General features: G+C 63.8%; 5 protein-coding genes and 1 long non-coding RNA gene across 10 annotated transcripts; 2 read left to right on the top strand and 4 right to left on the bottom strand.

Annotated features, from left to right (window-relative positions):
* Positions 1-6,528: 6,528 nt before the first annotated feature.
* Positions 6,529-13,146, bottom strand: CD40 (CD40 molecule). The gene is made up of 9 exons (XM_064521759.1): positions 12,932-13,146; positions 11,627-11,708; positions 11,099-11,224; positions 10,860-11,003; positions 10,571-10,670; positions 9,637-9,698; positions 9,287-9,385; positions 8,270-8,295; positions 6,529-7,941 (listed from the first exon to the last, which is right to left on the bottom strand). The coding sequence occupies exons 1-9, from the start codon at positions 12,977-12,979 to the stop codon at positions 7,792-7,794; spliced, it is 837 nt and encodes a 278-aa protein (XP_064377829.1). The 5' UTR covers positions 12,980-13,146; the 3' UTR covers positions 6,529-7,791.
* Positions 13,147-17,257: 4,111 nt separating this feature from the next.
* On the top strand, positions 17,258-37,527 carry NCOA5 (nuclear receptor coactivator 5). 2 transcript variants are annotated; one of them, XM_064521757.1, is made up of 10 exons: positions 17,265-17,422; positions 20,428-20,614; positions 21,164-21,271; positions 25,429-25,495; positions 29,119-29,514; positions 29,810-29,925; positions 30,162-30,288; positions 32,542-32,741; positions 34,771-35,094; positions 35,511-37,527. In XM_064521757.1, the coding sequence occupies exons 2-10, from the start codon at positions 20,452-20,454 to the stop codon at positions 36,167-36,169; spliced, it is 2,160 nt and encodes a 719-aa protein (XP_064377827.1). In that variant the 5' UTR covers positions 17,265-17,422; positions 20,428-20,451; the 3' UTR covers positions 36,170-37,527. The 2 variants fall into 2 exon arrangements, with proteins under 2 accessions (XP_064377828.1, XP_064377827.1); XM_064521758.1 differs by lacking the exons at positions 20,428-20,614; positions 21,164-21,271; positions 25,429-25,495 and having other exon boundaries at positions 17,258-17,422.
* Positions 37,528-42,069: 4,542 nt separating this feature from the next.
* Positions 42,070-78,240, bottom strand: SLC12A5 (solute carrier family 12 member 5). 2 transcript variants are annotated; one of them, XM_064521755.1, is made up of 26 exons: positions 78,018-78,240; positions 57,804-57,898; positions 56,925-57,056; positions 56,434-56,580; positions 55,596-55,650; positions 54,421-54,551; positions 54,013-54,254; positions 53,728-53,939; positions 51,142-51,309; positions 50,090-50,188; positions 49,825-49,882; positions 49,080-49,254; positions 48,236-48,354; positions 47,720-47,818; positions 47,529-47,648; positions 47,271-47,375; positions 46,282-46,450; positions 45,097-45,292; positions 44,806-44,975; positions 44,591-44,722; positions 44,154-44,261; positions 43,881-44,003; positions 43,611-43,798; positions 43,395-43,409; positions 43,155-43,288; positions 42,070-42,780 (listed from the first exon to the last, which is right to left on the bottom strand). In XM_064521755.1, the coding sequence occupies exons 1-26, from the start codon at positions 78,118-78,120 to the stop codon at positions 42,689-42,691; spliced, it is 3,387 nt and encodes a 1,128-aa protein (XP_064377825.1). In that variant the 5' UTR covers positions 78,121-78,240; the 3' UTR covers positions 42,070-42,688. The 2 variants fall into 2 exon arrangements, with proteins under 2 accessions (XP_064377825.1, XP_064377826.1); XM_064521756.1 differs by lacking the exon at positions 78,018-78,240 and adding an exon at positions 65,768-66,143.
* A 1,173-nt stretch (positions 78,241-79,413) lies between these two features.
* MMP9 (matrix metallopeptidase 9) lies at positions 79,414-83,966 on the bottom strand. Its single transcript, XM_026120068.2, has 13 exons — positions 83,686-83,966; positions 83,286-83,524; positions 82,789-82,937; positions 82,496-82,624; positions 82,237-82,410; positions 81,986-82,159; positions 81,616-81,789; positions 81,369-81,524; positions 80,897-81,128; positions 80,625-80,764; positions 80,396-80,546; positions 80,194-80,297; positions 79,414-80,038 (listed from the first exon to the last, which is right to left on the bottom strand). The coding sequence occupies exons 1-13, from the start codon at positions 83,863-83,865 to the stop codon at positions 79,929-79,931; spliced, it is 2,112 nt and encodes a 703-aa protein (XP_025975853.2). The 5' UTR covers positions 83,866-83,966; the 3' UTR covers positions 79,414-79,928.
* Positions 83,967-88,608: 4,642 nt separating this feature from the next.
* On the bottom strand, positions 88,609-95,777 carry LOC112995218 (uncharacterized). Its single transcript, XR_003262121.2, has 2 exons — positions 91,732-95,777; positions 88,609-90,721 (listed from the first exon to the last, which is right to left on the bottom strand). It is a non-coding gene; the product is annotated as an uncharacterized LOC112995218 (long non-coding RNA).
* Positions 95,778-95,978: 201 nt separating this feature from the next.
* ZNF335 (zinc finger protein 335) lies at positions 95,979-106,645 on the top strand. 3 transcript variants are annotated; one of them, XR_010391960.1, is made up of 28 exons: positions 95,979-96,092; positions 96,491-96,723; positions 97,117-97,390; positions 97,859-97,936; positions 98,321-98,650; positions 98,816-98,950; positions 99,029-99,187; positions 99,304-99,562; positions 99,669-99,846; positions 99,935-100,047; positions 100,249-100,267; positions 100,474-100,590; positions 100,679-100,755; positions 100,876-101,036; positions 101,186-101,415; positions 101,497-101,605; positions 101,685-101,779; positions 101,958-102,238; positions 102,352-102,487; positions 102,561-102,950; positions 103,047-103,189; positions 103,564-103,703; positions 104,207-104,310; positions 104,448-104,525; positions 104,725-104,808; positions 104,967-105,045; positions 105,257-105,338; positions 105,810-105,865. XR_010391960.1 is itself a non-coding variant. In XM_064521754.1 (28 exons), exons 2-28 carry the CDS (start codon positions 96,523-96,525, stop codon positions 105,926-105,928), a joined length of 4,143 nt encoding a protein of 1,380 aa, XP_064377824.1. In that variant the 5' UTR covers positions 95,979-96,092; positions 96,491-96,522; the 3' UTR covers positions 105,929-106,645. The 3 variants fall into 3 exon arrangements, 2 of the variants coding, with proteins under 2 accessions (XP_064377824.1, XP_064377823.1); XM_064521754.1 differs by having other exon boundaries at positions 99,304-99,547; positions 104,980-105,045; positions 105,810-106,645; XM_064521753.1 differs by having other exon boundaries at positions 104,980-105,045; positions 105,810-106,645.
* Positions 106,646-107,174: the final 529 nt, after the last annotated feature.

Genomic DNA, 107,174 nt, shown 5'->3' with positions numbered 1-107,174 from the left:
AGTGCCTCGCGCTCGTCCCTGCTGAATTTCATCCTATTTTTTCCAGTCCATTTCTCCAATTTGTCAAGACCGTTTTGAATTCTAATCCTGTCCTCCAAGATACTTGTAGTCCCTCCCAGCTTCGTGTCATCTGCAAATTTAATAAGTATTTTCTCTATTCCATCATCCAGCTCCTTAATGAAAGCTTCGAGCGAGCCAGGTCCCGAGCGAGCCCTCGGCCGTTCAGCCAGCGCATCGCCCAGCCTTTCCCCCGCGCCGCTCGCAGCGGCTGCGACCTGAGACCGGGACGAAGCTTCGTCCCGGCCGTGAGTCGCCGCGTCCTGCGTGCCCGTGCCGCTGCCCCGGCCGGGGCCGTGCCGTGGTGCCGGTCCTGACGTGGTGCCACAGCCTGCTGGCGGTGGGTCCGGCGGCCTCCTGTGCAGCGGGCAGCCTGCCGGCTTTTCTCAGTTAAATTTCTTCTGATTTTTGACATTTGGGGCCGTTTGAGCCCTGCGGATGCCAGCCGAGGCCGACGTTGCCCTCCAAGCCCGGCCGGAGCCGGGGCGAAGCACCAGGCCCGGGGCGCAGGCTGCTGCGTGGGGAAGCTCCCCGTGGCCCCTGCGCCTGCCCGGGGAGGAGCCCCCTCGGGGCTGCCACCCTCTGCCTCCAGGCGTGTTTTTCCTTTAATTGACTGAAAAAAGCAATTTACGAAATACAAACTGCCACCCGAACTGGGGTCTGGGTGTCCTGGCTCTGCATGTCCAGGCATCATTTAATTTCGCAGCAAAATTTCGAATGCAGCGAGTGGTTTTTCCCAGCACCGGTCCGGGCAGGAGCCGGCGCTCCGCTGGCTGCCTGGGCTGTGCCGAGCAGCCCAAACTGCCCCACAGCACACGGCCCATGGGGCAGCGGTGACGGGGCTGCGGCAGAGCCGCGGTGCCCGTGGGGCCAGGGCTGCCGGGCCTGGGCAGGACCCGCCGTCACCTCCGCGGGAAGCCGCAGACCCGGCTCCCTGCACGGCGGGCTGGACACGGCCCTCGTTGCAGCCAACCCCGGCGGCTGCCGCCTCCGGAGCGGCCGTCGGAGGCTGTGCCGGCAGGGCCTGGCGCCGCCGGGGCTCGGCCGGAGCTGGCGTTCCCGCGCGGCCGCCGCTCATGTCAGAGTTATCATTTCACGGTCGGGGTCTGGGGAGGCTTGTACACAGACGCATTAGTTCTGCAGTCAGCGATACTTGAATAATCGGTGTCACATCAATTAGATCAGTTCTTGGATGCGGCAGCGGTAAGTGCTCGGGCAGCGGGTGCGGGAATCCCGGTGAGGAGCGATGCTGGCGGGGCTCCCAAGTGGCAGCACGGCACCGGCATGGGGGCCCGGGGCCAGCAGCAGGTCGGTCCCTCGCGGGCCGCAGTCGCAGGAGAGCGGCAGGGCCGGTGGGGCAGCGGAGGCGGCCGGTGCTTGGAGCTGTCGTGCCGGGGAGATGCTGCCGGCGGTGGAGCCGGGCGCGGGTGCTCACTGCACAGCACACTGCTGCCGGCTGGGAGATGCTGCGGGCTTGGTGCTTCCTGGAGGAAGCTGGAGATAAGAGGGCCCGAGCCAAGGGCCAGCTGTGTGTGTGCGGTGCTGCCGAGGGCCGGCTGTGCGTGCGCGGTGCTCCCGAGGGCCGGCTGTGTGTGCACGGTGCTGCCGAGGGCCGGCTGTGCGTGCGCGGTGCTCCCGAGGGCCGGCTGTGCGTGCACGGTGCTGCCGAGGGCCGGCTGTGCGTGCGCGGTGCTCCCGAGGGCCGGCTGTGCGTGCGCGGTGCTGCCGAGGGCCGGCTGTGCGTGCGTGGTGCTCCCGAGGGCCGGCTGTGCGTGCGCGGTGCTGCCGAGGGCCGGCTGTGCATGCACGGTGCTCCCGCGGGCCGGCTGTGCGTGTGCGGTGCTCCCGAGGGCCGGCTGTGCGTGCGTGGTGCTGCCGAGGGCCGGCTGTGCGTGCGCGGTGCTGCCGAGGGCCGGCTGTGCATGCACAGTGCTGCCGAGGGCCGGCTGTGCGTGCGCGGTGCTCCCGAGGGCCGGCTGTGCGTGCACGGTGCTGCCGCGGGCCGGCTGTGTGTGCACGGTGCTCCCGCGGGCCGGCTGTGCGTGCGCGGTGCTGCCGAGGGCCGGCTGTGCGTGCACCGTGCTCCCGCGGGCCGGCTGTGCGTGCACCGTGCTCCCGAGGGCCGGCCGTGCGTGCACGGTGCTCCCGAGGGCCGGCTGTGCGTGCACCGTGCTCCCGAGGGCCGGCTGTGCGTGCGCGGTGCTGCCGCGGGCCGGCCGTGCGTGCTCATCCCTGCCCACCGCACCAGCACAGGGGAGGAGGCGCAGGTGGGTCGGGGGCAGCGGGGGGAATCCCGGCACCCCCACGCCTGCCGTACAGATCCGCCTCGTCAGTCCTGCCCCCGCTGCGGACTGTAGGCAAAGGTAATTTGCAGATGACGAATATCCCCGGCAGTAAATATTTTTCCTACCCTCATCTTTCTGCAGGCAGATAAGGTGGCAGCACTGTGGCAATACGGTTCCTTTAGGGAGACAAACTCTTTGGCAGTCTTAAAAGCCTATTGTGTCCCTGCAATTATTTATAGATAAACAGAAGAACGCCAATAAGCAGCGAATGGAGCTGCACGGCTGCATTTGTTGTGATGATGATGATGTTATCTCCCTCACACCCACGCACGCGTCTCCAGAGCGCGGTATCACTCACTGCTGGCAGCAGCCAAATCCCCTCCGAGAACGAGCTGCAGATTTCGCTACCCCGAAACACGGCCGCCCTCTCCTCACCGACGTGCTCGAGATGCGTCCCACGGGATGGTGGTGGCGGGAGGGTCTCCGGGAGCCGCCACGCAGCCCCGACGCCGGGGTGTGGGGCGTCACGGGGGCCCCGTGGGGAGCAGCTGGCAGCTCCGGGGAGCAGCTCCGGTGCACCCAGCACAAATCCCAGGATGGCCGAGCGCTTCCCGCTGCAGGGACGGCCCGGGTGCGGGAGCTGCCCTTCCTACCCCACCCCGCGACGCGGCCGAGGGCGGGAGCTGGCGCCTGCAAGAAGCTGCGTGAGGGAACGTGGGATTAGATGATGCGTCAGGGAAAAGTGATGGAGATCACTGCTAATTAGCGCGTTTCTCCAGCCTACAGAGCGGCAATGCCGGGCAGTGATAAACGCTGGTGGAGGAACCCACTGGCCCGTGAGCATCGGGGTGCCGCAGCCCTGGAGCGCGCGGGGCCGTGCTGTGCGCGTGGCCCTGGCGTAGCCGCGGTGCCGGGCGGGTTCGACACGGGGTGTCCGGGACGCGCTGTGCCGGGTGCTGGGGTCGCCCAGCCCCAGCTCTGCCCAGCTCTGTCCCAGCGCGGCGGCCGGGCAGCGCCCTGGTGCCGCCGCTCCCCGGTCAGCGGTCCCGGCACCGGGCGAGCATCGCTGCCGAGCCCTCTGCCCCGTGTCCTCGGGACCGCCGCCCTCGGGGAGCACCGGGACGAGCTCCCGGCTGCAGAGCCCGCGGCCGGACTGGAGAGCAGGGCGATTTTTCATTGCTGCCTCGTAATAAGAGGACAGAAGTAAGTGACTAGTACAGTTCGTTCACTCGGTAAAGATTTATACAATCACTTCATCCGGTAATTGGTATTCTGGGGAGAGAGGGAGCTGCAGCTCCAGCATCCGCCTCTATTTGTTTTCTCTCCATCTTTCTCCCTTTCTCTTCCCTTTTCAGAATGAGTAATTCTGTCCCTCGCAATCCCAGTTAAACAGAGCATTTGCGGCGTGAATAATTAGTTACATTCAATTAGGTCTCACGTGTTCTCCCTTCTCACTTTGGGGGACAGAGGTGCTAATGAGATGGCACATGTCTGACATGCGGGAGCAGGCACCAACCGCACGTGCCGGCGGGGAGAGGGCAGCACCGCGTGGGCGGGGGCAGCGGGGGCACCGGCACCAGCACCGTCCCGCCGCCGTCGGGGGCTGCTCCCGCCCGCGGGGCGCCGATCCCGCAGCCCCCTCCCACGCCGCGCTGGGGCTGCGTCCCGGGGACTGGGGTGACACCAGCCCTCCCCGCTGATGGGGCCACGTCTGTCCCCGGGGCTGGCGCTGGGGACGCTGCCCGGTGCCGAGACTGTCCTGGCAGGGCTGCCGGCAGCACCAAGCCGCGAGAGGGAGAGCCGCTGACATGCTTTTATCTCCCTTATTAAACCTAACATTAGGTTTTAAGAGGAGCCTTAAATAATGTGCCGCTGCCTTTACAGTAAAAGCCGCTCCGTGTTGCAGCTGCTCCCGGCTCTGGGATTTACGGCCTTTCTTATGCCACACTGCGTGCGCTCGTGCGCGGGCAGGTCGGGGCTCCAGCTGCTTCCCGGCACCCAGAGCCTGCCCTGGCCTTGGCACCGCTGCGCCCAGCTCCCGCGGCTGCACCGGGCTGCCCCGCACCGGCGGGACGGGGACGGGGCTGCCGGGCAGCGAGCCCAGGCCCGGAGCCTGCTGACGGGACCGTGGAGGGGTCCGGGGCCGTGGCGGGCTCAAGCAGAGATTAGGGCATCTCTTCCCTGCCCTCCTCTGTTGGGAGCGTCCTTCCCCGGGGTGTCAGTCCCCGGAGCATCCTTCCCTGGGGTGTCAGTCCCCGGAGCATCCTTCCCCAGGTCTCAGTCCCTGGAACATCGGTCGTGGGAGCCCAAGTCCCCAGAGCGTCTGTCTCCGGAGCCTCCATCCCGGGAGCATCCGTGCTGGGAGCGCTGGTCCTGGGAGAGGCGGTAGGCATGGCGGGAGCGGGGGCTGAGCAGGGGCTGGCATGGGCTGCAGGCCATGCTGCTCATGCACGTTGGGAGAATAATTAAAGTTTAAATACCAGCTTTTTGTCAACGGTGTGGTGGAGAATAATTGAGCATAATTGTTCCCATTGTAGCGGCGATGGCAGAGCAGGAGGAGAGGAGTAATGGATGTGGAAATGTCAGCCTGCCGGCAGTAAATATGCCAGCTCCTCCCGCGGGTTGGCTGGGCGCAGGCCGGGAGCAGCCGCGCGGAGGTGAGGGGCCGGGGGCCGGCAGCGCTGCACGGGAGCGCGGTGCACGGGGCACGGTGCACAGGAGCGCTGCACGGGAGCACTGCATGGGAGCGCGGTGCACGGGAACGCTGCATGGGAGCACTGCATGGGAGCGCGGTGCACAGGGCGCAGTGCACAGGAGCGCTGCATGGGAGCACTGCATGGGAGCGCGGTGCACAGGAGCACTGCATGGGAGCACTGCATGGGAGCGCGGTGCACGGGGCGCGGTGCATGGGAGTGCGGTACACGGGAGCGCTGCACGGGAGCGCGGTGCACAGGGCGCAGTGCACAGGAGCGCTGCATGGGAGCACTGCATGGGAGCGCGGTGCACGGGAGCGCGGTGCACAGGAGCGCTGCATGGGAGCACTGCATGGGAGCGCGGTGCACGGGGCGCGGTGCACAGGAGCGCTGCATGGGAGTGCGGTGCACAGGAGCGCGGTGCACGGGAGCGCTGCATGGGAGCACTGCATGGGAGCGCGGTGCACAGGAGCGCTGCATGGGAGCACTGCATGGGAGCGCGGTGCACAGGGCGCAGTGCACGGGAGCGCTGCATGGGAGCACTGCATGGGAGCGCGGTGCACGGGGCGCAGTGCACGGGAGTGCAGTACACGGGAGCGCTGCATGGGAGCGCGGTGCATGGGAGCACGGTGCACAGGAGCGCTGCACGGGGCGTGGGCTGGGCGGGTGTGTGGGTGAGCGGCACGGGCCCCTTGCCGGCACACGTGCTGCCGCGTGCGTGGGGGGAGCGCGTGGGCGCCGCAGCCCCCGCCGTGCCACCGGGCTGGGGAGGCTCCTGGGCTCTGGGGATGGGGGGGGCTCGGTGCAGGGGCCGGGCCGGAGCCCTTCGGGACACGGCAGCTGGTGAGCTGGGACCGGGCGGGCAGGGGGTCCCGAACAAGGGAGGGTGCTGAAATCGGGGTGCGTCCGCCCCGGCTCCCACTCGTTCGAAGGCTGGGGATGGGGAGGGGGAGCAGGATGCAGCACGGCAGCCCCGAGCCCCCGAGCCCCCGAGCTCCCGGCACGGCGGGCAGCGCACCGGGGCTCACGGCGCCCGCGCACGGCTCTGCCCCGAGACGCCCGGGCCCACACCGGCCGCGCCGCGCTTCCCAGCCCCGCGGGAGCGGGCGGGGACGGTGCCTCCCTGCGCGGCCCAGGCGGGAAGGGCTCCGCCGGGCCCGCTGGCACCGCGCGGCGCAGGGACGAGCCGGGCGCTGCGGCGTGGTGGCAGCACCATCTCCTGGAGAGACGCGGCAGCCCCGGCGGGATGCGGGAAGCCCCGGCGGGATGCGGGAAGGGGCGTCCGCTCCTGCGGCGGCTCCGGCCTGCCCGGCACCCCGCGGGGTTCAGCCCGGCTGCGACCCCGCTGCACGCTGCCACCCCGGGCTGCGCGGGGGGCAAAGGCGGCTGCAGCGAGGGGCGCCTGTCCCTGCCTCCGCGGGCACCCCGCGCCTCCTCCCTGCCAGACCGTCCCAGCCTTCACCACCGCGAGAAAAGACAGTCTGCAGGACGGGTGTGGGACAGCAAGTCCTGTATTTCTCCCCTAGCCGCCCTGTCTGTGCTGGGGCAGCACAGCACGCCCGGCACCCGGCAGGCACGCTGCCCCGGGCTGCAGCAGCCGCTGCGGGGCCGGACCCTTCTCCACCACCCGCCCGCGGCCCCGGGGCCGAGCTCCAGCACAGGTCCCTGCACAAGGCGGCCGAGCTGGGCTCTGCCATGGCATCCCCACGCGGGACCGGCTCTGCCGTGGCATCGCCCTGCAGGCAGCCGAGCTGGGCTCTGCTGTGGCATCCCCGTGTGGGACCGGCTCTGCCGTGGCATCGCCCTGCAGGCAGCCGAGCTGGGCTCTGCCGTGGCATCCCCACGCGGGACCGGCTCTGCCGTGGCATCGCCCTGCAGGCAGCCGAGCTGGGCTCTGCCGTGGCATCCCCGTGTGGGACCGGCTCTGCCGTGGCATCGCCCTGCAGGCAGCCGAGCTGAGCTCTGCCGTGGCATCCCCGTGTGGGACCGGCTCTGCCGTGGCATCGCCCTGCAGGCAGCCGAGCTGAGCTCTGCCGTGGCATCCCCGTGTGGGACCAGCTCTGCCGTGGCATCGCCCTGCAGGCAGCCGAGCTGAGCTCTGCCGTGGCATCCCCGTGTGGGACCGGCTCTGCCGTGGCATCGCCCTGCAGGCAGCCGAGCTGAGCTCTGCCGTGGCATCCCCACACGGGACCGGCTCTGCCGTGGCATCGCCCTGCAGGCAGCCGAGCTGAGCTCTGCCGTGGCATCCCCACACGGGACCGGCTCTGCCGTGGCATCGCCCTGCAGGCAGCTGAGCTGAGCTCTGCCGTGGCATCCCCACACGGGACCGGCTCTGCCGTGCCATCGCCCTGCAGGCAGCCGAGCTGGGCTCTGCGGGTCGTTTCTGCCCAGGCAGCCAAGCGTTCTCGGCCGCGGCGTGCCCACGGGGTCAGGTAGGCCAGGCTCTGCCACGGGGTCTCTGTGCAAACGGCCGTGCTGTGCTCTGCCGTGGCATCCTCAGGCAGGGAGCTGGACCAGGCTCTGCGATGGCATCCCCGTGCCGGCAGCTGAGCTTTGCTCTGCCGCGGGACCCCCGGGGGGGCGGCCGGACCAGGCTCTGCGATGGCATCGCCGTGTGGGTGGTCACGACGTGGTCCGCTGCGGCGTCACGTCATCCGCAGCCAGGCCAGGCGCTGGCCTTCCTCCCTGGCCGGAGAAGGGACCGAGGACGGAGCTGGCCCCGGCCTGTGCTCCTGGGGGAGGCCCCGGCTGCGCCCTCACAGCCTCTCCTGCTCCGAGATGCGGCTCTCCTTGCCATCCTCCTGGGCCACGGGCTGGCCCCCCAGCAGGGTCTCCTGCACGGGGAAGGCCTCCTCACACGTCTCCACGGGTTCCCTGACCTCCGCCCCGAGCTTCCCGGCCTTTATCTGTGCAGGGACGGGGACGGGGACGGGGACGGGGACAGGCAGGCGAGACTCACCTCTGTGGCCGCAGATGCAGAGGCCCCTGACGCACCCGCGGCAGGGCAGGGCCTCACCCTGCCCGCTCCCCTCCTGCCCCAGCTGCGTCGCCGGGCGGCTCCAGCCCTCGTCTCCTGCCAGCCGGGCAGGCCAGGACAGCCCGGCCCTGCCGCCCCCCTGCCCGCTGCAGAGCCGCCCTCCCTGCGCGGTCGCTCCGCTGCCGGCCCGGCCCCGGCCCTTCCCGGGGGGAGGGACCCCCCTCCCGCTGCCAGGGGAGCTCCCTGCGCTGACTCACCTGCTCCCGCACCCGCCGCCTGGGATCTGCACGGAAAGAGGAGGGAGAAGGTAACGGTCAGGGAGCATCCCAGCCCAGCCCAGCCCAGCCCAGCCCAGCCCATCCCCCCTATCCCATCCCATCCCACCCCATCCCACCCCATCCCCCCCATCCCATCCCATCCCATCCCATCCCACCCCACCCCATCCCATCCCATCCCACCCCATCCCATCCCATCCCCCCCCACCCCATCCCATCCCATCCCATCCCACCCCACCCCACCCCATCCCATCCCAGCCCACCCCATCCCACCCCATCCCCCCCATCCCATCCCACCCCATCCCATCCCACCCCATCCCACCCCATCCCCCCCCATCCCCCCCATCCCATCCCACCCCACCCCATCCCATCCCAGCCCATCCCATCCCCCCCCATCCCATCCCATCCCACCCCATCCCATCCCAGCCCACCCCATCCCACCCCACCCCATCCCATCCCCCCCATCCCATCCCATCCCACCCCATCCCATCCCATCCCCCCCCATCCCCCCCCATCCCATCCCACCCCACCCCATCCCAGCCCAGCCCATCCCATCCCCCCCCCAGCCCATCCCATCCCCCCCCCATCCCATCCCATCCCATCCCATCCCACCCCACCCCATCCCACCCCATCCCATCCCAGCCCACCCCATCCCATCCCACCCCACCCCATCCCACCCCATCCCATCCCAGCCCACCCCATCCCATCCCAGCCCATCCCACCCCACCCCAGCCCATCCCAGCCCATCCCAGTGCTGCCGCCCGCATGCCGGAAGGAGCTGCTGGGCACCGCAGGCGCCGAGCACGGGCGCCTCGAGCCCCGGGCCGCAGCAATGCCAACGCCTGCTGCCGGGGGGGCCGCGAGCGCGAGGCCGGCACCCCCGCACGGGCAGGGCACCGGGCTCGGGGCGGCCACGCCCCAGCGGGTCCCCGGACGGGCTGCCCGGCCTCGGCAGCGCCGCCGACACCCCCGCGGGGCCCGGCCGCGTCCGGCTCTCACCTCGGTGGAGCAGGCAGTAGATGGAGATGCCCGCGAGGCAGGCCACGGTGGCAGCCGTGACGGGGATCAGCGCCGACAGCGAGGAGCGCCTGCTCGGCTCTGCGAGGGCGAGAGGTGAGCGAGCTGCCGGGGCCCCGGCGCGAGGCGCTCCCGGCCCCCGCGCCCCGAGCACCCGGCTCCGGGCCCAGCGCCGCACGCGGACGTGGAGGAGCAGCACGAGGTGACACCGGCGGTGACGCCAGGCCCTCGTCTCCCAGAAGCAGCCGGGGCCGGCCGGGTCCCGCGCCGGCTGCACCGCGGGGTGCGACAGGGAGCATTCGCCGCCGCCCGCCCGGGCACCGCGCACTCACCGCAGAGCACGTCCGAGGTGTTCGTCCCCTTCACCTTCACCACCAGCCCTTTCTCCTCGCAGCTGCAGGCAAGAATGAGACCCTGTGACCGCGGCGGGAGCCCGCGCGCGGGGGGAGCCCCGGACCAGGCTGGGGGTGGCGGAGCACCGGGGCACGCAGGAAAGCGTCCCGGGATGCAGCCGGGGGCTCCGGCGGGTTCCACCCCCCGGTGCCACTTGGGGACGTGGGAGCTGCTGTGGATGGGGACGGGGACGCGCTCAGGGATGGGGCAGGAGCTGCTGTGGATGGGGACGGGGACACGCTCAGGGACGGGGCAGGAGCTGCTGCAGACAGGGACGGGGACACACTCAGGGACGGGGCAGGAGCTGCTGTGGATGGGGACGGGGACACGCTTAGGGATGGGGCAGGAGCTGCTGCAGACAGGGACGGGGACACACTCAGGGACGGGGCAGGAGCTGCTGCAGACAGGGACGGGGACACACTCAGGGACGGGGCAGGAGCTGCTGCAGACGGGGACAGGGACGCGCTCAGGGACGGGGCGGAGGAGGGAGCGGGGTCGAGGCCTGCCCTCTCGGGGAGGCCCTGGGGCTCGGGCGCTTTAGCTATTCCAGAGCGGTTCAGAGACGACTTGATGACAGGCTACAAGTGGCTCCATGGGGAGGCAATTTCTGGGCGCAGATAAAAGCAAAGTGAAATCCAATGGCTGGCAGCCGAAGCGAGACTAATTCAGCCTGGAAACAAGGCTCACGCTTCTATCAGGGAGCGCAATTAACCCTGAGCAGCTTCCTAAAGGCGGGGGAGTGCTGCCAGCCCGCGGCATCCTCAGCGCCGGGGTCCCCGCGGAGAGGGCCGGTGCCTCTGCTGGGATTTCGCGCCGTCGGGCCCCCGCGGCCCGGGAAGCCGCCGGCAGCGGGGACGCGCTCGGGGGCCGTACCTCGACCAGGGGTAGCAGGGCTCGGTTTTGGACGAGACGTTGGAGAAGGTGCCTTCGGCGCAGGGCTCGCAGGGGGACGACGTCCGGGCCGCGGCCTTGGCTGGGGGGGAGCAGGGGTTGCAGCGGGGCGGTGGGGGCCGCGGGCCGGGGCGAGCGGGGCCACGGGCGCTGCCGCCACCAGCAGCTCTCCGGGAGCTCCGCCGGGAGCACCGGGACCCCGCGCCGGGGGGCTGGGGCTGATGCCGCCCCGCGCCCCGGGCCCCGCGGAGGGGCGGAGCGGGTCCCTCACCTGCGACGAAGCCAGCGCCCCGCTCGCAGGGCGGGTTCTCCACGCAGGTCTGGCAGCTGCCGTCGGAGCAGTGCATGCCGGCGCGGCACTGGCACACCGTGTTGTGCGTGGCGTTGCCCTCCGCCTTCACCGCGAGACCGGCATCTGGGCGGGGGCGAGAGGGAGGTGAGCCGCCGCAGGTGTGCGAGCCCGGGAGGGACGGGGGCCGCGGGGGGCCGCGGGGCCGCGGAGACACTCACTGTCCTCGCAGACGTCGTGGGGGGTGCAGTGCCTCTCCCGGGTCCAGCTCTGCTGGTAGTGCCCGCGCTCGCAGGCGGCGCAGACCGACCCCGCCGCGCCGTCGCAGTCCGAGACCAGCTTTTCCCCTGCAAGCGGGGCTGGTGAGGAGGGGCCGGGGGGCGGCTCGCCTGGCCGCGGGCTCGGCTGGGGGGGCTGCGGCGGGAGAGCCGGGGGAGCCGGGGGATGTCCCGGGAAGGCACCCGGCAGCAGGCGCAGCGCCGGCAGCAGCGCCCTGCCTGCAGCCGCCCGGCCCGCGGCATCCTGGCACCCCGCGGCACCCCGGGCGACGGGGCAGGGCCGGGGTCTGCGAGCTCCCCGGAGCTCCCGCAGGAAGGGGACCCGCCAGCGAAGCTCTGGGCCGCGGCGGGCGGCGGGTGAGGCGGCCCTGGCCTCCCCGGAGCAGGGGCTCGTGTAGGTGATGCTCCGGGAGGGACCAGGCAGCCGCAGCCTGGGCGGGGGGGCTCCGGGAGGGTGGCAGGTCTCCCTACCTGGCGGGCACCGGTTGCAGCACTTGTCCTTGTGCTCGTACTGCTTCTCCGAGCATGTGGCGGCATCGCCGGGCTCCCAGCACTGGAAAAGGGGAGGCGTGGGGATGCGCCGGTGCCCCCGGCCGCCGGGCTCTGCCCGCGGCATGCGCCAGCCAGCCCCGCGTCCCGGGCGAGCCGCTCCTGCTCCGCTCTCCCCGGCTGCCCTAACCACAGACCGCAGCCGCGTAGGCTGCGCCGCGCTGCTGCCAGCGCCGTTTGAAGTGGGATGGCAGCAATTCCGGTGCGATGTTTCCCCACGTTTCCTAACAGGTGGCGATTGCACATCGCTCCGAGCCCCGTCGCTGCAAACAGCTCTGCACCCCGGGCCGGGCGGCGGGGCCAGCGACACCTGCGCTAACCGTGCCCCCCGCCCGGCAGCTCCGCCAGCCCTTCCCGGCACGGCCGCTCTGGCTCCCAGGGGCTGGAAAACCCCGGGCCGGCGCCTCATCCGCACGAAGCCAGAGCCCGGCGTCGCTGCCCTCGAGCAGGGGCTGCTGCAGGGGAAGGGGGCAGGGAGGCAGGAGCAGCCTCGGCCTCGGGGCTCGGACCTGGCGCCCGGCCGGCGGAGGGGAGCCGGGAGCCGGCACCCGGCGTTTCTCCCGCGTCGCAGGAAGGGGAACTGAAAGGGGCTCTGCGCGCCCGGGCCTGCCCGCTCCCCCGCGGGGGCCCCCGCGCCGCCCGTCCCGCCGCCCCGCGCCCTGCCCCGGCCCGGACACGGCCATCGGGGGTCCGGGGGGCACAGCGAGGCCGGGGCGCGCGGAGGCACCGCGGAGCCGAGCGCTTGCCGGGAAATTCCCAGCCACAAAAATGAGGAACAGCGAAACCCTTGCGTCGCCCAGCGGGAGCGCGGGGCACCCGGCCAGGATTTCCTTCCCAGCTTTCCCAGCCCTGCGCGGCGGTGCCGGCGGCCTCGGGCCGTCGCTCCCAGGCCGGGGCGCCCGGCCCAACCCAGGCCCCGGTGTCCCCGTCCCCGTCCCTGTCCCCATCGGCGTTCCCACGGACGGCGGGCCGGGGGCATCGCGCTGGGCGCTCCCTTCCTGGAAAGCCCCGTGGGGCCGGGCCGTCCGGCCAGCCGGGGACGGGGACGGGGACGGGGACGGGACGTCACGCCGTGCCGTGGGTCCCACCGCCCCGCGCCCTGCCCTGCCACGGGGAGCGGGGGCAGCCGGCGTTGTCCCCAGCGCGGCCCTGCCCGGCGTCACCCCGGGGCCGCGGTGGGAAGGGGCCGCCGGCTGCGGCACCGCCTCGGCGGGAAGCAGCACTTACGCCCAGGAGCAGCGCGCAGAGGAGCCCCGGGAGCCCGAGCAGCTTCATGGCGCGGCACGGCACGGCGCGTCCCGCGGCGCCGCGGGGGCGGGGGGCAGTCTGTAATAACGCCTCGGCCCGCTTCCGCCCAGGAAGGGGACGTAGGGCCGCCCATGCTCGGCTCGCGCTGCTTGGCGCAGGCTGCGGCGAGCTGGCGGCGGGCGTGCTCAGGCAGCAGCCGCTCGCCGCGGGGACTTCCCCAGGCGTGGGCCGCCGAGGGGCCGGACCCCGCACCCTCCGCCGGGGTGGTCCCCCGGACTCATGAGCCCCGGCCCCCGGGGATGGACCCCTGGGGATGGTCCTATGGGGCTCACGAGCCCCGGCCCCCGGGGATGGACCCCTGGAGATGGTCCTATGGGGCTCACGAGCCCCGGCCCCCGGGGATGGACCCCTGGGGATGGTCCTATGGGGCTCACGAGCCCCGGCCCCCGGGGATGGACCCCTGGAGATGGTCCTATGGGGCTCACGAGCCCCGGCCCCCGGGGATGGACCCCTGGGGATGGTCCTATGGGGCTCACGAGCCCCGGCCCCCGGGGATGGACCCCTGGGGATGGTCCTATGGGGCTCACGAGCCCCGGCCCCTGGGGATGGACCCCTGGGGATGGTCCTATGGGGCTCACGAGCCCCGGCCCCTGGGGATGGACCCCTGGGGATGGTCCTATGGGGCTCACGAGCCCCGGCCCCCGGGGATGGACCCCTGGGGATGGTCCTATGGGGCTCACGAGCCCCGGCCCCCGGGGATGGACCCCTGGGGATGGTCCTATGGGGCTCACGAGCCCCGGCCCCTGGGAATGGACCCCTAGGTTCATGAGCCCCGGCCCCTGGGGATGGTCCTATGGGGCTCACGAGCCCCGGCCCCTGGGGATGGACCCCTGGGGATGGTCCTATGGGGCTCACGAGCCCCGGCCCCCGGGGATGGACCCCTGGGGATGGTCCTATGGGGCTCACGAGCCCCGGCCCCCGGGGATGGACCCCTGGGGATGGTCCTATGGGGCTCACGAGCCCCGGCCCCCGGGGATGGACCCCTGGGGATGGTCCTATAGGGCTCACGAGCCCCGGCCCCCGGGGATGGACCCCTGGGGATGGTCCTATGGGGCTCACGAGCCCCGGCCCCTGGGGATGGACCCCTGGGGATGGTCCTATGGGGCTCACGAGCCCCGGCCCCTGGGAATGGACCCCCAGGTTCATGAGCCCCGGCCCCTGGGGATGGTCCTATGGGGCTCACGAGCCCCGGCCCCTGGGAATGGACCCCCAGGTTCATGAGCCCCGGCCCCTGGGGATGGTCCCATGGGTTCACGAGCCCCGGCCCCTGGGAATGGACCCCCAGGTTCACGAGCCCCGGCCCCTGGGGATGGTCCTATGGGACTCAGGACCCCCAGCCCCTGGGGATGCCAGCTTGCCCGGGGGGCGTAGGGCGGAGAGCAGAGGGCGAGGGGGGTTCAGCCCCAGGATGGGTCTGTCCCCCCCGGTCTCACGGGCAGGGGCAGCCGGAGCAGCTCTGCAGAGCCTGCCGCGCTGGGCCGCGGGAGCCCTCCTGCCCCTGCCCACCCGCACCCCGCGGTGCCGGTCCTCCGGGCCCTCTCTGCCCGGTGATGCTCGGCGAGCGGCACCACGGCCGGGCGCCCGGCACCGGGCCGCACCAGCAGCACGGCGGGGTGGAAGAGCGGCCGGGGAGTCCCGGACGGGGGAATCCCACCGGCGCAGACCCCGCAGGGCTCGCCGTGCCTGGCTGCCCCGCGCCGGGGGAGGCCGCGCTGCCGGTGCAGCCCCGGTGCAGCAAGCTGCATGGCCGGTGCATGGCGGCACCGGGGCAGCAGGGCATGCGCCCATCCCGGAGCCCGTCACCCTGCAGCCCTCCCTGGGCGCCGGCAGCCCGGCAGCTCCCAGGCCTCGGCGCCGGCCCTGCCGCAGCTCTGCCCGGGCATCAGGGAGCAGCCGGGGTTGGAGCCGCCGTGTCCTCGCGCATGGCTCCGCGCGCGTGCCGGGGGACGGGATGGGTGACCGGCTCCCTGCCCATGCCGCATGCCCTCCACGCTGCCTGCGCCTCCCGGGCACAGGGCCGAGGGCAGGACCCCCGGGGACCTCGCGGAGCAGAGCGTTGGCACTGGCCCTGCCAGCTCACTCTGGAAGCAGAAGTGCAAGGTTTCACTTCACTTTCCCAACGGTAATTCAGGTCTGTGGTCCGGGAGCCCCCATCCCTCCCCACGCGGCCGGCGTCCACACGCAGGCCCCAGAAACACCTCAGCACTGAGTGTGGCAGAGGCGGCAGCACCGCAGGGCCCGGAGCTGCCGCCGGCCGGCCCTCGGCTCCGCGCGGCCGAGGAGTCCCCAGAGCAATCCCCGGGGACCTTCCAGGCGCCGCACCTCGCTTTGGAGGATTTCCCGGAGTTCCTGTTTCCAGATCACGGCGCGCAGCCGGCAGGAAACGGGCTTTCTCGGAATCCGTCTGCGCCCCGTGTGCCGTCACACGGAGCCACGCCGCGGCCACATCCCATTGCCAGGCTGTGGGCACATCCCACCTCATCCCACCCCATCGCCACGCCGCAGCCACATCCCATCGCCAGGCTGCGGGCACATCCCACCTCATCCCATCCCACCCCATCCCATCCCATCCCATCCCAGCCCAGCCCACCCCATCCCATCCCACTCCCATCCCATCACCACGCCACGGCCACGTCCTGTTGCCAGGCTGCGGGCACATCGCATCCTGTCCCGTCCCATCTCATCTCGTCCCACCCCATCCCATCCCATCGCCGGGCCGTGGCCACGTCCCGTCCCACCGCCGGGCTGCAGCCACGCAGCCGTCATGTCCCACGTAGTTGCCCCGCGGTGACACAGCCGCCCTGGCCCATGGTCGCCCTGCGTGGACCCCGCACCGTGGCCGTGCCGCAGCCCGCCGCCCCCGCCACCGCACGCTGCCCGGGTGCCGGGTCCTCGCCGGGTGCCACGACCACACCGAGCCCCCACTGCCGGGCGCGACGGCCCCACGGCGAGGCCGACGCCGGGATGGGCGAGGGGCAGCGCGCCGCAGCCTGCCGCCGCCGCGGATCCCAGCGGGGACGGGACGCTGCGCCCCCCCCCGCGGCGGGAACCACGCGCTGGATTCCCCACGCCGCCGTCACTTCCCAAAACCGAGCGGCTCGAAAGCGCGCGCGGCCCCAGGGGAGGCTCGGGGCACAGAGCGGCGGCCAAGGTGGGGAGGGGATTTCTGGGCCCGGCTCGCGGAGGGCGGCCCGGGAAGTCCCCCGTGCCCGGGCGCTGGCGGCACGCGGGACGCACCTCGCTCCCCAAGGGACACAGCACGGTGGGGCACGGTGCGGACGGGCCCGTGGCCGCGTCACCCCCGCCAGCCCGGCGCCCGCCTGGCCCCGTGGGTGCCGCCGTGGGGCCCGGGCGCCGTGGGGCCGTGGGCGCCGCTCCGCGGAAGGGGTGCGAGGAGCCGGGGCTACTGCGTGAGGAGCAACATTGGCCCCGCGCGGCGAGGGGCTGCCGCAGGAGACCCTGCCCGCCCCGGCGGGGGACAGGGCACGGGGCGCGGGACTCCCTGACCGGGCACGGGGCACCGGGATGTGGGGCATGGGGACACCCCACGGCCACCCCAGTGGGGACACAGGGATGCAGTGCCGCCTGACCAGGGCGTGGGGCACCGGGATGTGGGGCTGGGGCTCGAGGACACCCCACGGCCACCCCAACAGGGGCACAGGGGTGCGGGACCTCCGTGACCGGGGCACGGGGCACTGGGATGTGGGGCTGGGGCTCGAGGACACCCCACGGCCACCCCAACAGGGGCACAGGGGTGCGGGACCTCCGTGACCGGGGCACGGGGCACCGGGATGTGGGGCTGGGGCTCGAGGACACCCCACGGCCACCCCAACAGGGGCACAGGGGTGCGGGACCTCCGTGACCGGGGCACGGGGCACCGGGATGTGGGGCTGGGGCACAGGGACACGGGGCACGGGGACACCCCACGGCCACCCCGACGGGGACATGCGGGTGCGGGACCCCCAGACCAGAGCACGGGGACACGGGGAGGCCCCACACGGGGCGGGGGCATGGGGACGTGCGGGCAGCCCCGCCGCCACCCCGACGGGGGCACGGGGCCGCCCCACACCGGCCCGATGGGGACAGGGGGCCGCGGGGCCGCCCCACACCGGCCCCGGCCCCGGCCCCGCCCGCCCGAGGCGGCGGCGGGTCTCGCGGCGCCCCCTGGCGGCGGCGGGCGGCAGTGGTGGGACTACAAGTCCCATGGAGCCTCGCGGCGGCGCGGCCGCGGAGCCTGCCGGGAGCCGGGGGGCGGCGGTACGTCAGCGCGCCGCGCCGTAAAGCGCGGGGCGGCGCCCTTCCGGCGGCGGCGTTTCCTCCCGTTCCTTGCGACAGCGCCGCGCGGCAGCGGCGGTTGGCGCCTTTGTCCTGGCGGGCGGCGGCGGGCGGCGGAGCGGGCCCGGCGCGGCGGTAAGTGCGCGGCGGGGCCGGGGGCTGCCGGCGGCGGGCGCGGCCTCGGCCTCGGCCTCGGCCTTGCGAGGGGCGCGGCATGCTCGAATAAAGACGTACCACAGCAAACCTCGCGGCGCGTCTGCGTCCTTCTCGGCGCCGCCCGGGCCGGGCCGAGGCCGCGGACTGCGAGCGGCGGCTCCGCCGTTCCGTCCGGCAGCGCGGGGCAGGCGCCGCGGCTCGGCGTGGGAGCGCTGCGGGCCGCGGGGCGCGCGCCCTCTCCCGGGAGGGCCGGGGCGGCCCTGGGGCAGCGGCCTGGCTCGGGGCGGCGGCGCTGCCCGGGAGCGGCCGCTGGGCGCGCTGGGGCCCCGGCGGGGCCCGTCAGGCCTCGCCCCGCGGGCTGAGCCGCCGGCCGGCGTCGGGGGTGCCGCTTGTCCCAGCAGCGCTGGTGTCCCGGTGGTGGCGTTCCGGTCTGGGTTTTGTTTGGGGGGTTGTTTTCGTTTTGTTTTCCCCTCCGCGGCCGGGAGCTCCTTGCAGACTCGTGCATGATGTTTCCGTTGCGCCACGTTGGTTTTGGTGTCCTACTTCAACGGTGTGTTGCCTTCTGAAGTTGTAGCACTTTTAGTAAAATAAAACTTTGTTTTTAAATTTACAGCTTTAGTGAGAGAGATGATTTTGGTTAACTTGTGGAGGGTTTACTGGCAGGTGAGCTGCCGTTAGCTGTTCTTCTGTAGTAACCTGCCGAGCCCGGTTGTCCCTTTTTTGCACTGAGATGTTATCACCTTTAAACTGTCTAGCCACGTGTTCAGCTTCCCTGATTAAATTCCCAGAAAGAGACTTGCTAGTGAGGTTACTAGCTCACCTGGTATAGCATGCCTAAAGCTGAGGTGGCATCCACTTCTGGTCTCGTGATTATTAAATGGCCCTTAGCTGTGTGTTCCACCGAGTGGAAAATGGTGAGCAGCAGTAAATGCCCTTATGTGAAAGCCCTCTATTAATTCACTCTGGATTAGCATTTGGGATTTATTGCTTTATTTTCTAAGCAACCTGCAAGTCGGAAGATATTCCAGCTTTTCATCACATAGAAAGTTCTTGTTCTTTCTTCCTCCAGCGACTCCCCCACCCCCCATTCCCACCAAGGAAAAGATGAGAGAATTTCTTACTGCTTTTGACACTGAATTAAAATGTCCTGCCATCAGGACATTGCAGGTCTTGTTGATGGTGGCTGCATGGGGTAAATGTAGTGTCTGAAGATTGCGAACATGAGTGATGTTTTGTGACCAGGTGCTCACAGAGGCTGTGGAATCTCCATCCTTGAAAATGTTCCGAGCTCAGCTCAGCAAAGTCCTGAGCAGCTGATCTGGCTTAGAAGTTAGTCCTGCTTAGAGCAGGAGTTGGACTAGATGACCTCCAGAGGTCTCTTCTAACTCATTATATGAAAACTATCTTCCCCTCAACTCATGCAAACTTAAACTGCAATAGCAGAATAGAGGAGAACTGTGTAGTGCTCCTGCAAAGAAAAGGGGGTCAAGATTTGAGACTTCTGAGGGGGAAGGTAAAAATGGTGGGGGGAGAGGAGGAGAACAAACTTGCCTTACAGGAAGATGTTGAAGCAGCTGTGGTATAAGAGCTGTTTGTTTGTTTTAACCTCCACCCTGTTCTCGCAGTTCAGCTCACTAGGAAGATGATTAGACTAGGAGTTCAGCTCACTAGGAAGATGATTAGACTAGGAGGTGTCCTCTCTCCTGCTTTTCCACAAGGCCTCCTAAAAGAAGGAGAAAAGTGATAGGAATATAGAGTTGATGATCTTTTTTCACATCCTAGAGTGTTTTATTTCTCATGCTAATTAGTGTTGTAGAAATACCTATGTAAAATCATCTTATAATTTAGGAAATCTGATATGCTTGTTTAGAAGCTACTTCTAAATTGTAGTCAACATAGTTTATTGCTGCGTAGTGTGCTGGCTATAGGGTATCTCATGATTAACAGTAGAAGCTTCTATTGATGTACTCAAATTAATTTCATGAGCTTTTTTTCAGGTTACTTCTATCCCTATAAACAGAAAATCCCAACCCTGCACTCCTGTAGATGAATGTGTGGGAAGGGTGATGACTATTGTATTAAAAAACTTTCAATCTTGCAAGTTCCCCTTGCAAGTTTCAGTGTTTTTTACTTTTTCTAAGTTTTCTTATAGTGACTTTTAAAGCAGAAAGTATGAATCCTGAGTATTTTAGCTATGACTATTTCAGTAAGTTTATGCAGTGAATGTTGCTGATTGTTAACCTATATTATTGCAGACAAAGCTGGAGCAAAGTTGCACTTTCATAGTCCTAGTGGAAATGAGTTAGCAGCACTGAATTTATGTGGGTGTGGCTAAATTCCCAGTTGTGGACCCGACTTCAGTAGGAGTTGACATCTTGATGGGCACAAAGATATGCTGTTTAGTATTGGTGTGAATGAGAAATTGTGTTTTCTGGTACTGTAAAGCTAAGACTTCACATTTGGTGAAGTGATCCAAGTATGGTCACTTCAGAGCCTTTAGAAAATGCTCCTTTATCTCATTCAAAGCCTATACTGAAGTATTTTGGGTCCTATTATGTGCTGTTAAGATAACTGTTTTCTTTCTGCTTATTAAAATATTACATGAATTCCAACACTTCTTACCAGTGAACTGAGGGAATAGATATGACAGTAATGGATGTATTGAAAAGCTTGAATTAAGAAGTTTTAGTAGAAAATAAGTTTTATTTGTGTTTCAGTTTGGAGTTAAATCTTTAAAGCATTCTGAAAATAGATTAGGTTTACTACCTTTCAACAATACAGAAAAACTGAACCTAAGTGGTGCAGTATACATTTTTGCCAGATTCCCATCTCCCTTGTATAAAGATTTCTCTGGAGTGAAGCTTGCGTCAAGCAGACCCAGTTGGCTTCTAGTCTGCAAAGCTGTTAAGTTTAATCTTGTTCCAGTTTAATTTTAATGTCATGGATTGAAATGATATGCATGGCCGTTTTTCTTTTTTGCGAAGACTTGGATTTGGAACGAAAGCAAAATGGCTCGAGGACGCAAGAGCAATAGCATCAAACAGAGCGACTTCACTAACAGCACCAATCCACAGGATTTAGAGAGAAGACTTTTTGTCGGCAATTTGCCCACAGACCACATGACTCGTGAAGAAATGGAAGAGATATTTTCAAAATATGGCAAAATAAGGGGTTAGTATTTTATCTTATGCCTTTTTGTGGCTGGGAATTCAGTCAGAAGTATAACATTCGTGCCTGTCAAATGCTGTCTGATGGTGTTGAGAGGAATGGCTAATATTTTCCCTAAAATGTGACCTTTTAAAGATAACTTTCTCTACTTGCATTTTCTCTGAAACTATAATTCCTTCAGTATAACTGAAACCTAATGCATATATGAGCTATGTTTTGTCTTTTGGGGTTGAGCTGTGGTGTTACACCAAGCAAATCTATTTTTTCAAGTGATTTCGGAGTCTCTTAACCAAATTTTGGTCACTTCATGGGCTTCTTTTGGTCACTGTCTTGTCAGAAGGAACTTGACCTATTTTGTAATATTGCCTAATATTTTAAATTTCTTAAACTTTGCATTTTGATCTTAGACTTGGTTTTCCCAAGGAACTTGAGTAGATGTTTCTGCGTAATGCCCCTTTGCTTGTTCTATCTAATGGGGTTATGTAATGACCGGGGTGGAATAGTACTGTCCCTTAGTTGTAACTGGTCTTGCCCTGCTGTTAATTTTTCCAGCCCTCAGCATGTTCCATGGCTATGGGTTCGTCCAGTATGAACGTCTAGAAGACGTCCAGGCCGCTCTGGACGGTGAGAAGGGTCGCCTTTTTAAAGGGTATAGATTAGGTAAGGAAAACTGATCCATGCTCTCCTACTGACCCTAGCATGTATTCTGGTAGAAAGAGTGCTTTTGTTTTAAAGCTCTCTAGAAGGATCATTGTGTGAAACCTGCCTAGCATTACTCTAAAATCATTTTTACTAGGTATGTATTTTCCTTCTGAGTTATTTGCTCTAAGTGCTGTGTGATCCATCTGCAGTGTTTTCTCTTGCTACCTCAGTCTTTCTCTGATGTTATTTTAATGTATTAATATTTTAATAAATCTATAATCCTATGTAAGAAGTTGTTCAACATGTAAGCCCTACAAAGTGTTCACTGAAACTTCATGCCCTTATTTTAAAAACACTTCATCTTGACGGGTTCAGAGGAACTGGTCACGGAACTTAGGGGTTTGTTAGATATGTGTTCCTAACTTGGAATTTTTTTTGCACATGTGAAATTAGTTTTTAAGTAGCACTACAAATACTAGGTGTTTAAAAAAATCTCTTTTCATAAAGATGAAAATTTTGCTAAACTTGCTGGGAGCAAACTTAAACAGAAATGAATGGTTAGAAATCTATTTAAGAGTAATCTGTTAAACATAACCAAAAATTTAGTTCCAAAGTAAGCCTATGGTAACATAAAAGAAAATATTTGACTTAGAAGGGAATAAAAGGCGCAATAAATAAATTAGGGGAAGGTTTGTGTACAGTGACAAGTATAAACCTGAAGAGGGAAAGGGTGGCAAAGGGACAAGGAGGGTAGAAAGATGCAAGAGATTATGGGCACTGTTGTAAGACAGTAAGCTTAAATAGGAAAAACTACAGGTGTCTCAGATGTTAATGTGTGATCATTTGGAAATTATAAGACTTCTTATTGGAGAAGACCACCTGGCCCTCAGTTAATGTGTCTGCTCTCTGTTTTTGAAGAGGCAGAACACTTTGTTTTTCATGCAGCTTCCACTTCAGTAGTAAGTAAATGGAAAAAGAGAAAGCAGCAACTACCAAAACTAGACCTTTCCAAAATATTACATCTAACTTGCATCTGTGAGGTTAAACTATATGAAGATCTCCCTAGGCTATTAATATTGTTTTTCCCTAAACCTTGGAAAATGAGGGAATTTCCAAGGACCGGGAAAAATACTGCAGTTGCGTCAACGAGGCAGTGTAAATGGACTGAGCAGACTATAAGCTGTCAGCCTGGCATCAGTCCTTGATAACATAATGGATTCTTTTATCTGACGCTCAATAAGAAGTGAATGCAATTAATGTCAGTCAAAATAAATCTCGTCAAACTCATTTGTTCTTATGATGTTACAAGTTTTATGGGTAAAAGTAGCAGTGTCCATGTAGAAGATTTCTGCAAGATACTCTATGATTAAGAAACTAAAGCAATTGGAAGCAGCATAGTGTTAAATGAATTTAAAACATATCTCAAAGTAATGTAGATGGAGTTACTCAGTGTTTTGGGTGGTGTTCTAGAAGGACTGGTTCCTGGCCATGCAGTAGTGTTTTTTTTTTTTTTTTCATAAGCGACTTGGGAAGAAAACACACAATCATGTTTTAAAGAGAATAGAATAATGAATGTTGAGTCACTGATAGTGAAATGACCTGGGTCTCTTCCTAAGCTGGATGCAAACAAAACTGAGCTTTCAGTAAAGCCAAATGCGAAGTTCTGCGTCTAGTGAAATAGAATGCGGAGTGTGCTTAGTGTGGAGGACTTTGTCCTCAAAAATAGTTCCTGAAAGGAGCTATTGGTAGGTAATAATTACTTGAATCCAGGAAGCTAATATGCTGCTCTTAGCAGGATTGCTTTTGTGATCCTTAGCTGTACAAAAAAAAAAAAAGATTTCTAAGTAAGAAGTTATAGTACCTGTGGGTTTTTGCTGCTGGAATACTTTGTTTGGTTCTGGTATGCATAATTCAAAAAGGATAATGCTAAACTGCAGAAGCATCAGAAAGATCAGGAGCTTAACAAACTGAAGAACAAGCCATAGTGAAAGCCTCAGGATAAAGAGGTGATGTGATCTGTATGTTAAATATTGTCCTGGAGATAAAATTGCATTTTAATCTAGTAGGCATAGGTATGACAAGTCCTTAAATGGAAATAATTAGTTTTCTTTAACAGTGAAATAATTTACATTTGGAACAATTTATTGGAGCTTTGGTGGATTTTGTGTCTCTGGCAATTTTTAAATCAGAATTGGATGTCTTGCTAAAAGATAAGCTCTAGTTCAATGCAACTGTTGGACTTGATAGGAATGTAATTCAAGAAAGTCTTGTCACTTGTGTTATTCAAAAGGTTGCACTGTATGATTACAGTGACCCTGTCATCTCAAAATCCTACAAGATAGACTTTCATTTTTTTCTCAGAAGTCATTTTGTTAATGTTCAAATATTTAATGTGTAAATGCTGTTGGCATTAAATAAAATGTTATTAAATCTGTTCCTTTTGCACAAGAAAAGAATCCCTGTGAAAGGTGTTTTTTCTTTCAGTAAAATATTTTGTTAAGATTTAAATGCAGCTGATTTTTTAATCTTGAAATAAATGTATGATACTGAATGTTTTTTAAAAAAATCATAATCTAGCTTTCTGCAATGGCATCTTAAAACAGAAAATAAAAATCTTAAACCAAGGAAGCAGATAGTGTCTTGCTTAAAGAGAAAATTTGACTTGAAGGGGGGAGAAGAAAAAATCTCCACTAAAAAAGAAATGCAAGGAGTACAATTACTTCAGGTACACAGTTTGAGTGTTAAATGTAATTGTTAGAACACAAAGGTCAAACTTTGGGCGAGTAACTCCAGTTTTGCATTACACTCTAATACTTCCATATATGTGTCTTCATATCTTCAATGAGGAAAACTATGTAGGCAGTAAATGTCCATCAATTTAACTTCTGATAGTGGACAATGCGATTTTTATAATCCGGAGGAGTGTTGTTATAGTCCTGTGAATGTTACCATGCTGGATTCCTAGTTAAAGTTCACATTGCACTTGCCTCTCTTACTGTGAAAAGAAACACGCTATTTCTTGATTTACAACAAGAGCAAAGATTGGAATTAAGTGATTAATTGTAATTTTAGTCTTGAAAGTCATCAAGGATAGTTTGGGAAGTTATGGAAGATATTAAGACTGAGTCTGCTTACAGGCCTTATAACGTGTTCATTCACTTGAAGAGCTTTGAAAGTGTGTAATGTAAATAACTAGTATTTTTAGCTATTGATAGATTGTCAGAGTGGATAGGACCTAGGTTTGTTTTCTTGGTTTTTGTTTTTCTTGTTTTTTTGCCTTTTTTCCTTAAAAGGCTCAGAGTAAAATGTCAGAAATCATTTCTGTTTGTTCTTGCCCCCACTCAAGTACACTACTTTGCCTTCAGTCAGCTGTTAGAGAAGGCTTTTTATTTCACAATAGAGCACTGTTGGCCTTATTAGTTTTGGGCAACTTTTTATTTTCTGGTTGAGGACAAGACTCTTTCTTCAGCTTTCCTTTACTTTCTTCTATTTCACCTTAGGGTGTTGTTCATGGAGATACTCAGAAGCAACCAATTTTCAAATTTCTAATCTGTTGCATCAGTTTGCCTTGCTGACAGTGGTGTTTTGAGTGCACCATGTTGACTTCATAAGGAGCTCTTGCTCCGGGCTCCTTGGATCTACTTTCCTCAGTGGCGGAGGTTGTACAGTTTGCTCCAGCAGTCCCTTGGAAGGCAGTTGAATGTGCCATTTGAGAACCCTTGGAGTTTTTTCAACAAGGGTAGCAGCATGCTCCATTGAACAGGACTGGCTGTGAATTTAAGACTGTGCTGGCCAACAACTTCCATTTGCAAAGGTTTTCAGACTCTGCTTTTTCTCCTAGAGTCCATGAGTTGCATTCTGCTTGCTCATAGACTGCAGAAGAAAGAGATTCTCTTATGGAATGAAGAGTCTGGATGTAGGCCTGAACATGAGGGGTTAAAGTTTCACCCAAGCTGTCCACCCTATTTTGAAGTCAGAAAAATCCATGAAAATTTTATTGCATTGTACTTTCTAAACTTAATAAAAATTGTCAAAGTGACAATGTCTCTCTGCTGAATGGATTTTCTTGCACCATCTGGATGTCGCTGAACTTAAGTTGCTTTCATTTGAATTGTGCTGATGCTCTTTTTTTTTGTTCCATAGCATTGAACAGATGGGTTGATTATTCTTTACAGATATTAATAAAGCAGCGGAAAGAAGAAATATGAATAAGGCTTCATCAAGGTCCAGTCCAGCACGAAGGTAAAGTACCTGGAAGCGATGCGTTATACTAGGAAGGTCAGGCTTTTAGGGCATGAGCCCACTTGTCAGTGCTAAATGTCTGTCTCTTCCCTACCGCCACCTCCCCAGTCAAATGGAGACGCTCAAGTGAAACAAGCAGGATGTGGCAGCTCCACCTCTAACGGCCTTGCTGTCTCTAACACCTCAGGAGGCACAAGGGAAACTTTGTGTTTGTTGCTGTTACTACAACTAAGTGTTGTTTTGCAGCACAGGTTGTACAAGACCTGTAAGGAAGAATAAACTTGATGTTTGCTCCCGATTCTCAAGTGTTGGAGAAGCCAAGGCATCTATAGAGAATGCCAAGTGACTGTAGCATTCTCTGTGCTGCAGAGGACTTCAGGATTTTGCATCTTGATGTCAAAAGCTTCCTGTGCTGAAATGAGACTGGAAAAGGAGTGTGTGAGCAAAGCACAGAACAGAGTAAATGTCTCTTTATTGTACTGTACATGTGCACTTGCATTGCCAGTATATGGAAGATGCGAGTCTGCCTGCTTCTCCTGTTTCCCACCCTTCAGTAGGTACAGTGTGTTCAACTCCAGCACATCCTGTACGTGTGAAGTCACAAGCAGGTGGAGAAGACATGGATCTTCCTGCCACAGGAAGAAGACTTCTATTTCTTGCGCTCCCTAGTGCGATATGGAAAAAGAAGACGCGCTGTGGTTGCATTTGGCATAAGCCATGCATCTTTTATGGCTCTGCACACAAAAAGGAGTTAAGTATTGAACTTGAAGGTCATCAAGCTCTCAAGTGTCTGATATGCTGTATTAATTTGGCTCATTAAATTATCAAAAACTGGAGAAAAATATGTGCAGCTAAAAAGACACGTACTACCAAAAATGGAAGGAGTAGATGCCAAGAATTGCAATTAGATCTCTTGTGTATGCTGCACTTATCCGGCATAGCGCCAAATGCATTTGCAAAGACCAGTGAATGCACATCGGGCCCTGGAAATGCTTCAGGCATGCAGCTGGGGTTCATGTTGCAGATCCTGCAAACACGAGAGTAGCTGGCGTAATGCTGCAAGCATTGGGTCTGGGCAGTGTCGGATGTGCTGATATTGCTGGCAGGGCCCCCCAGGAACACTGCAAGTGAACAAGCAGCAGCCACTGCCACGTCTTGGGCCCGAGCGGCACTGCAGTTGCCTAATGCTGTAGGCATTGAGCAGCACCGCAGTTGCGAGTGGTGGGTGCCTGTGCCACGGGTGTTGGGCCACAGACAGTACTGCAGAAGGACAAGCAGCAGGCACTGATGCCACGGGCATTGGGGCCTGTCTGACACTGCGTGTGTGCAAGCAGCAGATGCTTGTGCTGTGGGCCACAGGCCTTGGGCCCTGAGGAGCACTGCAGGCGTGTGAGCTGTGGGCACCGATGCTCTGGGCGTTGGACTGTGGACTGGACCACCGCCCCAGCTGCTGAAGCAGTAGGTGCTGCTGCCACAGTCATTTGGCTGTGACTGGTGCTGCAGATGCAACGATGGTTTGATGTCAGGGGCTCTGGGTCCCAACCAAGACCACAGGCGCAAACGGTGATGATGGGGTCCTGGGCGACGCTGCAGGTGCGCAGGCAACGGACACTGGACTCGGGATCATACTGAGGCATGTGAGCCACTGCTGATGCCAGGGCACCGAGTCCCAAGCCACGCAGCAGGCCCAGGCGATGGTGCCGCACCAGCGGTACCGAGTCCCAAGCGACAGCAGATGCAGGCAATGGTGCTGACACTGCAGGAGCTGGGCCCTGGCGATGGAGACACAGGAACAGAAGGCTGTTGGGCCTTAATGCTGCTGTAGCTCTGCAAGCAGCAGGGCAGTGGTGCAAGTTGCCAGACCAGAGGCACCAATACCACGTCTGTAGTTCTGTTGCAAGAATCGTAAATGTGTTGTTCATTCTGGGTCTTTCTGTCATTGCAGATAATGAATATGGCCTGTTACAGCAGAAAAAAAAAAGGAATAAATGTCATATGCAAAACAATTATGCTGCATCTGGCTGTTGTGCTATATAATCTTACAGCTACAGGAAGATTGGATACGGAGTATTCATCACAGCTGGTTAAAGCTTCTCCTGAGCTGCTGCTATCATTCACTTTAGGTTGGGGAGAGGGGGCAAGGGGAGACAGTGTGCATCGCATATGGTGTGTAGTTACACCACAGATCACAGGCAGAAACATGAGGCTGATTTGTGGGCCTGAGATACAGAGGCAGTTCACACTTGAAGCAAATGTGTGTGCAATTACAGTGCTTCTTTTACAGGAGAAGATTATGTACGCTCTCAGGGGCAATGCTGTAGTTTGTTGCAAGATGTGTTTCTATCTGACATAAAAACAGAGAATGCCACAATCCTGTGTTTCTATCTGACATAAAAACAGAGAACGCCACAATTCTATGTATCCCCCCAGGATGAGGGGGTGCCTAAACTGCCAAAATCCATGCAGAGGATCTGTACATCCTTCTAATTTACTCTTTGCTCTACCTGATATTTAAACTTGATTAGCTGACTCGCTGCTGTTGTCTCCAACTGGCTACTAAGTGAATGTGCTATAGTAGAAACAAACCTATGTTCTGTATGTCTTTCAGAAACTAGATTAGTGTCAGCTAGAGGACGTTAGATGTCTGTCAGGTTTTGGAAATAAAAAAAATTAAAAAAACCTTGTTTTCAATACTTGTCAATATCCTGGGGAAAGGATGTTCTAAGCATGTGAAACTCAGTAGTTTCTTCACAAGACTTTTTTGTATGTTCAACTTAGGCTAGAGTGAGAGTTATGTTTTCTCTGGAAAACAAAGTACTACCTGGAAAAAAAATCTACCTTTTGGAAAAGATGAAGAATGGAGTATCACTCTTCCTTGCCTCTGAAGATGGTACAGTGCAAAGTCTGAATGAAATGGATCATTCAGATTTGACACAATTCTGCTGGTGGTGATACAGTGCTGGTTGCGTTTAGTGCCCTCTTAATATGGGGCATCGTAGAGATAAGACTGACTTTCTGCAGGAACCATCTCTTCAAAGTCAGGACACGTTCAGTAGCTACCATTGCTCTCTGCTGGCAGTACAAAACCAACATTAACATGGAAACGACTGTTTCTTGGATCGCAACAAGCTCTTTTTTTAGTCACATGCCAATAACAAATTATTTCAGGAATTCTGCTGTCATCAAGTAGTGAATTTAATGGGTCCTTTGAATGCTGCTAGTTATGCCATACTCACCTGTTAGGCTACAGCACCTTGAATTCTCTCAAAGGATGCACAAAAACACATCTGATAGATAATCTGTTGCTGCCTTTAGAGGCCGGAGGCCTTGGAATGATCTTGGATGGTTTCTTAAGTGCCTGTTCACTTCTTCTGCAGGTGTCCTGCATTTTTAGTGATGCTTCAGTACAGAACTTTCTGGGACTTGTTTGGTTATGATAAACATTTGAATTAAGAAGCTTCTCCAGGGTGCTTTGACAAATGTTTTTGGGCAATTCTTGCTGTTGTGGGATAGGAGGGAGGATTCAGCAGCTGAGAGAAGGGTCACTCTGGCACCTCAGGTAAGAGATCTAGTGGTAACGATATTCATGTGCTCTAATAGAATTTCCCTGGTATTTTTCTCAGAGAGCAATATGCCTATGGGGATGGCCGAGATGCCAGACGCGATCGCTCCCCTCTTCGGGGGAGCCCACGAAGAGACCCGAGAGACGGCAGAGATGGTAGAAACGGGCGAGATTCCAGAGATGCTCGAGATATTCGAGCTAGAGATATGCGTGATGCCAGAGACCACAGGGACCCACGGGACCTGCGAGACCCCCGAGATCTTCGAGACCCCCGAGATATCAGGGATCCAAGAGACTTGCGGGACCCTCGTGATGTTAGAGATCTTCGTGACCCACGGGAGCCACTGTATGATCGATACAGGGATCCGCGCGATGTGAGGAATCCACGAGATATGAGGGATCCACGTGACATCAGGGATCCGCGGGATGTGAGGGATCCGCGGGATCCTCTGTATAGGTAATCTACACAGGATCGTATTTGCCAACACGATTTTTTGGAGTTCCTGCCTCCATGGTTATACTGGTTTGAGTGGTGTTAGGCTTTCAGGTAATTCAGATAATTTCAGGTAATTTCAGATAATTCCTCTGGTTGGGGACAGTTGGGTACCTGCTTTATGTCATGGGGGGAGCAGGTGGACACTTCAGTAATTAAACTTGAGGAAGGCCTGCATGTGATGCATTGGCAGAAGTTATTGCATGAGATCATATTGACGTATGGGAACCCCTGCTGCTTCTGTAAATGTCTGTTGCAGGCGAGATGAAGCATATGACCGTTATCTTCGCCTTGAAGACTACTATCGGAGGAAGGATGACTCTTACTATGACCGTTACAAAGAGCATTTTGATAGAGCACCGGTGAATTCAGAAGGTTAGTGCCTTGAAGAGTTAACATTAACATTTTAATGGGCAGATTCACATTCTCCCTCTGGAAGGATATGGGAGATTCCTTCAGTACTGAAGGTTGCAAACATCTCTACAGTACATTAAGTTCTGTGACACTGGGTTGTTCTGAGATTTAGAGACAGACTGGCCACTACAGCTAATTGCTCTAAGCAGATCCAAAGGACATTATTTGTTCTGTCCGTTTCTGTGGTTTGCTTTCAGACCGTCTGAAGCGTGAGGAGCGACGTCGAGAGGAGCTATACCGTCAGTACTACGAGGAAATCAAGAGACGTTTTGATGCAGAGAGACCTGTGGATTGTTCCGTGATAGTGGTGAATAAGCAGACAAAGTAAGAAAATAGTTGTGACTGTGTTTATTATTGGTAGTAGAAGAAAACAGAATTAAATTTACTTCTGCTTTTGGGCTGTTTGCCTTGCAGCTAGCTGCTTTTGAGGAGAGTGGCTTTAGGACCCTGAGAAAGCTGGTGCTTCTGGTGCTGTTCTAGGAATATTTATTGTGGGATGGAGAAATACCTTTGTACCTTGTGCTTTACTTTTGTTTTCCTCTTCTCACCTACCACCACGCCATCTCTTGAAAACTTAGGTACCCATTTTCACAGCAGGTTACAGTGGCCTGTGCTTGTTATTCATGGATTGAATGACATGCACCTTGTTGATATGTGCTCATCAATACATAGTGCAAAGCAGTTGCCAGTGTGGAGTGATGGGGGTATTCATTTCAGATCTCCTTTCAAATTGGTTACTAAGTCAGGCATCATTCAATACCATTATTAATACAATGCGCAAGAAATACAAAATCACTGCTGAAGATAGTCATGAATGATACCAAAAGTATATGTTAAATAACAAAGACTCTCGTGGTGCAGTCTGAACTCTTGCTAAAGTGTCCTCATTCAAACAAAATGTGTTTTATTTATTACAGCTAAATGCGAGGTCCTTCATCTTGAAGCAAAAATGCAGGCCGTGCCTGTAGAAAGGTCGTATTTCTCTTGAAATGCAATGACTTAAAAGGATTTTAGGAGTCAAAGGACTTGCTGTGGCAAAAATGCTAACGTGTCTTTGGTTTGGAGAGTAGACTGTGTCGGGAGCAGGGAGATATGCCTGTATATGGTATAAAGAGAGGAGTGCCATAGTGATAACACCAGTCTGGTGGTGTCTATATCTTTAAAAATATATATATAGAAGCATAGCAAAGATGTAGATAGTCATAAATCTGGTTTGAGGTCTGAAGAAAATGTTTACCGAGGGGAAGCTTAAAGCTCTGTCTCTTTAGCCCTTCTGAAAAAAGATCAAGAGTTGAACTTAACACTGCCATATCAGTGAGGCAGAAGGGGATAGTTGGTGCTTGCCTGATCTGGTGTTTGAAGACAGAACAGGAAATGAGTGCTGGCAACAAAGTGAAATTAGAAATAATTTTTTTGTGGTTTGCTTTTAATGGAGCTGATTACCTATTGGAGCAGATTTTTAAAGGGAATGTTAGATTCTTTATCTCTTGGTGACTAAAAGTGTTTGGAAGATATTTTAATAGAGCACATTGTATACAAGGAGAATTTTGTGCAGTCTTTTGTACAGAGGGGTCAGTACGAGGTTCTATGGATCTTTTTGGTCTATAACAGCCACAGACCTTAAGAGCTGGAGTATGTTGATAAATTGTGGATTTCGAAGCACTGGTGTCACCTGCTATAGAACTGTTCAGAGGTGATTCCTGGATGACTTCGAGGTATAATCAGTGTGACTTAAAAATCCTTGAAATAACAGTGTTGGGGAAGAGGGGAAAAACAGTTTCATCACCAGTATATGTTGGGGAATAGCAACATACAATGCTTGCATTCAAAGATGATAAATTGGACCTTTTTCAAAAGCTGAGAATGCGCATACAATAAATTTGTCAGAATGTATATACAGTTAGTATCGCAGTTTTGATACTGAGTACTGTATCCTAACAAAAGGTTTGAAGACTTTAAGCTGGGGCCATCTGAGCTATGGTTTGTGTTTGGGAAGCGTGCAGGACAGTAGATACGGGAAAAACTGAGGAAGGAGCAAAAAGCAACTAGCAGAACAAATATATTTAGAACTCAAGTGGATGTGTACTGGTACTTATTCTCTGAAAATTCGTCTTCAAGTCCAGAAGTTGGTCTATGCTGCAGTGAATTGGAATAAGGTACACTTGAACAGTTAGGATACTGAACAAGTAACTGACCTATAGAAGTTAGTTGCTTTGTTTTATGCCCGTTAGATTTCTGCAGGCATAACTAACCTCACTTAATATGAGTTCAGTTTAAACACATTTATATTTAAGCAAATTTATAATAGTGAAAATCTCTTTTCAGACACTTTCTTAGCTGAGCTGAGGCTTGTTTGTAACCTATTTCAGTTAAGCTGAAATGACCGATTCACACCAAAATAAGGGTAGAGTATGGGCTTTTATATTATTCTAATGAGATTGGTTTAATATTACCCTTCTGTTAAACTTTATGAAGCCATTAGAAAAGTGAATCTGAGCTGGAGAGAATGAATGTGCCAGGGTTTCTGTTTCTGTATGTACTGACTTACTGACCACTGCTGACTTTGCTTTGTGGTAGGGAGTACGCAGAGTCAGTGGGGCGAAAAGTGCGGGACCTGGGCATGGTAGTGGACCTGATCTTCCTCAACACAGAGATGTCACTGACGCAAGCCCTGGACGACGTGAGCAGAGGAGGGTCTCCTTTTGCCATTGTCATCACCCAGCAGCATCAAGTTCACCGTTCTTGCACTGTTAACATCATGTTTGGCACCCCACAAGGTACTGAGGTCTCAATGGGCTGTGCAGCTATGTGGTCACTCTGAACTTCCCAAAGTGCTGCTCTAGAACATTTTCTTTCAAGCAGAGTCACGCAGGATGAAGTTCATCCTGGCCGTGACAGAACTGGTTATTAATGAATTGACACTGTGTCATAAATGTGAATAGCATTAATTACAAGTTTCTTTAATATTTTATCATCTCTTACCAAAAGGACTGTTTAATTACTGCCAAGAGAAAATCTCAGCTGTATTTTTAGCACCTGCCATCACCAGCCCTTGCATCTTAGGGCAGGTCATGAGCTATAGCTCTAGAAATGATAGAACTACTTTGATAGACTTCTGAGTATTACCACTCCAACCTTTGTTTATCACTTGTTTTTCTCAAAGCCAGAGTGCTTGCAATGTGACAAATCACAGGACAGATTTTATAACCAAATGAGATTTAAGGAAAAAAGGGATAGCTTATTCTGTCAAGGTAAAGATCTGACTGTGAAACTGGAAACAGTTATAAAAAGATACAGCTGTAAAGTGTTTGGGTATATGTGCTCCCCTTCTCTAGCGCCATGTACACTTGCCGTATCATTTTCCATCACAGGGTGTGACTTGGCTGTTGTGAGCTTGAGGGTAGGTTTAAACAAGCATCTTATCAGAATGTGGTTTTGGAAAGCCGGCCTCTTGCTCTGATCTTTGGCCCGTTCACGTTCCATTTACAGACATGGGTTGTTGACTGCAGTTGAGCTTTCAAAGGTTATTTCTCCCTTACTGTGTTCTCAAGTAAGGTTTTGTCAGATTCACCTGGGAGAGCTAACTTCTGAATGCAGATTCACTCCTTTTGCTTGCTTACTGACTGAAGAAGTCCAGTTTCTTTTAACATATGGTGCGGTTGGGATGGGTCTCTCCTTTTCCTGCAGAAACACAGCCCAACCACATTTTCCTCGGACTTTCTACTGCCCTTGTTTTTGACTCTCAACACCTTTACTTAAAAAAAAAAAAAAAGAAAAACTTCCTTCGCTGGATCTAACATTATATCAGATCTCATCAGAAGCCCAGTCATTAACTCATGCATAGCCCTTCATAGAAATTAAATATGCTGTAGCTGAATCGCACATGGACATCTTTTCATGCATGCTAGTTTTAGGGAGATCTAGCACAACTTGTGTAAAGCAAGATAGTAAAATGAACTTTAGTTTCCTGTCATGAGGAAGAGGGATGGCAAGATTTGTAGCTCTGTAGGCTTCAGAAGTGCCCAGAGCTTTGCGCCCTTTTTGGAAGATAAAGTCTTTTATATAATTCGCCAGCTTAAACTCTGTTCTAGGGACTGTTTGCATATGTGCTTTGTGAGGTGGAAATAATGGCCACAAAACCTTTTAAAATGTAGCTGCAAAAAAAAGAAGAAGTCGGAATTAACTATTATTTGCTTTATCATAAAGGAACTTTATTGCTGCTTATTTCCCCCAGAGAATGAGCAGAATGAGCACTATGAAATTCAGCCAGTGCTTCCTTCCTCCCCATCTTCTGCATGCACACACAGTATATTAAGGCTTTGACAGTACGGAACCAAAAAAAAGATTTACGTCACTTTTTACTCTGCTCTGAGAAGCCTTAGCATCCTTCGTAGGGTAAGTTTTGGATCTGTCCAAGAATTTAGCAATAGTACAGCTGGAACAGTCTCCTGGTGTAAGCAAGGAGAATTTGTGAGAGAGGAAGAGGGAGTTCCTTTCTCTTTTAACTGGGAGAGAGGCAAGAAAGACATTTGTTAGGCTGGTATGGTGTCTTCTTGGAGCCCTCAACTATTGAAGGAACAGAGGATGGACTTGTTGGGTGATAGTCTTGAGCCTTCTGTTGGCTTTTGAAGCAATTACAAAATTGAACTGTCTTTTTACTGTGTGCCTAGGGAGATTTCCAAGTCTATGCTTGCGATTCCGAAGAGGTAACTGTCTGTTGAATGAGATGTGCTGGGGTGAGTGAGGCAAAGGACCTCCTGTTAACGTCACTTTGGTTTACTTGAAGTGTTCCTTTTCCTTGTGCAGAACACCGCAACATGCCCCAAGCTGATGCCATGGTGCTGGTGGCAAGAAATTATGAGCGCTACAAGACAGAATCACGGGAGAAGGAGCGTGAGGAGATCGCCAGGCAGGCTGCCAAGATGGCAGATGAAGCTGTTCTACAAGAGCGAGAGCGCCCACCGCCCATGGAGGAGGGTGTCAGAGGAGGTCACCCTCCGGGGATTCAGACTCTCTTGAACCTGCTGGCAGACAATCGCTATCTAACTGCTGAGGAGACTGATAAAGTAATTAATTACTTGAGAGACCGGAAGGAAAGGTTACTGAGGGGAAGCACTGATTCTCTGCAGGGTAAGTTTCTCAGCATTATTAATCATATGGTCTGTGGGCTGTCTGGACTGGGACAGGAACACAATGGTGGGGTTACGGGGGAGTACAAGCGCTGTAACTTTCTCACACAGTGCCTTATCTTACTGAGATAGAAGTATCCTCAGGAGTCCTCAGACTGCTCTTATCTTTCATGTGACACAGCTTTCATATTGGAATCTCTCAGGGAAACCACAGAGCTCCTGTAACTGGTTTGGCTGCTGCATAGAGGGCAATAATTCTGTTAAGTGGTTTGGGTTCCCCAGAGCTGTGCAGCTCTCCTGTTTAGAGTGTGGGTAGTCACTGACAATCGTGTCTTCAGTAGGTGTCTTACTTGGTTCCTTTAGGTGCCTCTTCAAAGGCATTTGCAGAGCTTTAACCCTCTTCCCTTTCTTTCACAGCACCCATGTCAAGGCAGTCTTTGGGGGCACCTTCAGGATCATCCCTGGGCAGTCAGTCCAGCCTTCCAAGCTCCCAGGCTCATCAGGGTTCGCAGCCTCTGGTCTCTGCTCCTTCTGTTCCGGTATCCTCTGCTAATCCTCAGCAGGAGCTTCAGGCAAAAATCCTCAGTCTCTTCAACAGTGGGGCAGCGGCAGCAGCAGCAGCTGCTGTAGCAAACAGCAGTTCTGCAGCCTCTGCAGGTACTTCGGGTGGCACTCCGAATCAAAACTTTGCTAACATGGCCAGCAGCCAGGCCCGGTCAGCACAGATAAGTGCTGCAAACTTAAACCAAGCTCAGCAGAGATTGCAGACTCCAAGCACACAGCTTCCAGCTCTCCAGGGCCCTTCAAGGAATGCAGGTCCAAGACCCGGAGCACCTCCACCAGCTCAGTCACTCTACGGTCAGCACCAAAATCGCCTGCCTGCTCCTGGCAGTGTACCTACTCAAAGGCCAGTATCTTCTGGTATCAACTTTGACAACCCTAGTGTACAGAAAGCTTTGGACACCCTTATCCAGAGTGGTCCTGCGCTCTCCCACCTAGTGAGCCAAACAGTGGCCCAGGGGCGAGCAGGATCCTCAGCCCAGCAACCTATGGGTTCCTACCAGCGACACTATTAAAGCCGCGCTGTCGAGCCCTTTCCCCTTCCCTTTGCCATTCCATACTTATAGCTGTTTAAAGAGTCTCCTGTTCTTGACACAGGACAAATGCTCCTGGATATGCATGTCCTCTCCACTTTGGCGAGAGTTTACCCCCAGCGGCATTGCTGCTGAGTGTTGCTAGCGCTGCTCTTCCTCACCTTGGTCTGGTTAGCAACGTCTGGGGAACTGTGCTCTGTTTTCTCGGTGACAGGATGTGCTGAGAGCTGCTGTGGGTATTCAGTTGTTTCGTCCAAGCCAGAAGTTGCTGCAGTGACAGTCCTTCTGCGTTTTCCTCTCTCCCGGTAGCTGGTGCACCTTCACATCGCAGTGCAGTCTGACGTCACTGAATGGTCTTACTATAGTTTTGGGTCAGTGGTTTTGAGCAAACGAGATGGGTCTGAGCAGAGTGGTACCCTGACTGGGCCTTCTTGGAGAGACACCTTTTTGAAACAGGCACTATTTTTCTTTGATTTTCAGTTTTTTTTAAACGGCATAAAAGCCGGTTTAAAAGAAAGTACGGTGGTAGCGCTAGCAACTGAACTCATGAAGCGCATGCCTGACTACCACTCAGTAACGAGTACAGTGCAGTTTGATCCTTCCAGAGCTCGGACTGTCATTCCCTGGCAGAGTGAGGCAAACATAAGTAGTCCTTACCTGGCCCAGCTTATGGAAATTGGCAGCTTTGGTCTGAGCACTGTGGTATGCCTGAAACATGAGAACTTCCAGCCAAGGCAGAGATTTCAAATATTCTGTCAATTTTCCTGCACTCAAGTAGTCAAATTTAAGAACAGTCTGTTAAATCTGGCATATCAGTTTCCTTTTCTTATGATACTGCTTTGGGGCAGTTGGCTACTGTCACCCAACAGCCCAGCCACAGCCACGGTGGTGTGTTGCTGGCTCTCTCTTGGAAGTAACTGCAGCCGGTTACCGCGTGGTGAATGTCTGTCCTCTGAAACTTCATCTTGCTGTTGACTGATGTTTTATCCATCTAAAGTGTGAGGGGCAGTGCCAAGATGCAATAGTATGGTTTTATACATTTTTTCAACACTTTGGTAGCTGCAGCAAACAGTTGAGTGGAAAATCAGGCAGATTCTTCACCATGTTTTTAAACAGTGACATACTTTGATACCAGAACACAAAACATCTCTATGTGGTCCTCCTTTGCACAGCCTTTCTTGCAGTCTGTAGGCTTCCTGCAGAGGATTGGAAGAAACTAAAATGCAAAGTTCATGGAGCAAAGATTTTTTTTGTCCCAGGTGGTTTGTGTTGTAGCATTTTTTTTTCTCTGTGCTGTTAACAAGAGGACATTACTTTTTAATAAAAAGGCAGGAAAAATGTTTTGTTGTGTTTTTGACACTTAACAGTTTGAGTACTATTGGAATACATTATCCCATTGCATTTGCCATTATTCTCTTCTTCCAGGTGAGCTGCTTCAGACCCTGCCTGGTGCTGGATACTAAGGGGAAAGCACACAAATTTTACTGTGCCCAGCTGTAAGGATATTGTAGTCTGTCTCAGTTTATACTCCTTTAGTTTTAAAGCACTTCATAGATACTTATTCCCATGCAGTGAATTAAGACAATTCAGACAGTATCAAGCAGAGCAGCCCATGTGCCCTTACAGGAAGCTGCACTACTGCAAACAGGTAAAGCATCTTTTCTGAAGTGGTCAGAAATTTCTATTAGCTTTAAACATGGGACCTGTGGCACTTGTGAGAAGCTGTTCCATCCTTGATGTTTCACCTCCTCTGCAATCTGCTGCTCCCGGTCATTGCCTGCTCCTTGTTAGGGAAATACCAGCCAAGTGAAAAAACGTTATGGAGACCCTAGAAACAAGTGAAAACTCCCCGTGCAAATAGTGAAGGGTGTAGTAAAATCATTTATTGCATTTTGTGCAGACAGGAGTCTAAAAAAATTAATACAGTTAAAGCAATAAAGCATTAACAGGGAGCATTCAACAACTGAGGAGCCACTCCTCCATTAATACCTGCACAGAGAACACAGGGTCTGTATTGAGGCGGCCTAATGCCCGATACTGAAACACTCACAAAAATTAAATGCAAGCCTAATACTCTTTTTTTTTGGTTTGCAACCTGTTTTATTTACAAGGTTTTAAACTTAATTGCATTGCTCTGCACACAGATTCTCTAAAACACAAAGCATACTAGGTCACTACATGTCTATTGAAATATTGCACTCGAATAAAAGTCACTTGAATGGACGTAGAACATCTAGCTACAGTGATTAAAAGATTAGTGAATGAATTGACTTTGTGATAACATTCATAACAAATATATTGCACATGTAGCACAGAAAGTGTTGTAACCAGCAAATCTCAGACCTGTTGGTCTTTCTGCTAGTCGTTAGTCCTGCTACGCAGAGGAGGGTCTTGACTCGTCTAGTGCAACTCACGTGCCCTCCGCAGTATCCAGTCCTTCCTCTAGTTCCAGCCACTGAACGACACCGACCCGGTCTGGACTCTGCCCGCGTCCCCTGCAAGTGCTGTGCTGTGGTTTGTTACCTGTACCGCAGAGTGGCTGGAGCGGACATGGAGCCCTGTAACTGTCCGGCTGGAAGGAGGAACAGAGCAGCCCCCCTCTCAGCTTCTCGGCTGATAGGTGCCGGTGCTGATTGCCTGCCCGGTGCCAGCGTGCTCACCAGACGTGGCTGGGGCTGCGCCTGCTTTCTGACTGTGCGGGGTCGTGCTGCTGTTCCACCTTCCTGGCGACAGCGTCTACTCAGCGCTGCTCCTGGCAGCAGCTCTGCCTGGAGAACAAACCTGGGGGGTCAAGACCTTCCTGTCTGAAACAAAAACCTGGACGTGTCTGCGCATGTGCCGAAAAGGAACTTGCATTTCTACCACAGGAGGACACTGTCTTCACCGAGGTGGAACAGCAGAAGGGTGCTCCACGGGGAAACCAAACGCACAGAGGCCAAGCGTGCAGGGGCAGGGCTGGGTTGTAAACTAACATGCAGTGCCGTCGGCTAAAACTGGCCCTCTCCAGACCAAAGGCAACTGAGAACTTGCTGTGGAAACCAGCACCCTTCTTGCCACAGCCAAATCTGCCTGGCAGGGGCGTTGGGGCAGCCCTGCCTGTGCCTGGAGCTGCACCCCTGCTCCTGCTCGGGAACGGTGGGAGGTCGGACGGTGCTGAGGAGGAATGGGATCGGTCTTGCAGACGCTGGGGAACTGGTGAAGCAGCCCTATCTCAGCAGAGGGGCAGACTCTGGCCTGGCGTCTCAGCACTGCTGGGTACATGGATTTGTCCCCTGGTAACCTGCACGTGCCGTTAAAGGAAGAGCTTTTTGCCTTGCTCTGGCGCTGGCTAGGATGGATGCTGTCTCAGCAGAGACAGGCCACTGGCGGCTGCTGCTGCTGCTTTGGGTAACCCGCTTCTGCGGTCAAGCTCAGTGCTGGTCTGCTCCCTGCGGCAGGGGAGAAGGGGCTCGGGCTTGCTGCCTGCGGGGCAGCCTTCCACGGCTGCAGGATCAGAGCAGCGGCAAGGCAATAGCCGCGTTGTAATTAAAGGGTGACTGCGGGGAGTGGATGGCATCTTTAGAAGAGGCAGAGCAGTTGGCAGCCGTTCCAGGCCAAACAAATGCGATGCCAGCGCGTGAGATGAGTGGGCAGTTTAGTGTGCATGCCTCCCCCGTTCCCTCAGCAGTGCTTCACAGATAATTTTGGGAAGCTGCAAACAGCGTATGAGCGTGGGGGGGGGGGGGGGGAGTGGTGGTGCAGGACCAGCTGCAAGGGGCAGAGCAGCTGAATACTAGCAAATCCTGGCTCCTGTGGGGCTGCCTTTGCCCAAAGCCAAAGGACTTTTCACTTGCAGATGCCTGCCTGCTCTTTTAACGGCTTCCAAGTGGCTGAGGCATGACCGCAGAGCGCTGCTCTGCCCATCTGCTCCATTAATCAGCCCAGAGCGCCTGTGCTGAAACTGTCTCAGCTCACCTTGACACTCACCTCCTGCTAACGCTGAGCTCCCTGGCAGAGAGAGACCAGTCCCTTGGGACTGTCTCCCATGCTAAAGTCTGCGGTACAGGCTGATGCATCCCCGGAGAGAGCTGAGCTGCCGCGGCAGACAGCCCGGCTCTGCTTAGGGCTGCTGGAGAGAGGGGAGGCACTTTGGGAGTGATGGGAACGGGGGAGCAAGGTACAAGCAGGCACAAAAGGGGCTTGGTTTTGGTCTCGGAGTGTGTCCAAGTAGTATCTTAAAGCAAAAAAACAATCCCCCCCGGCAAAACCTGCTGCCTTTTACCCAAGCCGCCCCATAGAGCTCTGTCAGAGCGTGGCGTGAGCGCGAGGGTCAGCGTTGTCCTGCGCAGAGGCAGAGCGCTGCCGAGGGCCTTAGCTTGCGGGAGGGTGGGCGAGCAAGGGGCCGGGTGCTGAACCCTCTCCCAGCAAAGCAGCCCAGCGAGGGCTGCCGGAGCCGGTGCCAGCTGCTGCCACGGGGATGCCCCAGCATCGGCTCCCTCAGTGCCGGCTGCGGGTGGGGCGAGGAGCGGCCTCGGGGGGCTTGGAAAGGAGCAGGAGGGGCAAGCGCCCCAGTCGCGGGGCCAGCTCTGCTGCGGCAGACGCTGCAGGGGACAAACCTGAGCTCTGCCGGGCCAGCTCTGCTGTGGCAGACGCTGCGGGGGACAAACCGCTGCCGCTTCGGGCCAGGCTGGCGCGCAGGAGCCAGCGCTGCCAGGAGAGGGCAACTCTTAGCAGGCTGCACTTCGAGTGGAAGCTCAAATCTGCTGTGAAACAAGTTCAGAAAAGTCTGTAACTTCTTTTCCCTGAAAACTCTTAAGAAGCTAAATTGAGAAGAGAATGAACCGGCGATCTGGCCCTTCCCCGGGGGCTGCCGGTGGCCGGGGAGGCTGCAGCCCTCGCACCGCTCCCAGCGCCGCAGTGCCGACGGACGGGCACCCTCGGCGCGGAGGAGCCGCCGTCGCCTCGCCGTCCCACGGCCTGGTGCTAGCAAAGCCCTGCATCTCTCAGGATAGATATAGATCTCTATATATAGACTTCATCTGGTTCTATTAACATAAATATGATCACTTTAAAAATACACGTACTGTATTATGTACACTATGTACATGGGGCCGGGGCAGGGTGCCGGGGGCTCCCTGGCTGCCCTCAGCACCGCTTCCTGCGTGGTTCCTAGAACCATTCACATTTGTTAAAAGCTCCTCGGTTTCTCTAAAGTGAGAGATGCTCGGGGGGGGGGGGGGGGGTCTGCAGCCGCTGCCGAGGGTAGGGCGTGCGTGGCGGCTGCCGCCGGGGCTCCGCCAGCCCGGGGAGCGGAGGGCCTCGGCTCTGCCCGCGCGGCACCGCGGGGAGCAGGAGGTGCAGGGCTGGGGGTGAGCCCCCCCGCAGCCGCCCCGCCGCAGGGCCCTGCCGGACCCCCGAGCAGGGCTGCACGACCGCCCACGGGACTTTGCGTATGCTGAACCTGTCCGCGCGTCCGGCCTGTCCTGGCAGCCCCAGGGCACTGCCGCGAGCGCCGGGCTGGGGGAGCAGCGAAGCAGCGGGGCGAGGGGAGCGCGGCGGGGTCAGGGCTGGACGCACGCGCGGGGGCCGGGACCAGGGAGCGCACGGGCGGTTTGCACTGCAGGGGAGGCAACTTTGCTGCGCCCAGGCCGCGAGCAAGCACTGGCGCCGGGGCGGGCAGGGGGCTGGCGGCCCCCCCGCGGCTCCCCGCGCCCAGGGAGAGGTTCAGACTCGCACTGCGCATTGCGGGGGCCGGGGGGACCCTGCTCCGGTCCGGACACCCCAGCTCCAAGCAGGGACCGCAGCAGGGCAGAGCCAGCCCGGAGGCAATGGGGAGGGGGACGAGGAGCGCTCCCCCCACCCCGGCCGGGGGCCCGCGGCCCTCCAGCCTCCCGCCCCCTCGGCCCCTGCAAACCGGCGTGGCAGCGTCTCGGCGAGCACGGCCCGGCGCGGGCAGCAGCGACGCGGGGCCCCTCCCGGAGCGACGCGGCCCCAGCGCCCTCCCCGGGCCGGGCGCTGCCGAGGTGGGGAGAGGAGCGTCGGCGAGGAAAGCATGCTGGTGGCCGCTCTCTTCTCCCAGCACCTCTGCGGGAGGCAGGACGCAAGCTTCGGGCGGCAGCAGGGCACGACGGCGTCCGGGCGGGCTCGTCGCGGCAGAGCGAGCGGGGCCGAGCGCCCGTCCCACGCGGGCGGCAGCGCCCGGGCTCCCGGTGCAGCCCTGCCGTGGCTGGGCGGCGTGGCAGCGCTGGCTCCGGCGCTCAGTCCACGGTACACTGTATATATTTATATATAAACAAGGACAGCAGTGCTGTGATGTCGCAATGAGGAACAGCTGCTCTGGTGCTGGATGCTCCCGGAGTATCTGGTGCTGCAGTTCGAATGGAGAGACCAGGGGCACAGCTAAAGCCGGGTGACGTGTCTGCGCACCGCCTGCCATCGGGCCTTCCCTCCTCCCTCCGGGAGCACGGTGCAAGGGCGGCGGGGCGATCGGGGTGCCGACAAACCTCTCTGGCACGCCGCGTCTCAGGAGTAGATGGTGATGACCTCCCGGCCCCCGCCGCGCACCAGCAGCACCCGGTCCAGGTGCTCCGTCAGCACCTCCAGGAACTCCATGTCTGCACCGCCGTCAAGGAGGCACACGGGCCGGAGCGGGGGGCAGGGGCTGCCTGCCCCCGGGACGGGGAGGTGTGGGACGCGGGGCCGGCGGGGAGCTCCGAGCTGACGGGGGGGTCATGCACGGGCCGGGAGAGCAGGGTCCGCTCTGCGCGAAGGGGGCTGAGCCCGTCCTGGGGGAGCAGCGATCCCCGCGCCGCTGCCCGAGGCACCCGTGCACCCCGTGCATGCCGGTGCCATCGCGCACGGCCCCACCGCCGGGCTCCGGTGCCGGAGCAGCACCCTGCGGCGTGCGCGAGCTCCTCCGGCCTCGGGGGCTCCGCGGCCCCCAGCCCCCCGCGAGGTCCCCACCAGCCCGCCGGCGCGGGAAGGATACAGTTCTCATCCCCCTTGCGGTTGCGGGGCGGCCCCGGCATGTTGAGCAGGACCAGCTTGGCGTCCTGGGACTTCTTCACGATGACCTCGTTGAGCTTCACGGCCGTGTGCATCCTCCGCACGTTGGACTGATTCCTGGGGGGGGGGACAGCACGTGTCAGCAGGGGCCGGGTGCAGCCTGCGCGGCCCCCCTGGGCCCCCCGGGACCCAGCTCATGGCCCCGTGCCGAGCCCCCACTTACAGGTTCTCCCACTCGCTGCCAGGAGCGACGGCGGCCAGGAGAGAAAGAGAGAGCGGAGGTGAGTGCGCAGCCCGTGCCCCCGTCCCGCAGCCCCGCGCCGCCGTGCCCCCCCGCCCCGCCAGCCCCCGCGGCCGCCCCGACGCTCCCCGGCTCTCCCGGCCGCCGGCCCTCGTGTGCCGAGCAGGGTGGGACGGGTGGCAGCACGCAGGGCCCTACGGCTTCATGTTGAAGAAGTCCTTGATGCCCTCGGGGCTGACGGGGCTCTTGCTCTTGTTCTTCTCGGCGACGGACTTCTCCTTGGTCCAGGTGAGATGCACCTTCTCCGGGGCCGTCTCCCCCTCGTCGCCGGGGGACTGGGAGCTGCTGGAGAAGGCGGTGGCGTTTTTGTCGTGGATGAGCTGGACCTGCGGCAGAGGAGGCGGGCGACAGTGTGCAGGGCCGGGGCCGGCAGACCGGGCCCGGGACCCGCCTCGCGCGGGGCCTTACCTCCTCCTCCGGCTTCTCCTCGCCGTCGCCGACCTGCTCCTCGGGGACGCTCAGGCGCAGGCGCGTGTTGGCCGGGTTTTTGCGCCGGATGGAGCCGCGGGACTCGTCCGTGATGCTCTGGATCTGCGTGGGGATGGGGTTGGCGAGGGCAGGGGCCGAGCCGGGCACAGCCGCCCAGACCGCGGGCACAGGGGAGCCCCGGCCCCACGGCACCTCTGCCTGCGCCCGGCAGGCTCCATGCACGGAGGGGCAGGATCCCACCGGCGGCCTTACCTCCCGCTCCCGCTCGTTCTTGGTGAGGTGCATTTGCTTGAGGATCTGGGAGCGCTGCTCCATCACCAGGGTCTTCTCGTAGGTGTAGGCAGAGATGTCGCTCTCGTGCTGCAGGACGGGGGACGTGAGGCACCGCGGGGCCTGGCTGGCAGCTCCCCTGCTCCCCAGCCTGGCCTGGATGTCCCCGCAGCTCTGCATTGCCCCATGTGTCCCCACAGTCCTGCATGTCCCCATGGTGCTGCATGTCCCCACAGCCCAGCATGCCCCCATAGTGTTGCATGTCCCCCAGCACTGTCCTCATGGTGCAGCATGTCCCCACAGCCCAACATGTCCCTGCAGCCCTGTGTCCCCCACGGTGCTGCATGTCCCCATGGCAGGGCTTGACCAGCTCTCCTGCGTCCCAGCGCAGAGCACCGCGCCGCCGTCCTGGCCCTCACCATCTCCACCACCTCCACCTCCGCGGTGATGCGCAGGTGGTACAGGAACGTCGTCAGGTCCTTCTTCATCTGGATGCTGTTGTCGTCCATCTGCGCCACCGTGAAGATGCGCATCTTGCACTTGCGCCAGACCTGCGAGGGAGCGAGGTGTGGGCACGGCGCGGTGGGGCCTGGCCCCGGGTCGCCTGGCCCCCGGCCCGTGGTGCCAGAGCTACCTTGTGGTGCCGCAGGAGGAAGGGCAGCAGCATGAGCATCCCCCCGTCGTGGACGATCCACCAGACGTCAATGTGGCCCTCGGAGAAGCGCTCCTGGTTGCCCGGGAACATGGCGACGTTCTTGGCCACCAGCAGGGCCAGGTGCCCGGCCGTGGTCTCTCGCACCAGCTCTGGAGGGGGAAGGGGCCGCGTCGGCTGGGAACGGTGGGGGCCGGGCACAGCCGGGGCGCCGCAGGCAGGGGGTGGTCCGGCCCCCCCCCCCCCCCCCCGGCCCGGCTCGGCGGTCCCTACCGATGAAGTTCCGCCAGGTCTGGTGGTCCTCCTCCTGGCGCCAGCCGCGGGGCCAGCCCACGAGCACCGTGTTGTGCTGCAGCCCGCCCAGCCCGCTGGACTGGATGAGGTGCGACATGCCGTCCCGCAGGTTGGAGGAGATCACCACCTGGCAGAAGCCCTTCACCTTCTCCGCCTCCATCAGCCGCCGGATGGACTGGCAGCGGGAGGGAGCGGACAGTCAGCGGCGGCGGACACCGGCCCCAGCACGGGCACCCGCCGGAGCTGCACCCTGCCAGGCGGGCGCAAGGGGCTTCTGCAGGGAGAAGGGGCTGCGTGCGGGGTGCGAGATGCTGGGTGCGGGTGCAGCGTGCCGGGTGCGTGCAGCCTGTGGGGTGTGGAATGAGGGGTGCAGGCTGTGGGATGAGGAATGTTTGTGGGACGCAGGCTGTGGGGTGAGGGATGAGGGGCGCAGGCTGTGGGATGTGGGGTGTCAGTGGGGCGCAGGCTGGGGGGTGAGGGATGAGGGGCGCAGGCTGTGGGATGTGGGGTGTCAGTGGGGCGCAGGCTGTGGGGTGACAGATGAGGGGCGCAGGCTGTGGGATGTGGGGTGTCAGTGGGGCGCAGGCTGGGGGGTGACAGATGAGGGGCGCAGGCTGTGGGATGTGGGGTGTCAGTGGGGCGCAGGCTGGGGGGTGTCAGTGGGGCGCAGGCTGGGGGGTGAGGGATGAGGGGCGCAGGCTGTGGGATGTGGGGTGTCAGTGGGGCGCAGGCTGTGGGATGTGGGGTGTCAGTGGGGCGCAGGCTGGGGGGTGCGGGACGCAGCGGGGCGCCGGGCTCGGCGGCGGGAGGTGTTTTCGGGCCGGGCTGGCGCGGCCGGGAGCGGCGCCGCGCGGGGCGTCCCCGTGCCAGGGCGGCAATTAGCGTTATTTACTGGAGAAATTACAGCGTGTCTGCGCGGGAGAGGAACTGTTTGCTCGCGAGGGCTTAATCTCATTAACGCGCCGCCCGGCTGGCGCGGGGGGGCCGCCCCCCCGCTCGCCCCCCCCCCCCCAGCAGCTCGCCGCGAGGCCGCGGTGGTGGCCGCGGGGCCGCCGCGGCTCCGGGGCTGCAGCCAGGGCGCGGCTCCCCGCCGGTGCACCGTGCCACCGAGCCGTGCCGAGCCGTGCCGAGCCGCGGCCGGCCGGGAGCCGGGCCGGGCCTCACCTCCTCGGCTCGCTGCGCCTGCGGGTGGTTGTCCAGGAAGGTCCCTTCCAGCACAGAGGCCACGATGGTGAGGCCCTTGCCGGCTTTGAGCTGCGAAGTGAAGGACAGGAGCTGGGGGTGCACGACGTTCTGCTCCTGATCCGCGCGCACCAGAACCAGCAGCTGGGGCCTGCAAGGAAGGGCCTGCAGTCAGAGCCGCGCGGTGCCCGGACCCGCGTGGCCCTGCGCCCCGTTCCCGTCCACCCGCGTGGCCCCGGTCCCCAGCACCCCGGTGCCCACACCCGCGTGGCCCTGCGCCCCGTTCCCGTCCACCCGCGTGGCCCCGGTCCCCAGCACCCCGGTGCCCACACCCGCGTGGCCCTGCGCCCCGTTCCCGTCCACCCGCGTGGCCCCGGTCCCCAGCACCCCGGTGCCCACACCCGCGTGGCCCTGCGCCCCGTTCCCACCCACCCGCGTGGCCCCGGTCCCCAGCACCCCAGTGCCCACACCCGCGTGGCCCTGTGCCCTGTTCCCACCCACCCGCGTGGCCCCGGTCCCCAGCACCCCGGTGCCCACACCCGCGTGGCCCTGCGCCCCGTTCCCGTCCACCCGCGTGGCCCCGGTCCCCAGCACCCCGGTGCCCACACCCGCGTGGCCCTGCGCCCCGTTCCCGTCCACCCGCGTGGCCCCGGTCCCCAGCACCCCGGTGCCCACACCCGCGTGGCCCTGCGCCCCGTTCCCGTCCACCCGCGTGGCCCCGGTCCCCAGCACCCCGGTGCCCACACCCGCGTGGCCCCATTCCCCCACGCCCCGGACCCCTGCGTGCATGTAGTGCCAGACCCCAGCACCCCGGTCCCCTGCCCCCTGGTCCCCTGCACCCCCCGCAGCCCCATGCCCCCGCCTGCCCCCCGCCCCCGGCCGTGCCGCTCGCCCGGGCACCAGCTCCGTCGGGAGCCGTGCTGGGCCCCGGGGCGCCCCGCGCGTGCACCCCTGCCATCCCCCGGCCTCACCTCCAGTTCTTGGTGTGCGGGGGCCCCTCCTCCAGCCGCAGCAGCGCGTAGCGGGCTGCGCTCAGCGACAGCCCCCGGATCCCGTCGCCCCACTCCTTCTCCGCCCTGCGGGAAAGCAGCGGACGGACAAGTGTCACCGGACGGCCGCGGGGACGAGCAGGGCCACCGGGCCCTGGCACCGCGCCGGGACCCGAGCGCCCAGCGGGACCCCCGGGCGCGGCTCCACGACGCCTCGGCCGCGCTCCCGCAGCGCCTTACCCGCGGTACTCGATGTACTTGTAGATGAGGCCGGCGATGAGCATGGCCACCAGCGCGTAGTACCAGGAGCAGATGAACATCAGCGCCAGGCACAGGCTCATGCCCAGGAAGGAGAGGGTCCTGCGGGAAAGCGCGGTGCCGTCAGCGCCGGCCGGCCCCGGCGCCCGCCCCGGCCCCGGCGCCCCGCTCACCAGTGGTAGTAGCGGAAGCGGGGCCGCCAGTTGGGCGTCCGCAGCAGCGTCTGCACCGCGCACGCCAGGTTGACGAACATGTAGCACATGAGGAAGAACCTGCAGGGAGAGAGGGGCTGAGCCGGGAGCGCCGAGCCACCGGCAGGGCCCGGGGCGGCGGCAGGGCCCCTGCGCGTCCCGGGGCCGGGGGTGGCCGGAGCCGGACCGGCCCGGCTCAGGGGCACCGCGTCCAGCCTTTGCACCGGGTTTTCCCTGGAAACCAGCCCCAGAGAGGGAATGGGGGCCCCGGGAGGAACCGGGGCGCAGAGCAGGCTGCCGCCAAGGAGCGCCGCGGGCGGCGTGGGGCTCGCCTCCTCCGGGGCCGGGGCTGCGGGAGCCGGGAGCGTGCGGACCGCGGGCTCACCGCAGTCCTCGGCGGGGGCAGCGCCCCACGCGCACGGCCCGGGGGGGACACGAGGGGACACGGGGCCCCGCTGCCGCTCGCTGAAGGGGGCGCGGCCCGAGCGCGCTGCCTACATGGACAGGATAGGGGCCACCTCGTCCAGGGACGCGATCAGGATCCCGATCTCACAGATGCAGGCGGTGAGCAGCAGCGCCCACGTGGGCTCCCCGTTGGCTTTGCCGTGGCCGAAGACCTGGGGGCGAGGCAGAGAGGAGAGCGTCGGGGGGCCGCCGAGGCCAGCGCCGCGGGGACCAGGGCCCAGGGCCCGGGAAGGAGCCCGGCTGCACCGCATGGACTTGGTGTCCATGTGCGTGAGCTGCTCCTGGCCGGGGGGCAGCACTGGGGGCTGGGGGAGGGTCCCCAGCACGCCGTCCCTGCTCTCCCGCTGGGCTGGAGGATGCACCGGCGTGGGGCGAGCGGGTGGGGCGGGGCTGAGGGGACGGCCCGGTGCCCCCCGGGAGCCGGGGGTGCATGTCTGGATGCGTGTCTGGATGCGTGTCTGGATGCGTGTCCGGGCGCGTGCGCGGATGCGCCGGGCGGGCGGGCTGCGCTCCTCGAGCGAACGCGCAGGATGGGGCTGGCAGGGCGAGGGAGCGAGGTTAAAATTAGCCTGCTCTTCCCTGGGGGGGAGCTGTCGGTTCGGATTTGGAGAGACGAGGCTGCGAAAAACACGTCTTCAGATAGCGGATAAAACATTAAGCGGTGCAGAGGCAGCGGGGGGGAGGGGGATCCCGACCTTTCCCGGGGCTCTCCTCCCCGCAACGTGCCGTGTCCGAACCCGTCCCGGCCGCACCACCCGCTCCCAGCGGGACGAGGGCACACGGGGGGGAGGGCGCTGCGGCGGGGGCCACGCCGGCTTCCCGCGCCCGCACGGCGTCTGCCCCGGGCACCACCCCGGCACGGGCGGGGGCCGCCTACCCGGAGGAAGGGCACGATGCCGTCCCTGGAGATGGCCTGCAGCAGGCGGGGGGCTCCGGTGAGGCTCTGCAGCCCAGCGCCGCAGGTGGAGAAGAAGGAGCCGATGACGATGACCCACGGGGACGGCCACGCCAGCGTGCCGACCACCAGGTTCCCGTTGACGGCTTCGCCGAACCTGCAGGGCACCGGCGTCACCGCGGCCCCGGCGGCCGCTGAGCCCCGTCCCAGTGCCGTCCACGCGCCCCGGGCCTGTCCCGGCCGTCTCCCGCGAGCGAGGGGGCAGGTGGGGCCCGGGGATCCCTATTCCGGTGCCGAGAGGGGCCAACTAAGGCCGCGTGCGACTGGGATGCAGCCTGTGTTGGTGCTGGCAGCCCAGAAGTGTCAGCGCGGCACGCGGCGGGCGGGTGCCCTACATAGGCAGCCCGGCCTGTTGACAAACAAGCGTGACGCAGGCGTCCCGGCTGCCACGGCACCGCGAAACGTGCGGGGGGGGGGCACGGGAGGGTGTAGGGCGCACGAGCCCCCCAAGGGCCTCCAGCCTGTGGGGACCCCCCGGAGCCCGTCCCCATCCTGCCGCGGCAGCCCAGCCCATTCCCATCCCATCCCGTCCCATCCCTCCAGCACCATCGCACCAGCCCAGTTGCTCCCAGCCGCAGCGCCCTCCACCCAGCCTGGCCCCCCCGGAGGGTGTCCCCCCCCCCGGGGCTCCCTGTCCCCCCGGGGCTGGCCCGGAGGGGGCACTCACTTGTCTCGCAGGACCACCCCCTCGATGCACGCCCCAAAGAGCACCACGGAGCTGATGTCTGCCGCACCGTCAAGGAGAGCCCGGACGGTGCAACGCCCCGCGCCCGGCCCTGCCCCGCCGGACTCCGGCCCCGGACGGCAGGCAGAGCCCCCCCCCCCCGCCGGGTGCTGGGACCCCGAGGGCCCTGCTGCCCTCCAGAGCCCTGCTCTGCCCCGCCGCCCCCGGCCATCCTCCGCACCGCCTCAGCCGAGCGCCCCAAGGATACAGACAGCCGAGGTGGTGGCGATGGCCAGGATGGTGCCCGTGGGGATGGACTTCTGCGCGTCGCGCAGGTCTCCCGAGCGGTTGGAGCCAGCCATGATCCCTGCGGAGAGACGGAGGTGCCAGGGGGGCCGCGGCGCCGAGCCCGAGCCCGGGGGTGGCCAGGCGGCTCCGGTCCCTCCCGGCCTGCTCCCCGCATCCCGCCAGCGCTTTCCCACTTGACCCGGAATCCGAGGCTGCTCAAGGATTAGTCTCAAAACTCACTTACAAGACTTGACTCATTAGCCCTTAATTAGCTCAAGCAGGGATAGTAATTGCAGCAGTCAGAGGAAAGAGCCGGGCCCCGGCCGCGCTCTGGGAAGGGGGCGTTGGGCCGGAACGGGAGGGGTGACACCGGCGGCCGTCGCGAGGGACGGGACCCCGGCATCACCCGCGCCCATGGCAGCGGGGACCCACGTGGGCGCCCTGCCGAGCCGGCTGCCGGCGCCAGGGCAAGGCGGCATCCTGCAGCGGGGAGCCGGCTACCTGTGGCTCAGCCGGCGTGATTCATGCAACAGAAATCCCTGTGAAAATCATGACCTGCCAGGAAGGGAGTGCCGGCGGGGGATGCACCGGGGGGGGGGGGGGAATGCACTGGCGGGGGGGGGGGATGCACCAGGAGGCCGTGCTCGGAGCGGTCCTGCTGCCACCGGGACCCTCCCCGCACCCCCCGTCCCGGCGCTGGCGAGCGGCTCCTCCGGGGACGGCGGCATCCCGCCGAGGCCAGGGTGCTGGGAGCCCCGCGTGCGGCGGGCGGCGGGGGGCTCTCCTCCCCCGGGGGGGAGCTATAAATAGGGGAGCCGCTGGCGACGTCAGCGCGGAGGTGGGCTGCGCTGCCAGCTCGGGAGGCTGCGTGGGAGGAACAGGCTGTGATCCGCCCCCGCTGCCGGCGCGGCACCCGGCGAGGAGGGCGGCGGGCGGTGGCGGCAGCACGTGGGCTCGGCGGGCGGCCGCGGCACCGGCACGTGCAGGGCCACGCATGCCCGCGCCCTGCCCCGCGCCGCGCCACGCGCCCACCTGTAACCGAGGGGAAGTAGATGCCGACGAGCAGCGTGAAGTAGGAGGTCATGTCGCTGAAGACGTAGGGCTGGTCCATGTCCACGGGGGTTTCGGGGGGGCTCACGGAGGGCAGACCCCGCTTCTCCACGATGACGCCCTTGGTCAGGTAGGAGCTCCAGAGGTTCTCTGCGAGGGAGCGGGCGGCGTGAGGATGGGCCCGAGCAGCCTGCGCCGCGGGCGGCAGCCGCACAGCTCAGCCCCGAGGCAGCCACGCATGCATTCACTGCTCCCCTGCAGCAGCCGTGGCCCCCAGCCCATCGTGCATGCAGGCACTGCTCCCCTGCAGCAGCCGTGGCCCCCAGCCCATCGTGCATGCAGGCACTGCTCCCCTGCAGCAGCCGTGGCCCCCAGCCCATCGTGCATGCAGGCACTGCTCCCCTGCAGCAGCCGTGGCCCCCAGCCCATCGTGCATGCAGGCACTGCTCCCCTGCAGCAGCCGTGGCCCCCAGCCCATCGTGCATGCATGCACTGCTCCCCTGCAGCAGCTGTGGCCCCCAGCCCATCGTGCATGCACACACTGCTCCCCTGCAGCAGCCGTGGCCCCCAGCCCGTCACGGACGCGCACGGACGCCCGAGCATGGGGACGCTTGCGGGGCTGGTGCACCCAGCCGGGCCGGCGCAGACGGGGCAGCCAGCGCGGGTACGGTCCTGCTGCTGGCACTCTCCCTGGCAAGTTACTGGAGCAGCTGACATGGGATTCCAGCAGCAAATAATTAAGAGGGTAATATAATTAATGCTGATCAACACAGGTTTAGGGAAAGTGGATCGTGTCAAAGTAACTTGATAATGTTTTTGATGGGATTACGAGTTCGGGGCTGATGTAACAGGCTTAGCCACCCTCCACGTGCTGCCTCGGCCGCAGCTCCAAGCGAGAAACTAGAGCAGCAGAAACCAGCCAGCGCTTCCGACACGGCTGCGGAGAGGCCGACAGCCCTCGCCGGGGCACCGCGATGGGGCAGCTGAGCAGGGGCCACACGGGCCCCCGGCACCGACCATCCTTCCCGCAGCAGCACAACGTGTCTGACCGATCCCCGGTGACACACGGGGGCTGGCCCCCCCGCCGAGGCCGAGTCCTTCCAGCTCCGCCACGGCTCATCCGCCGCTGAGGACACATTTCTGCACGCGCAGGGAGATGCAGCAAGAGGCGGGCGCAGCCTGCGGCTGCCCGGCGGGGCCAGGACCCACTCTGCCAGTCCCGCGCCGCTGCCGCGTGGGGTCTGGGCTCTGCTTTGTACGCCCGGGGCGGGAGCGGGAGCGGGAGCATCCGCTGCACCGCGGTCAGCGAGCGCTGGGGCTCGGGGTCCGCGCGGCTCCAGGGGCCGGGCTGCGCCCACAGCCACCGACTCTTTATCTGCCCCATTTGACTTCAGCATGGAAAGTCGTCAAGCGCCTCCTGAACATCAAGCAAACGAGCTCCGCCGAGCTCCCGTTACGAGGCCTGGCAGCCGTAGCCCCAGGAGCCGCGCGGTTAGTGAAGCCTGACCTCCCCTGCCCGGGACCGCGCGGCAGCGGGCCGTGCCGGGGCGATTCCCCACGCGGACGCGACGTGGGGCAGGGAGTGTGTCCCGGCCCCCCCACTGCCCGCCCCACGGCACACGGCCGGCGGCGACGCGTGAGCCCTGCCCAGGCATTGCCAGCTCCTGCCCTGCACCGCAACGGATGGGGACGTGCGCTTCCGAGCTGCGACGCCCGCCCCAGCTGTGGGACTGTCCCCAAACTGCTCCAAACATCTCCCGGCCTGGCCCCGCCATGGACCATCCCTGCAAACGCCCCTGAGCGTGGCAAGAAGCATCATCCACTGCCGCCAGCCGAGCAGCGTGTGCACCAGGCAAATGTACCAGCAACTCGAGAAAAACAGGTCAAAAGTGGCTCCTCCCAGCAAATTCATGAGGTTTCCTGGTGCCCTGGCCACTCTCCAGGCCCGGCTGCGGAATGACTCCTGCTCCCTAATGCATGTATTCCGGCAGCAGATAAGTACCCCCGAGGGGCGATTACTCCTTGCTAAACCTCAGATCAATATCGTGCCTTCCACAGGCCAAGAGGAAACAAAGGGAGGATTTATTCGCCTCCAGCCCTGGAACGTCTTTCGGGCTGCCTTGCTGTGGTCTGACTTGCACCGAACGCGCACAGAGCAGCCGTAACGCTCAGCTCGGTGCTGCAGCTGCAAGACCTCGCTGCCGCCACGGTGCAATGCCAGCGCGCTCACTGCGCTCGAGGGGACCGAGCAGCCCCACGGGAACGTGCAGGGGTGGCAGTGAGGTGGATTTAGCCCTGTGCTCCCCGTCACCCTCGTCAACAGGCCCCAGCACTGACATTCGGCCAAGGCAATCCCTGCCCAGGGAGCGCGGGGCGGCGTGCCGGAGCGGCCGGCTATCCATGCGCAGGAGCTCACACCGCAGCACCGACCCGGAGGGCCCGGACCCCTCCCTGCCTGGCCCCACAGCCGGGGCCACCGTGCAGGCAAGGCCTCCGCGCCCGGCCGTGGCTCCACGGGGGTCTGCGCCGTGCACCCCTCCCCGCCGCGCGCCCCGGCGGTGCGCCCACCTTGGATGAGGCCGCTGGCGGCTCCGGGGATGCCCTCGATCTCGGTGACGTTGTTCATGCTGAAGTACTCGTCGCAGGTGGCGTTGAGGAAGCGGGAGGTGCAGAACAGCTCCCAGAGCTTGGAGCCCACCGTCTCGTTGCCCTCCACCACCAGCTTGGTGCAGATGTCGAAGCCGTGGCGCGACAGGGTCCTGTTGCCCAGGAGGCAGATCCTAGGCAGGGGGAGGTGCTCAGGAGCCTGCCGCAGCCCCGGCCCCGCCGCGGCCCCGGGGACACGGTACTCACGGGAAGCTCGGCGGGTCGAAGGCCGACTTGATGACGCCGGCGTAGATGGCCAGGATGGAGAGGATGACGCAGCCCAGGAAGACCAGGGCAAACTTGTTGACGTACTTGACCCCCACGAACACCACAGTGGCCATGCAGGTGAGCACGCAGGTGCCGTACACACGCATGTTGTTGAGCATCGCCGCCGCCTCCCCGCTGGCGTCCTCCGCCTTGAAGATGGCCATGGCCGGGAAGATGTAGGCCTGGAAGAGAGTCACCTCCTCACTGCCTGGCAAACAGCCTTGCACGGGGGAAGCAGGGAAGAGCCCTGGATGCGGCTGCTCCCACTGCAAGCCGGTCCCAGGCCGGGCAGCCCGGGGGACGCGAGCCCTCGGTACCGCGCGGGGAGCGGAGCGGTGCGGCGCTTACCAGCAGGATCTCAATGGTGCCCAGGATGTACATGGCGCCGGCGAAGGTGGTGCCCAGATAGAAGCAGAGCCCCACGGCCCCGCCGAACTCCGGCCCCAGGGACCGTGAGATCATGTAGTAGGAGCCACCGGCTGCCGGGGAGAGAGCAAGGGGTTGGTCCCAGCCAGGCTCACAAGCTCCCATCTCCGTCCCCGGCACATGGGCCTGCCGGCTCTGCGGGGCATGCCGGAGCACGGTCCTCCAGCACGGAGCAGACGCGGGCCCTGGGGCTCGGCCGCCCCGGCATGCGGAGCCCGGGAGGTGCCGGGCTGGCAGAGGCTTCCCCGGGAGCCCGGCGAGGGTGGCGGGGACACGTGTCCCCTGCAAGCAGAGGCAGGTGCGGGGGCCCCAGGGACAAGGGCCGCGGCCTGCTCCATCCTCCCAGAGGAGCCCTTAGAGCCCGGCAGCAGGGATCAATGGTCCCACCGCGGCAGCAGGATGATAAATAGCTTTAATTACACTCTGCGCGGGGCTGTCAGCGCTGTGCGGGCGCCGGGAGCCCAGCAGCAGGGGCGGCGCAGCTGGGCCCTCTCCCAGCTCCTGGCCACGCCGCCGGGGAAGAGCGCGCACCGCCGAGCGGGGCAGCCCCGGGCGCCCCACGTCCCGCTCCTGCCGCGGAGCGGAGCCAGCACCACGTGGGGACCGGGCCCCGTCCCCGTCCCGCGCAGTGTGGGGCAGCCGGGGGTGGGCAGGACACGCTGCCCCCGCGGCACCCCGGCTCCCCAGCCCCTCCCAGCACCGCTCCCTGCTCTGCCTTGGGGAAGCTGCTCCCCCGCGGCCTCGCCAGTCTGGCGGAGGGTGGAGCCGCGTCTGACGGCTCTCGCTGCCATCTGCACCTTGCAGCTCTGGGGACAGCACGGAGGCTCCGGCTCCAGCTCCGGCTCCGCACCGTCCCGGGGAAACGGGAATCCACGCGGCAGGAGGCCGAGGGGCAGCTCTCCCGGTGACGCCTGCCTTCCCGCGGCACGGCGCGGGGCAGGGACAGCCGTGCAGGATGCCCCCCGGGAAAAGCCCCTTGCTGAGCTTGGTCCTGCCCTTCCGGGGTGCTCAGGAGCCTCCCTGCAAGCCCCCCCCCCCCCCGGGGAAGAGCCCGCTGCCTTTGGCCTAGGGACACAGGGACGCGGCCCTGGCCCTACCTGGCACCACGCCGTTGGTGGCAATCGCGCTCATGGAAATGGCCGTCAGCATCGTCTGCAGGAAGAAATGCAGCATCAGACACGGGGCAGAGCCCCCCCCCCCCCCCCCCCCCCCCCGTGCCCGGGCAGAAGGGAAGGCAGCAGGAGGGGAGCGCTGGGCCCTGGGCAGCGGTGGGATGTGGGGAACCCTGGGACCACGGCAGGACGTGGGGATCCCTGGGGCCACGGTGGGATGCTGGGGGGGCCACAGCGGGATGGGGGGGTCCACGGGGCCACGTCAGGATGGGGGGCTCCCCGGGAGTGCCGGATGGGCGGGGGGTGCCGGTCCAGGCCACGCGGCTGGAGGGGCCGTGAACCCCTCTGAGGGAGCAGCAGTGCTGCGGGGGCAGCGGGGGGTCTCTGGGCCGCCGAGGAGGCCATTGGCGTTTGGCTCCTCCGACCCTCCATGCAGGGCCGTTTTCCTAGAACGGTGGCTGATTGCAGCACCAGTGTGCAGGTCCCAGCGCCCCGGGCACCACCGCTACCCCCCACCCACACTGCAGCTGTGATCTGGGTCACAATTAAAACACCGTTTTACTTTTAATCCCTTTGTGAAGCCAGGAGGTTTTCTCCTCGCAGCTAAATGGGCCAGGAGCTCCCGGCCGTGCAGACGTAGGGGCGGCTGAACACCGGCTCTTAGTGTCCCGAGCTCCGTTGCTCGTCTGCGCGCCCCGGGCAGGCCTGGCCGTTCCCGAGGGCGGCAGAGACCAGCCCGGCTGTCGCATCCCTAACGCAGCGGGAGACCCCAGACCCCGGGACGGGGCCGGCAGGGCCATGACGCCTCGGCCCCTTCACTCACGCAGGAGCAGCAGAGGAAGACCATGCAGAAGGACTCCATGATGCCGGCGATTCCCACCACCCAGGTGAGGCGCAGGAACAGGATCACCCCAAAGATGTTCTGCAGGCAGGGCAGGTAGACGCCCATGAAGGTGCCCATCCGTGGAGCCTGCGGAGGGAACGTGGAGCTGTCGGGGGCTCGTGAGCCCAGCTCAGCTGGCGGGACGGGCTGGGACGGGCAGGGGAGCAGCCGGGGCAAATGCGAGCGGAGCCAGGGTGACCGCTCTGCATGCAGCACGGCCGGGCAGCAGCCGATAGAGGAGCAACGTGTCCTGCTCCTCCTGCAAAGCTCTTCGCAGGGATCCGAGCAACCGGGGACCTGGGCTGAAACCACGCTCCCCACAGGGGCCACAGGACTCGTCCTCCCCCGCAGCCAGTCCACGGGAGCACGGCACCGGGATTGCACATGCACGGGCCAGGAGAGCGGGGCAGGGACCCTCACACTTCCCTCACCTGCACCGGCTTCTTCTTGCCCCCGTCATTGTTCTCGGCCTCCTCGTGCTCCCGGCTGCCCTGCGGCAGGTTGGTGTAGTTGGCCAACCCGCTCAGCAGGGACGAGACCATGGGGCTGGTGTCCATCTCCTCCTGCGGGGAGCAGAGCCGGGGAGGTGAGGGGCAGCCCCAGCAGCCTGGCAGGACCCGCGGACACGCAGGGTCGTGGATGTCCCTCCCAGAGTCCTGCACTGACCCCGCACCAGCCCGGTGTCCCCAGCACGTCACAGAAGTGGGACCGTGGCCCCCCCGGCACCCCTGTCCCGTGCCGGCTGCATGCCCATGCCCTGCCGTCGCCTGGCCCACGGGAAGGTGCCGGTCACAGTTGCACTTTGGAAACAGGAGCACGGGCAAGGCCAGTAATCCAGGGGACAAGGAGTGTCCTGCGTGTCCCACCCACAACCCGGTGGCAATGCCACCCAGGACCTGTCCCCCCACCGCAGCCTGCCCAGCCCGGGCTCCCTGACCGCGGCCAGCGTGGAGGGAGCACCGGGGCTCCCATCGCCCGTGGTCCTTGTCCTCGGCCTCCGTGGCCACCAGCACCCCGCGTCGCGGGCTCGCAGCAGGCGCGGGCAGGTCACAACGCCAGCGGCCGGCTGGGCCCGGGTTTGGCTGCCGCTGCCCAGCACCCCCGGGCTGGTGGCCGTCCCGGGCGGCCCAGGGAACGTGCCGACGCCAGCTCCCGCTTGCTCCCCGCCAGGTACGGTGCAGGGGACGGGGACGGGCGCAGACCCCGGGCACGGCTGCGCTGCCGCAGCCCGGGTTGGGGTGCCATGGGGCGACCACCCAGGGCAGCCCCCTCCCCGGTGACCGCCCGTCCCGTCCCTGCCGCTCGCCTACCTCAAAGAGGGCCATGTTCTTGCCGTCGTACTCTTTGCCCTTCTCCAGGTCCGTGCTGTTGATGAAGGGACTGCTCTCCTTGGGATTGCCATCGCCTGCGGACACAGGCGCAGCGGTGAGCCGGCCAGCCCCTGCCGCTCACGGGCCCTCAGCCCCCGGTTCCCGGTCCCGGCCAGGCCACCGTGCCGGGTGGGCAGGTCTGGTGCTGCGGAGCGAGCAGCTGCCTCCGTGGGGGGCACCGGCAGTGCGGGGGGTCACTCCGTGCTGGAGGGGCCGCAGGGGACCCGCAGGCTGGTGCTCACACCGCTCCCGGGGCCGACGGCGACGGCCCGCCCGCGTCTCGGCACCGGCAGGGACTCAGCGCCGCCTCCCCGCGCGGCACGTGCCGCCCGCGCTGCCCTGACCGTCTGGGCTCACCGAGCGCGGACCGCCGGAGCGCATCCACGCCGCGCCGGTGTCGGGCGAAGCGACTGGTGTGGATCCAGGGGGAACCGGCCCGGCCGGCCCTCCCGGGGGACGGGCCACCAGCAATAACTCATCGGTCCGGGCGCCCTCGGGGCGAGCGTGCCGGGGCTGCCGGCAGCGCACGGCGCTTCCAGCCTGGCAGCGCGAGGTGCTTCCGGGGCTGCCGCCACCGAGGGCGGCTGCGGCTCTGCCCCAGGGCAGCAGATCCGTCTAGAATGGCGCAGCGCTCGCAGATGCGCTGGGAAAGGGCCGCGGCTGCTCGCTGCATTAATGACCTCGCTCGGAAGAAACCGGGAGTCAGGCTTAATAGCAGAGAAAGCAGCAGAGAGCTGCAGAGCAGCAGAAATAAATCAGGGTGGAAATAAAGCAGCAGCTAGCATGGATGCCATCTGAGTGGCGCATTTCTCAGAGCAGTGGCAGAGCCAGGGAACAGTGAAGGAAGGAGGGAAGGGGGCTGGGGGAGGAACGCACGGCGCAGCCCGGCTCGGAAATGCCCACGAGCAGGAAACCAAACGAAACCGCGCTTGACAGAGAGGCTTGGCACGCTGCTCTCCCCTCCGAGCCTCCCCAGAGAGTGAGGCGAGCAGAGTGCCCCGGGGACTGGCCCCCTCCAGACAGCTCCAGGCGCCGCTGGCCCTGGGGTGAGCGGGAATTGCATCGCCTGCTGCATTGCCCTTGCAGCGGCACGGCTGTCGGCTGGGATCTGAGCAGGTCTGAGCTCTGGCGGTTGAATTAAAACCCTGCTTAGCGATCCCTCGGGCCCACGGGCTGGGGGACGCGGTGCCCGCGCTGGCAGCACAGCGCTGGCCCCGCTAGCGCCCGGAGCAGCAGCAAGGGGCCGGCCACCCGCCTCGGCGGCAGCGCAGCCACAACAGCCAGCGAGAGCGGTCACCGCGGCGGGCGTCGAGCGCGGGGGCCACCGCAAGCTGGGGAGGAGGCGGGTGGCCGCCCACAGCGTCCTGGGGCAGCCCGGCACCGCGCTGACCAGGCTCCCTGGAAGACCGCCTGCCTCGCGCTGGTTGACTCACGTTCGGGATCCTTGGAGCCGGTTTGCCTGTGCGAGGCGGTGATTCATCATCTGCAATCTCCTCTGACAGACACGGCGCTCCTGACCGGTCGGGAAGCGAAACCCTGCGCGCTGCAGGTGAGGCCGACCTACGCACGGGCAAACCCTCCGGCTCGGCGCAGCCCATGCCGCCGAGCTGCTGCGGCGCGAAGCAACAGGAGCTGCCGCGGTCCCGGTGCGGGGCAGGGCTGCAGCAGAGCCCCGCCGAGCCGCAGCAGAGCCCCGCCGAGCCGCAGCCGTGCACGGGGCAGGATGGAGCTCGGGGCAGCGGTGCCGGCCTGGACCCACGCGGCTCAGCCCCAGCGGCTGCGGCAGAGGATGCGCGATGGGGGAACCGGGTCGCCGCGGCCCAGCAGCCAGCTCCACCGGCCGGGCGGCTCTTCCCGGAGGAGGGACCACTGCTGGGGCGGCTCACACGGGCATGTCCGCGCCGGGCTGCACCATGGACGCTCGCAGACAAGCGCCGTCTGTGCCCTGCCGGCAACCAGCTAACGCTTTCCGTAAGAGGGGAGCTGTCAGCACGGAGCCAAGCCGCTGTTTTATAGTCCTGCTTTGTTTTAAACGCATTGTATGAAGTACACATTATGTAACGGCCCTGTACACAGGCACGCATCCATCCGGCTCGCCACGCTCAAAACCCACCATCGAGGGCTCTGCAAAAAGCGCAGAAATTCAGTAAACACCGTGCAAATGGGGACTCCACCCCGGCCGACAGCAGGGGATGCCCGGCCCCGCGGCACGGCACAGCACAGTTGCTGCGGGCCAGCGCAGAGCCGGGGCCGGCCGGAGGCCCCGGTGCAGCGGCCGCGGGCGAGCGCTGGGGCGGCAGCGAGGGCAGCGCCGTGGGGCGCCGTGGGGCTGGGGCGCGACGCGGTCCCCGGGGTGGTTCCGCACCGGGGCGGCTGCCGCGCAGGGACCCGCCGGGCGCCTCACCGCGGTACCGGGCCGCCGCCATCACCGGGCTGGTTTCCATGGCGACGGCTCCCGGCGCCAGCGCGGACACGCAGCCCGGCTCCAGCTCTTGTGGCTCTTACATAAGGGCCCGGCTGGGCAGCCCGGCCGCGGGCTCCCGGCTCCCCAGCCCCGCGACGGCCCCGCCGGGCCCCGCCGACCGAAACCGGCCCCGAACGCGCGACGCTGCCGCCAGCCCTGGGCAACAAGTCCTGCGACGCCAGCTCGTGCTGCGCCACGGGTCCAGCCCCGCGGGCACCGCGCCGGCCCAGCGCCTCCACGCAGCGCCTCCGACTCGCGCCGCGCCACGCTGGGCTGCCCCGGGCACGCTGCCCGCTCCGCCCTGCCCCACGGCCGCCCCGGTGCCGGCTGCAACCTGCCCTCGCGCCCCACAGCCTCCGGTGACGGTGCTTTGGGACCACAGGGTCCCCATTGCCCACAGCTGCCCCCGCGCTCCCCCCGGCCCTGCGGCCTGGAAGGAGTTGAGTGCCACGACCGCAGGGTCCCAGGCGACGACGAGCTCGAGGCTCCTGCCCGGACCATTTTGCTGCAGAGGGGCTGGTGCAGCCCTTCCCTGGCAGCTCGTGGCAGGATCTGTGTCCTGCGTGGGCAGAGCTGCACGGGGGAGATGAACCATCCCAGGCAGCGTCCGTCCCGTCCCCCCTGCACCGGTGCAGCCATCACCTCGGCCAGCCCCTGCCTGGAGGCACGGAGGCGGCGATGCCTCCCGGCCGTGGGAACGCGCCTGCCACCGCGGCCACGGGCCCGACGGTCACCCACGCCTGGCAGGGCCTGCCCACGCCTCCGCCACCCCAGCACGGCCCGGGGACGAGCGGCACCGGGCAGAGGCATCGGGGCCCCGGGACGGGCACGGGGCTGGGCTGCACAGCGGCCCGAGGACAGCCCCATCGCGGGCCGGTGGGGAGAGGTGGCCGCAAAAGGAGCAGAGCCGAGCAAGCGCCAGGCTTCGATCCCAGCGCTGAGCCGCCTCCCCCCTCCCCAGGGATCACTCAACATGAATCGGCCTTTTAATTTGCTGCGGCGGTTGGAAGGGCTCGCGGCTGGATTGCTGGCAGGGAAACGACAGCCCCGGTGTGGGTATCGCATAATCCTGCTCGCAGCGGGGTTATCCTCGCACCCCGCGTGCCCTGGGCAGCCCCAGCCCGGCCCCCCAGCCTGCCCCGGCTGCACTGCCCGGACAGCCCAGGGCCCGGTGATGCCAGGAATCGTCCGCGCGCAGCCAGGAGCACAGCCCGGGCCTTCGCCTGCGCCCGCCTCCAGGGCAGCGCCGACGCAAGGCTGTAGCACCACGACGATTTGATCTCCTAATGGCTTTTTACTCAGCCCTAAATTGGGCTGGGAAGCCTCACGTCCCTTATCCCAAATCCTGCCTAATCACTTTACATGGCGCAGGGCACTGAGCACCAACAGGAGGAGGGAAGGGGGGGGCCAGCAGCCAAACCTTAAGGGCTAATTAACCAGAGCTGCTGCCCGGGAGCTGCTGCCGGGGCGGCTGGGCTGCTCCTGCCCCGCTGCAGCCAGCCTGTCCCTCCGCAGCACCCCGCGAGCGCAGGCGCCCTCCCGCGCACCGAGCACAGCGAGCCCCCAGCCCGGGGACGCGTCGGCGAGCCTGCGCCAGCTGCCCCCCGCCAGACACCTTCCTCCCTCCCCGGGAGCCGCTCTGCCAGGCCAGCGTCCCCCTGCCCTGCTGCGGCGCAGCACCAGCCCAGCGCTCCCCAGCCCTCCGCGCTGAGCTCAGCGCCCGCAGCTCTGCGGGAGGCACCGCCGGGCCGGGGGTGGGCACCCTGTGCCCAGCCCTGCTCCCGCAAGCCCTGGCTCAGCCCTGCCGACCCCCAGGGTGAGAAGCAGTGCAATCGTTGCCAGCTGTGTTCCAGGTGCCCGGGCCACGGGGATGCAGCAAAGCTCATCTCGAGGAGCCCAGGGCACCTTGACTTTTGCCAGAGCGTTCGATGGCACTGGCTGGCGAGCAGCCTCCTCCAGCTCCCTGGGACTCTGCCCGCTGCTGCCTGCGAGGAGGAGCCCCAGGGTCACTCCACGGCTCCGGCAGCTCTGTGCGACCCCGCAGGCAGGGCCCCGTGAGCACGACTCCCAGAGCCGATGCTCCCAGCTGCTGCCATTTTGCCGGAGCACCTGGCAGAGGGAGGCCACGGTGCCCTTCTGTCCCCTCTGGCCACCACGGGGCTAGACTGCCTGCTCACTGCTCCTGGCACTGTGCGCCTGAAGGTGTCTGAGGCAGATGGAAACGGTCGAGGGGCCATCACGGGGTGCCTGGTGCCTTTGCACAGGACTGCAGCCTGCAGCTCAGGCCCCGGCTTTCCTCGCCCTCGGGTGAGGTATCTGCTGGCTGCCCGGGGTAGGGCGGCACTGCGGGAGGCCGGGGGCCCCAGAGACCAAGGCAGAGACCACCCTGCCGAGAGGCAGCTCAGGCGGCTGGCGTGGCGCTGGCTCGCGCTGGCAGGCATGCACAGCAGTGCCAGGTCCCGGGATGCAGCAGAGCAGTGGGGTGGGATGCTGCCCTTCCCCAGGGCTGCGCGTCACCCTTCCAGCCAGCAGGCACACGGAGTGGCCTTTTGGGTTGCATTCTTCCACTGCCTGACCCAAATTGGACCAACTGCTACTTCAGACCTATCCTCTTCCTTCCTAAACCCAGGATTATCCTCTCTTTGATCAGCCGGCCCTGCAGGCTCAGGATTTCTAGCACAAGCGCTTTGGCTGGCTGCATTTAAACAGCTTCTCTGATAGCCTGAGCTTTGCCATGGAAATGGCTGTGGACTCGAGCTGCAGCAAAGCTCCCCCTCATCGCTGGGTCTCCTTTCCTTGGACGGCCGGGTGCCTCTCCGCGGGGGCACAGGCACGGAAGCCTGCAGCAGAGCTGAGTCTGACATTCCCACAGCCCGGGCGGCATGGTGCAAATGGACAGCCTGGACACTGCAGGCAGCAGCCTTGTCTGCTCCCCATCGCCTCCCTGGAGGGTCTGTTACTGCCCCAGCTCTTGCAGGGCTGTCAGCGCTGGAGCCTTTCCAGAGCTCTGCCAGGCTGTCCAGAGCAGGGGTGGGCAGGAGGGCTGCTGCCGCTTGGCCTTTTGGTTAGAAATGGTGTAAGTAGCACCAAGGGCTTCTTCAGCAGCTCCTTTGCTGGTCTCAGCAAATCCCTGGGAGCTGGTGCAGGACCTGGAAGAGCAGGGGGCATCTCTGCTGGCAGGGACGGGATGCCTCAGCTCGGCCACCACCCCCTGCCCAGGGTGTCCACGGTCCCTGCCAGACACACCCTGTGCAGGGAGCTCTGTGAGACCCTTGGCAGGGTGAGGGGACTCACAAACCTGCCCTGCAGCAGCCACTGCAAGCGTTCTCCAGCCCCCCCCCCCCCCCGCACAGTGCAGAATGGGGGGTGGCCCTGCAGTGCACCTCTCCTGCACACCCTCCGCTGCTCTCTCCAGCCCCACAAAGCACCCATCTCCTCCAGCCCTGCATCCTCAGGCCCACAAGGCACCACCTAGTCAGGCCCAGCTCCAGGGAAGACTGCTGTGCTCCGTCTGTAATGGCACCACGTCCAACCTTCCAGGAAGACCCCAGAAACGCAGCCTGCAAGCAGCAGGGCAGATATGCCTGTCTGCATGCAGCCCAGCACGGCTGCGGTGGAAAAGCAACGAGCAGAATGGATCCTAGTGCTGGATGGGACTGAGAGAAAGTCAGAGCCCAGGGAAGGGTATTGCCAGCGGGTCAGTGCCACCGCCCCCACCCAGGCAAGGTGCCCCCAGAAGAGTCCTGCCAACCCTGACCTTGAGTGGAACCATGAATAAACAAGCAAATAAACAGTCAGATCGGTGGAGCAGAGGGAACAGCAAAAGCATTGCGAGCGGCTGTGCCCAAAACCCCACTGCAGGCAGCCAGAGACTTCTACCGCAGGTGCCAGATCTGGCTGTCCCCTCCAGCAGCCCTCTTGGCTGGGGTTTTCAGCAGACCCTGCGAGGGGCTATGGCAAGGGGACCTGGCAGGGGAGTGAGGGAGAGCCAGAGAGAGACTGAAGGTCTCCCCGAGCACATCACAGCGTTTGCCTGGCTCCATCCCACTCCTGCGCCTGACTGAAACACCTGCAGAAGAGGATGCTGCACTTGCCCAGCTTGCGAGCGCCTGGGGCTGGGCATGTCCCTGCAGGGGCCCGAGGAGCCGCAGCAGCAGCTCGGCTGTCAGGGGATGCCCCGGGGAGCGTTTAGACCAAAGCACCGCAGCCGCGGAGCGCTGCCAGGGCCTGCCGGCTCCACTGCCCCCGGCCGGGCTGCAGCCCCCGGCCCCTCGCCCGCAGCGGCCTGTCCGCCTGCACTGCGCCGGGCTGCAGCACGGCCCGCCCCGACGGCGCGCCCGCAGCCCGGCCCGGCCCGGCGCGACACGGGACGGCGCGACACGGGACGGCGCGACACGGGACGGCCGGGCACGGCTGCGGCAGCCGCCAGCGGCGGCGCGGGGGCCGGCGGCCGCTTCAGCACCGCGGACAGCGGCGGGGCCGGGCCGGGCCGGGCGGAGCCCCCGGCGGAGCGGAGCGGGGGCGGCGGCGGAGGGGGCCGGGGCCGGGGGCGGCAGCCGCGCTGGGGGGCGGCGGAGGCGATGCCCGGGGCTGGGGGCGGCATCGGTATTCCGGGCGGGGGAGGCGATGGCCGGGGGCTCATGCAGGGGCCCCCGCGCCGGCACAGCCCGGCCGGGCACGGGAGCGGGCCGGTGCGCGGACGGCGGGGGCCCCTCGCTGCGCAGCCCCCGGGGGGCACCGGGCCCCCAGCGCCGGCAGCCCCGCGGCTCCCCCGGGAGCGCCCCGGGAGCAGGACCGCAGCCGCCGCCCGAGAGGGGTTTTCCCGGCAGCGGCTCCGTGCCGGGCTCGGCGCACCCCGCCGCGGTGTCTTTATCCGCAGCCCCGGCCGCGGAGGCCGAGAGCGGGACCGGCGCTGTGGGGCAGCGGCGACCCGCGGCGAAGGGAGCAGCGCGGGGACCGGGACCGGGACCGGGAGCGGCGCGGAGGCGCTGGCCGCCCGCCCCGGCGCCGCATGCCGCAGACCCGCGGGGACAGCGGGGACAGCGGGGCCGGCGTCCCCAGCGGGCACCGCACGGCCCCCGCCGCCACGGCGTTCCCGGCTCGGCACAGCAGCAGCCGCCCGGGGCGGCCGGTGGCGGCGGTGGCGGGGGCTCCTGCCGGGCTGCGGGGGCCGGAGGCTGCAGCAGCCCCCTCCCCGCGCCTGGTGCACGACCTCCAGCTCTCTGTGCCTGGATGGAGCGCAGGCTGCCTCTGCTGCCACGCACAGCGATGAACGCGACATTGCTGTCCACATCCCCACAGCTATGGCTCTGCCGATCATCCGAACAGCACGCGGGGCCAATCCTGCCGCGCCCGGGCAGGGGGAGGTCTGCCCCCCTGCCCCCCAGCTCTCCCTCCAGCCCTGCTGCTCCCCTGCCCCTCCAAGGGCTGCTCTCCTTACCTTGATTTGCACCCCCGTCACCATCCTCACAGTCCGTCAGGTTATTCAGCATGGCGCCTGCTGCCTGCCTCCTTGCTCAGGGGCTGCTACGCTCCTTCCTTGGGTGGCTGCAAGCGATTTGCTTCTTCGCAGGGGCCAGTGCCTCGTACTGCAACAAGCCGCCTTCCCTCCGTGCCTTTCTCTTTCTCTCTGGCTGGATGTAGGAGGAGGCTGCAGTGCAGAGATGCCTCAATGCACAGACTCACACACTCACTCACTCCCAGCAGCAGCGGCAGAGCCCAGCCTGACTACTCACTTCATCATGTATTCAGGAGGCATTATCCCCTGTCGGGTTTTTGGGGAGGGAAGCAGTGGAAGGCAGAGGAGAGGGAGGGGGAAGGAGCTGTAGCAGAGCCATACGCCACCTCCCCGGGCAGTGCTGCTCTGCCTCGCTGAGCCAGGGCTGGGGGAGGAATTAGGGCACTTCAATGGCTGCAGGTCCCCCCTCCCAGCTGGCGCAGGCAGGACAGCCACTGCGTGTCCCTCAATTAGCCTGTGACAGAGCCCAAGGGACCAGGGGACCCCAGCTCGGGGGGGGGAAGGGGGCAGTGGCGCAGGCCCTGCTTCAGTGTGGGACTGATGTGTCTCCAAGGGACCCTGTGAGGCCTCGGGGCCAGGGCAATCCCCTGCCCCCAGCGAAGCCCCCAGCCCCTGCCAGGCTCAAGGCTGGCAGCCGGAAAGAGTGGGGAGCTCCTGCGCGACGCTGGGGCAGGGCAGTGCCAGCTGCTCCGGGGACCATCCTGCAGGCAGGACGGGCTGGCACTGGGGGGCAAAGCCCTCCTGCCCCAACAGCAGGACTGGCCCGCAGCAGCCCCGGCTCTACCTAGAGCGATGCCGTCGTCCGGGTGCACCACAGACAGACAGAGGGATGGCCAGACAGCCCGGGAGCGGGGCCAGGGGTCTGGCAAAGGCACTGCTGACATCTCTCTGACCTCAGCCGGGCTGCAGCAGCTATGCAGAGCAGGGAAGGCTGCTCAGAGACGGGAGCGAGCTCAGAACTGAACCTTTCCCAGAGAGACCTCCCAAGAGCCCTGGGGTTGTGCCTCCTTGAGCAATACCTCAGCAGGCAGAGCCTCAGGGGCTCCCTGCAGGCAGCCCCCTCTCTCGGAGCCTCAACAAGGGGTTGACTCTGGAGAAGGGCTGGGAATGGGCTGATCCCACCCCAGTCAGCTCTGCCCGGGTCCCTGCTGCCTCCAGCTGTGCCCCCTTCCTTCCCTCTCTCCCCAAGCACCAGCAGGGCAGCGAGACTCAGGGGCACCTTCAGGACTGGTGCCGCTGACAGGAACCCTGCTCTGAACCTTCAGATCATCTCACAGCCACCCAACACCCTTCTCTCACCCACTTAATCCAGGAGGATATCAGAGTCAGAGCTGGCTGCAGCTCCCGGCATCTCCTCTGGAGCAGGCTGAGATCATGACAGCCCGCTGGCGTTAGTTACTTCTTGACGGCTGTAATTAATTGTTTACTTTCTCCTGGTACGGGGCCAGCTGCTCTGCAGCGCTGGTGCTCCCAGGCCTTCACCTTGCAGGCCTTGGCTCTTTGCCCTGGAGGGCTCCGACCTCCTTCCGTGAGCCCTGCTGGTGGCCCGCAGCCCCTGCTGTGCCTGCGGAGCTGGGACCTGGGACCTGGGACCTGGGACCCTGCATCTCCAGAGCGCCGTGGGCTCTGGCAGCTCCACGCTGGTGCGGGCAGTGCCGTGCTGCTGAGGCTGGGGCTGCAGGAGGCTGCCCGCTCCCCTCGCCCTGCTCCGAGCGCTCCCTCGCCCCAGCGCGCCTGCCCAGCAGGGTCGACTCCACCCGGAGCTCTGCACACCTGAGGGAGCGGCACAGGCCCAGCTCATCTGCAAACTGCTCTGCAGCACAGGACCGCACTCCTGGCAGGGTGGGAAGCGCAGAGGCCACCCCAGACACGGGCAGAGCACTGCTGCCTCAGCCCTCCCTCTGCCACCAGCCTCCGCTTTGCCTCTGCCACCCCTGCTCTCCACCCGGGGCAGCCCCAGGCTGAGGGGCTGCATCCACCCAGTGCCTCCCGGCCCAGCGCGGCAGCTCCGTCCCCTGCCTCCGCGGCAGCCCTGTCCCTCCACCCCGAGGAGGAGCCAGCGCTGGAGCAAGGGGCTGGCCCAGGCCCAGGCCCAGGCCCAGGCCCAGGAGACAGGGCAAGCCCGAGGGGCGCAGCTTGCGCAGCCCAGGCTCGCAGGCGAGACGCAGGGCAGAGACGCTCTGCCCTCGCTGCTCCCTGCTCACGTGGGACCTGGTGGGCTGAGCAGAGCCCACCCGCGAGCAGAGGCCGCGGCCGGACAGACGGGCAGCAGGCTGGGGGCTGCGCGGGGGCCACCCAGCCCCAGCAGGTGCCAAGCACCAAGACAGTGGTTTTGCGCAGGAGGCCTCAGAGCGTGGGCTCAGCACAAGAGGGATTTTCCTGCTAAAACAGATGGGGGAGGGGGGGGCAAGCACGTGAAAGACCACTAATCCCCTAATCCCTGGATTATGGCTCCATTTCAGGGGCTGGGATTTGCCAGGAGCGTGGGGGCTACACTACCCACTACATTCACTGGGCCTGTGCGCGGGGTCCCGCTGGCACAGGGCCTGGCGTGGGGGTACAGGGCACAGCAGAGGGGGGTCCCTGGCTCCGAGGGGGCAGTACGGCAGCAGCTCTTGGTTGCTCCTGCAGACAGAATGGGCTCAGAGCCAGGCCGAGGAGGTCTGACACCCCCCTCCCCAGCACAGCGCTGACCAGACCCTGCACAGGGCCTCAGCAAGGGGCTCGGGGAGAGGAGAACCTGCCAGGACCGGGATGCCACGGGGCCGCAGCTCGCTGTGCTCAGCCAGGGCCACAGAGAGGCCTGGGACGGCCCGAACACGGCCCAGAGCAGTGCCCGGGTGCCGGCGAAGGAGGCTGACAATCTGAGGCTGCCGCCGACAGGGGAGGCAGGGCCAGGGGACCGAGGGGACAGAGGGAGGCAGGTGGCTTTCCCCAGGCGCAGGGACTCGTGAACAGCTGCAAGTGGCCCCCAAGCCTGGGCACAAGCAGGATCCTGGCGTCAGGCCAGGTATGGCATCAGTGCCCCACTTACTGCAAGCTGCACGGGCATCACGAGGGGAGGAACCTGATACGACGCTGCACGGCCCCCCCGCCAGACCAAGAGCTGGCACGGGCATGGCTGGGCCCACAACCCGGCAGTGCCCGTCCCCACTGCCCAGTCCCTCCCACAACAGCCCCAGGACAGTCTGCTGAGCTGTGCTGGGGGCCCCTGAAGAGCTGCTGAAGGCCTCTGGAGAGCCAGTGCACACAGCACCCAGTGATGACGATGGCTAGGAACCACAGCACAGACCCACCGCAGCCTGCAGCCGCAGCATTTGCACTGCCGCAACCCGTAGCCACAGCCTCCCGCACCGCTGCAAATTGCCCCATGCCCACCGCAGACCCCAGGCCCTCTGAGACCAGCCCAGCACGTCCCTGACCGCCTGCACCGACCGCTTGGGGCAGCACCAAGGGAGGCTGCGGTGGGGAAGCTGCCGTGCGGGCACCGCGCAGGGCCAGTCCCAGCCCCCCCGGGAGGAGCATCCTTGAAGCAGCTCCCTGGGCAGGTGTCTCTGCAGTCAGACCTGCAGACCTGCAACTTTGCCCTGTCATAAGCAGCAGTCAACCCGCTCACGACGGAGACACGTGTTCCAGGCACTGGGAAACCTTCCGACGGTGCAGACTCCGGCCAGCCCCACAGCAGCCTTCCCAGGAGGTGAGCACTGCCGTGCTCTGGAGATGCCTTTGGGCACATTGCACTTTCCAGGGCTGCCCGCAGCGATCCCCGAGCTCCGTGTGCAGTGCGCCCAGCCCCGCACCTGCTCAGGCTGGAAGCCCAGCCGTCCTGGGAGCAGGGCCCAGCCCCACACCAGGGTGTCAGAGGCAGCGCTGAGCAGGATGCTCTCCGCAGCGCTAACGGCTCGAGGGCACAAGGCCAGGCAGCCCCGGGAAGGAGGAAGAGCGGCTGGGACGGGAGAGGCCCAGGGAGCCACAAGGGGTGGGGGGCAGGCTGGGGGCAGAGCCAGCCCGGGGCCTGGGCAGGAGGCTCAGCAGGGCGTGGGGCCGCCAGGAAGGGCAGCACCGCGCAGGCAGCAAGGGGAGGTGCTGACACCACCACATGCTCCGCGCTGCTCTGTTCTGCCAGGTGCGCAGGGATGACAGCCAGTTGATCTCAAATGTAATGAGAGGCTCTGCTGCATGGCCCCCCCCACCTCACACCTGCCACCGCCAGGGAAGAGCCGCGTGGCCCCTGCCTCACAGCTCGTTAGAGGTGCTGGCTGGCCACTTCACAGCTCCGCTGCCCTCGGCACTGGGTCTGCGCGGGCAGCCTTGGGCACCCAGCTCAGCCTGCAGCCCCGACCCTGCACGCCTGGGAAGCAGCTTGTGCCCGGGAGGGCACCCACAGCACCACAGCGAGACAGCGAGGATGTTCCTCTGCAGGAATGCAGAGGCAGCCTGCCCTGGGCTCCAGACGGGACACGGTCCTGCCACCACCACCAGAGCAGAAATGGAGTCTGGAGGTGACGCAAGTGCCAGCTGGGACCTGCCCTGCCCCCGGCTCCTGGTGTGGGAGAGGACACGGAGGGGGAGGGCAGGACAGTGTACCAGGGGGCTGGGACCACAGCAACGGGGCCCCAAGGAGCTGGTGCCAGCTACCAGAGGGCCAAGAGCAGGAGGGCAGCAGCGGGGTAGAGCAGGAGGGCTGTGAGCTCCTGCGTTGGCGAGAGCCCCCGTGCAGCCCACAGCTGGCGTGGTGGCCCAGCTGCCCTGCCCACGTCTCACCGGCAGTGGGGCTGAGCGTGGGCCGAGGCAGCTGCCCGGGGCGGCAGCAGCAGGCAGCCGGGCAGCCCGGCACGCGGGTGGCCTGCTGGGAGCGGCCGCGCGAGTGACCTCTTCCCGCGGGGGCTGTGCCCCCCCCGGGCGGCGGAGCTGAGACACTCGGGAGCAGCCCTGTGCCGCCGGCAGTGCAGAGCCCCAGGGGAGCTTGGCTCCCCAGCCGCCCGCCCCGGGAGAGCGCAGCTGAGCGAGGGATGCGGGGGCGGCAGTGCCACCGGCTGAGGAGCCGGCTGCTCCACGACGGGTCTGCCCCAGAGCACAGCTGACCGAAGCGTGGGCCCGGGGGGGTCCTGCACCCTGCACAGCCCTCGTCCCCTGCCCTACACCCTGTGTGACAACCCCAGCCCCCGGCACCTTGCCAGAGCACCCAGCGGTGCAGCATCGGCCCCGGCTGCCCAGCACTGCGGGCTGGTTCGATGGCACTGGGGAGTCCAGAGAAAGGTGCTGGGGGTGGTAGGCCGGGGCTTTTGGCTGCTCCCGGTCCGTGTCCCTGGGAGCAGTCCCACACCCCCATGCCTGCAGTCTGCTCATGACCAGCCTGTGCACAACGCAGCCCCCCCGCTTTGCTATTTTAATGACGTCTCCCAAGGACAGCAAGTCTGCCTTAAATCTGCCTTGCGCTGCCTCCAAGTGAGGGAGGAGCCTGCGAGGCTCAGGGGGGAGTGGGCAGGGAAGGCCTGGCCCCTGCCTCCCGCGTGGGGCTGCCCCTCGCGCACATTTGTGTCCATGCACTGCCTCAGGTGCTCCGGGCACGGGGGTGCTGCACACGATCTGCGCAAGCCAGGCCCTCGGGCTGGCAGGGCACTGCTGGCCGCAAGGGTTTACGACGTCCCTGCACGCTTCCCCAAGCCCACCACCACCACGGCACCCCCACACACACACGCACACACACACGCACACGCACACGCTGCCCTGGGCTCCTGGTTTGGACACCGCATCACCCCTTCCTCCAGCACTGCCCTGTGACACCCCTCCCACAACCCCCGGCTCCCTGGGCCCGTGCCCCCGTGGCCTGTGATCCAACACACCCCCACAGCCCCCACCCCCACAGCCAGGCACCCCACAGTCCGCAGCCCCGGCGAGAGGGGCAGGCCCCCACCCCGGCGGGGAGGCAGGTGCCACGGGCAGGCCGCGTGGCCGGCATGCGCCCAGGGCCCTGCGGTGCCTGACCCCCGCCCCCGTCGCCTGCCAGCGCTGGCTCTGCCGTCCCAGGAGCATCAGGGAGCAGAGAGCGGGAGATGACACCGGCCCAGTTTCCATGGTGATGAGAAAGGCTCCTTAACCAGTTGGTTGCCATGGCGATTGCCATGGAGCCCGGCTGTCTCAGGACACGGTGGTGAAGGCCTGTGCTCTGTTCGGGATGCCCGATGCACACCTGAGCTCGGCGCCTGCCCCACACGGCCCACCAACCCCATTGGGCCCCACCGGCTCCTCCGCAGCTACCAACGCCTGCAGGGCCTGGCCCAGCCCCACGGCCGGTGGCGCCTGGGGGGGATCCAGCCTCACGGCCACGGATGCCTGGGGGGCCTGTCCTGACCCCACAGCCAGCGTCCCAGGGTCCTGGCCCAGTCCCACGGCCACAGTTCGGGGTGGCCCAGCCTCGTGGCCAGCAACACCGGGGTGGCTGGCCCAGCCCCACGGCCGCGCAGCTGGGGGTCCCGGTGAGCACCACGGCCAGCGACGCCTCTCGGGGCCCAGCCCCACAGCCGGTGTGCTGGGGGTCCCGGTGAGCACCACGGCCAGCGACGCACCCGGGGGCGCAGCCCCACGGCCAGCGACACATCCAGGGGCGCAGCCCCACGGCCGGCGACGCCTGCACCCAGACCCACCCCCAGCAACGCCAGCAGCCCAGCCCCATGGCCAGCAACAACTAGGGGCCCAGCCCCATGGCAAACTTCCTAGAGGGCCACAGCTCCATGGCCACCAATGCCTGGGGGTTCAGCCCCATGACATGCGTCTCAGGGGGTCTAGCCCCATGGACAGCAATGCTTGGGCGGGCAGCCCCATATCCCAGGTCCTGGGAGAGCCCCAGCCCCATGCCTCAGGCCCCAGGACGCCCCACCGTGGGGTGCAGACGCCCCCAGTGCAGGTCTCCATGTGGTGCTGGAGCCAAGCGCACCGGCCGGTCTCCGCCAAGCGGAGTCTGGGGTTGCCACAGCAACCAGGTCCATGCTGGAGTGAGGCAGTGCCTGCAATCTAGTTCACGGGTTTATTTTAAGAATCACTTTGAATATCTGAGTCTCCCCCAGCCTCCCCGAGGGAGAGGAGGAGGAGAGGGGAGGGGAGGGGGCGACGCAGCAACGCCCTAGCGTGAACCTGCCCCAACTCCTTCCCTGGACAGGGTGAAGGGGGCAATCGGCTGTGAGCAGCACTGGTCGGGTGCTCGAGCTATGGCATGTCTCTGGCCTCTGCACGGCCCGCTCAGGGCCAGGCCACCCCACAGCACCTGTCCCCAGCCTCTGCACATCCAGTTGGGCCACACCAGCCGTCACGTCCCCAGCCTCCGCACACCCTGCTTGGGGCACACCAGCCGTCACGTCCCCAGCCTCCGCACACCCTGCTTGGGGCACACCAGCCATCATGTCACCGGCCTCCGCACGCCCCACTCAGGACAGGTCTGTCTTGTTGGTGCCAGGGCAGGTGGCCTGCACTGGTGGCAGCGCGGGATCCCGGGTCGGGCAGACATGGGAGCAGGGGGACATGCCGGAGCAGGGCACAGGGTCACCGCTTTGTCCCGCAGAAGTGGACAGCAACAGTGGGATGGCTGGTGCAAATGATGGGGTTGTTGGGGGGCAGTGAGCCAGGGCACCACCGGGGGAAAGGGGACAGCGTGCTGTACTTAGTGCCCGCCTGGGGCACGGAAAAGGCTGCCCCCCCGCATCATCTCCACGGGGCAGACACCAAGTGCAGGGTCTCAGCCAGAGGCGGCCTGCAGGAACAGGCTGTTCCCGCAAACGAGCAGACCCGGAGCTGCAGCAGAGCCAGTGGTGGTGCAGGCCGGTGCCGGTGCGGCTGGGGCACCAGAGCCAACCGGGCCGTGGAGCTGACCGGGTGACAGCGTGGAGGTAGCACTGGGACAGGGTGGGTGATGGAGCAGACGAGGTGACAGGGAGGACCGGGTGATGGGGCAGAGCCGACCCTGGAGCAGGCCAGGAGACAGAGCAGACCTGGCACTGGAACGCACCGGACGACAGAGCGGATCCAGCACCGGACGACGGAGCAGACGGGTGCCGGAGCGCCCCGGCACTGCAACGCCCCGGGTGCCGGAGCAGAACCGGCGGCGCAGCGGCCCGGGGGACGGAGCGGAGGCGGCACCGGGGCAGCCAGGCGGCGGAGCAGAGCTCGCGCGGGAGCGGCCCCCCCCGGCCCCCCCCGGCCCCCCCCGGCCCCGGGACGCCCCGGCTGACAGAGCGGCGCCGCCGCGGGGCTCCCGCTCCTCCGCGCCGGGCCGGCAGCGGCCCCTGCCGGGGAAGGAGGGCGCCGCCGCGGGGCCGGGGGCCGGAGCCGCCCCCCCCGGCACCCCGAGCCCCCCGGGCACCCCAGAGCCCCGGCCCTCCCAGCCCCACAGACAGCCCGTGCCCTCCCCGGCCCACAGACGCTCCGCAGCTCCTGCATCGCCCTACAGACGCTCCAGAGCCCCCGGTTGCCCCCCCAGACCCTGCCTGGTCCCGCAGACACCCCATAGCACCCGGCAGGCCCCACACGCTCCCCGTCCCTGCCTCCTGCCTGGCGGGCTTGGGGAGCACGCTCCCTGTTAACCCCAAACGGCAAGTTCGGGCGTCCTGGCTGCATGGGGCAGCCCGACAGCGGAGGCTGCCCGCGAAGCGGGGGGATACCCGGGGTGCCCATCCCCGTTACGGCCAGCCAGGTCAGCAGGCAACGCTCCCACGGCTCTTGGGAGGGGGCTGGAGGCCTGGGGACCAGGTGGGTGCGAGCACGTGGCAAAGGCCAGGGCCAACAGCGCGCTGCCCAGGAGCAGGCGTGCAGGCTGGGAGCCCTTGCGCACCGAGCCTGGGACGTGTTCTCCATCCCAGCCCATCGCAGCGGCATGACTCTCCCCGCAGCATCACCCCGCCCCTCGGCAGGGCCCGGCTGCCCTGGGGCCCAGTCCTGCACAGCGCCTGGCACCCAGGGAGCTGCTTGCAGCCACCAGCAGCCGGTTTGTCCTGCGGTGCCGGTGCCCGGCGCTGCCTGGTCTGGGACGCATGCGGCCGGAGCGGGATGGCCCTGCGCAGCACCCGGCCACCAGCTCCTCCGGGACCAGCGCAGCCCTGTGCCAACACCCCACAGACCCCACAGACCCCACCCCACAGGCACCCCCGACCACCTGCTACCCAGAAACTCTCCCAGCACCCACTCCAGAGATGCCCACACTGCCCCATAGCCTCCAAACCGACCTTCCCCACCACCTGCATGTGCCTGAACCACCCCTGAAGCGATCCTCACCGGCGCAGAGCCCCTGGGGCACACCCACCCCACCGAAACCCCCCCCGCCTCCACGCCCAGTGCTGCCCCACAGCCCCAGCACTTCCGCCTGTGCATCCTGGCAACCTTATCCACAAAGCTGGAGAGTTCGGCGTGATCTTTGCCAGCGACCTCCCCGAGCATGGGGACGCAGCCAGCCTTGCTGCCCAGATGCCACCATGACGGGGGACAGCATGGGCAGCACGGGTGCACCGCGGCCTGCTGCTGCCTCCCAGCGCCACCCCCCGCCACCGCGGCCTGGGCAGCAGGACTCACCCCTGGCCCCGGCGCACCACGTCCCCCCAGCCAGGGCCGTGCGCGGGCGGTCCCGGGCAGCGCGCTGCCACGCGGAGCAGGCACTTCCACCCAGCCTGAGGGAGGGGGCAGGAGCGAGGCCCCGCGGGGTCTGCGAACGAGGCCCCATGAGATCCGAGCCCGGTCCCGCAGCATGAGGAGGGCTGTGCTGCTTGGGCAGGGTGGGCCCCCCCACAGGGGCTGTGCCGCTTGGGCAGGGTGGGCCCCCCCCGGACCCCCCCAGCCCCTGCCAGCTCCAGCGCCCGCCACGGGGAGCTTTTGGGGAGGCTTCACTGCCCCGGGGCGCTCTGCAGCACTGCAAGCACTGCCCAGCTGCCAGCAGGAGCCTTCCTCCCTGCGGCCAAGGACCCGGACCCTCATCCTCACCCCCAGGACCTGCCCCGTGTGCCTCTCACGTGGCCCTGTCACCTGCGCAGCGTTGCCAGCCCTGCACTGCGGGGCCAGGAAGGGCCGGGTGACACCCGAGCACATGCCCAGGGACCCGGGTTGTCCCCGGCACTGTGCTGACAGGACCGCCACATCCCAGCCCCTACGAGGGTGGGCAGACCCCGGGAGGCCCCGGCCCCCCAGCACACCCTCCCCGTCCATCTGCCCCCCAAGGGAGGCTGCCAGCCAAACCCGCAGGGCCGCAGATGCAACACGGGACATAAACCAGGGCAGCCTTGGGGCTCCCCTGCTCACCCACGGCCCAGGCAGGGCGTGCACCCGGCCCGGGGCTCGCCGGCGCGCTGGCCCGTCCATCCAGCCTGCAGGGCCCTGGCCCGGGGCCGCCGGCTCCAGGACTGGCCGCTGGCCGTCCTCGGTGAGGGCACAAGGTCACGGCTTGGTGCGCTCTGACCCACAGCTGCGCCGCCCCCGCCGCCCGGCCCCGGGCATCCCCACCCCTCGGGCTCTCACCGCGCCTCAGAAGTGCTCCCTGCCTGGCCCGTCATGTTCCCCAGCGATTAGATTAGCCACCAATCCAATAAACCCGCTCCCGGAGGGCTGGCGGCTCTGCCTGGCTCCGGCTCAGCACACGCCGTTCTGCTGCGGGGAGCAGCCTCCAGGCCAGGCCCATCCTCGCCGGAACGGCGCGGCGCACGAGCAGCCCCACGCAGAGCCCGTCGCCGGCCCCACGGCCCGGGCCCGGCCCCACGCCGCCCCGCCGGCAGGACGGGCCCCGGAGGGAGGAGCCCAGGGCAAACGGGTGCGGGGGCCCGCTGGCCGGGGGACAGCCCAGCCCCAGCCGAGCGTCACCGTCCCCATCCGGCCGCGCGCCGCCTCCCACCAGCGCCCTTTCCAAGGACACAAGGTCACAGCTTCGACCGGAGACGCAGCCGCCGTCAGTCGGGTTTCTGGGATCGATACGGCTCTGGTGACAGCGCGCAGTCCCGCCAGCGCGTCCCTTGGGCACGGCGATGGCCATCCCCCAGCCGCAGCACCGCGGCTCGCCCGGGCTGCCTGGGGGGACCCACGTCCCCGACGCCGCGGGGGCTCGGCCGGACCCTGCCCTCTCCCCGCCATCGCTCTGGCTCTGCCACAGCCCCCGTCCCCCGCCTGAGGCAGCCAGCGCTGCCGGAGGAGGAGGAGGAGCAGGGCCGGTACGTGCGGGCCCGCCGAGCCTGCCAGCATCCTTCCCGCAAGCTGGGCCGCGGCCCCAAGCAGCGGCTGCAGCCCGCCGCGGCAGCCCGCAGCGGGGCCGGCGCAACAGGCGCACGTGGCCGATCCCCGCCGCAGGCTGAGCGCGCTGCACCGCGCAACCGCCACGGTGCTGCCTGTGCGACCGCCTCGGTCCTCTCCGCCGGCGCCAGGGAGGGCTGCGGGGTGATGCCGGGCAGCTCGCACAGCCGCTCTGCCGGCGGGGCTCGGGCGTCCCCGGGGGGTGGCCCTGAGGGGAGACCCGCGGGGTGCCGCTCCGCAGCCCCAGGGCCGCCCGGCGCTCTCGGACCCACGGGGCCCCACGGGACCGGAGCAGCCGGTCGCGGCGTCCTGCCCGGGAGACACGGCCCCTCCGGAGACAGCAGCTCCCTGGGGCAAGCGGCAGCTTCTGCCGCCCAGGCTGTTCCCCGCCACCGCGACCCAGGTCCCGGGCGCCGCTGCCGCCTCCGCCAAGACTTTTGCAGTTTCCTCTCGCAGCAACAACTTTTGCTCCAAACCGCCAGCGCCGCCACATCAGAGGGGCCGCAGGGAGCCGGGTGCCAGCGCCGCGAGCCGCCCGCGAGGCCTCCGGGACGGCCCAGGACACGGCCGGCCTTGGAGACGCTACCGAGCGGGGCCACCCGGCCAGCCCTGCCCCACACACCCAGCCCCACCAGCCCTGCCCCACGGACTCAGCCCCACCGACCCAGCCCCACAAGTCCCATCCCACCGGCCCTGCCCCACCGGCCCTGCCCCACAGACCCTGCCCCACGGACGCTGCCCCACGGACCCTGCCAAGCCAGCCATGCTCTGCCTCCCCTGCCCTATAGATGCTGCCCCACGGACCCAGCCTCGCCAGCCCTGCCCCATGGGCCCTGCTAAGCCAGCGCTGCCCAGCAGACGCTGTCCCACGGCGCTGCCCCCCGGCGCTGCCCCGGCCCCCCCGCGCCGCGCTCACCTCTGCCGTCGCGGCCGGGCAGGGGGGCGGCCGCCGCCCCCCGCGCCCCCCGCGCCGCCGGGCCCTCGCGGGGCAGCGCCGTGACCGTGAACCGCTGGCTCATGGCCCCGCCGCCGCCGCCCGGTGCCGCCGCCGCCCGGTGCCGCCGCCGCCCGGTGCCGCCGCCGCCGCCGGGCGCTGGCCGCGGTCCTAGCGCCCCCCCGCTCCCGCCCCGCCCGCCGCTGGCGCCGCCCGGGGCGCCCGAGCCCGCCCGCAGCCGGGGCGGGGGCGGGGGCGGGAGCGGGAGCGGGGCGGGGCGGGACGGCGGCGCGCGGCCCCCGCGGGACCGGACGGGACGGGACGGGACGGGACGCGGCCGCCGCGCCGGGTTTTGCCCGCCGCCCTGCACCGCGCCGGCGGCTCTAATTGTAGCTCTAATTACAGCCCCATCCTGCCGCGGCCCCTGCGGGCACCCCGGGGCCGGCGGCGGCGCGGGGGCAGGGGCAGGGCCGGGCCGGGCTGCCCCGGTGCCTGCGGGACGGCCCCGGAGGGGGGCAGCCGCCCCGGGCCCCCCCGACTCGCTGCCGTCGCTGCAGCCGGGCCGCGGGCCGGGGCTGTGCAAGGTGCAGGCGGCGCCGGCGGAGCCCGGGGGCAGCGGGAGGGGTGGGGGCCGCGCCGCACCCCGGGCCCCGCGCGGCGCTGGGGCAGGCGGAGGAGGGGGAGCTGCCGGCTCCCCGTGCAGCCCGGGTGCGGAGCCCTGGCCCGGCAGCCCAGGCCTCGCGGGCGGCAGCCGCGTCCCAGCACCCTGCCCTGCTCCCGCCGTCCTTCATCTGCCCCTCGCCCGCAGCCGGGGGGAGCAGCCCCTCAGGGCCCCGCGCGGGCGGCCTGTGCCTGCAGACACCCCCGGTGCGCCCAGTGCCCCCCGCCCCGGCCCATGCCAGCCCATCCCGCCGTGCCGCGGTGCCCAACATGAGACAAACCCGCACATCTCACCTCCAGGGTCCCGGTGCGGCAGGGCAGGGGGGCACAGGGACGGGGGGCTGGAGGACTGGGGGGGGCCGGGCTGCAGGGGCGCTCGGGCGAGCACCGTGCAGGCGGGGCGGGAGGCAGACGGGCAGCAGGGATGTTGGCGAGCGAAGGGAGGCAGGGGCTGGGTGGGGATGGGGCAGGTGACGGGGGCGTTAGGGACATGGGGGGATGCCCTCCCCAGCAGGGTCAGGGGATCCCAGAGCCCCCCAGAGTGGGGAGTACGAGGTCAGCCAGACCGCGGCCCCCCCCTCCCCACCGGGACCCCTCGTCCCCCATCCGTGCCGGGACCCCGCCCGGCGGCAGAGGGACGCCCCAGGCCCACGGCCTCAGCTTGCCCGCGGCACCGTGGCCCCAGCTGGCCGGCAGCAGCACGCACAGGCTGTTTCCAAAGGATTCTCTTTATTAAAAACGTGCGGATGGAGGTTGGCAGAGCAGGCAGCAGGCGAGAGCGACGCAGAGCCCCACATCCCTGCCCGCGCCGCGTTCCCGGCGCCAGCTCCCAGCCGAGCCCGGGCCGACCCGGCGATACTGGCTCCGGAGAAAGACCAAGTCACGACAGCTCTCTGTGCTGTTTGCACCAGGCAAACGCCTCTGCGCGGCAGAGCCATCGCTCGCAGGGGGCTGCCCGGGTGCGGGCTGCGGCGAGAGTCCTGCTCCCCAGCCAGGGCTCCCGGGAGCCGGGGAGCGCCCGAGGAGCGGCCCCGGAGTCCTCGCCCCTTTCCGACGGGAGACCGCGAGCCCCGAGCACGGCTGGGGCCGCCCCACGGCTGGGGGGATAAATGGGCTCCCCCGCGCTCCCGGGCCATGGGGGGGTCGAAGAGTGAGAACCGAGAGCCCGGGAGGGGAAGGGAGCGGCGGGCAGGGAGCGCCGCGCCGGCCCGGAGCCGGGCACCAGTGCGGTCCTCAGGGCTGCGGGCACTGCAGGATGTCGTACTTGAGGTAGCCCACGCGGTCCACCTGGTAGCGCGGGGTCATTCTCCAGCAGAAGTGGCCCTGGCAGAAGTGGTACTTGTCTGGGCGAAGAGGAGGCAGGGGGAAGGCGTTAGCAGGGAGGAGGCCGGCGCGGGGACCCGCTCCCGGACGCGCCCGCGGGAGCGTCTGCGCAGCGGAGCAGGGACGACGGCCCCCGCCCGCCCAGCGGTCGCTCCCCCGCGAGGGCCCTGCTCACCTTGGTACAGGAAGACGTTGCGCGCGTCGAGGGGGACGCCGGTGAACACGTCGTCGGTGGCGCGGGGGTAGCCCTTATCCACCCTCTGGACCTTCACGTCCAGCCTGCGGGGAGAGCGGAGCAGCACCGAGGGGCTGCCGTGAGCCGCCCCACGGAGCCCAGGGAGCTGCGGGGCCGCGCGGGGCCGTGCCGGCCTGCTCACCTCCAGTAGTTCTCCCCGCTGAAGAGCAGCACTTTGCCGCGGCCCCGCTGCAGGGCCCCCGCGATGCGGCCGGCTTCCTTCCCGATGCCCAGCTTCTCGATCCCGCGCGGGCCCAGCAAGCTCTTGCCAGAAAACACCCAGAAGTGCCGCCCTGCAGCCGGGGCAAGGCGCAGGCGTCAGCAGCCGTCGGGCTGGCCGGGACCCGGAGCGGGGCAGGGGCAGAGCTCACCAGCGAAGAAGAAGACCCTCTTGGTGAGCACGTCCTGGAAGGCGGCATCGATGACGGCCGGGAGGCCGGGCCAGGTGTCCGCGATGGAGAAGGCACCCTGGATGCCTGATTTCCAGACGGACGAGCGGGTCCAGTATTTGCTGGAGGGGAAGGTCAGCCATCCTGGTAACCTCGACGTGGCCAAGCCCCATGTCCCTCCCACACCCCTGGCAGAAAGGGCCCTCGTTGCCCCCAGCCCTTCGGCGCGGGAGGAGCCAGAGTTTGCTGCTCACCCGTTCTTGAAGAAATGCAGCTCCCCGTTGATCTCCGTGATGGCGTCAAATTTGTTCTCCATGCAGGCATCCCGGCTGGGGTCCACCGGGCTGGGCTCAGCCGTAGGCTCCGGCGTTCCCTCCTCCTCCTCCTCCTCCGTGGTGGAGGCGCTGCCGGCCTCGGTGGGCACGGGCTGGGGCTCCTGGGTGGGCACGGGCGCAGGGGCGGTGGGCTCCGGGCCAGAGCCGCGGCCTGAGCAAATACGGGGAGGGCGTCAGGGTCCGCGGCCTGCCCGGAACGGCAGGATCCCGTCCGCGGCAGGGCAGGGATGGGGACGCCGGCCTGGCAGCGCCTGCAGCGCGAGAGGCCATCGTTGGGCCCCTCCGGCCAGCACTGCCCACCGTTCCCATAGGATCGGCGTCTCCAGGGAGGCTGCGGGCAGTGCCAGCGCCAGGGCTGCCCGCGCGGCGCGGGCCGCAGCCGGGCGCTCACCGTAGAGGTACTGGATGCCCCTGACGTCGTCTGCGTGCAGCTGGAAGTCCTCGACGTAGCGGTACATGGGGTACATCAGAGCCTCGCGCACGCTGGAGTGGTCCAGCCCCAGCGAGTGGCCGAACTCGTGGGCGGCCACCAGGAAGATGCTGTAACCTGGAAGCCAGCGCCGGCCTCAGCACCCCGCGGGACGGGACGCAGCCGGCGCGGCGGCACGGCGTGGGGGGGGCGGGAGCGGGGCAGGTACCTCTGTCCGGGCAGAACCCCCACTTCTTGTCGGCGTCGTAGCTGCCGGTGGTGGCACACCACAGCTTCCCGTCCTGCCGGCCCGCGCTGGTGCACGTGCTGTACGACTCGCCCAGGAAGGTGAAGGGGAAGACGCAGGGGTCCCCTTGGGAGTTCCCGCCGACCACCGCCGTGTCTGCGGTGCGGCAGCTGGTGAATCGCCCGGCTCCGGCACGCTGGACAGCCCCGGGGACCCTCCGGCACCGGCCGGCTGGCGCGGACAGGGCGCCGCGGCCGCGGGGAGCCGCGAGCCCCGGAGGGAGCCGCCCTGGGGGCTCCGCGCCCCGGCCCCCCCCGCCTGGCCGGGGCCCAGCCCACGCCCCCCCTCGCACCTCGGTTGGGGCAGAAGCCGTATTTCTTGTCCTGGTCGAAGCTGGCCGTGGTGGCACACCAGCGGTAGCCGTCGGAGCGCCCGTCCGTGGTGCAGGCGTCGTAGGAGACGCCGCCGAAGACGAAGGGGAAGACGCAGGGGGACCCGTCGCTGTTGCCGCCCTGGGTGTAGAGGACTGCGGGGCGAGAGGGGGGTGAGCGAGGCCCCGGCACCCCGCGGGGCCGGCGCGACCCACCGGCTGCGGCTACTCACGCTCGCTGGGGCAGAAGCCGTAGGTCTTGTCGGCGTCGTAGCTGGCGGTGGTGGCACACCAGGGCAGCCCGTCCGTGCGCCCCTCCGTGATGCACCGCGAGTAGGAGCGGCCCTCGAAGACGAAGGGGAAGTGGCAGTCGGCCCCGTTGGCGTTCCCGTAGCGGGTCTTCACCACTGCGTGCAGACGGGGCGGCTCAGCGGGACAGGCAGCCCCCCCACCACGCCGCGGCCGCGCGGACCCGCCAGGCCCTGCCCTTACCTAAGCCGGTTCCCAGCGTCCAGAACTCGTCGTCGTCGAAGTGGGCATCGCCCTGAACGCCCCTGCCCGGGGGAAAGGCGTGGGCCAGGAGCCCGTCCTTGCCGTCGAACGGGTACCCATCACCGTGCTCTGCAGGACGAGCGCCGTCAGCCCCGGGGGACGCGCCCCACGCTCGCCCCGCAGCGCGCACGCGGACCCCGGGCACACGCGCCCTGCACGCCCGGTGCATCGCCTGCACACGCGGGTCCGTGCCGGCACGCCGCCCCGGCACACACGGAGCAGAGGGACATCACCTTGGGTGCCGAACATGATCATGATGTCCGCCTCGCCGCTGTATATCTGGGTGAAGGTGAGGGGGGTCACGTCGCTCCACACTTTGAACGCTCGCATGAAGGCATCGTCTATTATGGCGCGGTCGAGGTCGGGGGAGTAGTTCATCACCCTGCCGGGGGGGAAGGCGGTGTCAGCGCCGCCGGGTCCCGGCCAGCGCGGCGCGGCGTGACCCTGCTCCCGGCACGCGGCGGGGACGTGCCCCGGCCCCGGAGAGCAGAGCAGCGCCGGCTCCGCCGGACGGAGCCGCTGACCTCGACCCGCCGGCCAGGCTCTGACAGCTCCCGGCGTCGGAGCACAGCTCCCACCAGCCGTGCCGCCTCGGCCCTCGCTGCGCCGGGACCAGCCGGGCCAGCGGCACCGCGGCATCGCCACGGCCGTCCCGCCCGGGCTGTCGCGCCTGTCTCCGTGCCCCGGGCGACCGCAGGCACGCGGCTCCCGTCCGCTGGGGCAGACTCACCGGTACGTGAGGTCCGTGTGGTCCCACTTGAGGTCCCCCTCGAAGGTGAGGAACCTGCCCACGTCGGGGACGCCGCAGCGAGGGGCTTGCATGGCCTCGAGGGTGCTGGCGTCCAGCTGCCCCGTCTCCTCCAGACCCAGCTGCTTCTGCATCTTGCGCAGCGCTTTGGCCAGCGACACGTGCTTGCTGCTCGTCCTCGCCTCCCCCTCCGTGGCGTAGCCGAACCGCACCAGGTAGCTCTGGGGAGGAAGGGCGGCCGGAGGGGCTCAGCGGGGCGCCGCGCACCTCCTGGCACCCGGCCATCCCCGGGCACGGGGGGACAGTGGCCACCGAGCCCGTCCGGCTGCAGCCCGCGGAGCATCCCATCCGGGCTGCCGAGGGGCGGCCTCGCCGCCCTCACCTCCGCCAGCTCCACGTCGGACAGGCCGCGGACCAGCTCCCCCGGGAAGGTGACGACCGCCCGCGGCTGCGCCTGGAGAGGGGCCGCGCAGCAGGAGAGGGCCAGCAGCCCCACGGCGAGCGGCGCCAGGAGGGCGAGCCCCATGGCGCGGTGCTGGTGCTGGCGGGAGGCTGCGTCCATGCCGGGTCCCTGCTGCTCCGCTCTGAGTGCCACCGAGCGCCCGGCTCCTATTTATGCTGTGGCAGGGGCAATGAGTCACCCTCAGACCCCTCGGCCCAACGACTCACGCTCCCTTCCCACGGTGACGAAACGCAGACTCAGGCTCCTGTTTGCTGCTTTAACTGTTTCATCACCTTGTTTACTAAACACGCTTGGTTCCAGCCGGCCGCCCGCAGCCGCAGGACGGATGCGTGGGAAGGGAGGACGGGCCAGCCCCGCCGCCGGAGCCGTGCTGGGGAGCCAGAGGGAGAGCCCGCGGGGCCCGTGCCGCTGTGCCTCCGCGACCGGGCAGACGTGCCGGGGCACGGCGCGGTCCAGCCTCACCGGCACCGCGTGATCCGGCTGTACGGGGCATCGCACAGCCCCGCTGCACAGCGCCGGGCAGGCTGCGTGGGGCCAGCGCCCTGCCGTCCCCGAGCCCTGCTGTCCCCAGGCTCTGCCGTCCCCAGAGCCCTGCCATTCCCCACGGCCACGGTCAGAGCCGGGACAGCGGGGGTCCGCGGAGACCACGGGGCTGGCTGGGCGCTCAGCACCCCACGGCCTCGTCCTCGTGCCTCTCGGCTGTCGCAGCTGGGCCGGACCCCCGGGGGCACCAGGCTGAGCGGGCAGCGCTGGCAGGAGACCCTCTGCCCGAGCCCCAGCACCTGCAGCCCGCCCGCCCGGGGCTGATGCCTGTTGCACGCAGGAGCCTGCACAGGCTGGGCCAGGGCTTGCCACGAGCTCATCCCCGCACCGGGACGCAGTGTCTGGCCTCACGTCCCCCACGGCTGCCCAGCGGGGCAGGGGGTCCCTGGCGAGGGGGTCCCCATGTGCCAGCGACTGCCCGGCAGAGCCCTGGGAGCCCCGGGAACGGGCCCCACGCTCGCCCCGACGCAGGGCTCGTGCCCGGCGGGGAGCAGCCCGGCGCCTGGGGATGCCCCCGCCGCCGCCCGGGACGCAGAGGCGCCCCGTCCTCGCCGCCCGCCGGCCCCGCACCGCGCTGCTGACTCAGGTCCCGCCCGGCACCGCCGGGGCTGCACAAAGCTGGCCGCGGGACGCTGTTTTCCTGCGTCTCCCAAAGTGCCGACCTTGTGGGAACCGGAGCAGGGAAGGGGAAAGCAAACAGGAGCAAGGAGTGAGAGGGAAAACAGACGACAGAGAGGAGAGAAAGACACGTCAGCGGGGGAGGACAGGCGCATTGGAGCAGCCCAGTGACAGCCGGGCGATGTCCCGAGCCGGGCTCCCGTCCCGCAGCTCTCGCTAAGCCGGGCTTGCCGGGCCCCTCGGGCCTTGCTGAGCCCCTGCAGCCAGAGCTGGGAGGACGATGTTTCCCAGCCGCCCGTCCCTGTTGGTGCCCCATGGTCCCTGCTCCCAGACCGTCCCAGGCTGCGGCCCTGCAGCCGCCCCCTCCGCTCTGCACTGCCCAGAGCTCCCGCTGAGCTGAGCAAACAGCTCCTGGCCTGGCCGGAGGCGAGCGAGGTACGGGGGGATCCAGCACAACATGGGGACAGGGCGCAGAGCGATGCTCCCCGCTGCGGTCCTCTGCCCGAGGGAGGGCTCAGCCCAAGCGGAGCATTGCCCGCAGGGGACGCAGGTCCCCGCTCGCTGCGCGGGCTCAGCTTGGGCACAGCTGGACCGCAGCCATGGCCAGGCTCAGCCTGGGTCGGGCTCTGCCGCAGCGCTGGACCGCAGCATCGGGCAGCCCCGGGGGACCCACGGCCCTGCACGGAGCCGGCCGTGTGCAATGGAGCCAGGGAGCAGTGGGGGCACAGTGTCCTACGTCGCAGTGACTCGGTGTCCGGGGAGCTGGCAAGGCAGAGCTGAGACCACCAGGCAGCTGGAGAGGAAGCAGCTGCCTTCCGTCTTTGGAAACGGCTCTGAAATCAGCCCGGTTGCCTCACTCGGTCCGACAGCCCTGCAAGAGCAACACGCAGTTGCACGGCGGAGGAAGTTGCTCCACAGAGCAGCGTCTGTCCCACTGTCCCTCTTGACAAACAAGCGCAGCCAGGGAGCTCCTGCCCCCGCTGTGGGCACAGGCCGGGGCCCCCCACGGCCAGGCTGCCCCACGGCCAGGCTGCCCCATGGCCACCTCCCCTCCTCGCGGGTCGGATCCCGACCCTGCCCTGTGCACGGCCCAGCTCTTTGCAGGGCGGAGAGCAGCCACTGTCCCTGCTCCTCAGCCGGCAGCCAGGGCCGGGGGGCTCTGCCGAGGACCAGGGCACCCTCCATCCTCCACCGCTCCCGGTCTGCCGGGACATCAGCCCTCGGCGCACGGTGCTGGAGCCAGAGGCGGCAGCTCCGCGGGGAGACGCTGTGCAGGCCAGGGAGGGCTGGGAGCGGGGGGGGCTGCAGAGCCCCCACGTCCCGCTCAGCAGTGAGCGTGGAGAAGCACGCTGGGCAGCACATCCCCAGGCCAGCCCGGACAGGGGGGTGTCTGACACCGGCTCCGGGGCGCAGGCAGAAGGGTGCGACCCTGGTCTTGCCTTCCCGGCACTGCGGCAGATCCCTGGGCCTTTCCTGCGTCGTCCCCACGCCTGGTTTCCCGTGCACGCAGGACCTGCAGTCCCTCAGCCTGGGCTCACCGCTGGCACTGCGCCGTGCAGCATGGCACCGCGTGGCACAGCATGGCACAGCACGGCACTGCCCACGGGCAGGCCGATGGCTGCTGGGGCTTCGCGGCCCCGCTTGGGGCAGAGCCACGCCAGGACCCTGCCCGAGCAGCAGCAGCGCTGGCCGGGACGGGGGCTCAGACGGGAGCGGAGGCTCGGAGCGAGTGACGGTGGCAGGAGCCGAGCACCGTGGCCCCCGCGCAGCCGCTGCCAGCGGGCCCGTGCATGCCCTGCCCCGCGGTGCTCTGGGCGCGCCGCGCGGGTACGTGGCCGGCAGCGCAGAGCAGAGCACCGGCAGGGCGAGCGGCTGGAGCCGGCGGCGGCAGCGCTGCGCCCCGGGCTGCCTCTCCCACTGACTCACAGCCCCGCTAACCAGCTTCCTTTTGGCACTGGCACCGGGGGATTTTTCTGGTGACTCTAGAAGTCTCTGCAGGGAGAAGGGGCAGGGCTGCAGCCCCGGATAAGGAAACTCCCACGTCTGGGAGCACCAGGAGCACCAGAGCCGGGCAGGGGAACTCCGGCGGGGCCGGGGCAGGCGGCGTGCGACGGGCAGGCGCGATGCGGTGATGCCAGCACGGCTGCCCGGGCAGCGCGGTCCCCTCGCGCGGCAGCCCCAGGCCCTCGGGCAGCGGGGGCAGCTGACTCGGGACGGTCTGCGAGGGCGCATGGAGGGGGTGGCTCGGGGCAGACCGGGGCAGCCACTGCCCTTTTTGCACCACTGGGAGAGGAGGAAGAGGATGGTGTGTGTAGGCAGTGCAGCAGGTGGGAGAGGGCCACGGGGCGCGCAGACAGAAGCTTTTTGCTGACAAGGGACCCCAGGAGCATCCAGGCCCCGTGCCCAGCCGTGTGCCCTTTACACCCAGAGCCTTTCTGAGGACGAATGACATGGAAAACCCGTCCAGACATCCTTCGTCCCAGGGGCTGCCTCAGCCACGAGGCTCTCCGTCACCGCCGCTGCCACCGAAAGGGGAAGGAACATGCCAACCGCAGCCGCTTCCCACGTCCTTACTCACGGCAGCCTTCCTCACGCAGGCGGAGGTGGCGGGGAAGACCCTCCTGCAGGAAAGCGGTGCTGGAATCCTGCCTGGCACCGGCTGCCCACGCCCGTGTCGCCGGCCGGCCCCGCAGCAGCGGCTCTGCGAGCGAGGCCTGTCGGGACGAGGGCAGGAAGGGCAGGATGCGGGCAGCACCTCCGCGAGGCCGCAGGCCTCCAGCCCCAGCCCGGCCGGGAGCTGCGAGCCGGGGTCAGCACAGAGGCTCAGGTGCTGGCCGGAGCCTCCCAAAGCACCGAGCCGTTCCCGAGGCCGCGTGTCCCGTCAGAGCCCAGCGCTTGCTGGAGGGGGCTGTGGGCGCTGGCGCTTGCCGTCACCGCCAGGGCGAGGAGGGGTGCACCGGGGCGAGAAACCTGGCAGAAGACCCAGGGGTGCAGTGGGCAAGGCAAACACCCGCGGCCTCACCAGCCGGGCCGGAGAGCCGAGCTCCCCCCGAGACCCGCGGGGCAGGAGGGGTCGGGGCGCAGGCGCGGGACGGGCATCAGCCGCGGCCCTGGTGCAGGCCCTGCCGGGCAGGTGCGCAGCGGAGCAGCGCGGCAGCGAGGGGAAGCGGCGGCGAGGGAGTCAGCATCTTGTGCAGATGACGCAGCGCGGAGTCAGGGGAGAGCGCGGCTCAGGTTGCCGCAGAAAAGCAGAGTGTGCGGAGAGCAGGAAGCCGCTCGCAAGCTGGCAGGCAGCACCAATCATGCAGCGGGGCCGTGCCAAGCCACCGCGGCAGAGCCAGGCACCCCGGTGACACAGGCCAGCGCGCCGTGCCCTGGGCGCGCACCTGAGCCGCGCCAAGCAGCCACAGCGGCAGGCCCCGTCGCCTCGCTCGGCCGCGAGCTGCAGTGCTCCGCCGCCCCGGCCCTGCTCCCGCGGCCTGCCCCGGCCCCCGGCTGCCGTGCCAGGCTCAGCCCCACCGGCTCCCCACAGCCCGCGCTCGACTCCGGCACAGCCGGGGGAGCAGAGCTGCCACCCACGTGCCAGTTGGCCACGGCGAGCGCCAGCCCTCTTTACGGTACGACGTCCCGGGGCACGGGAATGCTTGGCGCGAGAGCGAGACCAAACGCACACAGAGCCGCTCTGCGTCAGAGGCTTGGATGCCCCATTGCTCTTTATTCAACAGCTCTAGACAGAAACAACATTCCTGCACACGCTTCCCGTATCTGCTGCCCTGACACCCGGCACCGCGTGGGCTGGGATCACATCCTCCAGCTGGGCCCAGGACCCTTCTCTGCAAACCGTGCTGTGCTCAGCGTCCCCTCAGCTCTGCTCAGCTCTCCCCAGCTAAGCTTCGGGCCCCGGCACAGCACACTCCTGCCGACGCTCCCCGGATGCACCTGCCAGGTTCCCTGCCCTGGACCCTTTCCAGAGGCCTCCAGCATCCCGCCCATCCCGTGTCCTTTCCAGGGAACTCCTCACCCTCTCCATCACCAGCCTCTTGTGAGCTCCTCACCCCTTTGCCTGGCCAGGAGTCCTGCCCGGCGTCCGCGCTACCCGCTCCCAGCCCCAGCGCCCAGGTTAGCTGCTCTCTGCTGCCTCTCGTCTGGGAGAAAGATGACACAGCCTGGGTGAATACACTCTCACCCCAGAGGCACTGAAACCAACGCTGCAATTTCATCACTCAGCAACACCGATCCCAGTTATAAATTGCACATGACCGATTCCCCAAGTCGTCACGCTGGCTGCAGGCACCAAGGTGGTTGGCACAGTCACCACCCTGCATCAGGCTGGGACGTCCTCCCCCTCCACACCTTCCCCTGCCTCCTTTCACGCCCTGGGAATCCCTGGTCTGTTTGGGTCCGTCCCTGGTCTGTTTGGGTCCCACAAGGATGCTGGAGAAAATCTCCTAGCCAGCTAAAAAAAACGGGGTGGGAGTGGGGGGAACACACACTGCTCCACACTTCCCGCTCCATGCGGACACACGTGCTCCCCATCCTGCCCGGACCCCAGGTGCCCTGGCTGCCCAGGGCACCACAGCTACGGAGCTGCCCTCCCCACGCTGGCCCCGAGGCCCCAGGCGCGAGAAAGCCCGCTGCAGCGCTGAGCCCCGCGGCCACGGCTCCACGGCACGCGCTGCCCCGCACGGCCACGGTGTCCGGCCCCTGCAGCGTCCCATCCCATGCCAGGGCACGGGGGCAGCGCTGCGGCTGCTGGACCAGCGACAGCCCAGAAGCGGCCGGCCCCACGCAGCACCTACCGTGCGATACGATACCTGCGATCCGGCAGGCTCCACGGGAGTCACGGCATCTGCACCACGAGACCGGACGGAGGGGAAATCGCACTGCTGCCGGCCAGGATGCCCTCAAGGTGGGAAATCCAGGAACAGCTTGAACAGAGAGTCAGCCTCCAGCAGAGACCTTTGAAATTGCCTGTGTATTTGAACTGGGGGGAAAACGGTCCAGCCCAGCCTATCTGAGGGAGAAGCACAGTGAAGACCCAGAATGCAGGGTCTGGCAGCTCCAGGCAGGCCAAGGGCCACAGGACAAGGGTACGAGAGCTTCAAACACCATGAGGCTCTTGCTAACTTCAGAGACAACTGTGTCTCATGATTTGCTTTGCTGGAAATCCATCTTCTATCCCTTAAACCTGGTCCCATTTCAGCTTTTGCCTCTGGCTTTGGTTAACTTTTCTTTTACTAAAAATTCCACCTACCATGAGAACAGAGCACGCAATGAATTCAGACTGGCGTAAGAGGGTGCAGAGCTTACGGACTGTCCTCTGCTCCTGGCTCTCAACAGGCTGCACAGGGCAAGCACAGATTGTGTCACCAGCTGTGGCTTTGGAAAGAGGTGCACAGGGACGGGACAGCCGCCCCACTCCTGTCGTTCCTTCAGCTCCCTGGGGATAGCCGTTCCGAGGCAGCTTGCTGGACCAGGCCAGCTGAGACTGCCGCAAGGGGAACCAGAGTTCAGAGCTGCAACACCAGCGATACGAGCCACAGCGAGGCTGAGACTGTTCCCCGCCGGGCAGGCAGAAGGGGCTGCTTCAGCCACTCGCGCACACCTGCACCCCCGGGACAGGCTCCTGCAGCAGCGGGACAACGCGGGGGTGATGGAGCCAGGGCCGACGAGGGGAGCAGAGCGAGACGGGGCTTGGTGGCCGCAGGCTCCTGTGTGGGCACATCAGTCAACGAGGAGCGCACACGGCCAGCGCTTTGTTCCACGGCGGTGAGACAGGAGCAGCAGCTGTCTTCTAAAAAGGGAAGAGCAGCAATTGTGACAATGACAGCAAACTCGCCTGCTATGTCCAGCATTTTAAAGGAACAATGTTACATTTAATACCCTGGTTGTCAAAGATAAAAGAGCTCTAGTAGTAAGTAGCAGTGGTGGTTTATAGAAGGTGAAATACTGACAAAACTGGTTTTATTTAATTGTAAACTACAAGAAGCAGAAGGAAAAATGGTAGATGCAACATACTTGGATTTAAGGAAAACATTTGACAACTGTTCTAGCAGCGAGCTGCCAAATTAATCCCGACCGGCTCAGTTATCAACACAGGCATATGGACAAAACTCCGGCAGCCCTGGGAAAGGTAAACAGCACGGCCTTGAGCCGAGGAGCTGCCCAGCGGGGCTGCAAGACCCTCGGAGCCGATCTCTAATACGGGGACGAGTGCCACGGGACAGGGGAGGAGGGCAGCCACCGAGCCACCCGTGCCCTCGGCCTGGGACCCCCAGGTGCGCTGCCGGGGGAAGAGGAACGACCGACGGGCTGGAGAAGGCCCGAGACAGCTGCACGCCATTTCCAGAGCGGTGCAAACCCGGGGTCCCGAGCCCCCTGCGGATGCACCCAAACATCACGTGGCAGAGCACGGACACAGGCTGACGGACCAAAGGGCAGCGCCAGCAGCACCCGCGCCACACCAGAACGCTGCGCGGGGAGGTTCACAGCCACAGCGCATGCAGGAGCGGAGACGCAGCCTGCGACCACCACCACCGAGGACCCAGCCGTGGCCACGGCTCTGGGCCTGGGCCCCCCCACAGCACAGCTCCGGGGTACCAAGCTCCCCCGCTCCCCCGACTTCCAAAGAGCCGCGGGTGCTCCGCAGGGCAAATCTCTGGGCAGATGTGCTGAACGCAGAGGACGGGAGCAGCAGGGCATGGATCTAAGGGCTCTGGGGCCCTGCTACACACAGTTCTTCTGCCCACCTTGTTTATTTTACTTATATTTCAGTAATTTGCTGATTACTCTTTTTTAACTAACCAGCACTGATGAATCAGCAGCACAGGAGAAGATGGAATCCGGTGGCCTTGGACCGTGGCTCTCGAGGTCTCAGGTTCTGGGAAGGAAGCCACAGGATCACTCTAAAGGGGGAAAAAAAACAGCCAGCAGCAGCAGCAGTTCTGGCACGCGAGGAGGGGCCAGGCAGGGCCAGGGCCTGCTGCTGTTTGCATTTTAGCGCACCCAAACACATCCTGGAAAGGCCTTCGTTGGTGCTGAAGCTCTGCAGAACAGCAGCCACAGCTCTGACCTAAGCCCAGGAGCGAGGCACGGGCAAGACAAACCAGACAGGCCGCTTACGACACAGTTTGGCACCACCGTCATTCCAGGTTGCGTAGAGGACGGTGCATGCAGTGGGCTCACGATGCAGAGCAGGACACACGGAGGATGCCCTGGCTACCTCCTACAGACAGGAGGAAGGACCAGAGCAGGCAGTGAGGTGGACCTAGGCTGCACACGCTGCCCAGAGCTGGCCAAGGTGCCCCAGGCCGCGTCTCCTCGCCCCGAGGAGGGCTCACAGCAGCCATGGGCAGCACCTCTCCAGCCCGAGCTGGGGCCAGCAAGCTGCCCTCCGCCAAGGGGACCTTGGTAAGACATAAGCAGCCTTGTCCTAGGGCTTCACGGGCTCTTCCAAGCCCCTGGGGATCAGCTCTGAGCTACTCCTCCCCCTCTCAGACTGCCCTGCCCAAGACCAGAGGTTACATTACTTCTGAGACCACCAGTGCAGCCACAGCCTTGTCAGCCACAGAAGACGGGGTATTGTGCTACAAAATTCCCATCCATGCCCAGCACACTGGGATGCAAAAATCCCAGCTTCACAGCTAGCGCCAGAGGAAGGCTGCTCCCTCCAGAAGAGCCTGTGGCCCAGCTAGGCCTGGCCACGAGGCAGACGCATCAGAGCGGTGCCCAGGATTAGGCAGGCACAGCTTGCCCCCACCCAGAAAGGAGCAATGGAGCAATCCCCCGGGAGTGTCCCCGGGCACGTTCTTCAAGAGACACTGCTGATGGGAAGGAGCTGAGTGGTGAAGCAATCTGGTGTGAAGAAAAACCATTTCCTGCAGCAAGGGATGTTTTGCTCAACGTTTTACAAAATGTGCTGATGCATCAGCCCTCCCCAGGTGGGTTATAAATACAAGCCTGGTTGATGTGGATTAATGCCCTACAGCTACACAAACATCTCTAGCAATGTTTTCTTTAAAAAGAAAGAAAAAAAAAAAGAACGTAAGAGGAACAAACACCACTGGCTACAAAATCACTGACTACGAAAGCCCAGAGGCTCGGATTGCAAGAGGTTGGAAAGGCACTGCCCTGGGCACAGAGCTCAGCACAAGCCACCACCTATTCTGGGACACTGACTGAAGTGATTAGGTCATGGAGAAGCTATTGTGGTAGCACTGCCAATCCATGATGTGGGTCAGCACAGCCAGCAAACCACTGCCCGGGGACAGGGCACATCAGCAAAGCTGAGAGTTGCAAGTAAGAGCAAGATCACTGATCAGATTAGCTCAGACAGAGCAGTGCACCCAGTCTGGGTAGCTCATTTGGCAGTAGCTCCTTCCAAGAACATTCAGGCTGGAAGATTGGAAGACACTGAGCTGGGAAATCCTCACCTCCTGGGACAGCCTCACCTCCTGGGACAGCCTTTCAAAGCAGCTCATCACCCATCCTGTTAAGAACGAGCTGCTTAGCCCATTTGAGTCTGCAAGGCTTTGCTCTCGAGGCACAAGTGCTCGTATTGCCTTCTCAGCTCGTTCCCCAAAGGCCTTTAACCTGGTATTCCCTCTCGTAAGGTATTTGGACACACGTGCCCAGTCACAGCCATTTTTGGACTCTGTAAGCCTCTCGCTGTGAGGCATTTTCTTTGGCCCTCAAATCATTCCAGGAATGGCAGCTAGAATTGCAGAGCGTTATCAGAAAGGAGCTATGTTTTCAGAGCCGAGCACAGGAATGACGCTATGCCTGGTGTGGAAATTTTTTGCTCACTGTTTTTTGTGAGTGTACTGCATTTTTAAAGGGAGCCAGAATATCCATCTCAGAGAAGTTCTCCCTAATACAAGCCTTTGAGCCAGAGGACAGGGGTTATCTTTGCAGAGTAACAGGGAGGCTTTAAGCAGCTTTCCATTAGCACAACCTGTACCAGAGGATCTGCACCACCCCTTAGGGTTCCCAGGGCTCTGACTGCTTTGCTCCCTCTCTTCCTGCCCTGGAACCACCATTCACCAGAAAGAGTCCCCCATTCGTCTCGAAAAGCAGCTGACTGAAGGCAAAAGAGAGGATACACTAATCTGACATAAATTCATCCCGGTTCCTCTACCTGGGAGGCAACTTCTGACAGCACTCCCTCCGACCCACCTGCCTCTGCCAGGAGCACTGAGCTTTTGGCAGAGGATGCACAGGGACACTCCAAATCTGCACGCAGGCCCAGCTCGGGGGTGGTCAGGAACGCAGCCCTGGGCTCCTCTGAGCCGATGCAGAGGCACGCTTATTACAGAGGGAAGCTGCTGGTTGCAGGAGCCCCCCACATTGCCCCTGACTCCTCCTGCTAGGGGCCACTTCCCCACAGCAACTGCAGAGCTACGCAGGCTTGCTTTATGAAGAGAAACAGGAGAAAAAAAGTAAAACCACCTTGCTGTCTCTCAGCTTCTGGCAATGATGGCGAGCGCAGCATCGGGCCGCACCCAGCAACCCGGAATCCCGATTCATCCACAGGCAGCGTTACTGGAGCGAGCGCGCTTCGGCGGCCAGCCCCTTATCTCATGCCTCACTCCAGCCCGGGATGAATTTCAGCGGTGCGGTCGCCCAGTGACAGATGAGGGCATAAACCTTTCAAGGATGTATTTAATTAGCCTGAAAAAGGGCCAGAAGACTTGCGAGTGCGCTGGGCCGACGGCACGGCGGGAGCTCCTCTGCTGCCCCTACCGGGCACCCAGCGCCTGCCAGGAAGCCTCGCCCGGGCGCTCCGCAGGGCGGGAGGCGCGGGTCACTCGGGGATCTGTCCCACTGCCCCAGTGAGGAGCACCAGCTTCAAGGAGAGGATAAATCCAGCTTCTGGGATCCTCATCGGGGATCAAAAACGCCACAGCCAAGCGCCATGAAGTGCTGACCCAGCATACACCCACTCAGCTGCTACCTATCTCTTCAGATTTACAGCAGGCTGACTCCAAACCTGCAGACTTTGTGCCAGATGAGATACTCTCCGTCCTTCTGCAGCTGGCAGAAAGTCAGCATCAGCTTTGTACCGGGCGTTCTGGCCAGTGCGACAAATGCGATCGCACACCCACACCTGGTCTAGATGAAGCTGTACTGTGGGTGACTCAGTCTTAATGGCCCTGGAACCAGGGCCTCAGCTGGCGCGCGGAGCTTTAATCCCTGTCACTCAGCGAGCACAACGTCCCTTCCCCAGGGACTGCGCAGACAACAGGCTCCAGCCCAAACGTGTCCCACACTGTGGGAGAGCACAGGAAAAACAAGGATGCCTTTCCACCAGAAAAACCCAGCTAGAAGTGGGATAGGAACAGAAATGGGACAGAAGTGGGAGAGGGACGGTCTCGGTGGAGGACTGAGACACCGGAAAACTGAGACTCCGGTGAGAGCAAGGAGCCACCTGGACCCAGCGTTCGTTAAAGACTTACGGGCAGCAGCGCGAAGCAGCGACCGGCCGGGTCTGGGGCTGCAGCCAGCGGGGCTCGGCCCCGGGCCCCGTCCGGCCGAACTCGGCCGGGCCGGGAGGCTGCCAGGGAGCTCGAGGGCACCGCCAGAGCGCGGGGGCGGCCCCGCGGCCCCGAGCACGTCGCTGCACCGGGAGCAGAAGGGGCAGGAAAAGCCCAGCAGCCGAGGCGGGGTACCTTGCCGCCGGCAGCGCGGGAGCCGCGAAGCCCCCGGGCGGTGTCGCCGGCGGGTCGCGACACCGGTGTCGCGACAGGCGCGGCGCAACGGAGGCCGCAGGCCCGCCGGGACCGCTTCCGCTTCCGCCGTCACGTGACCGGCGTAACCCCGGCGCGACCCCGCGACGCGCAGGGCCCGGGCGCTCGGCCCCGCCCGGACGCGGCGCGCCGCCATGACCCCTCCGCGCAGAAAGTAGTCCCGCGCGGGGGGCGCGAGGCCTCCCCGCCCCCCCGCAGCCGGCGGGCGGCGCCGCTCGAGCCCCAGGGGCGGCGGCGGCGGCGGCGAGGAGCGCGGCCCGCGGCGGCGAGCGCCGCGAGCGGGGCGGTGCGGGCGGCGGTAAGTAGTCCCGGCGCGGGGTCCGCGCGGGCCGTGTCCCTGCGCGGCGAGGCCGGGGGGGTGCGTGGCGGCCGCCGTGATGCCGGCCGTGGCGGCGGCGCGGCGGGCGCGGCGCGGGCCGGGTGAGAGCGCGGGGCGAGCGGGCGGGCGGGCGCGGCGGCGCGGCGCGGCGCGGCGGGGCCGCCCTTGCCGGCGCTCCGGGGCGGCCCCGCCGTGTGCGCGCGCGCGGAGGCGGCGGGGGGGACCCCGCGGCAAGATGGCGGCCGGGGCTGGGCGGCGCCGCGGGGGATGACGGGACGGGGGCGCCGGGAGCGCCCGCGGCGGCGGGGGGGGGGCGGCTGGCGGCGGCCCGGGGGCGGCATGTCGCGGCGGCCGCGCCCCGCGGGGCCCCTCGGCGGGCGCCCGGGACGCGGCAGGGCCCCCCGCGCCGCGCCGGGTCGTGGCGGGGGGCCCCGGGGGGCGGCGGCGGGCCGCGGGCGGCGCGGGAGCGGGCCTGACGGCGGGGGCGTCGTGCCCGCAGGTCGCGCCTAGGCCGCGGCGGGCGAGTCGGGCATGGAGGAGAATGAGGTGGAGAGCAGCAGCGACGCGGCCCCGCGCGCGGGGCGCGAGGAGCCCTCGGAGAGCGGCCTCGGCGTGGGGACCTCGGAGGCCGTGTCGGCCGACAGCAGCGACGCCGCCTCGGCGCCCAGCCCCCTCGCGCAGGCGGATGACTCTGGCGTGGGTCAGAGCTCGGACAGCAGCGGCGTCGCCTTGGTAGGGAGCAGCTCCGCAGACGGGGCGGCAGCCCCTCGGGGAGGGGAGGGGGCTGTAGTCCTGGGTCCTGACAACTAGAAGCTTTTAATTTCTCCACGTGTTTCTGACATGGGATAGGCAGTGGGAATTTCAGGAGTCCGCTCTGTTGCTTGGCAGCCTTGGAAGGCTGCTGCACTCCCCGTTGGGTGTGTGCTTGCCAGCCTGAGGGGGGGTGCAACAGCAGCACTGCAGGTCGGGGTCCTTGGCAGTGGCTAAAGAAACTGCTCTTGATACCTGTCCTTGCAATTCTGCAAGCCAAAATGCTGGCGGTGTTTGCAGACGCTGGCTCCCCCAAGGGGCCGGCCTAGCAAAGGCCTCTCAGCTGAGCTCCTCTGGCCTCTTTTTCCCACCTAGGAAGAAGTGTCCGAGAGCAGCTCCAGCACAGATGCAATTCCCCGGATTTACCTGCCAGATTCTTCCTCCATTGCGCAGTCCACCCTGGTCTCCAGCGTCTCCACAGTGAGCCAATCCATCATGGTGTCGGAGTCCCCACAGGTCTTGGTTCACTCCAGCGTCATCTCCGACGGAGCCGCCATGGTGTCAGACTCCACTGCATCCACGTCCTCAGACCTCGGTTCTGCGATAGACAAAATCATCGAGTCCACGATCGGGCCTGACATCATCCAGAGTGAGTGTATTCTCCCGCTGCTTGTGCTCCTGGCAGGTCTGTTTGCTGCTGCCCTGGAGCTCAGTACGCTCCAAATGCCTTGGTGTGATGTGCAGCAGGGCTTGGCAGCGGAGCTGCTACTATCCCAGACCTTGGAAAAACAGACTTGGTTGGGAGATGTGCCGGAAATTTATATACGCATGCATACCTATCTCATTTAGGGAGGGTTTTTCTTCCTGCCTTGCCTCAGTGGCTGGAGGGTTTGCTGTAGAGCTCCTGGCTGTTGCAAGGGGCTGCTGGACCGCTCTCCCTCTGCCTCAGTGTCCCTTCAGCCAAGGTGGCAGCAGTTCAGAGCAGGCGAAATCCCTAGAGCTGAACCTTTCTAACCCCTCCCACTTGTGCCTGAACTTGAGAGCAGCACTCGCCCTGTCGACTCTACACCCCCACATTTGGCAGTTACCATTCTTCTGCTTTCCTTCTCCTCCCCAGGCTGCATCGCTGTGACGAGTGCTGAGGATGGTGGTGCAGAGACCACTCAGTACCTCATTTTGCAAGGACCTGACGATGGTAAGGATGCACCTCCAGTAGCTCCAGTAATGGCTTTCTCTGCCTCTGAGCCTTTTCCTGTTTCCATACTCTGCCCTCAGTAGTGGAGAGCAGAACCCACTGTGGCAGTGGGTAAGAAAGCACACGCTGCCGGGGAGAAGCTCCCAGCTCCCCCTCCCTCCCCCCAGTGGGATAAAGGACAAGAGCAGAGCCTGGAGAGGGTATCCCGACTGCGTCAGCCCAGCCTGTGCACCAGAGTCACTGTGGCTGTGCTGGCTGTTGGGAACCCCTGGTTGCTGAGCTAGTGTTCAGCCCTGTGTGTTCAGCCCTGTACTCGAGGTGTACATGTGGCTTGTGTACAGGTGAGGTTGTGTTCCTTGGCTGAGCCGCTTTTTGGTGTTTCAGGTGCCCCCATGGTGTCCCAAATGGCCACTTCTGCTCTGGCCAATAGCTTGGCGATAGAAGCTGTTGCTGATGGACCAACCTCCACATGCCTTGACCAGCCGGGCCCTTCAGACCCTTCTGAGCAGTCCGAAGTACTGGAGCTGCCCGCACAGCTGGATCAGGCCCAAGAGGCAGATGGCGGGGAGGAGCTGGATCAGCCAGACATGGAGACCCTGGAGGAAATGATGGAGGTGGTGGTGGTGCAGCAATTCAAGTGCAAGATGTGTCAGTACAAGAGCATCTCCAAAAAAACGCTGATCAACCACATGAAAGAGCGGCACTTCCAGCCAGGTATATGGGGTGCTGCCACTAGTGAGGACTGAGGAAAAAATTATCTTACTGCAAATGGACTCACTGCTCGCTCTGTGGGGAAGAAATAAGAGGAGGAGTAAGAGTGTAGAAACCTGCCGTGTAATGCAGTCTGGTAAAGAGTTTTCATTCTGTTTTCTGTGGTAGTGGCTTCAGCTTTAGCTTTGAAGAAGGGGCGTCCACGAAAAGGGGGTCCTGCTCCGAAGACTGCAGAGGAGGAGGTCCCAGAGGAAGAAGATGATGATGATATCATGGATGCTGGTGCTATTGACGATCCTGAAGGTAGGATTCGTTCTCCCCACATCTGATATAGCCGAATCTTTTCCCTTATCCCTAACGTTTTGGCACATTTGCCTCCAGAGGACAGTGACTATAACCCAGCTGAGGATGAGCCTCGTGGACGACAGCCCAAGTACAGCCGCACTGTCCCCACATCTAGTGAGGAGAGGCCACGGCGACGCCCAGGGAGACCCCGCAAGTTTCCCCGTCTGGAAGACATGCCTCAGGACATGCCTGAAGGTAGAGAAGTGGGAGGCAGCAGCCACTTGCAGGATTGGAGGGGGAGCAAAACGCAAGCTCCTGGGAGCCCACAGCAAGGATGTCTGATGCAATCGTGCTGTGTTGCTGTCAAACAGGAGAAGAGGTGGAGCCCTTGGTGACATCCCAAAGCACGCAGAGCTGTGACCTGCAGAACTCGGAAGCAGCTAGTTCTTCTGGACTGGAGAATGGGACCAGCGAGAGCCTGGCAGAGCCCAGCATTAGCCAGTCTGACTCTGAGAATAAGGATCCTTCCTCCAACACCAGCCCCGAGGAGGCAGATGTCATCCCCAGGAGGCGAGGCCGGCCCTCTCGCCGCTTCCTGGGCAAGAAATACCGCAAGTACATGGGGCACAGGTGAGGGGAGTGTGTTAAGCCATCGCTGGGCCGTCTGGCCTGTGACCAGGGCCGGTCCAGCCCCTCTTTGCCACCACAGCTCTGAGCCCCAGTTCTGGTTCTGCAGGTACTACTACAAGTCTCCCAAGCCTCTGATGAGGCCGTATCTGTGTCGGATCTGTGGCTCACGTTTTCTCACACACGATGATCTGCGCTTCCACGTCAACTCACATGAGGCTAACGACCCACAGCTCTTCAAGTGTCTTCAGTGCAGCTACCGCTCCCGCCGTTGGTCCTCTCTCAAGGTAACTGCTGCCCGTCTCGTTCCCGGGCTATCCCACTGAGGGTGGCTGATAGCCCCCGGTCTCACGGCTCCCTCTCTGCCTCTCGCAGGAACACATGTTCAACCACGTGGGCAGCAAGCCGTACAAGTGTGAAGAGTGTAATTACACCAGTGTGTACAGGAAGGACGTCATCCGACACTCCACAGTACACAGTCGGGACAGGTAGGTAACGTGAGAGTCCCAAAGACTGTCTTGCAGCCTGGCTCAGCAGCACCGATATTGTTCCCCCTGCCCTGGGAGTGCAGCCGTGGCTGCCTCTGCACCTGATCTCTGGCCCTTTCCGAAATGGGCAGTTTTGGTGTCTGAGGTGCAAGGGAGCCCAGATTTGGGGTTTGGCTGACAGGGATTTTCTTTCTTTTTCAGGAAAAAGAGAGCTGATCCGGTGAGTCTGACTACCCTGATGGCTTGAAGCTCAGCAGTGTTACTCTGCGGAGAGGCATGTCTTGGGCTTCCACAACTGCTTGGTGCCTAATTGATGGCAGTATTTTTGGATCAACAGAGAAGAGGCAGCCCAGGGCTTGTGATGGGGAGGGTAAGAGGGCTGTTAATCCTCTCCCAGGTGAGCTCATCTTTGTGTTCTCCCTCCAGCCCCCAAAGCTGAGCTCCTTCCCATGCCCTGTGTGCAATCGTATCTACCCCATGCAGAAGAGACTTACTCAGCACATGAAAACGCACAGCACGGAGAAGCCGCACATGTGTGACAAGGTGAGAGGGGGGGACTAGCCTGGACAGGGCTTGGCAGCACGTGAGGGTGGACAGGAAGTTAGCGTTGCTTTGCTTTATTTTCCTGCAGTGTGGGAAGTCCTTTAAGAAGCGCTACACCTTCAAAATGCACTTGCTGACACACATCCAGGCCATTGCTAACCGCAGGTAAGAGCCAGACGACAGTCTGCCGCGTGTCCTGATAGAGCCAGCGTCCCAGGCTGCCTCTCACAGGGAGAAGGCAGAAGGTCCCTGTTGCCTGCGTGACAGATGGTCTTGTCCTGGCAGGTTCAAGTGTGAGTTCTGCGAGTACGTCTGTGAGGACAAAAAGATCCTGCTGAACCACCAGCTGTCCCACATGAACGACAAGCCCTACAAGTGCAGCTTCTGCAAGTACTCCACCTTCCGGGAGGACTTCCTGGTCTCGCACATGGCTGTCAAGCACACGGGTGAGAGAAGGTGCCTGCCTGGCCCCACTCCCCGGCATGCCTGTAGCCTTCTAGACCTCCTGCTTCTCCAGGACACAGGCGAGAGCGTGTCTGCCCTCCCTGCTGCCCTTGGAGACCCCCGCTTGACTCCTGCCTCACGTGTCCTGCAGGAGGGAAGCCATTCGCTTGTGAGTTCTGCCACTTCACCACGAAGCACAAGAAGAACTTGCGCCTGCACGTGCACTGCCGGCACGCTGACTGCTTTGAGGAGTGGGCACAGCGGCATCCCGAGGAGCCGCCCTGCCGCCGCCGCCCCTTCTTCACCCTGCAGCAGATCGAGGAGCTGAAGCAGCAGCACAGCCAGGTGCAGGCCCCTGCTGAGCCAGAGCCCGGCCCCCCGGTGAGTGCCATCACCCGCGCCCCATCTCCTCCCTGCTCTTCTTCTGCCCTGGCCGCGCTCTCAGTTGTTTCTCCCGCACAGGTCCCTCTTGGCCCTGTGTCCTACCACGCGGTCCAGGCGCTCCCAGGAGCAGAGCCCCCTATCCTCTCCCAGGACTCCCTGGGAGGGGCCACCATCATTTACGAACAAGGTGAGCTCCAAGGGAAGGTGGAGGGGATGGGGAGAACGTCGGTGAGCGCCCTGTCTAACCCTTCTTCTGACCCTGGCAGGCGTGGCTGGATCAGCAGAGCTAGCCACGCAGACCGCGCTGGATCTCCTGCTGAACATGAGCACCCAGCGAGAGCTGGCCGCAGGCTCTCTGCAGGTGAGCAGGGCCGAGGGAGGGCCATGGGCCGAGGGAGGGCCATGCCTGCTGCGGGGTGGCAGGGAGAGGCCTACCAGCCCTCCAGCAGTCTCTTCCAGCGCCCAGCCCTGGCTTGCTTGAGGGGTGTCCTGCAGAGCCTTGCGTTCCTCCCGCTGACCTGCTGCTCTCCCCCATGCAGGTGGCAGTGGTGAAGCCGGATGACTCGGGAGAAGTGCAGGCCCCGGGCGAGTCACGGACACAGGAGGAGGGGGCAGAGATGGATCCCTCCGAGCAGCGGCAGAAGGTGGTGACGCTGCACATGGCAGAGCCTGGGGAGACACTGGTGCAGGAGGCTTATGAGGAGGCGACCTTGGGTGGCTCAGAGCTGCAGCAGATCACTATCCCCTTTGGTGGGACAACAGAGTACAGCATCATCACACCCATCAGTGAGGAGGTCCAGGCTCCAGGCATGCTATACAGGTTAGCCTTGTGGGAGAAGTGGGGAGACTGGTACACGTCTGACATCAAATGAGGGGGCTTTCAGTGGGAATGGTATGAGACAGATCTTCTCTGACCCTGTTTTCTGCCCACAGTGAGGAGGAAAGCCCTGCAGAGACCTCTCACGCAGTCGTGGTGAGCGAAGCTGTGATGACTGAAGCTCTGAAGGACCATAGCAATCACTATATAATGTCATCCAGTGTCCCAGGGAATCAGTTCCATCACATTGAGGTAAGGAGACTGGTGTTTCTCTCCATTTCCTCGCATCAGTGTGAGCAGGCATGACTGGGTTTTTCTCTCGTAGCCCCTCAGCGGGGACACTGCCTTTCCCTCGCCAGCGGAGGGCCAGGAGGCTCAGCCCACCGGTGTCAAGTGGCCTTTGGTGCAGTGTGTCACCAGGCAGCTCCAGAAGGACTCATCTTTGTCCCCAGCCTCCGAAGGGCAGGAAATCTCATCCCCAAAGGTCAAGTGGCCTGCACTCCAAGGCATGGCCAAGAAGTTCTCGTGCAAGGTTTCCACAGCCAAGAAGCTCTCGTGCAAGATTTCCACAGCCAAAAAGTTTTCATGCAAGATTTGCACAGCCATGTTTACAGGGAGAGCAGAAATGGAGAGTCACAAGAGAGCCCACATTGGGCCCAGCACCTTCAAGTGTCCTGACTGTCCATTCACTGCAGCCCTCTGGCCAGAGGTTCGGGTAGGTTTCTCTGGTGTAGAGCAGCCCTGGGAATAAGAGGTTCGGGTAAATTGGGGACAGCGGCTTTCTGACTTTGCCTCACCCTCCTGTCCCCAGAGCCATATGGTTCAGCACGCCAACCTTCGGCCACACAAGTGCACCCACTGCAGCTTCGCCTCCAAGAACAAAAAGGATCTGCGCAGGCATATGCTGACACACACCAACGAGAAGCCCTTTGCCTGCCAGATCTGTGGGCAGAGGTGAGTGAAGCCTGCTAGGTTGTTGCTGCTTCTGGAGACCCTACAGAGCTCTCTAAGAGTTCAAGAGGAGGTAGAGTATTAGCAAAGAGCTGGCTGCCCAGATCCTGCTTCCAGGAGCAGCCCCCTATTAGAAGGGGCTCTGCCCTTAAAGAACAGTTCCTGCTTTAAGTTGACCCAGCTTAGTCTCCCAGGAGCTTCCACACAGGGAGGTTTGGTACTTGGGAACTGGTGGGAATAACATTTCAGGGCCTGGGGCAGGCTGTGTCCTAGGACATGCTTGTGGTACTCGTGGCTCTGCAGGTGGCACAGAGGCCCTGTGCTGCCCACGGCAAAGTCCACCTCACTCTCGTTCTTCACTCTGATTCTTCCTGAAGGTTCAACCGTAACGGGCACCTCAAGTTCCACATGCAGCGTTTGCACAGCTCGGAGGGGAAGAGGCCTGGGGCACCTGCAGCTGCTGCCCAGCAGACCATCATACTGAACAGCGATGAGGACACGCTAGCCACCCTGCAGAGTAAGATGTGTGCCTGCCCTCCCCAGCCGTGTACCTCCAGCTTTCCTGGCCAGAGCCCCGGTGTTGCTTCACCCAACTCGCGAGCTGAGCAGGGTTGAGGCAGGGCTGGGCCAGGAGAAGGTCAGGGTTGCTGGTGGCAGCAGGACCCAGCGAGTGCAGCAGCAACCATTGCGGTTCTGTGTGCAGAACTACAGGTGCAGTGTTTTCTGCAAGCAGGTCCTAGTAGCTCAGTGCATTCAGGGAGCAGCAGTGATGTGAACAGCTTGTGGTTGAAATAGGAAGTGGAATTCACACTGTTTGATGTGGACGTTGGGTTTTACCCACAGTGCCCTCTAGTTCCTTCATCTTGGGAGAGTTTGTTTTAGCTTCTTGCCCTCTGTGAGCAGAGTTGAGAGAATGTCCTGTGCTCCTCAGTGGGGTGGACATCTGGCAAGGGCCGCTCTTGGGAGTGGGGCTGGCTGGCAGCTCGGGCGGTGTCCGCACTGGCTTTCTCCGCATTCCAGCGGCTCTGCAGTCTGGCCAGGCGGTGCTCGCTCCCGAGCGGCTGCAGCAGGCTCTGGGACAGGAACATATCATCGTTGCTCAGGAGCAGAGCATCACGAGCCAGGTGAGTCACGCTGGTCAGCCGCGTCCTCCCGCCTCGCGCTGCCTTTCCCCACGCTGCCGTGCTGGTCCCCTCGTCTCGGAGGGCGTGCCGTCCGGCGGCGCTGACACTGACAGCGCTGGCCTCTTGCTGCCTTGCAGGAGGAGGCTGCGTACATCCAGGAGATCACAACCGCTGATGGACAGACAGTACAGCACTTAGTGACATCTGACAACCAGGTGAGGGAGAGGGCTGTGCACCAGGCCTGTCCCAGGGCTTGGGGAAGCAGGAGATACTGCACAGCTGGGGCGGGGAGGGTCGGTGGCAGTGGGGAGAGGTGGGATGGAAGAAGGCACAGAAGCCAGACAACAACCAGCTCTGTGGTTTGGGGAGGGCAGTGGTGACCTGTCTGTTTGCTCTGAATCCCTGTGTTTGCAGGTACAGTACATCATTGCCCCGGACGGCGTACAGCACTTGCTTCCCCATGAGTACGTCGTTGTCCCGGAGGGACATCACATCCAGGTAAGTGTCAGCCTGGCCGCTCCCTTTGCGCAATGGATGGGACCCGCAAGGGTGCCATGTGCCGGGCAGGGCTTCCTTGCGTCCCCTTGCTCCGTTTAAGTCGCAGCTTTGTTCGGGAGGTAGGGAACACCCCTCGTCCTAACACAGTCTCACTGCAGCTCTTGTCTTCAGGTGCAGGATGGCCAGATCACCCACATCCAGTATGAGCAGGGCAGCCAGTTCCTCCAGGAGCCTCAGGTAAAGGGACAAGCATGGCTGCAGAAGCTGGTGGTGCTGCAGGTAGGGCTGTAGTGGGGTGAATGCTGTGCCCAGAGCTGGAGAGGAAGGGGTGTGAGATGGAAGTGCAGGGGGGTTAGTGACTCACTGCAGCAGCTGTGGCCAGAGCAGCACTCCAAGAGGGGCCCTGCCAGTCCCAGACTCTCCTCCTCTTGTTCTCTCGTCCCTGCAGATCCAGTACATGCCTGTCTCACCTGAGCAGCATCTTGTCACTCAGGCACAGCTGGAAGCAGCTGCACACTCGGCAGTCACAGGTAAGGCCAGGGCCACAGGGCTGATCTGTGACTTGGCCCTGGCAGTCTCGTCTCCCTCCTGTTCCCGGCTTGCCAGTCCTGCATGGGAGTTTGTGATGCCTCCTGTCAGCTGCTGAGACGCTGTCGTGGTCTTGGTCCAGCTCCACGTGCAGAGCTGCTCATTTACTGTAGCTAGCGGGGTTCGTCAGGCAGCTACGTGCTGGCTGGCTGGCAGCGATCCACGGCCGAGCAGGGGTGGGGTGGGGTGGGGTAGGCTGCCATCTTGGTGCCCGTGTCCTGTAATTCTGGGAAATGGCAGCCATGGTCTCTGCAGGGGGAATTGTGGTGACCTCCAGAAGGGTCGGTTCTGGGGCAGTACTGGCTCCCTGTTCTGGAGGCAGGGAGCTGCACGGGGAGGCCTACCTTCCCCGGGGCGGAAACACCCTGGTGCGTATTTGGAACTGCTGACCCACTCACCCCCCTCCTCTGCAGCAGTGGCCGATGCCGCGATGGCCCAGGCCCAGGGCATGTTCACCGCAGAGGCGACGGCCGAGCAGATCCAGCAGCTGCAGCAGGGGATCCACTACGACGTCATCACGCTGGCGGATTAGCAGCGGGGACAGGCCTGGCCGACGGTGACGTTCTGGGCCATCAGTGCTGCAGCAAGGCAGCTGCACCGTGCAGCAGCCTCCGCAGCCAGCAGTTGCCTTATTGCTTTGGGGCTACAAGGGACGTGCCTGAGTGCCCGCCGGCGGGGGTGTGCCGCTGCTCTGCCTGCGCTGCGCAGCGAGGGGTCCTGCGCCTCCTCCCCGGCACAGGCAGCTCGCCCGCCAAGGCGCCGAGACAGGCGGAGCGGTGGCAGCCCTCCGATGTGGCCGGTCTCTGTGCCTGTTGCACTTGATGGTCTGAAATCCCTTTTCCCAAATCATGTCTGTGTGGGCCAAACTCGAACCAGCGTCTGCCTGGCACGCGAGGATCCGAGGTGAGAGCCGTGGGGCCGAGCGCAGCCCTGTGCTACGGTGTGATACGTGGAACGTGTTCAGCCTCAGCCGTGCGCTCCGTGCTCCTCAGCTGTGGGGCGCGTGGTCCTGGAGCGAAGGCAGCCTTCCTTTTCTTGGCTTTTCCGGCCTGCAGGCAGGCGTCAGTGGGGCTTTGGACTGGAGGAACCCAAAATAGGAAGAGGCATAGGTGGAAGATGTTCTATTTTTCTTCTGAAGAGGGATGGACTCTGCTGCAAGGAGTTGGTTTGTAGGTGGTTATGGGAGGGGTTCGATTCTGACATTCTCAAGCTTTGAATATGCTTATGAATAAAAAGGGATTGAAACCTGCGTCTGTGGTGGCTGCTACCGCTGCCTGGAGGATCTGTGATCCTGCACCGGCGTCCTCTTGAGTACCCGGGCCAGCAGGGAAGGGAAACACCACCGTTGCTGCTATGCTGTGGCACATCCCCTCGTGTGCTGGGGCAGAAGGGTCCCAGGCACTGTTAACTGGGGCCGCAGGGGAGAATGGCGTCGGTCTTTGCTGGCAGATGCAGCAGCCCTGTGCTATCAGCTTCTTCCTGCTGGGGTGACCTTGACTCTTGGGGAAGTGAGCTGTGCATCTGGTAAAAGGGCGGTTTTGGGGCTGTAGTCATGAAATTAATCGAGTGGTAAACAGCCTAAATCCCGTGTAACTCTGTCCCAAACTACACATGCTGCCCCTCCCTGAGCGGATTGTCTGGAAGTATTTACATGTGATTATAACAGCTAATCTCAGAGTTTTAGTTCTATGCATTTGCATTAAACTGATTATGTGCAGAGGGGGGAAAAGGCCTGGAACCACCCAACTTCAGCAAGAGCTTCTGCAAGGCCTGAGCTC

This window comes from Dromaius novaehollandiae, chromosome 16, assembly GCF_036370855.1.
Source record: "Dromaius novaehollandiae isolate bDroNov1 chromosome 16, bDroNov1.hap1, whole genome shotgun sequence".
NCBI classification, from domain to species: domain Eukaryota; kingdom Metazoa; phylum Chordata; class Aves; order Casuariiformes; family Dromaiidae; genus Dromaius; species Dromaius novaehollandiae.
The sequence above is the reverse complement of the archived record's forward strand: the minus strand, read 5'-3'. Positions and strand labels throughout refer to the sequence as shown.

What these genes read in the sequence shown, in the direction of transcription:
- NCOA5 (XM_064521757.1), top strand. Translation starts at nt 20,452, where the DNA reads ATGGCTCGAGGACGCAAGAGCAATAGCATCAAACAGAGCGACTTCACT. An exon ending in CCGCGGGATCCTCTGTATAG is followed by an intron (nt 29,515 to 29,809) that starts GTAATCTACACA and finishes TGTCTGTTGCAG; the next exon opens with GCGAGATGAAGCATATGACC. An exon ending in CATGTTTGGCACCCCACAAG is followed by an intron (nt 32,742 to 34,770) that starts GTACTGAGGTCT and finishes TTCCTTGTGCAG; the next exon opens with AACACCGCAACATGCCCCAA.
- SLC12A5 (XM_064521755.1), bottom strand. Translation starts at nt 78,120, where the DNA reads ATGAGCCAGCGGTTCACGGTCACGGCGCTGCCCCGCGAGGGCCCGGCG. An exon ending in AAGTACATCGAGTACCGCGG is followed by an intron (nt 47,376 to 47,528) that starts GTAAGGCGCTGC and finishes GCTTTCCCGCAG; the next exon opens with GGCGGAGAAGGAGTGGGGCG. An exon ending in AGGAGAAGCCGGAGGAGGAG is followed by an intron (nt 43,799 to 43,880) that starts GTAAGGCCCCGC and finishes CCTCTGCCGCAG; the next exon opens with GTCCAGCTCATCCACGACAA.
- ZNF335 (XM_064521753.1), top strand. Translation starts at nt 96,523, where the DNA reads ATGGAGGAGAATGAGGTGGAGAGCAGCAGCGACGCGGCCCCGCGCGCG. An exon ending in CACCATCATTTACGAACAAG is followed by an intron (nt 101,606 to 101,684) that starts GTGAGCTCCAAG and finishes TGACCCTGGCAG; the next exon opens with GCGTGGCTGGATCAGCAGAG. An exon ending in CGGAGGGACATCACATCCAG is followed by an intron (nt 104,809 to 104,979) that starts GTAAGTGTCAGC and finishes TCTTGTCTTCAG; the next exon opens with GTGCAGGATGGCCAGATCAC.
- MMP9 (XM_026120068.2), bottom strand. Translation starts at nt 83,865, where the DNA reads ATGGACGCAGCCTCCCGCCAGCACCAGCACCGCGCCATGGGGCTCGCC. An exon ending in CCGACGTGGAGCTGGCGGAG is followed by an intron (nt 83,525 to 83,685) that starts GTGAGGGCGGCG and finishes CTTCCTCCCCAG; the next exon opens with AGCTACCTGGTGCGGTTCGG. An exon ending in GGGGTTCTGCCCGGACAGAG is followed by an intron (nt 81,525 to 81,615) that starts GTACCTGCCCCG and finishes GCTGGCTTCCAG; the next exon opens with GTTACAGCATCTTCCTGGTG.
- CD40 (XM_064521759.1), bottom strand. Translation starts at nt 12,979, where the DNA reads ATGAAGCTGCTCGGGCTCCCGGGGCTCCTCTGCGCGCTGCTCCTGGGC. An exon ending in CCCTGCTACCCCTGGTCGAG is followed by an intron (nt 9,699 to 10,570) that starts GTACGGCCCCCG and finishes TCTTGCCTGCAG; the next exon opens with CTGCGAGGAGAAAGGGCTGG. An exon ending in GGCGGCGGGTGCGGGAGCAG is followed by an intron (nt 7,942 to 8,269) that starts GTGAGTCAGCGC and finishes GTCCCTGCACAG; the next exon opens with ATAAAGGCCGGGAAGCTCGG.